Source organism: Pelodiscus sinensis, chromosome 10 (assembly GCF_049634645.1).
Source record: "Pelodiscus sinensis isolate JC-2024 chromosome 10, ASM4963464v1, whole genome shotgun sequence".
Lineage (NCBI taxonomy): Eukaryota > Metazoa > Chordata > Testudines > Trionychidae > Pelodiscus > Pelodiscus sinensis.
The window spans coordinates 43748286-43857015 of NC_134720.1; the positions used below are offsets into that span (position 1 = coordinate 43748286).

General features: G+C 45.5%; 1 long non-coding RNA gene across 2 annotated transcripts; it reads right to left on the reverse strand.

Annotated features, from left to right (window-relative positions):
• Positions 1 to 2307: 2307 nt before the first annotated feature.
• Positions 2308 to 83344, reverse strand: LOC112545019 (uncharacterized). 2 transcript variants are annotated; one of them, XR_012906308.1, is made up of 4 exons: positions 79058 to 83344; positions 78564 to 78730; positions 3041 to 3241; positions 2308 to 2787 (listed from the first exon to the last, which is right to left on the reverse strand). It is a non-coding gene; the product is annotated as an uncharacterized LOC112545019 (long non-coding RNA). The 2 variants fall into 2 exon arrangements; XR_003088400.2 differs by lacking the exons at positions 2308 to 2787; positions 3041 to 3241 and adding an exon at positions 63558 to 64542 and having other exon boundaries at positions 79058 to 83332.
• Positions 83345 to 108730: the final 25386 nt, after the last annotated feature.

A 108730-nucleotide genomic window follows, 5' to 3' on the forward strand; every position in this document is an offset into this window, starting at 1 on the left:
TTTTTTAAACCAGCCAAAGACAAAGGCTGATAGCTTCCCCTTTTTTCAATAGTCATTTCCCCATGGCAGATTTTTTTTGTTCTATATTCCCCTTCCACAGAAAAAACCTGGGACAAAATGGAATCCCAGTACCAGGTGGTATGGTCACATGCATGGGTGGGTGGTAATGTAGGCAAGCGAAAGCATTGCCTTCCCAAAACTGTCCATACCACCTGACCACCTAGGAGGGTTGGGGCCATGGCATGGCAGCCTCGCTCCCCGGCCGTCAGGGAGGGCTGGGGCCTCGGTATGGTAGCCCAGTTCCCCGGCCACCCAAGAGAGCTAGTACCTCACCATGCTAGCCTCGGCCCTCCAGGTGACCAGGAAGTATCGGATTTGAGAAATGGGGTTGGGCAGGGCTTGGCTGGGGAGAAAGTTGTTGAAGGGGTGTGGTCCCTGGAGAAAGGGTATGGCTTTGAGCAGAAGAGGTGGAGCTTGGGTTTGCCCTCTCAGCTGGGCCCTCACCCCCTGCCCATGGTCACATCTTTTACTAGTCCAATCATGTTTGGACTTACAGGACACTAAAAGCTGTTTACAAGTCGTTAAGTTGATCACCAACTCTTTAAGGCTTTAAGGGGGGACACCAGTAATGGCTCTCATGAGAGAGTCTTTGAGAGTAATGGCTCTCATTAGCACATTTAAAACTATAAACAGTCTCATACTTCATATTTCTAACTTCTCATACAAGAATGATACATATGCCAATAGGATATACAGATCCAGCAGATTGTAACATTAAAATGGATAGGTTACATGAGGTATTTTGTCTATGAACTATGCATACTTATATTCATAAGCCAATTTTCATAAAACATGGGGGGGACCTTCACACTCATTTGTCGACAAAACTATACCTGCATCTACACTCCCGCCGCGTTTTGTCGATAGAAAGTCGACAGAAAGCGGCAGTTTTGTTGACAGCGGTAAACCTCCTTTTACGAGGAAGAATGGCTTTGTCGACAGAGATCTGTTGATGAAAGGTGTGTGTGGACACAGGGAGCCAGTTCTGTTGACAAAAAAGACCTCCAGGAAGAAGCCCTGGTGGACAATCTAGCTTTTAGAGGTACAGCACCTCTGTGGTTCCTGGCCGCAGCCTCTTAAAGGCACAGGCACCCAGACAGGCCTTGCTGTCCTGCAGCTAGCCAGAGCACCCGTGCCAGCCATGACAGCCATGTCCCAGCTTCAAGGCCCCCTTGGCCCTTCTCGGGACAGAGACAAGGACCCACCCAGAGGCACTAAAAGGCAGGAACCAGCCTGGTCAGGGCCAGAAATAAAAAACCTCCTGGAGCTCTGGTCCCAGGAAGAAGCCCTGCAAACACACTGCAGGAATGTGGGCATTTATGAGCACCTAGCCCAGGGACTGACCACCAAAGGGCATCATCCCCACACCATGGCACACGTCAGGGACAAGGTAAAGGAGCTGAGGCAGGGATATGCCAGGGCCCAGGACCAGAGCTCCCGCTCTGGGGCAGCCCCCGAGACTTGCATGGGCACCGCTCCTCCTGCACGCCAGGCCCCTGCTCCCCTTTCCTCCCAGTCCCAGCCCCGCCTGCTCCTGAGCCCTCACAGGCCAAACAGCTGTCCCCCCCCCCCCCAGTCCCCCGTTCAGATCAGGACTAGGTCTCACTCCACCCGATCCCAAGGCCATGGCAATTCCAGGACACAGGAAGGTGGAAGGACCCTGTAATCAGGGAAGCAGCGGCCTACTTGAGCACCCCTTCCCCCTCCAGGTTTTCAGTCCCCTACCACCCCAGTTAAAGGTCATTTCAGTTATATAACAAAATCTTTATTTTTGAGTGAAAGATTCACCTTGTCTATAAATATGTGAACAGTACACAGATAATTTTTTTTAAACAGCACATTTTCTTTACTGATAGTGTTTCTAATAAAAAACTAATGTCTGTGTACAGAGAAATCCGGGTGTGTATGTATTCTTTATGGGAAGAGGGCGAGGGTAGCGGAGGGAAAGGTAGGTAGGCCATACCCCCTATAGAAGGTCAGTGAACTCCTTCTGAGAATCTCTCCCTCAGGGCTCTCGGATTTGAACACCAGCCTGGGGAGCCGTCTGGGGCTGCTGAAATGGTCTGTCCTCGCCATCAATACCTGTCACCCACCCCAGCAGGAAGGCCTCCCCTTTCCACTCCACCAGGTTATGGATAGCGCAACATGCGGCCACCACCTCTGGGATGTTGCATTCACTCATCTCCAGCCATGTGAGGAGGCAACGGAACCTCCGTTTCAGCTGACCAAAGGCACATTCCACCTGGACGAGAGCCTGGCTAAGATGCATGTTGAAAAGCTCCTTGCTCGCATCCAGGTGGCTGTTGTACGGCTTCATGAGCCACGGCATCAGGGAGTAGGACGCATCAGTCACTATGCACACCGGCAGCTGCAAATCCCCAAGTATGAGGTGCTACTGGGGGAAAAAACATTCCTGCCTGCAATCTGTGGTACAGGTAGGAGTTCTGGAATATGCAGGCATCATGTGCCCGCCCCGACCAGCTGACACAAATGTCCATAAAGTGTCCCCGGTGGTTAACCAGGGCCTGCAGCACCATGGAATCATAGCCCTTCCGGTTTATAAATTGGGCTGCTTGATGGAGCGGTGTGCGGATTGCAATTTGTGTCCCATCGAGGGCTCCTCTGCAGTTTTGGGAATCCAAGGGTGGCAAACCCGGCAATGATGTTGTCCAGGTCCCCGAGACAGATAAGCCTCTTCAGCAGCTCCACTTTGATGGTCCTCACCACCTGCAGCAGGAGACAAATAGACAGACAGAAACCAGGGAGTTAGACAGGTTACGTAAGCGCTTGGGAGGAGAACCCTCCCCCCCAACCCACCCCTCCCCTTGTCAGGATGCCCTCCTCCCCGCATCAGTGCAGGGGTGGCCAAGGAGCGGCCTCTGAGTGCCAATCCATCCCCCAATCCCTCTTGCCCTTGCCCGGCAGTCCCCCTTTCTTAATCCCACCACTCAGCAGGGCCTGTCCCCCGACAGTGACTTACCTCCATCAAGAAAGCCCTGACGGTAGACCTCCCCACGCCAAACTGGTGTCCCACGGAGCAGTAGCTGTTGGGGGTGGCCAGCTTCTGCAGGGCGATTGTGACACGCTTCTGCAGGGGGATAGCAGGCTGCAGGTGGGTATCCTGGTGTTCCAGAGCAGGGGCGAGCCAGGCACACAGCTCCAGGAATGTGGCCTTCTACATCTGGAAGTTGCGGAGATGGTGGTCATCATCCCAGAGCTACATGACAAGCCAGTCCCACCAATCCAAACTCATCTCATGCCTCCAAAACTGCCTGTCCCCAAAAAAGTTTGGGGGCAAGGGCAGAGCTCCTGCATCCCAGAGGAAGGTCTCCTCGGTGCAGTCCAGGTCCATATGGGGCTGGAGATTCACGACAGAGTCATGCAGATGCAGCAGAAGCAGCAGTATGGCAGTGTGGGGCCATCGCCTGTCCAAGGGCAGCTCAAGCTCTAGGGCCAAAAAAAAGGTGAAAAGCAGAAGAAAAAAACCCAGAAAATAAACTGCTGTGGTATCCAAGGAAGCAGGGCAACCAGAGCAAGCACTGCAGCAGCTTTGCTTTCCCTCTAGGAGGTAGGCAAGCCAGAAGCAGGAGCAGAGCAACAGCTGTCCAGGGGGATCCCTTTAAGCACGCGTCTCTGCAAAGGGCAGGCAGCAGCACCTGGAAATAAAGGCTGCCCCCATGCCCTGCCAGAAGCACTTCCGGGTGCCTTCTTTTGTCGACAGAGCATCCGGCAGTCTGGATGCTCTTTTTCAAAAAAGCGGATCCATTTTTCGATCTGCATAATGTAATCTAGACACTCTTTTTCGATAGAGACTTTGTCAACAGATACTGTTGACAAAGCCTCTGTTGAAAAATGTGTGAAATCTAGACCTAGCCTCTCTGGAAGCATCAGCCGCAACAGAGGCTTCAGGAGGCTTTAAAATAAATACATTTTTTTAAGAAGGCAGTGATAACTCCATGGCAGCATGGAAGCACGATGACTACAGGTCCCTGTATTAAAATAAAATCTGTAACTTATACACTAAACACTGTCAAAGAAATGGCTCCTTACAATGGACACAGGCTTGGACATACCCAGAGCATATCCATACACAGAGAGATCAATAGGGTTCATGCAGCATAATTCATGAGGTTTCTTGAAAAGTCTGTCACAGATCTTAGACTAGTTAGTCGAGAGCAATACTGGGGAAGCCTTTTAATTAGTCCTCAGCTACACTGGAAGCGCTACAGTAAAATTCCCTCTCTGACATTGTATCCAAAATTTATAAACTTCTAAATCAAAGGAACATCTCTGGCTCTGGGCTTCTGTTAATATGGAGTGTTGTTAATGGTAAAAAAGCTAATCTCAATAAGGATGCGTTAGACCAGTGGTCTGATTTCAGAGTTGCCCCACATCAGGATTAAAGCTGGTGAAATTTTTCAACTGAACATTTTACAGCAAATCAACGCAGATTAGGTAACACTGAAATGATTTACACGTTAGCATCAAATTTGCTGAGCTGTTTCAGTTAAAAAAATTTCTGAAAAAAAATCAACATTTTGACATTTTCAAAATGAGATCTTTTGATTTTTCAGCTCAAACCAATTTCACATTTTACATTATGTTTTTAATTACAATTAAAAAAATCGTCATCTTTACATCGCCAGAGTCACAACTAAATATTTTGATTTTATTTAAATGAATTATTTAATCTAGATTAAAATGATTTAGATTCCTCCAAAATTTCAAAACATTAGTTTTCAGTTTGGCCTGAAACAATTCTGTGTGTGTGTGTGTGTGTGTGTGTGTGTGTCCTGAAACAATTCTGTGTGTGTGTGTGTGTGTGTGTGTGTGTACAGCATTATTTACTTGGATCTAGCAGGATATTGTTGAAAAAGCCAATAGCATCACTCTCCCTATCCTCTAACCTATCATGAAGTACAACTTACGTTTACGAAAATATACCTTAATTGGAAGAGTTTTTCTTTTTATGGCAACACATCTGTCTGGAGCAATCAGCATAAGCATGTAGCTTTGATGCCTTTGTTGGCATGTTTAAATATCATCACTGGAAAAGACTGGCACCAGAACACATCTTTGGGGAAGTCCATTTTTTAAGTACTGGGACAACTGATGCCATTATCACAAATGCATACAAGCGCAGGATTGGACAGAGATCAATTTCATAATATATCAGTCCTATTTTCCGATAGGAAACAATTTATCTACCGAGCCATTTTGCCAAACACTATTAGAGACTGAGGTCAAATTGAAAAAGACAGATCGTGCTTTCAGCTTTTCCTTAAAACTTATGTTCTGTATCCCAAGGCACCCTTCTCAGCACTTGATTCACAATGTATTTATCCTTTCTGGAGACATTTCCTGCAGGAGGTTTTCATCTATAGCTACAGCAGGAATTACATGCTTAATGCCATTCGTTGACATGCAAGCTTTGAGCTTGAAACGAGCACCTCTCTTTTGTCATATTTTGAACTATTTATAGACTGTCTAGAAAGAGTATTCAAGAAACTTGATTTGTAATAGATTCAAGATATTCAAGGAAATCTCTGGTTATTGAACCAAGACTTTATCTGTGTTCATTCAGGCTACAGTTCTGCTGGAGACATCCAAAGTAAAGATATTAGATATGGGTACATTATAATGAAGCTATCTGAGCATTTTCTGTATAGTGAAAGAAAGAATCATAAACTGAGCTCATAAATTGTGCACTTGCCACCTTTAATGTGTGGCATTAGCATGATAATATATGGTAGAAACAAAGTCAATGATGTCCTTTGGGAATGGTCACTGTATGCAAGGCAGAGCTATGACCAAAAAATATCAAACACGTGCATGTGAAAATGCCAGAGCTAAAATTATTATCATTGCTATGCCATTCAAAAGAGCTGAAAAGTTCACAGGTTCATTGATTGTGGGACCAGAAGGAACTATTGTGATCAGCTAGTCTAACTTCCTGTATAACAGGGACCATAGATGTTGCACAAAATAATTTTTGGAGCAGATCTTTTACAGAAACACCGAATCTTGTTTTAAAAATTGTTGGTAAATTGTTCCACTGATTAACTACCCTCACTGTTAAAAATGTTATGCCTTATTTCTGGTCTCCATTCCTCTAGCTTCAACGTCCAGCCATTGGATCATGTTGGACCCTATAAGATGGAAGAATCCATAATTGTCCCCAAAGCTTTGCGCAAAAGGGACTTTTGCCCGAACGGGAGCAGCATAGTATTTCCGCAAAGTATTTCAGACAGTAGGAAGTCAGTGTTCTTGCGGAAATTCAAGCAGCCAGTGTAGACAGCTGGCAAGTTTTTCTGCAAAAGCAGTTGCTTTTGCGGAAAAACTTGCCAGTCTAGACACAGCCATCGTGTTTTTTTCTGGACCCAGTCACTTTTCTGGCCGTTACAGAATCCCATGGCAATGAATTCCACAAGTTAGCTATTCATTGTATATAAAAGAGTACTTCTAGTTTGTATTAAACCTGTGGCCTACTACATTCATTGCTTTTTTGTATCAGGTGAGAGCAAACAATACTTTCTTCGCTCCCTTCATGATTTTATAGACCCCTCTCATGCCCCCCTTAATCTCCTCTTTTCTAAGCAGAATATCCCTAATATTTTTAGACTCTTCTTATATGGAAGCCATTCCCTATCCTTGATCATTTTATTCCCCTTCTGTGAAACTTTTCTGTGAAACTTTTCTAGTTCCACTATATCCTCTTTGAGATGGGGTGTGTGATGGATAGGAGTGCTGATGAGCACTTGGTGACTAAAGGGTTAAACTCAGGTAGCTAGTGGGTGTGTTGGCAGAAAGCCAATGGGAAAGACTATTGAAATTTGAATTGTACATAGATACCTAGCTTCTTCTTCCTTTGTGTGAGTTCTAAGTTAAGAGCTGCAGGGAGCAATATGTAATAATTAGGACTACAATGCCTCCAAGGAATTCAGGGCATGGAAGTGAACTGGACCATGAAGGGATCATGAGTAAATAAGGGGGAAATGAATATTTAGTCATGATCAGGGTATTTTCTTTGCTTTGGTTGTTTGGTTAAACTTTTCTGTGTGAATTCCATGTGCCTTCCCTGCCCCACTCACCATATTTAAGCAACAGCCCAAAGAGATCATTCTTTGTGTTTTGATCTGTTCTTTCCTTAGTTGCTCTGTAACATCTAGGGTGTGTCTAGACTACAGAGTTTTGTCGACAAAACTATACCTGTGTCTACACTACCGCTGAGTTCTGTCGACATAACGTCGACAGAACTCAGCAGTTTTGTCGACGCTGGTAAACCTCATTTTACAAGGCATAACACCTTTTGTCGACAGAGTTCTGTCGACAGAAGGTGTTATTGCATGTAGGGTTGTGTCTAGACTACAGGGTTTTGTCGACAAAGCAGCTTGCTTTGTCGACAGAACTGAATGTGTCTAGACGCTCTTTGTTGACAAAACTTCTGTCGACAAAAGCCTGTAGTCTAGACGTACCCTTAGTAACCAAGTATGCTTTACCACCCTTTTCAAGGTGATGATTTGATTCTTGTGTCCTAGAAGGAAACAGGAGGGCTGTGCATGTGTCTGCCTAGCCCGGGAGGTCAGCTATCAAAGACACAGTTTGTTTTCTGTGGGTTTTTTTTAAAGCTTTCTTGTGGTAGAAGAGTTTGGGGTGCCTTGGGGAGAAATTTAAGAATTCCTTCCTGATTTTTTTAAGCATTCTTAAAAAAAATCACTTGATGAAGGCAGTCCATCTTCCAGAGTCAATGCATCTGTGACTCTCAGGAGGTGGGCGAGTGTGAGTGAGTGTGTGAGAGAGGGAACAGCCCTGACAGTGTGACTAGAACTGGACACAATATTCAAGGTGTGGGCACACTGAGGCCTAGTGATAAGGGATAGGCAAGGAGGGAGATGCCCCAGGGCCCGGCCATTCAAAGGGACCTGGAGGCACCTCGCTGTCACTGCTGCTACTGTGGCAGTGGGACCCACAAGCCTTTTAAATCACTGCTGGAGCACCACGCTGTATGCTCTGTGTGGTGCTGAGAGGTGCCCTTTGGCCCCACCCCCTTCTCAGGGTGATGAGTTGGGCCTCCCATACCTTGACTGGGGGGGGGGCTATGGAAGGTGTCACCCCCCCATCCCAGTCACACCATGAATTTACACAGTGTGTGGTAAGGGTCTCTATTTCCCTGGCCAGTGTTTGAGCTGGCAGTCTTTGCCAGGGGTTAGGGCTTGCAGCTAGGGTTGCTAGGTGTCCAGTATTCACCTGGATAGTCTGGTATTTTCAGCTCCTGTCCAGTAAAAATATTCAGAGAATACCAGACACCTAAGATGTCCAGTATTTTCTGAATTTTTCCCTGGCCAGGAGGTGAAAATGCCAGGCACCTGGCAACCCCACAAACACTCAGCTCCCAGCCTCCCTGGTTCCCCCAGGCTGCTGGCACAAAATGGCTGCCGGCCAAAAGACCTAGGGGAAGCAATGCTTTCCCTTGGGCCTTAAGGCTCAACCACTCCCCTGTGCCGGTCCCTTCACTAACTCTTAAAGGGGACATGCTTTTAATGCTCTTTTAGTTAAAAACATTTTTTTGGCTTACTTAGAATCAACAACTTTGTTCTCTCCCCCCCCCTTCAACAGAATTTTTTCCCATTTTGGGGGGGGGGGGGGCGCAGGGGTTGGTATTTTTGTTTCAACCATCTGGCAACCCTACTTGCAGCTGATTCCTGGGGTAGGGAGCTCAGCCCAGTCCCTCCTTCAGAGACTTCCTCCCCTGCTGTTTCTAGCGCTATAACTGCTAGTACTTTGTCTCAATCTCTGCCTCTCCTTCCATCCTATCACTCTCCCCTGCTCACTGGGGAGGCTTTTAAAGGCCTCCAGCAGGCCTGAAGTGGAATCAGCTGGCCCCAATCTGCCTGGGCCAGCTCCCTGCCAGCTGCTGCTAATTGCCCTGCAGTCCTCCTCCTCTAATTAGCAGGCCTTTTAGCCTTTTGGGGCGGCCTTTTCCTTACTCTGTAGCAGCCCTCTGGTCTGACCTTGTTATAAGTGGCCTGTTGCTATTTTCTACGTGTATGCTCTGATTCTAATAGATTGGAGAATCATGATGTCCCTTTACAAAAGCCATGCTGCCTCTTCCCCAACAAGTCAAATTTTTCTCTCTGTCTGATCATTCTGTTCTTTATTCTAATTTTTACCCATTTTCTAGGACTGAAGATTGGCTTCCCCCATTGGCAGGCCTGATTACAGCATGGTGAGCCTAAAGGGCAATTGCCCCTGGGCCCAGCAATTCAAAAGGACAGGGCTCCTGACTGCCACTGTTGCTGCTACTGAGCCAGCAGCCAGAGTCCTGGGCCCTTTAGATTGCTGCCAAAGCTCTAGGCTATGTGCTTCAGGCAACCTGAATAGCTGGTGCAAGGAGGCTAATCCACAACACCACCCCTTCCAAGGCCTTGCCTGTTCAGGAGCACAGGAGCCTCCCCCCCGCACACCTTGCCCAGAGATCTGGCAATTCTGTTGGCCCTCCCAGGCTATAATTACAAGCATCTCCTCTGCAGCCCCCTTTTTAAAAATAAGTATTACATTAGCTACCTTCCAGTCATCTGGTACCGAGACTGATTTCAGAGATTGGTTACAGCATACTGCACTTAGTGTTTCTGCAATTTCATACTTGAGTTCCTTCAGAACTCCTGGGAGAAAGCCACCTCACCCTTGTGACTTATTATTTAATTTATCAATTTGTTCTAAATCTGCTTCTATTGACAGTTCGTGTGGGACAGGATTTCAGGTTTTTCACTTAAAAAGAATAGCTCTGAGGCAGGTTTCCCATCCACATTCTCCACAGTGAAGACCAATGCAAAGAATTCATTTAACCTCTCTGGAATGGCCTTGTCTCCTAGCTCTTTTGGAAAAAAAAGACTTCTTCCCCATAGAAAGAGGTTTACCAATGTCAGGAAAACCCCTTTGTTCTTTCAATTTTTCTTTGAAAGAATGCAATTGCAATGTGGACATAAGTGAAGTTTTTTCGGAAAAACGGTTGTTTTTCCAAAAAAAACACTGTAGTGTAGACATACCCCTAAATGGATTTCTGGAAGATTATGTGTGTGGAAACATAAGTAAGAGCTAAGGAGAGAAACACCAGAAAGTCTAGCAAGCAAAACTGACACCTTTCAAAGGCCCAGCTCATGACTGAAAACAAAGACATATTGAGAACAATCTCTCTTTTGTGGCATGTATTTGAGACACTGCCAAGCGAACACTTTTAAGGACAAACTAACAAAGACATTCTCTTCCATAAAGACACTTTGTCTTTTGGGAATCACTGTCTTTTCCACATACAGTGCTAACACTGACTCACGGAAATTTTCCCTAGTTTAAATAAATAATATAGTACTAAAAAGACCCACCTGATTTGGAAAGCACTGATAATTAACACTCCCATCGTCAATTTGGTTTCTTCTAAGAGAGATGCCGATGATAACCCCCTCTTGCTTTTGATGTATTATGCTCAACCATGAAAATGGCATTTTCAAAAGCTTCTGTGGTAAATAATGAAGATTGTTCAGTTTAAAAGATTGGGACTTTTCAGCTTAGAAAAGAGGAGACTAAGGGGAGATACAATAGGTCTATAAAATGATGACTGGCATGCAGAAAGTGAATAAGGACACGTTATTTACTTCTTCCCATAACATAAGAACAAGGGGGACACCAAATGAAATTAATAGGTAGCAGGTTTAAAACAAACAAAAGGAAGTTTTTCTTCATGCAATGCACAGTAAACCTGTGGAACTCCTTGCCAGAGGAAGTTGTGAAGACCAGGACTTTAACAGGGTACACAAAAGAGCCAGATACATTCATGGAGGATAGCCAGTATGGACAGGAATTGTGGGTGTTTGCCAGAGGCTGGGAATAGGTGACAGGAGAGGGAACACTTGATGACTATCTGTTCTATTCATTCCCTCTGAGACATCTGGCTTTGGCCTCTGTTGAAAGACAAGATACTGGGCTAGATGGACCTTTGGTCTGACCCAGTATGGCTGTTCTTAAGTTCTTATGATCTGTGGAAACATCTTTGTGATGCTGTGCATTGATTTTATTCTAATGAAGTGGATGTCACTCTTGGATTTGTGTGTGTCTGGCTGGTGCAGAAAAGACACTATGCTACCAGGCAGAAAGGGGGTATGGTCTAATGGTTAAGATGCTAGCGTAAGAAATACAGATTCTGTTCCCTGCTCTGCCACAGACTGCCTGTTGACCTTGGGCAGTTCATATAGAGCCAGATATTAAAAGCTACTGAGGCTGCTAAAGTTGCACACAGGCACTTAGCAAGATTGTCAATTGTCTTTCAAAATTGGGAGATTTTCTGAATCTTAGTTGCCCATCCACAAACTATGCATAATAGTTTCATCCCTTAACCAGAGTGCTGTTTGAAGATTGTGAAGTGCTCAAGTATATGGGACCTATAAGTATCCAAAACAGAAGGACGATTAAGGAGCAGAGGCACACAGAAAGCCTGCTGCATTTCTACAGCACTTATGACTGCAGTAGCCGAGTGACTCCTACTATCCATTTGCACACTTACTTTTGCACTAGCAGGAAATACAAAGAACTCCAGTTCTAGTGGTTATTTATTCATAACGTGATGATGTTGAGATTGCTCATAGATCCAAAAATAAAACCATTGGACAAATGTCTTGGTGCATTCCCACCTCTGGCTGTGAAAAACAGCCGGACACGGCTAACTGAGAATTCCCCTACTGGGAGGGGTCAGCTGGCATGGAACCAGCATAATGTGCTCCTACTTCCAGTATGGTGACAGCATGGCCAGGACACTATCCCTAGCTGGATAATGGGTCCCTTGGGAACTGTTGTCCACAGCAGGTGGAGGTTTCAGCAGGCCTGGGCTCATCAAAAGAATCAGGGCCCTGTGACAGGCTGAGATGTCCCCCCCACTTCACTGAGTCAAGTACTTAGTACAGAAACTTAGTACAGCAATGAATCTGGGCCTGTTTGATAAAGTTCAGATTTCATCATACTCATTTGCAGGGCTTGACAAACAGCAGAGAAATCTACTCGCCAGCCCCGCACTGCGCATGCGCCAGACCCGCGTTGCACATGCGCGCACTGCCGATAAACGGGGCGACTGGCTGAAATCTACTTGCCACGGGCCAGTAGATTCACTGATTTGTCGAGCTCTGCTCATTTGTTATTTACTGTTGGCTAGCTACAGCTGATAGTGACAGTGGGCACCAGCTTCCTATAAGCATCTCAGGTCTTCATTTTCCTCAGACTTTTCCTCTAAATTACCAAAGGGATTATCCTTGGGAATCCATTTTTCAGTGTGGGAAAACCATTTACTGACTAAAACATCTTTCAAGTCTGCTCATAAGCCTCCCCCAGCCCTATTGTGTGCTGCCAGACCAGGCACCATGCCCACTGCTGTCCCTTCGAGCTTTACTGAGGAACCCCCTCAAGTGACTAACATCCTTGGGTGGGAAGGGAAGGGTTCTGCAAACTTGGGGAATGGTGGTGGATATGAGACTACCACCGAGAGCAGCATGCTAATCTGCAAGAAATGTAGTTCAATTTTTTATGACATAGTGCCAGTAATAAACCCATGAAATAATGGATCAGCTTTGTCTTGGTCATCTGATAGTTAGCTGTGAGCAGTGTTCCCCGTAAGCCGAGTGCTTGGATGACCACACAGGAAAGATTCAAATACTGCCCAGTTGATTAGCATAGCACCCACAGCCTCCCCGACTGGCACCAGGTGTTTCTTTAGGTGGTGCACATCTGCACATAAAAAATGTATTCCACACGGATGGAAAAAATTAGAGGGAACACTGGCTGTGAGAATGGCTTGCATATTAAATAGTTGCTCTGTATGGCTGTGTCTAGACTGGCAAGTTTTTTCCGCAAAATCATCTGATTTTGCAGAAAAACTTGCCAGCTGTCTACACTGGCTGCTTGAATTTCTGGAAAAGCACTGATGATCTCCTGTAAAATCATCAGTGCTTTCCCGGAAATACTATGCTGCTCCCGTTCGGGCAAAAGTCTTTTTCTGAAAGACTTTTGCGCAAAAGGGCCAGTGTAGACAGCATAGTACTGTCTTCCGCAAAAAAGCCCCGATCGCGAAAATGGCGATCGGGGCTTTTTTGCGGAAAACCGTGTCTAGAATGGCCACGGACGCTTTTCTGCAAAAAGTGCTTTTGCGGAAAAGCACCCTGCCAATCTAGACGCGATTTTTCTGAAAATGCTTTTAACGGAAAAGTTTTCCGTTAAAAGCATTTTCGGAAAATCATGCCAGTGTAGACGTAGCCTACATGTAAAGTAAACAAATGTGTTGAGGATTTTAGCAATAATGCAGAATAGCAGTTGCAGCTTTCATTTGCACTGCAGTTCTGTGGAATAACTCATATATTGTTTTCGTCCAATAAAGAACCACTCACGGATGGTGGAGATACATAGAAAGATTGAACTAGTGGAAGCCTTCGGACCCCACCCAGATGAATCCAAGCTATAGAATGACTCACTGACTGCCTTAAGGCAGCAAGAGTACCTTTGGCCTACAAGCACATGCCTGGCTTTAAAAACACAAGAGAGATCTTGCTATAAGAAAATGTGGCTCATGAGCGGAAAAGCTGTCTTGCTTTCAGCTGCTAGCCCATTACTCTGCGAGCCCGGGGTCTTCAAGAAATGCAGGACTGGGCATTGTATGGTAAAAACATTTCACCTCGACGTCATATTAACGTAAGGTTAGTGCATGCAGAATAATATCGCCTTGTCTCCTACGCACAGTACGGAGAATTTGAGAGGAAATCGACTATAAAAATCTCATTCATACTTTCCCTTCTCATTTCAAGTATTGTGTCACATTCTGGGTCAATTTCCCACTGCCCTCCACAGGCTCAGGCCACAGGGGAGGGGTATGGCATGGAGCTATTTTGTCAGCTACATGTTGCCTGTAGTTTCCCCTTATACAAGTGCCCCCTCCCCCCAGGTAGTCACTTAGAATAGGACAACACTGCCATTATACAGTGCGGCTGGTTCAATCAGGCTGACTCAGGGCTTATGTAACGGAGGCTGCAGAACTGTAAAACTGCAGGTATGGGAGGTCGGTGCAGCTAGGGATGGGGGAAGCAGCATGGCTCCAGACTCCGCGGCTCTGGAGCACAGGGAGGGCAGGTGCTGGGAGCAGCAACACTCCCCCCCCCTCCCAGAACACCAACAGCAGGCATTCTGGGGGTGTAGTGTGGGTGGGGCCAGGCTGGCAGCTTGGGAAGGCTGTGCCTTCCCCTGCCTAGGCTACCAGACACCCATGCTTGCAGGGTAGATGTTTGAGCTTGGTCTGGGGTTTGGGCACCCACAAAACAGGAGGGTCTCAGATCTCTGGCTGCAGTCTAACCCAAATATCTAGCAACTGCAATTTTACAGCCCAAGCCCCACAACCCCAAATCAGCTGCCATGAGCCAGCCTTGGGTGTTTAATTGCAGTGTATACGTAATCTTAAACAGCTTTCATGGCTGCTTTGTGCCAGCATGGAGGCGGGAGCTGAATCAGGCCCAATGTTTGTAAAAGGCTTTGAACAAAGTGTTGAGGGTTATTTTTAGGCAGGCAAAGAAAGCAGGATCATAGTGAAGTAGTGGTTGAAATCCAGCCCTCAATTATACACATGGAACCTCATTAGTATCTCTGAAGTTTCATGTGCACAACGAAGGGCAGAATTTGACTCAAGCACTTAATATAATTTCATGTGTTGTGTCCAGCTGGTTGCTTACTTATAAATTACACAAATGCACTGTAATTTAAAACTGCATTCATAAGATAGCTGTTTCCATTTGAGTGATAATGAAACACATTCCAAGGTTATTCCGGGACTTTACTGAAAGCTATTAAAGATCAGTTCAAAGCTACGGGAAAAAATATATTGCACTAATAAGTGTTCTGCATTTTTAAGTTCCTCTACCAGGAGTAATGAAATGTGACTTTTTTTTTTAGACCAGTGATTTGTGGGATAACTATCGCATTTTTGACTGCAGAACAACAACAACAACAAAAATTAAGATGTGATTTTTAAAACTAAACAACAATGCATCCTGGGGATATTTCACGCCTGTCTCTTGTAGGAAGTATCTCTTGCTGTTACATGGCCAAATCCTGAAAGCTATGTCCAATAGGTATCTATCAAGTCTAGCATAAGGTAATTTAAGCCCCAATCCTAAAAGCTGCTATACATACAGCCCCATTCAGCCAATTTGCTTCTTCTCCCCTCACATTCCCCATCTGTAAAACTAGGATAACTATACTAGTTATTCTTTGTTTTACGGTAGCACGATGAGTGCCAAACTGAGATCAGCGCCCCATTGTTCTAGGCACTGTACATACACATAAGATGACAGGTCTTACCTCTTCCAATTTTACATTCTAAATAGGCAAGACAGACAAAAGGTGCCTTTATAGATGGTAAATGGAGGCTTGAGAAATTAGGTGACTTACCCAAGGTGACACAAGCAGTCTGTAGCAAAGTTAGGCATTGAACTCAGCTCTACAGAATCACTGCTCAGGGCCATAGCCATGTAATTGTGCTTCCTGTCTATTTTGTAAGATGCTTTTAGAGCTCTTGTTGATGAGTGAGATATAAATGCTGTCACCAAGGATTATTTTTATGATGTGATTAGTTAGAGAACGGCACCAAGCCCATTAAAATGATGCTTTTGTGGCTAAACATACTATCTCCAGACTAGGTGAAGCTCCCCTAGAGTCACTTATTTCCCTTAATGAATGTTATATGTGCTAGTGAGACAATGCTCATCTGTGTGAGCACCGTCTACTACTCTATTCAGGTCACAGGACTCCTGCTCCAGACAGCTGTCCTGGAAGTCAAGTAAAATGTGGAGAGAGAAAGACAGAATTAATGGGGGTTGGGTGAAGCTGCTGATTTCCTTCGAGAAGAAATCATGACTGATTAGAATTTCTGGCTGCCCATGTATTTAAACTGTAGAGGGGCAGGCTAAAATCTGATGATGCTCTGCTAAAGTTATGCTGGCGATTGTGATCACAGAACTTGGTCCTGGCTTCCACATATGTAATTGTACAATTAAGGGCACACGATTATCTAGATTGGCTTGTATTTATTTTTTTTAAATGGTTGGCTTCAGAGATTATATGGCTGCATTTGAGACCCACAGATTGCTGATTTTGTAACTGCCTCTCTCTAATGACCCTGTTTTATTTACATTTCCAGGCATGTGTTATTTCAATTTCTATTTATCTCTTGTATCAACCCTTGAAACTCTCAAAAGACAAGGCCGGGCCAACAAGAAACATGCAGGCTTTGCTTGGACTGAGCCACAGCATTCCTAAAACTTGGCTGCACCTCAGAAAAACTCTTAGAATAATGTTATTTATTAAGTTCTGTCCTGCAAAACACAGCTGAAATCCAACCATTTCCAACCAGACTGTTACGCTTGATGGGGAGACAGAGGGGATTAACCCCTGGAGTCCCTGAGACTAACCACACTTTACTAACTCCATCTATGTAAGTAAGTTCATTTTGAGAGTGGAAGTCACTGAGTCTGACTCTGCAGGGAGCTAAGTAGCCTTCCTGAGATGACATGTACTCTCCTGGCTTGTTGATCTGAGCTGAGAGCCCCCAGCACCTTGCAGAAAACATCCAAGTACCCGAGAAAACTGGGATGTGCCTGAGAAAGCTAGGCCCTTTCTGGCAAATGGAATCTTTCATGTCCACAAATTATTCCCTCTCACCTGGAAGCAACTGACCACACAGTCTCACATTCAGGAGGTCTGAATGCAGATTGTACACAGTTGAACTGTTCAGCACCAGACACAAAGTCCTACCTCCAATCATGAACACCAAGATAAAGTCAGCATCCCTCATGGCTGGTGGCTGGAAAATGAGCACAACAACTCAGCATCTTCTCCTGTGCTGAACTACTTTTGAGAAAGACGGAATTAATTCTCCTTAAGGGCTGTGTACCAGGGCGGTTGCCCGGCTCCAGAAAAAAAAAAGCGTTAAAACAGCTCTGGGAGAAGGCAGTGGCTAGGAGCCAATCATGAGAGGGCTTGTGGCAGCCAATCAGAGTCCAGGAGGGCTATATAAAAGAGATGGCTGTCCAGGCTGAACACACTGCTCCAGCTCAGTAGGGTGAGGGACCCAGTTGCATGCTAGCAAGTTACCACAGACAGATTTATAATGAGAAAAGGCAGAATGAACCAGGACTGGGTGCACTAGGCCACAGGAAGAGAAAGAGAGAGAAGGTAACTGAAGAGAAAGTGAGTAACTGAAGCAGAGATGATGGATCCTGGATATGCAGAGGTATACTTTGTGAAGAGTTCCTGCGCTGTTCCAGGCTGGGCTCTAGGAACAGTTCCCCTGAGAAAAGGGGCAGGCAAGGAGCATAAGAGGCTTGAGAGCCTGGTGCAGCAGATCGGGGAGATCCTGTAGAGGCATTGGGAACCTCAGCGGGCCTTGAATGAAGAGCTGGAGCAGGTGGCAGAGGAAGAAGTATCAGAGCGTGGAGAGAAGTCTAGTGCTAGGGCCAGGAGGTGGGTGTCAGAACAGAGCGCCTGTTACGCTTGCAGAAGGGGGTGCTTTAGCACTGAGCTGAGCTAATTCCTGAGTGACCAGCAGGGGGTGCCACAACAGGTGAGTTGTATTGTGTTATAAGTTGTTGCTGTTACCAGTGTTGGTTACTAAACTCTGCTTTACCTAGCTGCCTTTTTAAGCAGCAGAACCTTCCACTGGCTGCTGAGTGGATGAATTGATTTACAGACAGAGAGGGGAAAAGCCACAAAGCAGAATAACTACCATTGTGCATTCATTATAGAATTGGGGAGGGGAAACCATGTTGGACGTGAGGAGATTTTCCTTTCCCCAATTATAACTGGTAAGCTTCCAAAAATGAAGACAGGAAAAAAAAAAGTCAGTCCATATTTCCTGGAGAAGTCAAAGAAACTGGTTTCCTAATAGAATGCAACGGTTTAAAGATTTCCAATTCAGAATTTAAGAACACCTGAAGATTAAGGTTTGGCAAGAGTATGGTGTAAACACTAGTTAAGATACCTTTTAAGAAAAAAAATATTCTGAATCATTACAGTTCAAACAAAGCAGCTGTCAATTCTCTGGTAATTTTCATTGAAATGCACAGTATTATTCTCCCACTCAGTAATCTATTTCCAAGATATTTAGAGTAACCGGGATGGGGGAGGGAGAACAGGTTATGTGATCAAGTTAATATGTACTATTATATAACTCCTGGATAGTTTATATAGCAGGATCACATACAGTAACTATTATTTTGGATCTTCATCAAACAGACAGGGATAATCAAATTTTCCATGGGCAGAGTCACTTCAGGAAAGCCTAAGAAAATATTCTCACTTTAAAAGCCTGAAGTCTGAAAGGTGGGAGTGGAAAAAGAGGATCAGGTTTCAGGAAGGACCTAATTTGTTGTGACACACAGAGCTTAAGCTTACAAATTTGTGGCAAGCAGATGACTGGATAAATTAGGCCTTTCAACATGTAAAATTAGCCTCTATCCAAGCTCAATAAAGATTTGTCCTATAGCTTTGCCTGCTTGTTACATTATTTATTACTAGTGAAATTTACCCTGTCATAGCATCATCCCTGCCTTCATCTCTTTTATTGTCCCACTCACCTCCTGCTAACCTTGAAGTTTTCCTTATCTCCTCCTCCCATAAGCAGTTGTGTGTGTCCTAGTATACCATCCTGTTTATAGTGTGGGAAGTGCAACTAGAAGATGAGCATCTTTCTTCAGGAGGGACATATACTGGTGTGAAACAGGTGACTCAGATGTGAAAGCAAAATTGTTGCTCCTTGATGTGGCATGGAGGGAAAAAAACCCAGATGAGATACTGGAAGGAATTTGAGATAATGGAGGCATAAGAGGGTGAACTGCATCTCCCTTTAAAATATTCTCCCTCTTAGCAGCATTTCCAAATATCTTTTCATCAGTTACATAAGAGTCATTGATGTTTTCAGATCAATAAATGGGTTTTCTTCTTGGCCAAGAGAATAAAAAATGAATGGCTGTGTTATCTCTCTTTGGCTACAGTGCTATTCAATATTGTCAACCATTCCTGAAGGTGATGAGTACACCTTGAGAGAGACATTTCTGACACTAGACATCCCAATGGACAATGCACAGATATGTTCAGAGCAAGATGTTTTTACCTCACAAGAAGTTCAATACTCTGGGGGGAATTTGGATTCATCTTTCAAGTTAGAAATAAGTGAACCGAATGAAATGACAATGCCTATGGGCATATGTTAGACCTGTCCTGTGTTTAAAAATAAAACAGACATCAAAACAAAGGAGACTATCAGCAATACATTGAAAAAATGTCTGCTGCACCCCAGTGTTATTGAACAATACCTTAAGATATGGAACCCTTTGGAATCTGAGATCAGGGAAAGATGCTATATGTAGTCACAATCTTCTACACATGCACAAAAATACAGTTACTCTTTCATATGCAGCATCTCTTGCTGTTTCATATGATTCAAGTTGTTTCTCAGGGGTTTCAATCAGCATCATATCTCTGTCAGCAGATGACCTCTCTTGTGCCATCATGAAACACAAACGTTTTTAAATCTCACTGAATCATTATCATTTTTTAAGCCACCAGCTTACCTTTCAAGCAGACAGGCTTATGATAAAGCCACACCATTCATGATTTGCAGTTTGCAGGCAAACAAAAAAAATTGTGCATGGATTGGGCTGCTAAAACACTGTCAAACCATTATGCTTCAGAGACTTAGCAACATGTTCCTATTTCGGTTGGAGCTATAAGGTATAATGGATTTGTCAACTCATCATGAATTATGGTAATGGTTTATGGGACACTACATTCTGAGAAACGCTTCTATCAATTTGCAACCATTAATCAGAAGGAGAGCAAGCAAGATCAAGCTCGTTATATTAAGTTGGAGAGCATTGTGAACCCAAGAAAAGCAAACTAAACTCCACTTGCAGAATTCCATCGCTTCCGCTGAGCTAGTGACATTTAGACATTTCACTTGAGAATGGGCTCAAACAAAGATTTTGTTTGTTCTTGTTGAACAGCAGTTTTCTTCTTATGAACCTCATTTTTCTTGGAGGTGCTGGCCTTTAATGAACTCCCAAACTCAAAATAAAGCTTAATGAATCTTGTGATGTTTCAGCTGGTTTTGATATTAAGGCCTGGTGTAAACTAGACCAGGAAAGTCGGCTTAAAGTATGCAATTCACAGAAGGAGTACCAACAGGACACCAACAGGAATCACTCTCAGGGTTCAATTTACAGTCTATAATAGACCCATTAAATCAAACACTAGAAGATCGACCTTCAAAGCATCCATCTTCTGGTAAGTGTAGACGTGCCGTAAATGGGCCCCAGCTTGATGAGAATTTGTGAGCTAGGTCTGTGTTTGGGCTTTATAAAAAACCTGAAATCAAGTGATTTTCACCATGGAGATTCCATGCTGTCATCCCCAAGAAATGAAACCAGACTGGACCCCACATCATTTGATACCCCTAAAGCCAACAGACTTCTAATTTCCTACAAGACCAACTGTTTCAGGGGAGGATGAAAGAGATTAAATTAAAAGCACAGGCAGAAAGTCGCCTGGCATCACATTGAGGCAAACCGTGCTCTCAATTACATCTGCAAAATATTCGTAACAATACAGAACGGCATTTGGACTACCATTGCTACAGAGGTTTGTTTCTAAAATGTGCACAAGCAAACCTCTTTCATAATGCAAACAGCCAAGCTACAAAACGCTTTGCTGTGCTGCCGACTCTCAAACCTGTGTTGCTATGGTACTCCAAAACATCACAAAATCATCCTGGCCTGCCTAGTGAACACAACTGATATGATTCTGTCACTTTTCATTTGACAGCCACTGTGCTTGTCTGTTCACTTTACTTCTCTTAAAAAATACATCTGGGTGAATTCTTTTTGCCAGCGAGAAGAAAACCAATAGCTCCTTCATGTAGAGCCATCACAAAGCAAATTCATGTTGTAAAAAACAGTATCAGAGTCTGAAATAATATTTCCAGTATTAATTCATGCTGAATAAATCAAAGTGAATACTGGGTTGGTACAGCTTCTTTTCGGTAGACCAAGGTAATGCTCCTAGGCATTACTGTATCCTGTGCACATACGGGAGCGAGAGGGAGAGGAAGTTGTGTTTATTTGAATAAACATATTTCACTTTACAAGTCATAGCAAAGGAAAATAGACAAAGTCAGAAAAGCCCCCCGAGTCATTTTCAGTGCAGAGTGAAGGAATGTGTGTTTCAAAAACAACTCTAAAAAGATACCACACCAGATTTCCAGAGGACCTCTTGTGTCTCCAGTTTTCCAGAAGGGCTGATAGAGGCACAATATCTCTCCACAGTCTGTACTTGCTGGGCACTGCTAATGGAAAGGGGTCCGATTATGATGGGTGCTTGCAATGGGAGGAGATGGGGGGAGAGCTCCTGCCTGAATACCCTGTATCCCTGCACTGAGGACAGGAGGAAGTTAGTTGGACAAGTAGGAAGGAGCCCACTGCACCTTCTCTAAAGACAGCATAGCTACAGCTCTGGTAGGAGCACTCGAGGAGCCCTGAAGCAATTCTGATCAACTGCCAGAATGTTTCTGGGAACCCTAAGAGCAACACACCCCTTTTGCCCCAGTGCACTTGTACAGTACTATGCGTGACAGAACTTTGCCCAAGGTCAGCAGATGTTTAACTGAGTGCTATAGTAGGCCAGTGATTTTTCAACCTTTTTTCATTGGTAGATCCCTAAAACTTTCTGAATGGAAAACTTAGACATTGTCTGTGGACCGCAAGGGTCTGGAGGGCACAGGTTGAACACCACTGTGGTAAACCAAAGTTCATGTCATTACAGGCCTCTCCAGCTTTCTCACATCCTCTCTGATACTAACATTTTCAGGCTCTCTCTGAGTCACCTGGGTGTATTATTGAAAAACTTTCATGAACAGCATATTAACACAGAAATGCAGCATTCAAGCAGAACCTGCTCTTTGCTTCTCTCCTCATGTGAAGATTGCCAGTCCTTTACCTGGTATTTGATGTCCTCAACAGCAGATCCAGGGGAGCTGTGGCAGTTTCTGCAGATGGCAAAAATGAAAGGGAACAGCACAGAAGCAGCAAAAAAAGATCTTACCAACCTTTGATTGTGCTTGTTCTTTGTTTGAGGTATAAAAAGCTCCACTGAAGGATTTGTCTGCTGAATATAATAACCTTTTCAGGAGACTCGTATCATCTGTCAAGGATGAATTTCTCAGAAAAGATCCTACCTGCAAAGTATTTTCCCTCCTTTGCAAACATCTGAGTTATTTTTGGTCAGGACTGAGATTTACTGAGAGTAACTTTTTTAAGCCCTATGCAGAGGTCTCCTGGAAGAGTTTAAACCTCCCTGAAAGGAGACAGCCACCTCCTGGAAAGCTGAATGTGCCTCACTTATACTGATGTAAATTCTATGCATCTCCAGGAACTGGCTGGATACACGGATTCCCATTGGACCAGTCATCTATCTGTTATCCCAGGGCCAATACTTCTAGCTTCAGGTCTGACCCAAGGAGATAATTATGATCTTCAGCTACTTTAAATGTAAAATAATCTGACCCAATCTGAGTGAATGAGCATTAGGCAGAGGTGTTCAATGGGCACTGAGAAATGGAACCCAGGCAGAGCAGACAAATAGATGCCCAATGGTTTCCTCTACAGGGTATGTTGCCTGACTCACCCCAAAGTCAGAATTAGTCTAGCCACTGATCTATTGGCCATGCCTCAAAGCAGTGGAAAGAACTAGTGTCACTTTGTTGTCAATAAATTAGCCACAAATGTTTTTTTTTTAAACTAAAAGTTTTGGGTCAAACAATGTTCCAATGAAAAGTTATGTTGAATCGAAAAAAAAAATCAAAAGATTTCACTCTGAACATGTCCAAATAAAATGTTTCAATTTGAGGGAGAGGATTTGTTTGTGTTCAGTTCTTACAAGTTGGGAATTTGACACACATTTGTGACTATTTTTGGTCGGTCCAAACTTGTGGGGAAAAAAATATGTCTGGATGAAACATTTCACCCAAATCTACTTCAGCCCTCATCTTTCCTGCAGAGCAACCTAGAGCAAGCTCCTGTTGTGAGGCTCAGCTGCCTTTCAACCGCTGTACGCCCACAGACAGCTGGGCAAAAGATTTGAGACAAAGTAAAGTATGGGGGCAAATATACTAACTTAAGTCATAGGATTCTTAAGTACTGAAAATCAGAACTTATTTATCATGGGGTCAGAGCTAAGTTTCTGTTATCTGTATTTGGACTTGAACACATTTTCAGTGGAAAAATGCAAGTATAGAAATAAAAAATTGTAGTTGAAGAGAAACGTACATTCAATTTGTCTATACCCCATAGCCACAGCTTGTGCCATCTGCATGAGATCAGGAATCACTCATATGTACATGCCTCTATATGAAATTAAGCTAGAAAACTTACCTTGAGGCAGGCCTTTAGCTATGTGAAATCAGAGTAGCTTCATTAGAAATAAGAATCATTGACTTTAAGGTGAGAAGGGACCATCTTGATCTTGCCCCCTACAAATTACAGGCCACAATCTCACCCACCCACTTCTCTCTCACTGAAGAGATGCAAATTTACCCTTGCCAAGAATCTGGCCTTCTGATCTGATGTCTGCAAGACTGTACGGCTACGTCTAGACTGTCTACACTGGCCGTTTGAATTTCCGCAAGGACACTGACGATCTCATGTAAGATTGTCAGTGTTCTTGTGGAAATACTATGCTGCTCCTGTTCGGGCAAAAGCCCTCTTGTACAAAAGTATTTGCGCAAGAGGGCCAGTGAAGACAACGTGGTATTGTTTTGCGCAAAAAAGCCCCGAAGGCGAAAATGGCGATCGGGGCTTTCTTGCGCAAAACTGCGTCTAGATTGGCATGGATGCTTTTCCGCAAAAAGTGCTTTTGTGGAAAAGCATCCGTGCCAATCTAGATGCTCTTTTCCACAAATGCTTTTAACGGAAAAACTTTTCCGTTAAAAGCATTTGCAGAAAATCATGCCAGTCTAGACGTAGCCTACATGTTTGTACAGACAGAGAAATAGTTAAATGCAGCGATTCAGCAGACATCTGCTGGGCTTGAGAGAATTTTCTTGCTTAAAAAAATTGATGTTAGACTTGTGATAAAGCACTAGCCAGCACTATAGCAAACCATCAGTGTAATATGTTGTGTGAGAAAAGAATCATCCTCCCACCCCGACATTTGGGATAAAGTGCTGATTAGATCAACAGTGACATTTTGTCTTTCCCAAAGGACCAGAGAGAGAGAGAGAAATGTTAAAAGTCCCAACCCTGGGAATAACTTTAAAACATTTAAAATAGAAGATTGACCCAGTGTTGCTTAGGTACTTAATGTATTTTTGTTTTTTGTTTTGCTTCATTTAAATAATTGCTTTGAGGTGAGGCTGAGGATGAGGGGGTCAGTACATAGGCTGCCCCATGGAGAGAGGACTTTCCCAGATCTCTCTGACTATAGCAGCTTGGGATCAGGTGAGAAGCACCTCTCTATGGCTACATCCAGACTGCAGGCTTCTTTTGGAAGATGTTTTCCCGGAAGAGATCTTCCAAAAAAACTTCTTCTGAAAGAGTGTGTCCACACTGCCAAAGCGCATCGAAAAAGCGACCTGCTTTTTCGAAAGATAGCATCCACATTGAATGGTTGCTAGCTTACCTTGAAACTGTGATTACTATGGACAGAGTGGCCACCGGGGCACCAGTGCTTTTTCCCTCTTCTTCTGAAAGGACTCCCTCTTCCCCATCCACACACGCCTTTTTCTGAAAGAGCTCTTCTTCTTCATAGAAAGAAGATTACCAATCCCTCTGTTCTTTCCATTTTCTTTCAAAAGAACATGATTGCAGTGTGGACGTAATTGAATTTTTTTTCCAGAAAAATGTCCGTTTTCCCAAAAAAACTCTGTAGTGTAGACATAGCCAGAGGCTGCTGCAGCTCCAGTGGCCACAACCAGGAAAGAGGTGCATATCCAGCTGGTCCAGGTTCATCTGTTCCCTGTGCTCCCCAGCCAGAGTGAGGAATGCAGCAATGTGCACTTTCTTCTCACTCTCTGACAAAGGGAAACAACCAGCAATGTCCACACCTCCTAAAGGGTACATGGTGGGTGGGAGGCTCAGGGCTTGCACAGCCTTGGAAGGAGAAACATGTCCAGCCAGCTCCTTTTACCTGCCTGGTGATTGCCTCTTTTCTGTATGGCTTTATGAGAAGCAATCCCATTCCAGGCATTTCCCATTTTTTTTCTAGCACAACCAAGCCCTTACCTTGCTTTAAGTTATGATAAGAGGAAACTGTATAATAAATTTTGTGATCCTAGCTCTTACTATTTAGGAGTTCTTCAATTGACAGACAAAGAGGCAAACACTCTCAAATGTATCTTACTGTATATTTTGGAAATGTGGTCTTTCTGTCTGTCCATCTGTGAGTCTTTTCAAGAACTCCTGCTAAACAGTAAGGCTATGTCTAGTCTGCAAGCCTCTTTCAAAAGAGGCTTTATCGAAAGATACGTTTGAAAAAAAGTGTCGAGACTACAACCAGTACTTTTGAAAAAGCAATCTGGAATTCGATTGTTTCTTATAAAATAGAAAGGGGGGGGTTCTGGCAGGAGGCAGTTATATTATAGAATGACCACAGAGGGAAGCAAGGAGCTAGCAATGGGGACTAGAACAGCGATAACACATTGGACCATCAGATGGCAGGGGTAAAGAAAGGGACAGCTGTCTACTTTATATTTCAGAGAGTTTGTGTGTCTATCTATTTCCCTATGTCCCTAGGGGACATGCACCCCTTCCCCGGCTGTGCCTACTGCAGCGGCAGCAGTTATGGAGAGCCACTTCTCACCTGGCCTCAAGCTGCTATGGTGAGAAGACATATGCTATGTCTTGTCTCCCTAGGGCAGCCTGCATACTGAACCCCTCCTCTCTAGCCCCCACCCCAGAACAAAACTTATTTGAGTTAAGGACCTGAGCAACCCCGGGTAAGTATTCTAGCAGTAGATAATTCAGTCATCTCAGCTGCCTTATAAGTGTTTTACAAGGAGCAGTAATGGATTTAGGCCTAGGTTTTCCAGACTGATTATAGATTTTGGATGCCTGAATTTTTGGATGCCCATCTTCACAGACCTGATAGAGGCATGATTTTCAGAAAGTGCTAAGTGACAACTCTGTGACGTACAAACATTGTTTGTCTCAAAGGTCACTGGTTACTTTCAAAAATATTTGTCTCAGTACTTTGGGGGAGGAGGATGAATATTACTATCAAACAGGGGAGGGAATGAGGCTACATACATGTTAAGTGACTTATCTAAGGTTACACAAGAAGCTGTGGCAGAGCCAGGAATACAAAACATCGTCTACATCACAATGATGCACACTAACCATATGAATCAGCCTTCCTATATTTGTCCCAGACAAAAAATAGTACATTTCACCTTTGTCACAATAAAAAAGAGCTTTGTAAAACAAAAATGTGGTTTTGCATCTGTAGTAACAGCAACCTTTTGATTTTTTTTTAAAGAAAAATACAGTAAAAAATACGGAGCAAAACCGGCAAAACAAATCTCAGCCCGATCTGGATTTTTCTAGCACCAGCCCTAGAGAGCATAAAAGCTTTAGGATTTGCTTTGAAATGAAGACAAGCAGACTGTTACAAATAGCCTAGTAAATGAAGAATGTGAAGAAAATTTGTAGTATTCTTAAGTGCTCTCCAGACAGATTTTTTTTAAGTACATGACAATGACACAAAGCTTTAGTGACCTAGAAAGGCAGAAGGATGGCATATAAACCTTGAAATCATCAATACCATCTTGGAAGCAGACTGACTGATGGCTTAGTTAATTAACTTTCTGTTTGTCGACGTAGACAGTGCAGTATGTCTAAGACCAAAAGCTGGCTCCTGTCACACAAGCTATTGGAAAGATTCTGCACAAGGAAGGTTTAGAGCAGGGAAAGCAAACACTGTTTAAATAACTCCTAATGGAAGACTGTATTTAAGCAGCATTGTGGGGCTTTAATGTGCCTGCAATATGGCCAAGGGGATTAAAAAATGAACTCTTCACTTTGCTGTCTGGAAAGATGAATGAAGGTTGTCATTGTGCAAGGCATCAGCACCATCAGGAGATATTATAGATTGTCAGGAAGGTGAAGCAGTTTTTCATAAGCAGAAACCTGATCTTTTGTGCTGTGCTGTATTTATGATAAAGCTTTACTTGCAGAGACAACCAGTGTCGCCAGTTCTGACCTCTGCTATCGCCTCCATAGGCTGCAGGGCTAGGAGAGAGCTTCCTTGCTGCAGAGTCAATGTAAAACAGTGATTCTCAAACTTTTTGGGCCTGCGGCCCACACCACTCAATGCAAACCTTTCCATTAAGCACCAGTCAACCACCCATGATGACAAAATGCCTTCACGCCACTAGAAATGCCTTAAATATTAAATTATTCATATTAGGCTACTGGAGCATAAAAGCTTAAATACGTTGCTATTGCGTAAGGGGGTAAATATAGCTAGTAAGAAAGCAAATAGTATTAATCAAAATCAAAATCATTAAATGGGTAAAGTGCTTTACATGTATCATGTTAGTTTACCAAACTTTCTTTTAAAGAAAGTAAAATATTAATTTATGTCCAAAACAAATGTTTTCAACCTTGTCTTAATTTATGGCAAGGGTGGGGATCCTTTTTTAGGTTGTGGGCCAATGGCCTACAGAAAAATCAGTCAAGGGCCGCACAAAAGTTAGGATGCATCTCCACAGCACCCAAAACTCAAAATAAGATACACAATTTGCACTACACAAATTACGTATCTTATTTTGAATCTGTTTTGAAATCTTGTATATTGAAATTTGACACGTCTACACAGCACCAAATTTCAAAACGTGCTATTTTGAGCCGTCCCTAAACCCTCGTGCAAGGAGGTTTACGAAGATAGTGAAATAGCGCACCTATTATTTCAAAAAATATTTCAAAATAACAGGCGGCTTGTGTAGACGCAGGGTAGCTATTTCGAGATACCAGAGGTATCCCGAAATAGCCATGCAGTGTAGACATACACTTAGAAGCAAAAAACCCAAAACAACAACCCCTCCCAGCCCTCTCTGATGTGGCTCCAGACTGAAACACCTCACTCCCCTCGTGATCTGGCCCCACAGGGGGGAAGGTGCAGGAAAGGGAGGACAGAGGTTCTCACAGGCCACATTAATTCTTTTGGAGTCCTAGAGCTAGTAGATTTTGTGGCTCCCCCGGGCTCTGGGGTGGGACCAAAAATGAGGGGTTCAGTGTGTGTGTGTGTATGGGAGGCTACCAGGGAGAAGGATAGGGATGGAAGTGCGGAGGGGATGAGGGTGCAAGGTCTAAGCAGGAGGAAGGTGCAGGAGTGGGATGAGGGTGGTGTGCAGGTGGGTGTGCAAGGTATGTGCAGGAGGGAGGGTGCAGGAACAGACTGGCGATGTGGAGAGGGTGAGTGTGTGAGGCAATGAGGCTGTGAGGTCTCGGCATGACGGAATAGGGGGCGCTTACCTGGCTCCATGCACCTCCTCCATTCCCAAGCACTCCCCCTGCTGCTCCTATTGGCCATGATTCTGGCCAATGGGAGCAGTGGAGAAAGCCTCCAGGCGAGCAGTTTCCTGTGCTGCTGTTTCCCCAAGCACGGTGAGAGGGCTGGGAGGGGTTGTTGTTTTTGGTTTTTTGCTCCAATGTTGCCAAGGGAGGTGGTGGAATCTCCCTCTCTGGAGATATTTAAGAACAGGTTAGCTAGACATCTGTCAGGGATGGTGTAGACGGAGCTTGGTCCTGCCTTGAGGGCGGGGGGCTGGACTCAATGACCTCTTGAGGTCCCTTCCAGTCCTATGATTCTATGTGGAGCTGCTTCATCTCCCTGAAAGCCAGATCTAGCCAGTGAGGCTCAGGTCTCCCCCACCACAACAAGAAGCCAGTGTTTGTGCTCCAACCACACAGGGTGAGGGAAATGATGAACGACTGGACCATGCAGGTGTGAACTGGGAATGGGGTAGGTCTGCAGCCCTGAGGCTACCATAAGTTATTGCAGCCACCAGAGCTGCAGTAACTTACCCATTCTGCCCTTCACAACAGTTCAGAGTCCAGAGAATGCAAAGTTATCAACATCACCTTTGCTGCTCTTCCCTGGGGCTGCATGTTTTGTGCTGCACATCTCAGGAGATGCAGCCCAGTGTGACAAATATTTTGGATCAGGGTAATGATTCTTTGCAACATGTCAGCTTGGCAGCCAAATGTAACCATTAGTGAGGGAAACAAATTTGAAATGTATTACAGTTCTGGAGTCAGGGAGTCCCCTATGGGGCAGATTTGGCCCTCAGTTACCTCAGTGCAGCCCACTGAGATCTGAAGACAGAATCTGGCTCTCTGCTTTTTCTTCAGGAGCTGGTTTATGATGTTTTGATTTCCCTTCGGTACAGTTTGTCCTCACTAGCAGCTAGGTATTTCATTATCTGTACATGACTGTGATGTGTACGTACAACCACCAACACGAACGGAAATTTGAGTTGGGTGTGGAACTGTTCTCTTAGAGTTTATGTAGTCTTTATTGCCAAGGAAACCATTTCCTTTGTGTGTGTATGTTCATATTAGCTACTTCTTTGGCACTGTGCCTCTCAGTGGGTGGGGTGAACTGGTTTAGACCTCTGTATCTAGGGGCTAAGATAAAGTGAGTAAACCCTTTCCTCCTCCCTTACCCTAGTTGGCAGGATTCCTAGAGCAAAGGTCACATCTGCCACTGGTTGTTCTCCTCCTAAATGCACTGGAAAAAAAAACAAGATGGGGCAGAAAGATTTATTTTTAACAGCAATGAGTCTGAGCTGCAAACTTCAGAGCTAGCTCCAAACTTCCACCAAGTCCTGAAATTCTAGAATTCATTCAAATCTAGAGTTTTCCTTTTGACTCCTCTTTAGTTGTTTTGTAGCCAAATACAGAAACACATTGTGTTACACAAACTGTAGATAACAATTCTCACATACTGAATTACACAAGGGAAGGGATGAATCAAAGCGACTGATAATGGGCTGTAACGCATATAACTTGTTAACTGCCAGTCTAAATTCAGTTTCGGATGGCAGTAGTTAAGAACTGCTAGTGGAGGAAAATGCACAGTAGGGAAAATTTCTCTGAATATTTTTTTAAACTCAGAAGTGGTTTTATATTTTTCTGTGTGTTACCCTTTCATGTTCACTTCTCCTTCACATTTGAAGGCATGAGCTTCACTGATGTGAAAGCCCAGGAATAAGGAAGTGTACACTTTGTATTCACTGAATGCCATTTTTTTAAAATTTCATATGTAACTTTGAAATATTTAAGATTTGTGATTCTTGCTGTATGGCTTAGTTACATAAAACATTTAGTCAGGGGACAGAAGATGATATGTCACATCTTTGGTATCATGGCTACCTTACATAAGACTACATCTTCACTTCCTGACACCTCAGCAGTCAATCTTTTGGAGTTTGATTTAGCGGATCTGATAAAGACCTGCTAAATCAAATGCTGAGGGTGCCCTTGTCAATGCTGGTACTCTTCAAATTGCAAGGAGTAGGGGAAGTCAACAGGAGCATTTGCTCCAATTAACCTCCTGCTGTGGAGACAGAGTCAAAGTTTGCATTAAGGTATGTTGACTCCAGCTACACAATTAATGTAGCTGGAGTTGCATATCTTAATTCGAACTTCCACATAAGTATAGATGTGGCTTGAGTAAGCATATTGGCCTCGAGGTGTGTGACTACAGGGTTTTTTTCGAAAAAAGTGGCCTTTTTTCAAAAAACTTCCCCTGGATCTAGACTGCCGCCGCATTCTTTCAAAATTAAATTGAAAGAACGCGGAGGTTTTCTCAACTACGGCAAAGCTCATTTTACGAGGAAGAATGCCTTTTTTTTTGAAAGTGCTCTTTTGAAAAAAGGCATTATTGTATGTAAACAAGGCTTTTTCCAAAGAGCGCATCCAGACTGCCTGGGTGCTCTCTTTCGAAAAAGCATTTTGCTTTTTTGAAAGTACTGGTTGTAGTCTAGACGCTCTTTTTCGAAAGAGGCTTTTTCAAAAGTATCTTTTGAAAAAATCTCTTTTGAAAGAGGCTTGCAGTCTAGACATAGCCTAGGAGTCAAATTATGAAGGGGTAGAAGGAAACCTGAGAAACATCTTCAATTCCAAACAAATGTTTCACAAAGCATGTAAGAATTCAATGATTTGATCATGCAATGGACCCAATTCTAACCTCAAGTGCCCAGACACTTTATTGTTTTAATTTCTACTGAACCTACACACTCACTTACGGAGGAGGACCTCCTTGTGTCAGGTGCTGTATAAACACACAAGAGAGATGGTCCCTGCCTCGGAAAGCTGTAAGTTTTCATTTCATTCACTTGAAGCTTCATACGTTCCTAGCTTTAATTTCAGAAAGGACGACTTTGATCAGAGTCTGACCTGGTACATTGCACAAGAAACAAGTCACCCAACAGTGAGCCACTGGGTCACTTCCACAGCTTCTGTAAACTGGCATTACCCTCCCCCCCTTTGTTTCCAATTATACATTGATTTACTTCAGATGAGGATCAGGTCCCACTGGTTGTGTAATAATTACTCAAAGATGAGTGAAAAAATTGTTTCTAATTAAAGAGATTGCATCCAATGGAACTTTTTAAATAAAATACACTTAAGTGGTTTTTAAGCAGTTCAGTATTTTAGGGTGCAATTAACACAAGGATGGACTGAATTATCGGCTTATTTAACAGGCAATTTGCTGGTATCTGCAAGTACCATCTGAGATTTATTTACAACCATCTAAACAATACATGCATATAAACACATGAGAACTAATTATTTAACAAGATACCATGCCATAATGTTGCATTACATTAACCCCATCCCTACAAAAGTATCTGCATCTAAATCAGCTATGTGCTATTTCAGTCTAAAAGAAATAGTGCCCTATAAATTCCACACACAAAAATGCTATAATTTACCATGATTAAACTATAGTGAATTTTACCCAGTAGTTTTGATATAATAGTTTATCTTGGGATCTTAAAAAAAAAAGATTTACAACTCAGAATGCAGTACTTATGCTTAGAATAATAAATAGTGGTTTAAACATGTATTTTTAAAATATTTGTTTCCTTGTTGTGCAAATGATTTAAATTGCAATGTACAACAATTAATAAAATACCATTTCAGGCTGAATCTGCTTCAGTTATGCCAATTCACCAACTAAATGATTATCTTGCCACCTTGATAGTTAACTACAGCCTCTTACTGACTTATGAACTGGTTACGGACCAAGCAATTGGTCGTAAATCGGTTCGTTCATAAGTCGGACCCCATTGAGTTTCACGCGACCACGCTGTTCATAAGTGTGGATCGCGTTCGTAACTTGGAGTCCGCCATTTACAACAGCTTTGGTCGTAACTGCGAACGGTTGTAAGTCGACCATTCGCAACTCAGGGACCGGCTGTACATTCTTTACTATTGCAATCTTATTTTTTACTGAGAAAATGCTACAATCTTATGCAATTTTTGCACAATTCTTATGTAGGCAACAGTCCCACTGATTGGAATTTTGTCTAAGTTAAGAATGAGGAAAAACTGGAAAAAACCTCAGAATCTACCCACAGATTTTACTTACTTAATTATACATAATTTTATAGTATTACTATTTCAGACTATACGATTTAGACTTCCTTCCTCCAGGGAAGGGGGCTGCAGCAGTCAGGGCAGAGGGTAGGAGGCATAGGGGAGGGGATGAGGTACAGGAGTCAGGGCATGGGGTGGGTGGTGTGGGGAGGCACACGGGAAGGAATGGGGGTTCAGGAGTCAGGGCAGGGAGTAAGGAATTCAGGGCACAAGTTGGGACGGCCAGCTGCTGCTCCCCAGGGCTGGCTTGGGAGAGTGGGAGTAGCCACACCACCCAGCCAGTGACGTTACTCCCCAGGACTGGCCTGGGGTGGTAAGGGCTATGCTGCCTGGCCAGCAGCATTGCTTCCCAACAGGACTGGCCCAGGGCAGTAGTTCCCAGCAGCTGGCTGCTGCCCAGGGCCAGGCGTGGAGCAGCAGGGGCTGGCATGCTCTGTGGCTCTCTGGGGCTGTCAGGGCAGTGGGGCATGCTTTCTTGCTGCCCCCTGTGGTCATTATGGAGTACAACTGTCCCTGCTATCACAGCCTTCCCTTTCCATCTGATGAGAAACAATCACATTCCATTCACATCCCATTGTCCTGGCACAATCAAACCCTGGCCCTTTTTTCATGTCATGACAAGAGGAAGCTGCATACCAAAAGTTTTGGTCCTAGCTCTTACTAGTTAGGAGGAGTTCTTGAACAAGAAGACTCTCAGATGGATGGACAGACAGCTATATAGATACACAAACCCTCTCAAATATATAGTAGGTATATGCATTTAAAAGTTTTATACTTTAAACACTGCAGACAGATTGTTCCTATCTGTGTTTGGGAAAAGAGAGAAAACAGATCCACAGAGAATAAGGTTAAAATATTCTAATGTAGGTGCCTAGAGATGGGTGGTGCTCTTAAATCAGTGGCCTAGTTTTCAGAGCTGCTGAACCTGAGGCATTCATGTTTGGTCATTATAGAGCAAGCCACTTGACAAAGATCACACAGGGAGCCAATAGGAGACAGACTATGTCTCCTGACTCCAATTTCTCTGATTGAATAACTGCGATTAAAACTGTAGATTTTACTCTAGACCCAGAATTACAGCTGAATAAGACTTGTGGTTTAATCTTGTCCACCCCTTACCAATGTAGTATTGTGCCTGAGAGTGTATTCATGAGTCTTGTGTTCAGTCTAGTTTTAAATAACTCCACTGAGGATGGGGCTTTCACCAATTTCCTTAGAGATAAATCAGACAAAAGATGGCATCTAGTGTGCTGCTTCTAGAATCTTTGCCATCAGTTTCTACCCAAGGGCAAGTGTGATATAAATATTCACTTCTCCCAGGTCGATTGCCTCTGTTTCTTTTGATGAAATATGATATGGATCACAGTATTGTCAATGCACAAAATGAAGATGTACTCAGCATTAATAGAAACACACTGAACATACTGCCAAGCCCTGTATGTTAAACACTAACAGCCAGATCATAGATATCAGAGATGGAAAATCTCTCTCACTGTTTGCCATATAATTTGTTTCTAATAGAACATTTTCTAGGGCCTCCTCCAGTCCAGTTTTGAAAGTACCAAACAGGGGGGCTCCCACATTTTCCTTTAGGAGACTATTCCAGACTTTAAATTTCCCTTTCTTACTGTCACCCTGGTACTTCTAATCATATCTCCCTCATTGCTGATTTACATGCTTCCTCATAAACCACTCCCTTCAGCTTCTTGATAGTTTCATTCTCTTTGAGTTCCCTTCTGCACCAATAACTTTCTGGTAGTTCAGTGTCTAGGTCCAAAGGCAGAGTTCTAAGTGGGATTATATCAGAGCCATATAGAGAAAGGACTATTATCTCTTTCTACAAGGTGATATTTTTGCATACTCAACCCTGAATTGCAATGGCCTTTCTACAAACATGCCACATTGCAAATTCACATCTAGCTTGCTGTCCACCTAGGGGTTTGGTTCGAACTAACGTGTCCTAGTGCGCACTTCCTGGTTTGAATTAGCTGTGACTCGAACTACCATGCCGGTGAGATCATGCTAATAAAACGAGGGATATTTAAATCCCCGCTTCGTTAGCAATTTCAAATGCCTGCATTTGCATCCCTAGTTCGAACTAGGGTGCGAGTGTAGACATACCCTGAGAAAGAAAATATTTGCCCACATGCTCAAAGCAATTCAGTTCCCATTTCAGCCTAAATGAAATCCGCAGGTTTCAAGAGTTCCCAGGATACACCAGCTCCTACCGGGAACAGTAAGAAGTTCTATATGATACGTGAGCTCTTTCAAAAATCTGGCCCCACAGCAATATTTGTTAACACATACTGTAAAATGCCAGTATTTCAAGGGTTATATCATGCAACAGCAAATACCTACACTTCTGTATGAAGTTCGCCATGTTTCTCTGTTGTTCCTTATATCATGTAGTGGATAATGTGACCTAGCAACAAAGGGAGTATCTAGACTACATCCCTCTTTTGACAGAGGAATGTAAATTAGACACTTTGAAATTGCAAATGAAGCCGGATTTGAATTTCCCGTGCTTCATTTGCATAATTGCGTCATGGCGCTCTTTCGAAAAAGCGTTATTTCAAAAGTAAAACTGCAGTCTAGATGCGGTTCTTTCAAAAATGGCAGGCTTTTTTGAAAGATCCTGTACTCCTGAAAAAATGAGGTTTACAGGATCTTTCGAAAAAGGCTTCTACTTTCAAAAGAACCACATCTAGACTGTCGTTTTACTTTCAAAACAGCACTTTTTCGAAAGAGTGCCATGATGCGATTGTGCAAATGAAGGGCAGGAAATTCAAATCCCGGCTTCATTTGCAATTTCGAAGTGTCTAATTTACATCCCTCTGTCGAAAGAGAGATGTAGTCTAGACACAACCAAAGTGATTTATATTGGCCAGGTGTTCAGGTCCAAAGATGCTTGAAGAGGGACAAATCTCAGAGGAAAGAAATGGCTCTATTCACATTGAACTCTCCTAGAGAAATGGCTCTTCAGCACTCCAGGAAACAGAGCAGTGACTCTTATATGAAATTCTGCAGCTAGCATGCCTAAAGCATTCCTCTCTCCCACAGGCCGTATAATAAATGCAAGATATAATTCAAAAGGGCCATTCTTGCTTCCCTCAGACATATTTTGCTAAATTGTAGCAATAAAAATCAACTCCACCAAATGACTCCTTTTTCTCCTGCCTCCTGCCGTGCTGCATTTATCAGTGCTGCACAATTTTTAAGGGCTGGATTTTATTTTTAAACACTCCCATAAAGTTTCTTTAAAAATAGCGCAGTGGCACAGGCAGACAGCCAGTCCCACAGGAAGCAATTGAGCCTACTTCCTTGTTGTTGTCCTTTTGTTAACAGAGCCAGCCCTCGGACTGGGAACAGAATAGGAAATGTTATTAGAATAATTTACCACTCACAGATCTCTAAAAAATAGAAAAAAGCCTTAGCAGTATCTGTAAAGATGAAGGTGGACTGAGTGTCTTATGGAAGAAGAGGGCATTCCAGGAGAATGGAAAACTGCTAGCATTCGTATAAACATCAGAGACCTAGTCTCCTTGAAGAGCAAGGGCAGAGTCAGGAAACTGAATGCCTTTGGTTGTGAATGTGCTAGACACATAGGGTGTGTCTAGACTACAGGGTTTTGTCGACAAAAGTGGACTTTTGTCGACAAAACTATACCCAAGTCCACACTGCCTTTGAGTTATGTCGACATAACGTCGACAAAACTCAGCAGTTTTGTCGACGTATGTAAACCTCATTCTACGAGGAATAAAGCCTTTTGTCGACAGAGTTCTGTCGATAGAAGGCATTATTGCATCTACACTGTCCTTTGCATTCACACTGTTACGTCGACAAAGCGGCTTGTTTTGTCGACAGAACTGGATGTAGTCTAGACGCTCTATGTCGACATAAGTTTTGTCGACAGATTCTGTCGACAAAACTTATGTTGACGTAAGCCTGTAGTCTAGACATACCCATAGAGAGCATCAGATGTCAGGATTGAGGACTGCAACTAGTCAAAGAGGTGAAACACATACGCAGCAGTTGGGAAGGCAGATTGGCAAAGCGAATGATTCCAGTTACAGATCATGAAAAAAAGCCAAACTTCACAAAGCAAAAATGAGTGCAACAGAAGAGATGAATGGGGAACGAAAGGGGAAGTTCTATCATGGAGGAGAAACATCTTAGAGATATGGGGAAAGCACAGTGGAAGTGACATAAAATAGATCAATGGACTAAAATGAAAGAACATGCAAAGACAAGATGGGATTCAGATATTTGCAAGCAGTTGAGTAACTTGGTTCATGGACAGCAGTTCACAAGATGCTGACACTGCACAACACTTCGTAATAGCACTTCAGAGTCATATTGAGAGGTCTGTTTGCTCTTCCTGACTGCCTTTCATCCAACAATCTCAGTGCACTTTGGGTGGGATTTTCGGGTCACCTGAAGGGAGTTAGATCCTCAGCTGTCATTGACATTCACTGGGAACTGAACTCTTGAATCTCTTAGTCTACTTTCAAAATTCCAATCTTTACAAATATAAACACCAGCTCCCAGATGACCTGGTGGAACTGTTTACCTGGCCAGAGCAGCTGAAGTGGTGAGGCCCTGAGGATGCGCCCAGAATCCAGGTACTGCACCCAGGGGAGTTTGGAAGGAACCCAGGGAAAGCCAACCACCTGTTGGCTGAGCCAAAGTTGGGTCAGCCCGTTGTGGAGTGGATTCCCGCTGACCCAGCTGCAGACTGCTCTGCTGCTACTAGGGCTCTGGGCTGGGACACAGTGGAGAGGGCAGGCCTCCGTCCCCCCGCCACCTGACTCTCGGGTGGCAGTCTCCCCCCTTGGCTGTGCCTGGACTACAGCCTATATCCATTGCTGCCACACCCTGAGCAAGGGCTTGGCCCCAGGACTGACTGTTTACTGGCTGCCCCACCATGCACAAAAGCCGGGCTTTTGGGCTATTTGCTTGCCACCCTGTCCTGGACTGAGGCCGGGCCTTTTTGGAGTATTTACTTGCTGCCATACCCTGAACTAAGGCTGGGCTCTGGACCCTCGGTTGTAGCCCGCCCAGTGAGAAGGCCTGTGCATTACACCACTACCACTGCTAATATCCTGAGAGACGACACAGCAGTGGGTTGGATTGGCCGCCAACTGACCACAAGGGGGAGCCACCCCTCTTGGAGGCGACCAACCTACATGTGGTGGAGAATGTGGGCAGCGCCCAACCCCTGACAAGAAGGGGCTGGATGCCACTTGAAAAGAGGGGGGGGGGGGAAAGGAAAGCGAGCGAGCCATGGATCTTGAAATTTTTTTTTAAATATTGGACTGAAACTCAGCAGCAGCAACACCAGCAGCTGATACAGCAGCTCAACACCCAACAGGAGCACCATGAGGGAGATGAGCACCCAGCAGAACCAGTTTCTCCAAAGGTTGGCTACCCAGCAACAAGAATTACAGCTACAAGGCTTCCAGCAGCTGGCTTCCCTGGGTTCCCACTCCAACGGACAATTGCTCAGGGTGGTGGGAGATCCCCCCGGTACCAGCCACGCCCATATGGCTCTCCAAGATGACCCAGAAACCTTTCTGGAGACATTTGAACATGTTGCGGTGATAGCTGGGTGGCCATGCAGGACCCGCCCAGATGCCTATTGTGGACTCTCCATTGAGAATGCCCAGGAGTACTGAAGGCTGAGATCCTGGATGCCCTAGATATTAGCCCTGAGACCTTCCGGTGCCAGCTCCAAAGTGTGAGATTCCCAACCGATGTCCAACCATGGGCCATAGCTCAGGAGATGAGGGGCCTCACCCAACAGTTGCTATGCCCCAAACAAAGCTTGCCTGATGAAATTGTTGAGCAGATTACCCTGGAGCAGTTCATTTAGGTCCTTCCATTGCCGGGCCAGTTATGGGTTCTTCGACATCACCCAACGGCTCTTCAAGTTGTTGTTACCCTTATAGAAGACTACCTAGCAGCCAACAGGCCCATCGGGTTAAGGTGTCGTGTACCCTTCTCCCTGAGCAGACTGGCAGCCTTGACACCTCCTCAGGCAGCCCGGAGAAACCCCAACCAATGTTCTAACCCCCGGAGGCATCAAGTATGAACCCCAGAGCCAGGTCAACCAACTAGCCCCAGGGACAGGGGGCTTTGGAAATACCTTAACTGCGAAATGCGGGGGTGCGACCACACCAGCCTCTGGATGCGCACCCCTGTCCGGTCCACACAGAACTTGGTCCCTGCTTCTCCTGCGATCACTTCAGACACCTGCAATGAGATTGTCCTGAGCTGGACTTCAGTTTTGGGCAGGTGTGTACTGCAGAGTCTCAAGCCCGCATACCAGGCCTGCCCAAGCTGACCATGCCCATGAAAGTGGGGCCACGGGAGGTGATCGCCCTTTTGGACTCGGACTGTGGACAAACACTTGTCCATGAGGACGTTATCCCCCAGCCGGTGGTGACTGAGGGAAAGCTCCGCCTCCAATGTATTCATGGGGATGTAAAGGCACACCCATGGACTAGAGTCACCATGACCATAAACGGGATAATGGAGGAAATCGTAGTGTGGGCCCCACCCTTGTCTCCCCAATCATCCTTGGCCGGGATTGGCTGGGGTTTATGGATCTCCTTCAGGGAACCAGTCCCGGGATCCTGGCTTTCCAGGATGCCTTAAACGAGAGCTGGCGTAGCCATAGTGGGTTGGCAGCCCACAACTTGAGGCTCACTGCTGAAGGTGCAATGGAAAGGAATGAAGCAGAAGAGCCGGAGAGATTGACCCCACACACTTGCCCTCTCAAGGAAGACCTAGGAACCGTCTGCCTGGTAGACTTTCCCCGAGACCAATAGGAGGACTCGTCCCTATGGTTTGCTAATAACCAAGTAGCCCGTGTCAATAGAGCAATGACCAATCCCAGGCAGCCAAGCAGTGGCCCCAATTTGAAATGTCAGAGCACCTTTATCGGAAGGACCGGGATTCCCAGACCCGAGAAGTCCAGTCCCAATTGGTGGTCCCCCGCTACCACTGGAGAGCGGTTATGAAGCTCGCCCATGACATCCCGGCTGCTGGACACCTGGGCCAAGACAAGACCCTGGCCCATCTCCTGTCCTGATTCTTCTGGCTGGCGTTTACCAGGAGGTAAACGACTATTGCTGCTCCTGCCCTGAGTGCCAGATAGCAGCAGATGCCCAGGTTCTGCAAGCATGCCGGTAGTCAGTACCCCCTTTGAGCGGGTTGCACTGGTCCTGGTGGGCCCACTCCAGAGAAGTAAAGCTGGGTTCAAGTATATTTTAGTCCTGGTGGATTATGCTACCCGCTTCCCCGAGGCGATCCCAATGCAGAACATCACAGCTCTTATCATCGCCTCAGAGTTGGAGAAGATCTTCGCGAGAGTGGGCCTTTCCCAGGAGCTGCTCACCGACCAGGGGATTAATTTTACATCCCAGTTGCTCCAGCAGGTTTATGCACTTCTGGGTATTCGGAAGTTATATACCTCCATCTACCACCCACAGACTGATGGTCTGGTGGAACGTTTTAATCTGATGCTCAAGGGGATGTTGAGGAAGTTCCCCCCTGCTAAACTGCAGCAATGGGACCAGCTCCTGCCCCCCTTGTTGCTAGCCATCTGGAAGGTGCCCCAATCATCGACCCAGTTCTCTCCGTTTGAGCTCCTATACGTCCACCAACCTTGTGGGGTGTTAGACTAGAGGCGGGAGACATGGAAGAGGACCCCGTCAGCCTCCCAGGGCTGCTCCATTATGTTTTACAGCTACAAGAGCAATTAGATCGTGTGGGGACACTAGCCCAAGAAAACCTACAGGCAGTTCAGGCTAACCAAGGGTATGTCTACACTACCACCCTAGTTTGAACTAGGGTGGTTAATGTAGGCAACCGGAGTTGCAAATGAAGCCCGGGATTTGAATTTCCCGGGCTTCATTTGCATATTTCCGGGCACTGCCATTTTTAAATGTCCGCTAGCTCGGACTCCGTGTCCGCGGCTACACGCGGCACGAACTAGGTAGTTCGGATTAGGCTTCCTATTCCGAACTACCATTACTCCTCGTGGAACGAGGTGTACCGGTAGTTCGGAATAGGAAGCCTAATCCGAACTACCTAGTTCGTGCTGTGTGTAGCCGCGGGCACGGAGTCCGAGCTAGCGGACATTTAAAAATGGCGGCGCCCGGCAATATGCAAATGAAGCCCGGGAAATTCAAATCCCGGGCTTCATTTGCAACTCCGGTTGCCTACATTAACCACCTTAGTTCGAACTAGGGTGGTAGTGTAGACATACCCCAAGGCATCCTGTGGAGGATTTTCAACCCAGGAGACTGGGTACTAATTCTTCTCCTTTCCGAGGATTCTAAAATCCTTGCTCGCTGGCAGGACCTATATGAAATTCTACGTCAGGTGAGCCCAGTGACGTACAAGGTACACCAGCCTGACTGGAAAAAAAAAAGAAGCAAATATACCCCCGGAATCTCCTGAAGCCATGGAAGGACCATGAGGGGCTGATGATCACCCCGGACCCCGCAGAACCCGAGCTACGGCCCCAGGTACCTGACCTGATGAAAGAGGAACAGCTGCAACTGGGCGACACATTGACCGAGGCTCAGCAAAAGTAAGCCAGCCGATTACTAGAAGCCTTTCGGAGGACCTTCACCACACTCAACAGATGGACCAGTGTGGTAACACACACCATTCAGACAACACCTGGGCAGGTAGTCCAAGAGCTGACCCAGCCTCTGCCATGACAGATGCAGGAAGCAGTAGGAAAAGAGATCCAGGCCATTCTGGAGCTTGGGGTCATTGAGCCATCAAAGAGTGAATGGTGAAGCCCTATTGTACAGGTGCTGAAGCCTGACAGGAACATCCAATTTTGTATAGACTTTAGAAAAGTAAATGCCATATCCAAGTTTGACGCCTATCCAATGCCCCTGATGAAGAGCTCCTAGATTGCCTGGGGATAGCTCATTATATAACTGCCCTTGGTCTGACCAAGGGCTATTGGTAAATCCTGCTAGACCGGGAGTCCCAAGAGAAAATGGTGTTCACTACTCTGTCTGGACTGTACCACTTCATCCTTCAGCCTCCACGGAGCACCGGCAATGTTCTAGGACATTCTCAGTTGGGACAAACATCTCTAGCTGCAGCGGTGCTTCGAACTCTTAGGAATGCAGATCTCACTGCTAACCTGAAGAAGTGCCAAATTGGATGGTGCGAGACCACCTACCTCAGGTACCAGCTGGGATGAGGCCTTGTATGGTCCCTAATAGATAAGGTCCATGCTATTCAGAACTACCCTGTACCAACGACAAAGTGGAAGGTGCGACAGTTCCTTGGCCTAGCTGGCTACTACTGCCACTTCATTCCCAAATTTGCAGCCCTGGCAGCTCCCCTCACCTCTCTTTTAACCAAAGACAGTCCCCAATGGGTGCGATGGATGCCAGAATGTGGAATAGCGTTCAGGACCTTAAAGACTACCTTTGCCGGGAGCCGGTGCTTTTCAGCCCTAACTTTTTACCACGAAGGGGTGGTCAAACTGATGCCTCAGAGGTGGGGCTGGGGGCTGTCCTCTCCCAGACCATAGGTGGAGAGAAGCACCCAGTCCTATATATCAGCAGAAAGTTATTTCTGAGGGAGTGCAACTATTCAGTAATCAAAAAGGAGGCTCTGGCCCTTAAATGGGCAATCGAGGCCTAAGATACTACCTACTAGGCAGGAGCTTTACAGTAGTGACAGACCATGTGCTGCTCAAATGGCTGCATACAATGAACGACACGAACTCCCAAATAATGAGGTGGTACCTTATGTTACAGTAGTTCGCATTCACGGTTCAACATCGCCCAGGCAAGGAGAATGCCAATGCAGATGGATTGTCCCACATAGGGGAGGGCCAAGAGTCTAGCCCCGATAACTGGGAACTGGAGTTGGGGAGCGGGGAGCGTGTAGTGGGTCAGAGTGGTCACCCACTGACCACAAGGGGGACCTGCCCCCGCCCCCAGAGTCTTGGTGGGCAGCATCTAGCCCCGACGAGACACCTGACCAGAAATTAGGAGGAGGGGCCAGAGATACAAAAGGCCAGCCAGGGAGGCCCCAGTGGCTGAAGGAGCCAGAAGCTTCCCCTCTGCATTGGCTGAAGGTGCTGGAGAGGCCGAGGACTGACCTAAGCCGCCAGGCCCACAGCTCCCAGACGACCTGGATGGACTATTTACCGGGCCAGAGCGGCTGAAACGACGCGGCCCTGAGGACTGGCTTAGAATCCAGGTACAGCCCCCAGGGAAGTTTAGAAGGAGCCCAGGAGAAGCCAACCACCTGTTGACTGAGCCAAACTTGGGTCAGCCTATTGCAAAGCAGATTCCCGCTGTGCTAGCAGCAGACTGCTTTGCTGCTACCAGGGCCCTGGGCTGGGACGCAGTGGAGTGGGTGGGCCTGCATCACCCTTGCCACCCCACTCTCAGGTGGCAGTCTCCCCCTTGGCTGTGCCTGGACTGCAGCCTATACCCACTGCTGCCATGCCCTGAGCAAGGGCTTGGCCCCAGGACTGACTATTTACTTGGCACCCTGGCCTGCACAACGGCCAGGCTTTTGGATTATTTACTCACTTCCCCACCCTGCACTAAGGCCAGGCTCTGGACCCTCGTTTGCAGCCCGCCTGGTGAGAAGGCCTGCCCCTTAGACCACTACCACAGCTAATTCCCTGACAGACGACACAGCAGGTTGTGGGTCGGAGTGGCAGCCCACTGACCACAAGGGGGAGCTACCCCTCCCGGAGGCGACCAACCTACTGGTGTGTACACTGAAACCAAGAGGAACAAAGCCTTCATTTTAAAAGGCTCATCTCATGTTAGTGCCTCTGTGTGTGGGTGGCCAACACATGGATGCTGAGAGTTTTGGATGCTCTGGAAAAAAAATCACACTGTAAGGGTCTCATGATAAGCGCCTAAAATCTGAGGCACTCAAAATGATTGGAAAATTTAGGCCTAAATGACTTGTCCAAGGTCAAACAGTGACTGATTGGCACAGCTGGGAAAAGAAACCATGAACCCAAGCTCCCAGTACCTTATGCCCCATACCCTCTCATTATCAACATTGTTCTGGAAAGTTAATATCTTTAATTGCCACCACTTGTCATGGAAGCTCAGGCTGCAGCTCTCTTTGAGGCTGTACGTGCAAAAGACTGCAATGCTGGCTCGTGCCAAGAAATATCATGTGCAGTGTCCACACAGCAAAGAGCTTTCCTAAAACAGCCCGGAGCAGTAAGCAGTGGTGATGGCTAACAGTATACAGTCATTCAGATCCTCACACGTTTATAGGCCCCCATGGAAGTCTCATTGGGTATGTCTACACTACCCCGCTAGTTCGAACTAGCGGGGTAATGTATGCATACCGAACTTGCTAATGAAGCCCGGGATTTGAATTTCCCAGGCTTCATTAGCATAAAGCCGGCTCCGCCATTTTTAAAAGCCGGCTAGTGCGAACCCCGTGCCGCGCGGCTACACGCGGCATGGGCTAGATCGTTCGAACTACGTAGTTATTCCGAACTATCTGTACGCCTCGTGGAATGAGGTGTACAGATAGATCGGAATGGCTACGTAGTTCGAACTATCTGTACACCTCATTCCACGAGGCGTACAGATAGTTCGGAATAACTACGTAGTTCGAACGATCTAGCCCATGCCACGTGTAGCCGCGCGGCACGGGGTTCGCACTAGCCGGCTTTTAAAAATGGCGGAGCTGGCTTTATGCTAATGAAGCCCGGGAAATTCAAATCCCGGGCTTCATTAGCAAGTTCGGTATGCATACATTACCCCGCTAGTTCGAACTAGCGGGGTAGTGTAGACATACCCATTGGGAGTTAGATGCCAAAATTCCCTTAAGGGTCCAGATCTTCGAACTTAGCCCTAGAGTTGCCTCATCCCTGCTGACTAATGTGCTTGGTCACAACTTCATTCAATTTTGACATTCATTTTCCCTTAATCACTTGGCTATGCAGCTGAGATTTCCCAACATTTGCTGAATAAGCCGGCCAACTTAAACATGTGTTTAAGTGTTCTGATGAATGGGGACCATAAGGATAGCATTATTCTATCTAGGTACTTATGTGACCCTTTGTCATTGCAGTATTCAAATGCCTCACAACCATTTATTAATTTTTATCCTCAAACATCCCCATGAAGTAAAGAAGTACTGTCCCCATACTGGGAGACAGAAGGGAGATAAGTGATTTGCCCACAAAGGAGAGTCTGTGGCCAAGAATTTAACCAAGTCCTAGTTCGGTATTCTACCCACCCTACCTATGTCTGTAATGAGTGCTTGGCCCCTTCAAGTCCCCAGTTCCTGATTCTTTGCATCTATTTTTCTTTCCTTCAATCTCTGAAGAGAAGCCCCATCATGCAACTTCCCCAAAATCAGTGACGCTCACTGATATTTGCATCAATGTCTTCTGTAGCAAATTGGCCATTTGGCGAGCTCTCCCTCATGGCCAGGGATTGCTTTGCAGGCACTGCCCCTTTTGGCCCCCCGTTGTGGGTCCTATCAGAATGGTGCACAGGCTTCCACATGCACAACAGCACTCCCTGCGTGGAGCTAGTTTAATGGCAGAAACAATTCATATCAATCCCCAGGGTCCCAAGAAAAAAAAGTGCATCACCACACAAAAGTCCATACTTAGCTCAGGTGGCTTTGCACATCTTCTGTCCCAGCCTGTCCTCTCAGCTCTCCCTACCTAGAGCTTAGCACTCTGGCATTCACTTCTAAGCCCAGCCTCCATCCAGGTTTCCTCACAGGAGCCTTGTGCTTCCTGGCTCCTCAGAATAACAGTTTTATTAGTTTCAAGGTCTCCCCACCAGGAGCCTTTCACAATCTATCTACTCTTTCCTGAGTCTCCCCCAAGCTTCATTGGAGTCTCCTTGTAGGGTAATTACACTGATCTCTCCCAGGTGAGGCTCACTCTGGAATCAGGATTTGGTAGTCCCAGCCCTCTTGCCCTTACAGAGTGAGCCATCTTGTTCCATTCCCCTTAAGCCGTGGAAATCCCCCTGGCCTAGGATCCCCAGGATTGCACACTGAGAGATGAGAAACTGGGGAATCTGTTTGCTTTCCCAAGAAAAGAATAACACCAGCTCTCTCATATCATTAGCAAGAAAAAAGATTATCTCACTTGGCAAAAACAATCCCCTTAAGACTCTCACTTTCCTGAAAAGCATGATTATTTGTGCCTGAAAATGTGTACACTACATAGGGTAGGATCTTGAGACATGCACAGCACTGGCTTTACTTTGTTCTCATTGTGGTTAGGTCAACACTAGGGGATCGTCTACATTGGCCCCTTTTCCGGAAGGGGCATGCTAATTTTTCAGATCGTAATAGGGAAATCCACGGGGGATTTAAATATCCCCCGCGGCATTTAAATAAAAATGTCCGCCGCTTTTTTCCGGCTTTTAGAAAAGCCGGAAAAGAGCGTCTACACTGGCCTCGATCCTACTTTGAAGTAGGAATAAGAGATCCTCCGGAAAAGGGTGTTTTCAGGAGGATCGGGCCGGATCAGGGCCAGTGTAGACGCTCTTTTCCGGCTTTTCTAAAAGCCGGAAAAAAGCGGCGGACATTTTTATTTAAATGCCGCGGGGGATATTTAAATCCCCCGTGGATTTCCCTATTACGATCTGAAAAATTAGCATGCCCCTTCCGGAAAAGGGGCCAATGTAGACGTAGTCTAGGTGTTTTTGAAAATCCCCACCTGTATTGCTGAAAGAGATGCGGGAGATGACCTTATAGGCAGTTGAGGGTTTGGTCTCCTTTAGGATATTTTTGGCTAAACCTTTCCATCTGATGAAATTTGGTCCCTGCCAAAAGTACATTTGGTCCTCAGAAGTGTTTTTATGAACCCCAGAGATAAGTCACCTCTGGAGGAGATGACTGAGTGATACAGCCAGGGAAATCATCTCAACCTCCTTGTCTGTTTACTAAAGATAATTTAATTAGCATTTCCCATGATTTACTGTCCAGCGCATCAGTGCTGTATACAACTGGGTTTCGCTTTCATCCTTTCAGACACTTACCAAAGCTCCATGACAGAATACACACAGGCAAAAAAATGAGTGCAGCTGCATGCAAATAAAATGCCTGCCATGAATGAGTGCGAGCTCGCATGGAGTAAAAACAGACTCTGAAAATGCCAACTGGATGAAGCAAGGCACTGGGATTTCCTGACTCCTTTAAACAGCTCTTGTACTTGTGATGATATTTAATATTTATCTCCTTACACAATCTAGTGCTGCTCTGGCACTTTTCAACAAGCCCCCATCTGGTTGGTTGTTTTTGTAAGAATCTTTGTCATCAAGAAACCTGGAAAAACCTAAGAAAGAGCTGATTGATCACAAGTGCTATCAAATGTCAAAGAGGGCCCTCGCTGACCTCCCATCTATTCAGAACTGCTTTGCTTTAATCTAGAGAATGGCTGCCTCTCTTGCCTGTGAGTTCTATCTGTAACCCGTGTGTCAGTGCTTGAGATATGACCTGCTTCACGCTCCATTCATCTCATGTGAAGGACGGAAATTAAACTGGAGGGTCGGGAGGGGGCACAGCTCAAAATACACACACATTAAGCCCAAGTCTTTTGTTTGGCTCCATTAGAGGAGTTAGAACAACCATTAAAATGATGTTAAATGGGAACTGATCATTTTTTCCTACTGCGAGTGTGAACACACCAAGACATGGAGGGCAGTTCATTTTGCTGTGATCAAAGTAAAAAATGATCATGGTTCATTTCCTTAAGAAACATGCGGTATGTACTGTAACCAGGTGCATGTGTGCGGTCATCTGAACTTCGAAGTGTGTCAGCATTTCCTTTATAAATCTCAGTTCAAGACTTTCTACCCTGGTCATAATATTTCAGGCCACGCCAAAGCCTTAAAGTTCTTAAAGTTGCGGAGCAGACTTGTTTAAATCCGCATGGGTCTTTTTTGTTTGGTTTCATTTGCACAAATATGGGCTGTGAATGAACTTTCTTGCCAGATGGAACTCAGCTGCACTGAGGCTACCTTGTGGCTTCTCATTCACCATTCGCTACTCAGGGTGAGCTAATGGTGTGGGAGGAAGGGAAAGTTTTAAAGAAATGTTTTCAGCAGTCAGCAGAGAGACCTTTCCACTGGGGCACTTCATATAGGAATGAAGCAATGAGGCTCTCCCTTCATTTGAATCCTCTGGACCGTAAGGACCTTCATCCCACTCACTGCCACCTTTCCAGTCAAGAAAGAAGAGATTCTTTTTGAGCCCTGAAAAGTACTTTATGCACCTCTAATTAATTGGGGAAAGTGGGATCACTACTCAAGGAATGGAGGGACCAACTCAACCCAAGAGTTGAGTATACCTCATTCACAGCAATAACTGTCCTTGCTAAAAGGGGGCGGGGAATTGTTAGGCTTTCTGGCACACAAAGCAAAAAGTTAGATAAAAATCTAGACTGCTCATTTTTAAAGTGTCTTATTTTTAATAACACTCTCCGATTTATTAAATTCCAGAATCCTAACACACAAGAACCAAAACCTGAGACAAAGCAGGCTGCTCCCTAAGGCAGACAGGCATAACTCAACTCACTCGTGTCACTCTAGTTTGGCTCTTTGCAGACTGCTGAAAGACTTAGATCACATATATCAGAGGGGTAGCCGACATGCATCTGATGAAGGGGGTCTTTGCCCACGAAAGCTTATGCTCCAACACTTTGGTTAGTCTATAAGGTGCCACAGGACTCCTTGCCGCTTTTTCAGATCACATGCTTACCATCACAGCCTACTAACCTTCAAGCAGGGCCAGGAACATCCCTGAGAATTTAAAGTGATATATTTTCAATACACTACACAAATAAAGGCTATTCAAAACCCAGGTCTCTGACGGAGGAAGTCCTAAGCACCAACACTAAAGGCCATTCTCAACTATAACATGCTTAGATTTCAGAAATCTCTTAGGATTCATTCTTCTGGAAAAAGCTGGTTGTCCCATTATTACATACCATTCTTCTAGATTCACTTTTAAAATTGCATGAGCTGTTGAACATAAAAGCTAACAGAAGCCATTGCATGTGTGTGATAATTAATACTTTACAGTTTGCAAATCTATTTAGCTTTTCTTCATAGGTTTTTCTTTGATCTCAAGGTCTACACACTTTTAGTCTGCCTTAAACCACAATTGGCTAATAATCTCTTGCTTACACGAATATAAACTGGGAGTAAAACCACCAAATGCAATGGAGTCACCAATGTGAAACTGTTGAGAGTTCAAAAATCAGGTCCCAAGAGTGGCTAACTCATGGTATAGAAAATGTGAAGACTTTTAAGAAAGATTGTCCTTTTGAATGAGAAAGCCGAGATACGCTTTTCAAAGGCATATTTTCCCTTTCATCTAAAAAAAGAAAGCACAGAAATGTCCTAGAATTCTTTTTAGACCCAGTAGATATAATTTTGCCCATGCTTAACCGCAAAAGAAAAATTAGGGCTGAGTGCATGTATATTAGTGCATGTGTTAACATAGAGTTTAATCAGCAAAGAATAAATTAATGACAGCTTGCAGCATTTTTGGCATTTTGTTCTAAGCTGTGTACATTTTAAATAGGTTTCTCAAGAAGACTGGATGAAATCTTATTGTTCATATGCTGCTTGGAGAATTGATTGTGAAGAGTATAAAGCATAATGAAATATCTTACTTTGATGATGGATCTCAGTTCTGTGACATTGCAATTTTTTAAAGTCTCAGGTAAATAATGCCAATAATGTTTCTAAGAATAATCTATTTGGGAAAAAAGTGTCAGTCTCTTAATTGATAACATCTTTTTCCCATTTAAAGGGAATATCTATTTCTAATTCTATACTCTCTGCCTGTTTAGTGAGCAAAGCCATCTCTGCTGGAGTTAGCTTTGATTTTACTTCAGTGAACTGAAACTCAACTGTGCAACCTCCTCCAACTGTATAGAATGCAATGGGAATATTGCTATTGAATCAGTGGTAGCATTGTCAGGAAATTGAAGTCCTGATTCTGTTTTCACTAGCACTGATTTGACCCCAGTTTAACCCTGGTGACTCTGACAGGATAACTTCTAATTAATGTTGTGATATACGAGATCAGAATTAAACCCTCGGCATTTAGCTTTCAGTCAAAAAAAATAAAAGGTGGCATGACAGTTTCCTCTCTTTTTTTAAATCAAACATTTTTTTCCCTGTTTGATCTTTGATCACACCAAGAATTTTCTTGCTGAGCAGTTTAAGCCAAGTGGAGCAAGTCTCTGAGTTTGCAAAAATCCAAATGGCACAATATTCATTCTCAAAGAACCAGTGAATTCCAGGGGATGGGCTGCCAGCATGAACTAAACCTTATGGACCTCAGATGAATCCCAGCTTGGAAAGGTCATTTTAGGTTTAGGACAGAGACTTGTGTCTGCCTATATCACTCTCTTCATGGTCGGCTATGTGTCCTCTCTTTTTATCAAGACCTCCATCCCATACCCCTTTTATTCCAAACAACATTAGCCTCAGCGTTAGTGAGTGAAGAGTAATGGGAAGCAAAAAATATGATTCTCTGCTAATGATGTCACACTGTCCCTGGTATGTGAAAAGAGTGGCAGCTGTCTCCAAGGAGGGCATTGAAACTGGTTCAGATCTTTCAAATTTTTTTCATATAAAAATAGTTTTTTTACAAAAATGAAAATCTCATATATTTCATTTTTCAAAATGTTTAAGGTTCCCCCCAACCTGAAAATTGTCAAAAAAAAAAAAACCTTCCATATGTTAAGGGAAGTGGAGATGGTGGGAAAATAAGAAAAAAAAATCTAATTTTAGTTAAAAAAAATCAGAATAATTTCCTCAGTCCAAAATCCATGTTTTCAACCACAGTGGGGGCAATGCAAGGAACAGTTTTCCTTCTCACTTAAATTCCTCCGACTGTCAGAATTGTTTGGACAGTGTGACGGGATGCTCACGCCCTGCGACGCTCAAACCCCGCACTGCGGAGGGGGGAGGGGCAGCAATCTGGGGTGAGAAGACCCTGCCCCTGCAGCTCTGCGGAGCATGCACCTGTGCCTCTGGTCATACGCAGGGCAAAGTGAGTGGGGGCGGCATGCCGGAAGCAGCACATGGCACCAGCACCAGCATCCACCCGGCGGAGATGCTTATATGGTGCCGGCCAGCATCTGAGAAGGAGGTAGGCAGCCGTGCGGGGAGCAGGGTGGAGAGACCAGCCAGAGGGTCTGGCCTAAGCCCAGAGGGCTGGGAGCACACTGGGCGGTGCCCCGAGCCAGGAGGGATCCCTGGGATGGTGGCAGCAGTGTGCGGACTTTGTGCCAGCCCCGAGATGCCCAAGAGAGGCATCGGGGAGCTTACACTTCATCACTGACAAGTGGACCAGACGGTGAGAACTTTGTGGGCAGTAGGAAGTGGTCCAGGGCAGGGGTAATCCGGACTCCACTCCAACAGCCCCGTGAGTTGGTGAGTTGTGGGCGGCTGTCCCACCAACCGAGCAGAGGATTGCTCCCCTGCTCTTTGGGCCCTGGGCCAGGATCCGTAGTGAGGGAGGGCCTGGATCCTCCTACCGCCTCAGGCTGCTCCACGGGGGTGAGGTACGGTCATTTCAGGAATGAAGTTCGGAGTAATTATTCACTGGAGAGGACATCCCAACGCAACCCAGAGACCTCGTAGGGGAACTTGAGTGTGGGGAGACAGGGGTCATGGCCCCGACGACGTGAGCTCATTACCAGGGGCGATTCGGAATGGACGGTGGGTCCCAGATACATGGGTTGTATTCTTTTCGGTTATAAACGAACTAAGGGATGTGTGGTAAAGTCTGGGCTAAGCCCCGTGGGTCCTGCGCTTCTTGGCAGGTTTTTGTGTGCTTTAGAGTCTCGCGGTGTCCCTAGTACTGCCACAAAGGCCAGGGTACCCCGCTAACAGAGCCTTTTTCATCATTGGCTAGTCCAGTGTCCTTTTCCCCACCCTGCTGGCCCTTCCAGCCAGAGGGGAGGGTTGAGGGGGAACCGGGTCCCACTCACTTGCTCCGGGTTCTGGCCCAGGGCCCTATGGGTGGGGGCAGCCCTGAGCAGGCCGTGTAGCTTGGCCCTTGCCCCCTGAGCAGTAGCCCCTCCCTGGGCCATTTCCCCAACCTTTCTGGCTGTACCTCCTCCCTGATGACCTATAGCAAACCTTGATGTCAGCTGTCTCAGGTCTGTTCCCTTGCGCTGGGCTGCTCTCTTCTCGCTCACTTCTCCTCTCGTCCATCCCTTTTCTCCTTCCCCCTTAGCCTTGCCTGAGGAGTGTTTTTATAGTGCACGCATCCACCTTAAGTGGCTGCAGCTATTCCCATTTGCCTTCCCTTCAGGCTGAAACCAGGGGTAGGCTTCAAGTGTGGCTGGCTGGGCCACAATCTTAAATAGGCTATTCAGGGATCGTAAAACCACATACCTAGCTCCCCGTGTATCTGCAGCACCCTGCTCTCAGGGTGCTGCGCTTTCTCCTGCACCCTTCTTCCTTTTTGGGAGGGAGTGTCTGGGAAGGGGGGCTGCTGCTTTTGTGGTAGGAGGACCCTGGCTACCATTACATTCTGGGCCAGGCCTCCTTTTTCCACCTGCCTTTTTGCTGGCAGCTTCCCCCCCCCCCCCCTTCGCCTCAGCTTGTTGCTGAGGGTGCTGGATGCAGGGGGGGAAGAAGGGGGTCTCTGCTGCCCTTCCTTTGGGTGGGGGGAGGTCCCCTCCTATCTTCTTGGGGGGCCTATTTTGGCCCTCCCCCTTTTCTCCTTCACCTCGGCAGGCCTGAACTCCATTCCTGCTGCTGCTGCTTTCCCTAAGGCAGAGGAGGTAAGGGTTAGGTTGTCCTGTGTGGGGGTTCTCTCTCACCACAGCGTGTCCTGTGTGGGGGAGGGACTAAGGGGCGTTCCATCAGGACCCCTGGGTGGGGACTGTGGGGGTCTTGTGGGGTGGTGGGGGCAGGAGGTGGTTCCCCTGCCCCTGCATTCTACTGCTGCTCCCTCCCAAACCCCAGTTTCTGTAGGGGCCTTTTCCATTTTCAGCCCCACTCCTTGCCCCTCCTCTGCTCTGCTGAGCTCTGCAGCAGGTATTGCTGGCCTACTACTCAGGCATCTGTGGACTCACGGGTTTCCTTCCCCCAGCCGTGGCTAGCTCCCCCCGCCTCCCCACCCCAAGCAGGCATCTCCTCACTGCTTGCCTCCCTTCCACTGCTGGTCCCACCCTTCCTCTTGCGTGTCCCCCCGCCTTCTTGTGTTTGGTGCCTGAGCTTCCCCCTCTTTTTAGTTACTCTTCACACACACACACAGCTCCACTTGCCCCCATGTTCTTTAAATAATAATTTACCCCTCATCTCCCCAGTGCAGCTGGAGGAGCCACTCTTTCCATCCTGTGCTGGGAGCTGTATTCCTTACCCCTTTTTCCCTTTCCCCTTTCTGAATTGTCACCCTCCACCCCACTTCCAGCCTAATGGGGGGAGCCGTAAACCTCCTTCCTACCCTCCTCTTCCCTCATTGTTTCCTCCTCTGGTGTTTTTTGTTCTCCCCTAATTGTTGTTTTGTCTTTTCCTCCCCACCCATGACCACAATGGAGGGGTTTTCCTGTGACACCCCTGCTGATCCTTGCCAACCCCTCCCTAAAAACGACAACAACTCTCAGGTTGCCAGGCCCCCCGTCACTACGGTAAAGGGGATGGACATGGACAAGGACCCCGGGGCCTCAACCACTCCTGCTGCGGTGCCTCCAGTCATTAAGAATACACTACTGAGGGGTAGGAAGGGCCTGGGGACCAAAAAAGGAAAAAGCCCTGCCCGGAAGATAAAACCTCCTGAGGCGAGGGCTCACTCCCCTGCCGCGGTCCACATGTCGGCTGTGGCTCCCCCATCTTCCTGCTCCTCTGTTCCTTCCACCAGCTCTGGGGGCAACGGTGTCCCGGGCCCCAGGGCATACACCCAGGTAGCTGCCACTCTCCCACCTGCCGCCCCCCACGCCGCCTCCTGGAATTCCATTCCCGGTGGCCGCGGCCCCTTTCCCACCCTGACTAGGAGGCACGGGGTCCGTTGTCTCTTGGTGGCGGTCTCGCCCCACGTGGAGACCTACATGCGGGCGTTGACACGCATAGTGGGGCCCGCGGTCGTAGTGGCAGCCTCTAAGATGGAAGGTGGTATTCTTCCTGGCATCCGAGACCACCATCCAGGAGGCCGTGAAAAGGGGTTTAGCAGTGAGGGGAGTCCACGTTCCTCTTGAGCCTTTGGAGGACCTGGGCATGCGGGTGGTTTTGTCCTCCGTTCCTCCCCAATGTCACCATATTGCCTTTCCTCTCAACCCTGGGGAGGCCTCTGTCAGTCCTGAGTCCCCTTCCTCTGGGCTGTAAAGATCCTACCCTCTGCCAGGTCCTTTCCTTTCGCCGGCAGGTACAAATCCAACTACTGCCAGCGGGACATGGTGGAGAAGCCCTTGAAGGGTCATTTCTGGTGCCCCATACTGGGTGTACTATACCATGGGGGAGGCCCAATGTTTTCTCTGTCAGGCGACAGGGCACATCCGAAGGGACTGCCCCCGGCCTGGTTTGGAGAGGAACCCAGGACCCTCGACGCCCGGGAGGGCACGGGCTCTACCATCGCCGGTGGCCCTGACCCTGGAGTTGCCCCTCCCCCAACCGTGACAGTAGTCAATCCCGCTTGGGCTCCACAGGGCCCAGACAAGTGTGCGGGTGCTGTTGCTGCCACTGCTAAAAGTGGCAAGGCCGGACGTGCGGAGGAGAGGGCAATGGGGTCAGTGATGAGACTCGGTCAGGACCTCTCTCAGGGGGAGGTGTCCCTGTCCCCTGCTGCCCAGCCCCCATCTTCCCTTGCCCTCCCACCGCTGCCCTTCTCCCCTGCCTCTTCCTCCATTCAAGCTCAGGCCTCTGCCTCCGAGGAATGGGAGCTTGCTATGGGGAGGCGCCAAAAGCGTGCCCAGCATTCCACCCCACCCACTGAAGGGAAGGACAGCCTCCCTGTACCTATGGGGGTGGATGCTGGAGCCGTTCCACCCTCTGAGCCCCCGGACACTTCACAGCGCCATGGGGCAGTTGAGGCGACCGTGGCGGTTGCGGGAGAGGTGAACACCTCCCTCCCGGGGTCTCTGCAAAAGGGGGCATCCATGGAAGATGCTCCCACTGCTCCCACCTCCACTGAGGGGGCGGCTGCTGACCTTGCCACCTACAAAGATCTGGTGGTGGGCGGCAGGCTCGCCTTCCTCTCTCAGGAGGTGGAGGCTTCGGGGTTGACCCCTGCTGCCTCAGAGGGGGATCATCATGTCCTGGAGGGACAACAACCGACCTGTCCTTCCCCTTGCGACCTGCTGCTATCCCTTCTCCCTGCCTCTGAGTTGCCCCAGGGTGCGACCATCTGCCCCATGAAGGCTCTCAGCGGGCGGAAGCACCCATTACTGTCCATCACCCCCAGTGCTGAGGCCTCTGGTGCTGCAGTCTCTTGGCACTGGAGCCCAGCACTGGGGAGACCATGACTAACCCTACCACTGCCACCGATTCACTGCCCTGCGAGGAGGCACCGCATCCCGATGCCTCCTCCGCTGAGGCTTCTCGCCCTGCTCCCTCTCCTAGCCTCTGCCCCACTCCTGCTCCCTGTTCAAATGCCTTCCCAACTGAGCTTTCCACCCCTCTCTCTGCTCCCCCCCGTCCTTGTCTTTTCCCTAATCCCTCCCCTCTTCCTCCTTCTCCTCCCCTTTCTCCTCTCCCTCCTTTTCCTGATCCCCTTCCTGAACTCTTTTCCTCTATTACTGCTGCCCCTGGGGTTGCCACGTTTAGCCCAGATGTTGGCCCCAGAGAAGCGGTTTTTGTTTCTCCTGCTCCCAGCACATCTGGGGTTGTTCTCCCTCCTCCACTGTCTTTCCAGCAGGGACCTCAGAGGACCTGCATTCCTGGGTTAATGGATCATGGGGCTCATGGAGGAGTCTGGCCTCAAGGAGTTTGAGAGCCCAAAGCCCTGATGCCAAATGCGCTGAAGGGCAAGATGCGTGCTTTCTTGGAAGACATCCGTGGCTCCAAGAACAAAGTCGCTCTTGCCCTTCAGCGCTGGAGGGATTTTCATCTCACCTTGCAAACAGTAAGGGCCCTCTTAGGGGAGAGTAAAGGGACTGGGCTTACCAGTGGGTCCGCAGCTTCCGTGATGCCCTGCTCACTTTTGGGTACGGTCAGTTTAGTGCGGGACCCAATGGGAGCCGCTAGCACTCCTGCCCGTGAGGATCTTCCCCAACCCTCTCAATGCCGCCGATCATCTTTACCACTCTGAACACCCGGGGCTGCGTGTCAGGTCTCCGTAGGTGTCAGGTACTCTCCTTCCTCTGGGAGGGGGGATACTCTGTCATATTCCTAAAGGAGACCCACACAGCTCCAGCTGCCGAGGCTACCTGGGGTTGCCACCTACTGCTCGAGTTTATCTTAACAAGGTCCTACGAGAGGGTGCACCCCACCCACCTCTCACTCCCAGCCCTCCCAATCTCTCCATAAGACCCCAGTCCCGCGTACCTTCCTGACCACCTCCCCCTCGTCACCCGAGACGGCTGCACGCGATGCAGCCAGTCCCCTTCTGAACCGTGCCCAAGAGTCATCCGTACATGCTCATGCTTCACACACTCCACTTCCCCACCCTCATGTCCCGCCCAGACATCAAGGGGTGGGACCTGGTGGGCTAGCCTTTATTCAACCTCGGTTCCACGGCCCACCAGGGATATTGGCTGGAGAACCCTGAATGGTGCAGTGAGCACGGGCGTGTACTTGGCGCAGCTCACCCCCATTTCTGACACTTGCCTCTTATGTGGTGTAAGGGAGACCTTGGCGCATATCTATCTGGAGTGTGCCAGGTTACAGCCCCTCTTTCGGCTCCTCCAGAACATCCTGTTGAGGTTCTGGCTGCACTTTTCCCCCCACTTGTTGATTTACACATACCCCATCCATGGCCCCACAAAGTTGTGGGACCTCCTGGTCAACCTCCTCCTGGCTATGGCCAAATTGGCAATCTATAAAACCAGGGAGAAGAAGTTGGCCAGGAGAGGGGCCTGTGACTGTGGGACCTATTTCTGTTGCTGTATCCGCTCACGTATCCGGGAAGAGTTCCAATGGGCGGCATCTGCTGGCTCTCTCAAAACCTTTGAGGGACAGTGGGCACTGTCTGGAGTTCTCTGTTTGGTATCCCCATCAAGTTCCTTCATTTTAGCCCTTTGACCCTCACACCCGTCCCTGTTTTCTCATTATTTGTCCCACATAATCAGTTCGTTTCCTGGGCTCTGTAGACCCTCCCTGTAGGCTGGGGGAAGGTCCTTTAGAAGTGGGTGGGCCTACGACTGCCCACCTCCTGGACACCAAATAGTCCCCACGTGTCTGCAGCACCCTGCTCTCAGGGTGCTGCACTTCTTCCTTCGTAGAGGGAGGTATCTGTAGAGGGGGGTTGCTGCTTTTTGTGGCAGAAGGACCCTGACTACTCCTACATTCTCGGCCAGGACCCTTCCTTCCACCTGCCTTTTTGCAGGCAGCTTTTCCCCCCCATTGCCTCAGCTAGTTACTGGCGGTGCGGGGACTGAGGGGGAGGTCTCTGCTGCCCTGTCTTTGGGTGGGGTGAGGCCCCCCTCACATCTCCTATCTTCTTGGGGGTCTATTTTGCCCCTTGTTTTTTTTTTAACTTCTGCAGGCCTGAATTCCACCATTCCTGAAGCTGCTGCTTTCCCTGAAGCAGAGAAGGTAGGGGTCCTGTTCTCCCTGAACCTGCAGCTCAAGGTTCTTCAGATCGCTGAGGTCATACAGGGTCACCTGCTGCACCTCTGGGTTCGGACAGAAGGGCTGACTTTCAATCTCGTTAACATCTATGTCCCGACGTCCAGCCTGGAAAGGCTATGTTTTATCAGCGCGCATCTGCCTTCCTTGGCTCCTAGGATCCCCGCAAGTGCCTGGTCCTGGGCGGGGACTTCAACTGCACCCTCAAGGAGTGGGACCATATGGGGCTCAAGCAGTGCCCAGCCGCTGCGGACGTCCTCAGGGAGATAATAGACCATCACTCCCTGGTGGATGTCTGGCGAGACCTCCACCTGGGCGAGGAGACGGTGTTTACCTACATCCAGGTGGTGGGTCATCGGTCTTTCCACTCCGGTTGGACCGCATTTATCTGTGTCATCATCATCTCTTCCGGTCCCACTCCTCCAGCATTTGGCCGGCCCTTTTCTCGGAGCACCACTTGGTGGTCGTAACTGCCTCTCTTTCCTCAGAGAGGCTGGGGCTGGCCTACTAGCATTTCAATGGGCTTTGTAGTGTCCTTCCAGGAGTTCTGGCTGGCCTGGCAATGGGTGGCGGTGCACCTTTCCCTTGGCACGGTGGCGGTGGGATGCGGGGAAGGTGCGCACACAGCTCTTCTGCCATGACTATACCCAGGGGGTCAGCTGGAGGAGGGATTTGGTGATAGAACAGTTGGAACGGGAGGTTTTAGAGCTAGAGAGGTGGCTGGCCACCGGCCCTGAAGATCCGCCCCTCTACCGGGATAAGTGGGAGGAACTCCGGGCCCTCGAGGACCTTCAGGGCTGGGGTGCCTTTGTTCGTTCCCTCATCCATCTCCTTCGGGAGATGGATCAAGGCTCCTGCTCCTTCTGTGCCCTGGAGAAAAAGAGGGGGGCTAAAAAGCACATTGTCTGCCTTCTGGTGGAGGATGGCACCCCCATCACAGGTCTGGTGGAGATGCGTGAGAGGGCTTGAGCCTTTTACGCCTCTCTCTTCTCTTCGGATCTGACTGATGCCGGCAACCACAGGGTTCTCTGCAATGAGCTCCTGACGGTCAGCATGGGCGACCGGGACCAGCTAGAGCTGTCTCTCTCTGTGGCCGAGTTCTCAGAAGCCCTACGTCTCAGGTCCACCAATAAAACACCAGCTATAGACTGGCTGACCGTGGAGTTCTACCACGTGTTCTGGGACATCCTCGGCCCAGATCTTGCCAGCATCTGGGCCGAGTCCTTGGAGAGTGGGGTCCTCCCTTTGTTGTGCAGCTCACCTTGCTGCCTAAGAAGGGGGATCTTTGCAATCTGAGGAACTGGCATCCTGTCTCGCTCCTCAGCACAGACTGTAAAATCATCGCCAAAGCCATCTCCCTAAGACTGAAGTCTGTGCTGGTGGACATGGTCCATCCAGACCAGACCTACACCGTCCCAGGCTACACCATCTTTGACAACCTCTTTCTGGTCCAGGATCTCTTAAAGCTTGGGTGTAGGGATGGTCTGTCGTTCACCCTCCTGTCCTTGGATCAGGAGAAGGCATTCGACCAGGTGGACCACGGGTACTGTACCCACAGAGTGCATGGGAGGGTACTGTGACTTAATCAACTGGTCCTGTCCATGCTCTGGCACCATCTCAATACCCTGGTTCTGCCCCGAGGTCCAGATAGGCCTCTACATTGTCCCCCTGCGTCATGTTGGGCAGGGTCTTAACAGCTCTCAGTATTGCCAAACCCCCTGCAGAGACTCCTATTTGATGCAGGTAGTCCAGTGTGGAGCACACTTGCGCAGGCTTTCCTTCGCTGCTTCCGAGGGCTCTGATTTGACTAGCAGCTCTTTTATTTGCGGGGTCTTCCATGAGACCTCTCCGGGCTGCCAGCCTTCTATCAGGACCTCCTCTGGACATGGAAGCTGCTTGCAGCAGCCAGGTCCTTGGGAGCCACGATAGGGACAGACCTCCTCGTGGAGCCCCTGCTACACAATCCCCATCTGTGTGTGCAGGCGACAGAGTCCCCCTCCGTGTGGCAGTGGTTGGTCCTGGGAGAAGTCACAAGGATCAGAGACCTCCTGGATTATGACTGGGGAGACTGGGTGGATTCTCGGGTGCTTGCCCACGGCATCGGGCTCTCCACCCTACGTACTCCCCAGCTCATGCTTCAGGAGGTGAAGGACACTTTGCTGCCCACTCCTTGGGTTTATCTCGACAAGGTCCTGCGAGAGGGTGCACCCTGCCCACCCCTCACCCCCAGCCCTCCGGATCTCTTAATTGGCCTTCAGCCCCATGTACCTTCCCAAGTGCCTTCCCTCGTCACTTGAGCCAGCTGGACATGTTGCAGTCAGTCCCCTTTTGAACCCTTTGATGCCAAAGAGTCACTTATATACACTTGTGTTTCATACGCTCCACTTCCCCAACCTTGCGTCCCACCCAGACACCAAGTGGTGGGACCTTCTACAACCAATAAAGGGTGGGGAACCCCTGTGGGCCAGTCTATATTTGACCTTGGTTCCACGGCCCGCCAGGGTCATCAGCTGGTGAATCCTGCACGGTGCTGTGAGCACGGGCATGTACTTGGCAGAGTTCACCCCCATTGCTGACACTTTCCCCTTTTGTGGCATGAAGGAGACCCTGGTGCACGTTTAACTTAAGTGCGCCAGATTACAACCCCTTTTTTCGGCTCCTCCAGAACCTCATGTTGAGGTTCTGGCTGCACTTTTCCCCTCACCTGTTAATCTATGCATATCCCATCCATGGCCCCACAAAGTTGCAGGACCTTCTGGTCAACCTCCTCCTGGCTATTACCAAATTGACAACGCCCATCCACCTCCCAGACACCAAATAGTATAGTGGTAGCTCCCTGCTCTCAGGCTGCCACAGGTGTTAACCCGAGCAAAGACTCAGATATGATACATTTGTTGGTGATTAGTGGAAAGGGGTGTCACTGACTGTCAAATCAACAATGTGATGGACAGATTCATTAATAGTGTTGATAGTAAACTATTCCTGTCAACTGATACATAATGCATTACTCACAAATATATTTTTTCTTGTTCAATCACCCCTAGAGAAAGTTGAATAATGTCTTTCAAATAAGTGGTGGGAAAAACTAATGCACCTATAGGCCATTTAATTATTCACATATAGTTGTTTTGTTCATCATTTGAACCACAGCAGGGCTTTGATTGGCTGCAGAGGGTCAATGTTGTGTGCAATGAGCACATTCCTGACTTCAAGTGCCCTTGTTCTACATATGTGTCACTTCTACATGGACAGAAACCAGCAGAGTCTGGCAACCTTGCAAATGGCCAAGTGTAAACAAAATGTCTCCTGGGCCAGACATAGAACCTTCATGGGTCACCTGCAGTCCCTGGGCCAGAGGTTGCCCACCACCGATTTACTGTCTACATTGGGCAAACAATTGAAAGTGTCTGAGGAAAAATGAACCAGTGATGTGAACTGTCCAAAGGCAAATTATTAATGCAACTTTTATGATGGTGGTATGTATAGTTACTATAACCTATATATACTACCTCTTCCCTTGTATATCTGACTCTTATTTTTACTGCTTACTGTGATATAAGAAAGTCTCCCCTACGGTCAATAATGTAGTTATCCCTTAATAAAAAATTAGGCACTTCCAAAATAGAAAGTGCGAGAGAGAGGAGGACTATGAAAGAACATGGTTTGATGCCTAGAAAAGTTCAATAGGTTGTAAATGGAAAAGATTGCTAATTGAGCCCTTGTGCCACATGTTCAGTTTCCATTGTGACGCATGAAATCTAACCCGGGTCATTCAACTGATTGCTGGACAAGTGGGAATGCAATATGAGAGCTCTGGAACCTAATTATTAACATAATATATAAAGTAATGATCCAGTGAATGAATATTGCAGGATGGCAGGATTTTCCTGTTAGGCTGTATTCATGAAAGGACTGGTTCACACAGCCTGTCACTCTGTTGTGCTACATTAAAAAAAATACAACAAACCTCAGGCCGCTGCTTGTGCAATTGATGATGCAGTTTGAGGGCTCTGGTTCTAAATGACGTGTGAGAGCAACACAACAGAAAATAAATTACCCTGGGACCATCCAAAGAGGAAGAATTATAGAATCTTTGGAAATGATTCCCCCCAACACACACTCTGGGTATGTCTACACTACAGCGCTAATTCGAACTAACTTAGTTCGAATTAGTTAATTCGAACTAAGCTAATTCGAACTAACTCATCCAGACTAAAAAACTAGTTCAAATTAGCGTTTTGCTAATTCGAACTAGCATGTCCACACAGAGTGGACCCTGAACCGGGCTTAAGGATGGCCGGAAGCAGTGCTGGCAGGGCATCAGATGAGGACTTAGAGTGTGGAGCTGCTGTCTCAGGCTAGCCGAGGGCTGTGCTTAAAGGGACCCGACCCCCACCCCGGACAGACAGTTCTCAGGAGTGCCCCGCTTGCAAAACAGTCCTGGCTTGGATTGCCCGGAGTACCCACACTGGGCACATCACAGCACTTGGCCTTCAGACCGGCTGCACTTGCCGCAGGCTGACATCTGGGGAGAGGGGACAACTGGGGGGCTGCAGGAGAGCTTCCACCCCCAGAAGCCCGCAGAGCCAGCCCAGTCCTCCCCATCGGGGGCTCGTACCCCATTCCTCCCTCACCTCCTTCCACTTACCCCTCCCTAGCCCCCCTTCCTGATGTACAAAATAAAGGACAATTGTGTTCAAAAATAGAATCTGTCTTTATTGAACAAAACTGGGGGAGACTGGGAAAAGGAGGTGGGAGGGGGAAGAGAGAGGGTGGGAGAGGGGAGGGCAACTACAATGATGAGGGGCTTGGAACAGGTCCCATATGAAGAGAGGCTAAAGAGACTGGGACTTTTCAGCTTAGAAAAGAGGAGATGAAGGGGGGATATGATAGAGGTCTATAAAAGCACGAGTGGGGTGGAGAGGGTGCATACAGAAAAGTTCTTCATTAGTTCCCATAATAGAAGGACTAGAGGACACCAAATGAAATGAATGGGTAGCAGGCTTCAAACTAATAACAGAAAGTTCTTCTTCACAAAGCAAATAGTCAACCTGTGGAACTCCTTGCTGCAGGAGGCTGTGAAGACTAGAACTAGAACAGAGTTTAAAGAGAAGTGAGATCAATTCATGGAGGTTGGGTCCATGAAGTGGTATTAGCCAGGGGGTAGGAGTGGTGTCCCTGCCCGAAGTTTGTGGAAGGCTGGAGAGGGATGGCACGAGACAAATGGCTTGGTCACAGTCTTTGGTCCATCCCCTCCAGAGTCCCTAGGGCTGGCTGCTGTCGGCAGACAGGCTACTGGGCTAGATGGACCTTTGGTCTGACCCAGTACGGCCATTCTAAGCTCAGGGTCGGGGGTCTCAGTGGACCACCTTGATTTTCATGAAAACCTGCTCCTGGGTGGCCAGGCTGGCAGCTCTCCTGCCCTAGATGGCCGCTTTCCAGTGCCTAGTGCGGAGGTCGTGGACGAGGTCCACGATGTCTGCACTGGACCAGGCGGGTGCCCGCCTCTTGCAGTCCTGAGCAAGCTCCCGGGAGCCGCCAGCCTGGTCCCGGGAAGAGGGGGAGGGCTGGGGGGCATCGGGTGGCTGGCTCGAGCCGTGCCTGGTGCAGGGTGTGCTGGCTGGGTGCTGACAGGCTTGCACCTGGCACGGGCACCGTAGCCAGCCCATGCCCCTTTAAGGGGTCCGGGGCCGGGGCCGGGATGGGGGCAATAGAGTTTCCCTGGTGTTGGCCAGAGTGGCCACCAGGGAAAGCTGGGGAGGGCTAGCCTCCCACTAGTTCGAATTAAGGGGCTACACAGCCCTTAATTCGAACTAGTAAGTTCGAACTAGGCTTAGTCCTCGTGGAATGACGTTTACCTAGTTCGAACTAAGCGCTCCGCTAGTTCGAATTAAGTTCGAACTAGCGGAGCACTAGTGTAGCGCCTATCAAAGTTAATTCGAACTAACGTCTGTTAGTTCGAATTAACTTTGTAGTGTAGGCATACCCTCTGTGATGAGAGCCCACTGCCGGATGATCTGTTATAAACACATAGCACAAGATTTGCTATACGAAAGCGGGCCGCCAATCAATGTAGAACTGGGACTGAAACCAGAAAAGACAATAAGAATGCAAAATATTTTAGTAAGTGGTAATCCCCAGTATGTTGATCATGTTTCCTGCACTTCCAGATGATGCTCTCAGTTTAGATTTAAGACAATAATGTCTCCTCATTCCATGCCTGGGGCATGAAAAAAAAAATGCTTCGTAGTCTATGTCTGCATTTACAGCAGAGTACAGAGTTGGCACTGTAGGTATGGCTATGTGCCATAGCGAAAGGCATTCTGTCTATGCCTGTCACAGCGGCGTGTAGTAAACGTGTATAATTCATGCATCAATAAAAGGTTCTGGCGGTATTAAAAAAAAACAGGAGTGAAGAAAGGGTGCTAGACACTGTGTTAGGGGCCAGCCCAGTTTTCAGTTCCAACATCTGAACATTTCGATTATTATCCAGACTGAACCTCCAAACTCTGAAGTTTTGAAGTTTACCCATCACGAGGAGGTTGCTTTTTAAGGCATATACATTCCCCTTTTTCTGGGAGATTCAGGCACTTGCTACCTCCACAAAAGGGCACCCAAACCTGGGAGTCTCCGAGAGAAAACGGGACACTTAACATGTGGCATATACATGAATACCTACCCAACAACAGTGTTAGGTTCCTTTCTCTGGCTTCCAACTCCTAGAATATCTAAGCAATGATACAACAATCACATTAGATTGTCAGGTACCAGGTAGGATTAGTTCTAGATGAGCCCCTTTCAGCAGGCAAAAAACAGACATTTCATGCAGGCCTTTTATTCATTGGATAGAATCAATTCTCACAACTTCTGTTTTCCCTTCCTTTAGGTTGTTCCTTCAGAAAAGAGAATCTGAGATGTTTCTCCCATTATAATGATATATTGACTTGTAATGTACTATTCCACATTTTATGTTTTATAGCGTTCTAGGCTTGGCGTGATCCCTGGAGAACAAAAGAAACAAAACTTGAACTCAAATCATATGGAAGCCTGTTTCAAATAAAAGCTCAGTTAGAACCTGGGTTTCTATGAGTTCTAAACATTGGCACAAACCAAAAGCCAAGAACCGAATACCAAAATTCCAAAAAAGAGAAAGAAAATTGAAGACAAACAGGTCTCTTAAGCTAAGGATAGAAAAATTTATAAAGCAACAAGCAACTGATTTTGAACTCTGATTAAGAAACACAATATTTGTCATGGTTTCCAAAGTTATGGAGACAGCAGTACATTCTATTTTTCTTTCAGTATTCTATAAAAGTTCTGGTAGATGGATAATTTCCACCTCCATCTGAAATGTGATCTGAGGTATCATATCCCTGGGAAACTGAATCAGGAAACAGCCCTCTCTTGGAATTTGAAACTTAACATGTGCAGCAATGAGTCAGGAATTAGAAATTTTGTTCTCTCTAGATTACAATCCCTTACTACAGCTGGTCAAAACTGTTTCATCAGAGCCAAAACTTTCTGTGGAGGCCTATTGGTTTTGGTGATGTTTTCACTGGAAACAGTTTTGTCCAGCAGGAAAAAGAGAAGAGATACAAATCGAAAAGCAAACAGGGTTTTGAGCTAAAACCCACCATTTCCACACAAAATCCTGATTTTTTCCCCAAAAAGCATTGCACATGATTCGGTTTAGTTCCAATATGGAACAGAAACAAATTGTGAATCCTCAGAAGTTGGCACAAAAGTGGAATTGTCATCTTCCGGCCCGCTCTATCCATTACTTTAGATATAGCTGTTTTATGACTGTTAAACTGGAAATGGACAAAATTTGAACTGAGATGATCCTCAGCTAATGTAAATGGATTGCAACAGAGCTGCCGACTGTCACTCCACAGTGTTTATAATCATGGGTGACATCTAGGTGCCAATATACTGCTGATCTACTAGCAGCAAAGACTGATTGAGTGCAGAAGCAATATCACATGTTTTTGCCCTCTTCTCCTCAGATGGCTTCACAGTGATTTTGAATATAAAAGGGAACATTCACAATGAAATACTCATGGTACCTCAGAGTGGAGAGAACTTTTACTTCCTATTGCAGTTGGCTTTTTTTTTAAGTTTTGTTTGTTTATTTGTGGACCAAACTTTGTTGAACAGGAGTGATACAATTTCATAAAGACTATTACTTACTGTGAACATTGCACTTATATATTAAAGGTGCTCTTTGTACTAAGATGTGTTTCATTTTATTGCAGGATGTGTCTTTCAATTCTGCTATTGTGTTGAAAGGAACCAAATTGAATGTGAGAGATACTGGGAAAGTTTCTGCAGGGTTTGGTTTTTGTTCTTGGTTTACTTTCAACCAAAGGATTGGCTGGAACTGTTTTGGTCTCACTACCCTTAAGATGAAGATCAAGGCTGAGGGACATAATGGGTCTGGGGCCTGGAAAGGACTGACATATTACAGAAGAGAGCCTGATAAAAGTGTAGACAATGGAAGGCAGCTTGTAGTGTTTGGATTTCACAGTGGAGGAAGCTCACATGCCCAGTAGAGAGTTATCAGGAGGCATTATCGTATTGTTTAATTAAAAAAACACCTCATGAAAAATACACTGAGATCATGCTGTCGGGGGTGTCCACATCATTTGGTGCCCCATGAAAGAACCCCTGGCTCCTGCCCAGTAAGCCAAATGCCCAGAAACATTCCTCTAGTGAATTAATTAAAGGGCTCAGAGTCACAATAGCTGTGAGGTAAACTTTTATTTCCCTGACCTATGTCATGTGAGTGGGGCCAGTAAACAAAGAGCAGTCTCAGAGAATTGTTTCCACATTCCATCCCCAGATCTATGGCTGCTCCCCCTGGTTTCCATCTGAAATATCTTTCCTCTCTGGTCAGTGCCAAGTAACAACTTGTTTACACCATTCTTTCATATTACTCAATATTGCATCTTCTTGCAAAATTCCTCTGTGCCCACTCCAAGGAGCCAGGAAACTCGCTTTTTACTACCTCTCTGAACCCACCAAAGATCGTCTTCTCCTTAAAAGGTTTATCATTATTATTGGTTTGAATTTCACTAGCCCAGCTAGGTCCTTTAGATCAGTGGTGTCCAACCCATGGGTTGTGCCCCCCCAAGGGGGTCGCTGATGTCTTCCTGGGGGGTCGCGACACTTGGATCCGGCTGGCCGGGGGCTGAACCCGGCCATTGGCAGCCCCGTGTCACTTAGATCCGGCCAGCCGGTGGCTGGGCCCAGTGGTTGGTGGCCCCCGCAGCGCGGCACCTAGATTTGGCCAGCTGGGGGCTGAGCCCGGCAGTTGGTGGCCCCCACAGTGTGGGGGTCGCAGATCAAAAAAGGTTGCACACCACTGCTTTAGATGCCCAGAGCCCTGGACCTAAATCAGTGGTTCTCAAAGTGTGGTCTGCAGATCACTAGTGGTCCAATGTCATCTTGCAGATGGGCCTTGTGTCCTGCATTCCCACCCCCTTGGTGCGGTTGGAGCGCCAGCACCAGCTTCCCACTGTGGGGGAGGGGAGAAACCTTGCAGGCCGGATCCAGCTTGTGAGGGCAGGAAGCAGCTCCATGCACTGCTGTTCCCCTTCTACCCGGCTGGGGAATGGCAGTGCAGGAAACCACTCACCTGGAGGCTTTCCCCATTGCTCCCATTGGTCAGAGTCATGGCTAAAAGGAGCAGCAGGAGGCAGAGAGCCAGGTAAGCGCTCCCCATCTCTCTCCTGCCAAGACCTTGTACCCCCACCTGAATCCTCCCTTCCTCCCTCCCCCTCCACACCGCTCCTGCACCCTCCTTCCCGGCCAGACGCCTCCAACCCCTAGCCTACTCCTGCACCCATTTTGTCATCACAGGTGGTTGACTGGTGGTCCATGGAAAGGTCTGTGTTGAGCAGGACGGGTCATGGGCCAAAAAGTTTGAAAACCACAGACCTAAATGATTTGAAAGAGAGCCTGAAGAGCTCATTGTAACCATATGGTCACAGAGACCAAGGAATACCTTCATGACATTACATCTCTTTTCCACACAGAGCTCTGACCCAGCAACAGTGACCTTATTAATACAAATCACCATTATGTTGGCAATATACAATGCATGTGCTCCTCTTGGGTTCTATTTGGCAGCACTTGAAGGAAACAAGAAGTGTTATTGAAAAAGTAAAAGCCATTACCATTTTTCAGGAGTGAATTAAGTTGCAGGTAGGGGCTTCTCTTGGAGGAAGAAATTACACCTACATAGCACACGCTAAGTGAATCGCCGTCCTTTCAGCGCCCACTCCATGCCATTTCAGTTGAGAAGCCTCCTGCATGGCTCTGCAACTCTCATGATAAGACTATTTCCAGCTCTTTGGAAAGTCTGTGTAACACTAAGTGGGAACGACAGTAAAAATGTACACGATGTATCTAAACTTTAAAAATTAACATTGGTATTTATTTAAAAATTTAAGTTGGCAGCTCTCCAATTGTTCATGGCTTACATTAACTTAGGCAAAGACCCATTACATTGCCTTCAGACAAGAATGTTTTTTGAAAAGGCAGCTTTGCAGAATTTAAAGAGCACAAGCTCTTTGTTTCAGACAGGTTGGCGAGTGCACAGTTCAGTTAAATATATTAGATGAGAGACAGGTCTGATGCAAAATCCTCAAAGTCTGGATGAAGGATATTCTCCTGCCTAAGGGGTTGACCAGGAGTGTAGAGACCTAGATTCAGTTCCTAGCTCTTCTTTGTACAGCTCAGAGCTAGTCATTTAATTCCTTGATGCCTCAGTTCTCCATCTGTAAAATGCACCTCTTTTCATCTATATCTACTCCAAACAGAATGGTTGTGAGATCTTTAGGGCAGGAATTGTCCCATGCCGTGTAGAGCTCTGACCTGAGAGTCCTGTAAGTACTATAGTTAATACAGGTTGAACGTGTCTAGTCCGGCACCCTCTGAACCTGACTGGTGCTGAACCAGAGAATTTGCCAAATCATGTGAAATCAATATTGTCTAGCAGCCTTACCAACACTTCCACTGCTTACTGGGCTCTTAGAATACAATTGGAGTAAATTAGAGCTAAATAACAGCACAGAACCAACTGAAACCCAGGACTGGTAGCTGTAAACAAACTTTATGAGACCACAGGAAACTTGCCAACATCCATGATAAGTTGACCTCCGGCTACCTAAAATCATGCCTGACCATGGATGTTGCCGGACCAGAGGGTGCCAGACTAGAGAGGTTCAACCTGTACTTGTAATTATTCAGGAAAATTCACACTCAAACATGCACACTCATTACTATTTCTATAGCGCACTAGTCCTGAATGTTAGAAAAATAGATTTTAATCTGAACCTTCCTATTTGACTCTAACTCCTACTCATCTCCAAAAAGAGCCAAATTCTTCTCATGTATCTACTCCAAACAGAAAGCTGAGTAGCCAGAAAACTCACAAGAAACTCAATGGCTGTTCTGAGCTGATATTTTAGGTGAAGCCCTACAATGCACTTTTCAGTAAGTGTACATGTGCCTGTTACTTAAGCAGAAGTTTGAAAGTTCTAGTTATTGCTCTCTTGTGGCTACTAATCAATCAATGAAATTCTGCAACACTTACATACATAAAGTCAGGAGTTACCACAACTCTGTCCCAGGTCCATCCTTCATCTGGATTAAAAAATAGGAATGCTGCACAGTGTTGGGATGAAGGTAAATTTTGTTCTGTTCTGGATTAATTTCCTAATCTTTCTGAAAGAATCCATATCCAAGTGCCTCTATGGTAGAACCATCTCCCAAGAAATCATGTTCTTATTAGGGATGTGGCTCCATCACTAATTAGATTAAGAAAGTTTGAGGCAGGAAGAGACCATTAGATCATCTAGACAGAGGGTGGATAAACTTTTGGTCCAAGGGCTGGGTAGGAAAATTCTGGGGGGCCATGAATGTAGTGTTGGGGTGCAGGGTGGGGCTCAGAGCAAAGGGTGGGGATGTCAGCTCCAGCCCGGTATTGCTTTCCTCAGGCAGCTTTAGAGTGCCAGTGCAGTGGGGCTAAGGCAGGCTCCCTATGTGCCTTAATCCACCTGGCTCCATGAAATGGCCAGCATGTCCACTAGCGGCTCCTGGGGGGTGCAGCTAGCTCCACTTGCTACTGACATCTGCAGGCACCACCCCTGCAGCTTTAGTGGGATAGATGAGAGGCCCACAGACCATAGTTTTCCCACTGCTGATCTAGTCTGACCTCCTGCACATCACAGGCCATTAAAATTCACTCAGTTACACCTATATTGAAGGCAATAACATATGTTTGGCTAAATAAATGAGACTATGGGACAAAATAGTCCTTCACTAAGTTGGGGTTTAAAAATTAGACAGAACACCAACTCTGGTTTGTTAATTGTCAGCATGAGGAGCAGAAAGTGACATTCATCCTAACCCATTTTTCTTCATAAGTGGCACTGCATTCAGATACAATGCTTGGGCTTGCATTTTCATCATTTTGTGCAGTGGCCTGGCCTTTTTTTTTTTTTTTTTTTTTTTTTAAGGTATGGGGAGGGAAGGTTTTTTATTTTATTTTAAAAAAATATACCATGTAACCCTATATTTGTATTAGAGAAGGTAATAGAAATAAGCCTCGCACTTTGCACCAAAGTAGTGAGGTTCGTGCCTGGGGAAGTCCATTCCCTGTGCAACTGTCTACTTGCACAAAATCATGCATTTGCAAATGCAGTTTCAAGAGCTCTTTTGGGAATTGGGACTATATCTACAGCTGGATTTGGGGATTTTCTAGTGTACCCTCAATTGCAGCATTAAGCATTAATCCAGATAAATGAGCTGACACATTTTTGTGGCTCACTGAGAAACCGTGCACTAATGTGTACAACATGATGAAAAATGTATGGTTTTCCAGACAGTTTCTCATGCATGCTAGAAAGCCAGCAGCTGTTCAGTGGCAATAGTGTCAGTCCTGTATTGTCAGCTCCTATCCAGACTTTTAGCACTGATTAGAGTTTTCGATATTGATTCAGCAGCTGTTCTTGTTAGCCTATAGAAACAGGTAGGCTTCTAGGCTATGCTGCTGCAGTAATGAAACGAGAAAGAAATGCCCTTAAAACTTTCATGATTACAGACATGTCTTTAATGGAACTTTAAAATTCTAAATCTGCTAAAGGCAAAAGAACCAATTAAGTAGCAGAAAGAAAAAAATTAAATTACTGTAGATTGTGTTGATCAATAGATAATGGGCCAGATTCTTATCTCCATTACCAAATTGTCCAGTAGCATTACTCTGAATTTATGCTAGGGTAATGGAGAGCAGACTCTGGTCACAGGACATCTTTAATTTTTCAATATAAATATTATCTAAAATTTATTTTTGAAAAAGTTTGTTGTTTTCCTGCTTTATATGTTCCCTTATGGAGGGAAATGTGTCAAAGAACATAATGAGCCAAATGCTACGACCCCTAAGACAAGTTCAAAGAGGATAGAGAGAGTCTGTTCTTAGCAGTGACAGATGACAGAATGAGGAGCAATGGTCTCTCAAGTTTCAGTGGGGGAGGTCTAGATTGGATATTAGGAAAAACTATTTCACTAGGAGGGGGGGTGAAGTACTGGAATTGGTTACTTAGGAAAGTGGTGGAATCTCCATCCCTAGAGGGTTTTAAGTCCTGGCTTGACAAAGCCCTGGCTGAGATGATTTAGTTGGGATTGGTCCTGGTTTGGGCAGGGGGTTGTACTCAGTGACCTCCTGAGGTCTCTTCCAACCCTATAATTCTATGATTCTAAGTCGAAGGAAAACTGCCAAATGCTCTGACATGAGGAGGTATTTGAAGTGAGATGAGAAGGATCCCTCCCCCCTCAATGGGTTAAGCCATGTGCACTGCTCTTCCGGTCTCCTGTTTAAGTTATGTTGCTGTCAACTAACTCCAACATGCCTGCACCCTAACCCTCCTGAAGAGACAGAAGGCAATTCATCTTGCTCATGCCATAACTGTCCAGTAAATTTCCTTTCAGGGGCTCTGTGAACATGAAACCTGCTTATGTACATTTCTAAGACATTATTAAGACTTCTTAAAAAAAAACATTATCCTGACTAGGACATGTATCTCAGAATCAAGAGAGAGCAATAAAATGTAATTCTTATTTGCATGTGTGATGGGGCAGACCAAATCCTAAGGCGATAGAGAAGTCCTCCTGGTGGGCTAGAGTGGCTACTGAGGAACCAGCCAATCAGGGGCCAGAAGGGACTGTATAAGAGGAGCTGCAGGACTAGAGGCAGCTCAGTTGCAGCCCACACCCAGAAGGGAGAAGGTCAGGGGTGACTGGTTGGCAGAACCAAGGACAGCTCAGTGTGGAAAGCTATAAGAATATTGTCTCTAGGAGGAGAAGCTCTGGAGGCACCACTCTCATACTGAGCAGGGAAGCAGACAAGAGACACTCAGAGACACGCTACAAAGAGCACCAGGATGGGCCCTTGTTAGAAGTATACCCCAGAAGAGGTTTGTGAATGCACAAGGAGTGTGACTTGGCCAGAGGGCTGAGTAGCTGCAAGGCTTTCTAAAACTGAGGACATGCAGGAACCCACATATGGCCAAATGGGGGCGCTCATGTGAGGTGATTGCCGACCCTGTTATAACATGAAAGCTCATTCCTATGACATAATGGCTGCAAGATAGGTTTGGATAGATAACTTCTCAGAGTGGGAAAAACTCACCCAGCTTTAGGTAGCAGGAGTGAAGGGATCCCCCTACTGTTGTAGTCCTACAACACATACGCAGTGGCAAGGATGCTGGAGGAGTTTTCATAGAGGGGGTGCTGAGAACCACTGAGCCAAACTGGAAGCCTTTTATATAAAATAAACTATGTCAGGCCAGGGGGTGCTGTAGCACCACCAGACCTCTAATTCTAGCACCTATGGGCGGGTGCTGTAGTCCAGGATTATTAGACAGCTTCTATCTAGGCTAACACAGAGGATGGGACTTGCAAAGGTTGAGTGGATGAGGAAGACCATGAAGATGAGTCAATCATTATCATTAGGAACTCCAAGATCAAGGAGCTGTGCCTTGTTGAGCCAGTAACAAATAATAAGAATCCATTTCCTGTGTCCACAAAGCTTCCATTTTATGACTATGCCAATTCAGCGGCTTCCAACCCCCAATAGAAACCTACACAAGAGTTATGGCCTTTACTCAGACCCGAGGGCAGAGCAGTAACTAGAAGGGAGAGTTCTATCCCTGCATATTTCTCCTACACATAACCTCTCAACTTTGTCTTTGAGGGAAGGGATTGACTTTCACCCAGACAGCAAGAACAAAAGATTAGAGATAACTACTATCAAAAGCCCTGTTGGAATCTTCTGTGGTGCAATCTCTGCTGCATTCTTCACCCAAATACTCACACCCATCCCCAAAATATCTTTAAGGAACAAAATTTCAATGGAAATATTCACACACACCCTTCCTACCTCATAAGCATAATGTGGGAGGTGATCCTATTAGCTATGGTTGAGAGTATAATTTCCTTAGAAGCAAAAAGTCACCAAAAGAAATGGATTGTAAATAATGAAATTTTGAAAGGAAAGTGCAAACCTTGTAGCAGAATAATCATATTCTAATTTTGACTTATGGCTCATCCAATTGCCTATAGATAGCAAAAAAAGCAATAGTGTTTACCTTATTACAAAGGAATTAGATTAATTGGGTGGATGAAAAGTCACCATCAACAGAGCTTGGAAAATTCCACTAAAAGTATTCATGAACATTAGTTGGACTGAAACCCATGAATCTGTTTTAAATTACAGCACTTTTTATTGTTTTTTTCCTCAGACATACAAGAGTTAGATTTCTGCCTGTAAAATGTTTCTATGAAAGTCTTTCAGATGCTCTTCCAACTATAAGGTCAACCCCAACCTATGCATGAGAGGTTCACGCCTGCCCAATTTGAAAACCCTTTGATTTCCCTTTTCCTTTTAATAGACATTTCAGACAAAGAGTTGAGAGAATACTGACACTTAGTTGCCAAGTCACACACTACAAATAATGAATAACAAATAGCAAACAGTGAAAGCAAATAGTTTATCCAAAATCCCAAGTGCTGAAAATATGTTACTAAACTATGTTTAATATCAGAATACTAAATCAATCCAACTCATGTGTAAAAGGTTTCAAATAAGCTACTGATTACAAATACTTTGTCCAGTGAAAGTCACCATGAAGACACCTATTGCAGTGTCTGTCAGAAAACCAAGGGCATATGTAACCCACACATGAAGGGTGTGTCTAGACTACAGGGTTTTGTCAACAAATGTGGATTTTTGTCAACAAAACTGTATCTGTATCTACACTACCACCAAGTTCTGTTGACATAATGTCGACAGAACTCAGCAATTTTGTCGATGGCGATAAATCTCATTCTACGAGGAATAACACCTTTTGTCGACAGAGTTCTGTCGACAGAAGGCATTATTGCATCTACACTGTCCTTTGCGTCTACACTCTCATGTTGACAAAGCGGCTTGCTTTGTCGACAGAACTGGATGCAATCTAGACGCTCTTTGTTGACAGAAGCCTGTAGTCTAGACATACCGCTAGTGTGGTACCATAGGCGTGCACAAGGGGTGTGCTCAGTGTGCCCAGGCACACCCTAATGTTTCAAAGGGCCGCCCTGGTGCGCTGGGGAACGGATGCTGCGCAGGGTTTGCCATGCATATGTGGTTAAAACTGGTGGGTCTTAGGACCCCACAGAAACAGGCGGCAGGGAGCAGAATTGTCACCCCCGCCTCCCCAACAAGCGAGGTAAGTTTAAACCCTGGGCGGGAAGGCAAGGGATGGGAGCAGCGCGGCGAGGCTGGGGGTCAGCTCAGCTCGGCTCGGGAGCAGCACAGCTGGGGTTGGGTCAGGGCAGCGGCTGGGCTTAGGGTGGAGGGGCCCGGGGTCGGGGGCAGCGCAGCTGGGCTCGGGGCGGAGGACGGGGTGCAGTGTGGCTGGCCTGTCCTGGGGTCTGGGGCAACGCAGCTGGACTGGGGGGTGGGGGTGGGATGGGGAGCAGTGCAGCTAGCCCGGGGTCAGGGGCAGCGCGGTGAGGTCGGGGCAATGGGCTGGCCTGGGGGCGGGGGTTGGGGGCAGCATGGCTGGCCCCTGCCCCCCCCGAGCTGCATCCCATCCCCCCTTCCTCCCAGCCCCCCTATTTCTCCCTGCCAACCCCGCGTTCCTCAAACACCCCCCCAGCTCTGCTTCCTACACCTCCTTCCTCCCAGCCAGCCCTGCGGCCCCTGACCCCCCTGCCAGCTCTGCTTCCCGCTCCCCGTTCCTCTTGGCCAGCCCCCTCCACTAGAGGCTCCCAGTGTCGATTGCGCCCCACCTTCCAGTCATTCCCCTCACCACCGCCAGGCTTCAGTCTGGCGCCCAGCCAGAAAACCAGGAAATACGAGACATTGCATGTGTCCGGTATTTTCTGGATTTTTTTTTACCAGACAGAGGACCCAAAAACTGGACTGTCCGGTAGAAAACTGGACACCTCACAAACCTATGAGTTGGACCTGGTGCAGGCACCAAGTGATGGGGAGACTGCCGGAACTTTGGGAACCAGAGACTGCGGGGTTGGGGTTTGTGGCCCAAAAGGGGGCTGAGAAACCTAAAAGACATTAGGGGGAGCACCAGAAGGGTGACAGTCAGGGTGACCCTAGAACTCTGTTACAGACCAGCTGGCGGCTGCTGGAGGAGGAGGGAAAAATAGGAGGAAAGGGTCAGAGAGGAAGGAGCTTGTGCTGAGGAGAGGGGGGCAGGTCAGGAGAAGAAAGGAGAAGGCACCAAGGGACAGGGTGGAGGAGAGACACAAATGCCAGGGGGCCAAGTGGAGACAATGAGGAAAAGGGCAGGAGGGAAAGTGTCAGTGGGGGGGGGGGGGAACAGGATGGTGCTAGGAGAGGAGAGGGGAAAGGCTTTGGGGGGCTAGATGGGAGAAGGGGAGGTGCTGGGAGAAGGCTTGAAAGAAGGGATGAGCATGAGGAAGGCAGGGATGGAGTAAGGCATATGTGAGGGCACAGGGGAATGAGGGGAATGGGGGCAGAGGGTGGTGAGGGGGTGGGCATCAGGAAAAAAGAGGGCAAAGGGGGCAGGGGCAGAGAGTCAAGGAGGCGGCACTAGGAGGGTGCAGGGGTAAGGGAAGGTACAGGTGCCAGAGGATTCTGGGGGCGAAGCAGAGGATGGACCAGTACCAGAGGAGACAGGTAGGGCAGGTGTGTAGTGTGAGATGTTAGGAGAGGGGATGAGGAGGAGTAGCTCACATGATCAGAGTGGGGCTACTGGAGGAGTGGGTACAGGAGGGAGAGAAGGGCTGGTGGAGGGGGGCAGATCTCAGGAAGGCTGAGGGCAGTGAGAAGGGCAGGAGTCCTGACAGCAGAGGTGGGTGAGGGTTGGGGGGGGGGGGGCGGCAGGCACCAGGGGAGCTGAAGGAGCAAGGGGAGGAGATATGGCAGTAGAGGGAAAGGGAAGAGATTTATAAGGGTATGTCTACACTACCCTCCTAATTCGAACTAGGAGGGTAATGTAGGCATACCGCACTTGCAAATGAAGCCCGGGATTTGAATTTCCTGGGCTTCATTTGCATAAAGCCGGCCGGCGCCATTTTTAAATGCTGAAAGTTCGAACTCGTGGAATGAGGAGTACAGCTAGTTCGGATTAGGAAGCCTAATCCGAACTAGCTACTCCGTGCCGCGTGTAGCCATGCGGCACGGGGTTCGAACTGCTGGCATTTAAAAATGGCGCCGCCCGGCTTTATGCAAATGAAGCCCGGGAAATTCAAATCCCGGGCTTCATTTGCAAGTGCGGTATGCCTACATTACCCTCCTAGTTCGAATTAGGAGGGTAGTGTAGACATATCCTAAGATACTTATTAATAATTTGGGTGCCACAGTGGCACATCCAAACAAGCCACAAACTCAGTACTGGTGCACAACACAAAATCTATTGCTCTCATGGGAGGAAACTCTTAGAGGGGTGTCAAGGGGTACGCCCCCGTCCAGGGGCTCGGCCCCCTCCGACCGGGCCTATACAGTACTCCAGAGTCCCTAGGCCAAGGTCCCGGCCCTTCTATTAGGGTATGTACGGTAGCCAAAGTCTCAACACAAAAGTCCCGGCCCTTCTATCAGGGCATATACGGTAGTAAAAGTCTCAACACAAAAGTCCCGGCCCTTCTATCAGGGCATATATGGTAGTAAAGGCCTAGTCGCTCTGAGAAGCTTCCCCTGGCCCGGGGTTTGTTTGTCCAGGGAAGGGGAAAACGGGTGGTAGGGGGACCCGGGCCCTCCCTCTCCACCGGGTCCCAGCCCAGGGCCCTTTAGGCAGGGTCTATGGCTCCTGCCGGCTTGGCGGGGAATCCGGCCGATACACGCCGAGCCAAACTTTGTCTCCCTTGCCCTGGGCTGCTTCCTATCGCGCCCTGGTTCCCCCCGGGCCCCTTCGCCTCTCAGGCAGGACCTGTCGGGGTTGAGGGCGCGCTCCTGCCGCTCTGGGCCGGCGGTTGCTTTCTCCGTGTCCCGGTTCAGTGCGGGCGACGCCTCTGGACCCAGCGGCTGCAAGAACTCCGGTCCGGCCTGGTCTCCTCCTTCTCCCTGGGGCCTCCCTGCCTGCTGGGCTCCTCCTGCCTTTATACCCGGCCGCTGTTGGGAGCATGCCCAGCAGGGTCGGAGGGGCGGGGCCTTCTCTGCCAGCTGGGCCTGGGCTATCTCCTGCTCGTTAGTGCAGGGCCTGTCCGCCCCGTCACAAGGGGACACTTCCCCCAGCCTCTCCACCCCCCAAATTAATGTCACACACATTGGGTTAAAGGGAATGCAGGATAGTTGCATGGGGGGGGGTGTTGGTGAGAGCAAAACTAATCCCTATTGGTAAGAGGATGGTGGGAAAAGTCCTTGGGGAGGGGAGGGAGGTGGTCACATGAAACCTTTTATTTCTGGTCACGTGTCCATATTGCCCCAAAAGTATTACCCCCAGAGGCGTGGCTAATGGGGGCAGAGGGTGTGGCTAATGGGGGTCAAAGAGTGCATTTAAAAACATTCTTTGGGTGCACACCCTAATGAAATGTGCTATGCACGCCTATGTGTGTTTCACTATTCCATGCAGTGTCATCTAGACCACAGAAACAGCTACGATCAGAAGACCTCTACAGGATGGGCTGGGAGCCAGCTAGCTTTTAGCTCAGATGGTAGAGGCTCCTATACTTAGCTCTATCGATCCCAGGTTCAAATCCACCTAATGGTGGTTACACATAGAATTCTAACACCTAACTGTAACTAGAAACAGTTTCTCTTATGGGCCCATTCTTCATTTTCATAGTTTGTGTTATCACCCAAAGCCCTCAAGCAAATCCATGGAAGTGTTTCAACAGAATTGGTGTTGGGCCAGGCCTAAGTGTATGTCTACACTAAAAATAAAGAAGGCCCATGACAGCGAGTTTCAGCAACTGGATTAATTGATTCAGGGTCACACTATAGAGCTAAAAAAAAGGCATGGAGATGTTTCCACTGAAGCTTGAGCCTGCTTTCTGAAAGGAGGGGAGGCAGTGCATAAAGATATACCCTACATTATTAGTTACTATTTATTAAACACTAGAATAAATTGCTTAGGGAGGGTTGAGCATCTCCACCATTGGATATTTTAAAGAGAAACTTAGAATGTATCAAATAAATGGTATGAAAGTCTTTCAGCTTCTCTTCCAATCATACATTCAAAAGCAACCTATGCATGAGATGTTCATGCCTGACCCATTTGAAAACTCTTTGATTTCCCTGTCAGGGATGCTATAGATGGTGCTTGGTCCTGCCATGAGTGCGGGAGACAGGACTTGAGAAATTAGAAATGAAAATAACCTCTTAGGTTATGTTACTCAGAGAACATCGCCTTGGTTTAAAGGCAGAAGGATGATTTCAAAAAGCACCTTGACTCTTCTTCAGATTTCACCTTAAAATGCACTACTTTGTTGCTACAAAGCTTTCCTTTGGACCTCTCCTCTCATTTATAGCAGAAGTCTTATAATATATGTAACCCACCTGCCAGGCAGTTCCAGTAGCAGTCAGGGCCAACTTCAATATCTAGGGGTTCCTCTCCATCCTTCCAACACAGAACTGGCTTACGGCCTACCCAGTAACCTGGGAAATTCACACAACCTTCTGGGCACCTCTGAGCGGCAGTGCTTCCCCACTCGCAAGCACAGAATCTGAGTGTAGAAAAGAAACTTTTAATAAAAAGGGAGAGAAGTAACATGGCGCTAATTTGGGAAAACACCACACACAAAGTTCATAACCAAACCCTCAAGTAAACGACCCAGCTCAAGTAGGTGGGGCAATGTCCTTTTCCTCTCAGGCTCTTAAGTCCAACAACGTAAATGTCCCTGTCACATATCCAGCCCTTCTCTCCACCCCAGTCACAGTCACTGTCTTTGGTCAGGGCAGACCAGAGTTCAGAGGTGCATCTGCAGACTTTACCTCACATACTGAGTATGGGGGAAGTAGGAGGCATCTCACCCACTCCACTGGTTACATACCATCCGCCTGCTTGCTGCTCTCTGGTGCTGCTCTGCTGGTCATTCGTTGCCCCTCACTGTTGCTGGTCTGCTGGCTGTTCCTCACGCTTCACCATTGGTTGTCCTTTGCTGCTGCCACTCTGCTAGCTGCTCCTCATGCCTCTCCATTACCACCCTGTTGGCTGCTCATGCTGCTTGTTGCATTTTCCACTGGCTTATGGTGGATTTGACTCTGGGCCAAACGTAATGATCTCAGCTCTCAGTGATTTCAGCTCTTGGCCCAAAGCACAGTCCAGCCACAAGAGATTGCAGCAGCCACTGGAATACATTTACATACAAAAGAGACTCCTTATAGAGCCTTTCTTTTACTCTATCATTGAAACAGCATGAGAAACAGGTCAAACCAGTCTTGCAGCTCACACCCAAAGGGCATGCAGCTTGCTGATTCACCTCCCTTCCCAGCTTAATCTATAGTGCCCTGAAAGCCAAACCCTTGTGCGTCCAAAATTCTTTACACTGATCGTCTCTTTCCTTTGAACTGAGTTAAACATAATCTGAATTTTGTGCATCCCTAGTAAGTGCAAGCATTGATGATCATATCTTACAATTCTTGCATTTAGGGTTAGCACAGCCACATTGGTTACAATGGGCAAAACACCTTTCTAACAGTTGAATATCTAGCAGGCCTAAGCAAACTGAGTGAACTGTATTTACATAACCCCACCCGTGGATGGGCCAGGGCTATGGATGTTACTAACTTCTCTGTTAGCATTTCTCCTCACTGGGTGCCACTAGCTCCAAGCCTGATTGCAAAGCAACCCAGCAAGCTAAGACAGGCCCAGTGAGCTCCATCCAAATGATGGCTTGGGCTGGGAGAGCAATTAGTCTTCTTTTTGGCCCTAAAATGGCAGCAGCACAGTGGCTGCTCAGCATATGCAATGATTGCACATCATTTCTGCTTCCTGCTCCTGCCTCCTTGCTTCATTCTAATTTCTGCCTTCTGGCTCCAATTTTTGTCTATGTCCAACTATGACTCCAGCTTACCTTTTGACTTCTGATTCTGGATCTAACCTCTGGTTTGGCCCCTCAGCCTTGACTCTGGCTTCACCCTTGGTGCCTGATCTTTAGATGTACACTCGTTATTATCCCAATTGCCATCCCAACCCCCAAGCAAGGTCCTGCTCCACACATTAGGTAGGTTGTCTGTGCCCTAGCAACTTTCAAAGTGCTCTAATGCGACTCAGTATAAGCTCACTAGGTATTTTCCTCTTTTCTGTTTTTGTGCTCCCCCTTCCTCACTTTTTCCATTTGTACTGATTGGGAACAGGTCTTTTCATTGGTAGAGGGTTTGTATTAAAGGGCACCAGGCTACTCTTTGTGTGAGATATTGCAGTAATGACTGGATGAGCATTTGATCTAGTTCATTCTTTAGCTGATGTTGAATATTTTTAAACAAAGTGGGCTGAAAACTGGGAGACTGAACAGAATTCAGAACTATGCTGATGAGGAACAAGACTGGAAGCCATTAGCCACATTAATTCCTCTCCATCCATCCAAGAAACATTAAGAGGAGCACCTTCTCCACTAGGATTTGGACCAAAGAAGAAAATGCAGGACATGAGTGAAATTTAAGTGATACATAAGCTTTATGCCAGCACTTTGCACAGGGGTGAATTTGACCCTCTGGGGAAACAAACTTTAATGTGACCACAAAGGAGATATCTGACACTTCCTGACAAGGGAGAACATGACTTTCTTAAACAGTACAAAGTTATGATGGGCAATTTTTAAAAATAACTATGTATGCTTTATGATCTTGGATTCTTTCATTCCTTTACATCTTTAATTGTGGCAGCAACTATTAACTCAGTAAATGAAAGCTTTGGAAGGATGATTATGTGGGAGTATTTCAAGTCATAAGTTAGGTCTTTTTAACTCAGTAATGGCCAAGGACTAATTTGTTTTCCATTTATGTCCTGAAAAGTTGAAATATGATTTCCTTGAACTGTCAGTGCAAGCAGGGTCTGATTTAATTACTACCTAGCAAACATCTTAAAATCAAATTCAGAGATTCCAAGGTGTACATGTCATGAAGCACTGGTAAATCCTTCAACATCTCCCTGGGAAAGGATTGCTACATTTGATTGATGAGTCTGTCCTTCTGAAGGTCTATCTATTATGTAGCTGCAGTCATTAAAGGCATTACAAGTGCATTGGCAGCAAGGAGTTTAGGCTTATGAAGGTTCTCACATAAATTAGGATTATATTCATGAACGTCTGGTTTGGAAATTATTCACCCTAATTTCACCAGACGGAGACAAGGTCTTGATCAGAGCTTTGAAAAAAAACAACAACAAGCATGCATGTAAATCATATGTTGTTAGCTGCAGTTCACAATCTACTTCTCCATAAGGGACTGTAATAATTGCAGTAAACTGGTAAGGTAAATTAGCCTGGGGGATCAGAGGGCTGCTAATGCTATTTCAGATCTACATATGGTTCGTCTACTTGTGCAGGCTAAAATAAAATAGTGCATAAAACAAAGGGAAAGAAATAGGAACTTATATAAAGGAAGGGCAATGAAGGCAGTCATTTTATAACAGCTATCACTGTGCTTGTTTGCCACGGGTCTTCAGTACCAGGGAAAAACAGGAGTTTAGCTAGTCTGGCACACAGCTAATAGTTTCAATTGGTCTAAAAAATCTCCTGCTTCCCAAGTTTACCTTCACTTTCCTGCTTTCATTGCACTCCTATGTCCTCTCTCAAAGAAAAGCTCAAGCTTTGAGAGAGACTAAATGGCAAATTACTTGCTGCTGCAGGAGGACAGCAGACTTTGAGACCCTTCTCAGTCCCTGAGGGTGCATCTACAGAGCAGCGTTATTTCGGAATAACTGCCGTTATTCTAAAATAACAATAAGAGTGTCTACCCAGCAATTCCGTTATTTTGAAATAAATTTGAAATAACGGATGGCTTATTCCAACTTCTGTAAACCTCATTCCACGAGGAATAACACCTATTCCGAAATAGCTATAGTGTGGACTCTCCATTGTTGTTATTTCAAAATAGCTCCTTCACAGCGCCATTCAAAGTAATTACTTCCCAGCGCCTCCTGGGGCTCTAAATAGAGGTAATGCATCCACATTAAGGGAGCCTGCCTCAGACTAATTTTGAGGCTTCTCTGTGGTGTAGACGTGCTATTTCAATATAAGCTACTTTGGAGTATTTCTTCTGGAATAGCTTATTTCAAAAGAAGCATGCAGTGTAGATGTGAGAGAGAAAGAAGAGTGCAACTTTAAACAGAACAGGACTTTCCTTCTGCAGGTCAGCTTGTCTGTTTATCTACTCCTAGAAGCAGATCTTTAAAAAACTCCAGAAAGTTCCAGCTGCTTCCTGGCCATGGTTAACCTTTGCTTTCTTGGCATGGAGCTCCAGGGCCTTCTGACCTAGTCTTCCTTCTGTCCCTCTGATTATCACACTATGACAGCACCTTTCAGTAAGCATTGGCCATTCTGAGTTAAAAGTCAAAGAAGCATCAGTGGTGTAACACGCTGTCCTCCAGTCACAAAATAAACTAAGTCCTGTTTGTGAAGAAATTTGCATATGTTATACAATATACAATGACTGTAAAATAAATGTTACAATCTATAACAACCCATTGCAGCATTCACGAGATGAATGAAACTCCATGATATCTTTATAGTGCCATAGGTGCTGGGAGAGGCCTTTGGGAGTAACAAAACATAGGCACTGCCAAATAATCTCACATTCGTCTCCACAAGTAACCAATGCCTTATGCTTACAAAAAATGATGCAAGAAACTCCAAGGTGGACACTTTGGGGTATAATCTCTCAGCTGGATGTTGGGTTATGACCCACACACATCTCTGCTTTTTCAGGCTAACATCTCAGCTGGAGTGTAATTCTCAGTTCCTTTGTTGTGTTTATTATGGTCTTTAATGAATATTTATTTGGAAAAGGAGATAGGATACCTGTTTAGCTGCTGATGGAACAAGTCTTGATGCCCTTCCTATGTCTGTATTAATTCTTAGAGTGAAGTAAATGGGAATTTTGCCTGAGTGAGCTTTGCCCTAGCAAAGCACAGACTGGAGTAAGAGCCTTAGCTAGCACACTGGGATTTTGTCTGATTAATGATGTCTGGACTGGGCTAATATTTCCCTGCAGCATAATGGCCCTGATTTTGGCCTTATACCAGTATAAATCATTAGTAACACCTCAGAAGGACCAACTAGCTTTGACTCCTGCTCTTATGCTAAACTCTGTTTTCTTTTACCCCTCTCTACCTCACTTGTTCATTTGATTGATTTGTTGCCTCCTGACTGACCTAGATTGTGAAGTTTCCGAGGCAAGGACTTTTCCTCATCATAGAATCATAGAACTGGAAGAGACCTCCGAAGGTCATCAAGTCCAGCCCCCTGCTCTAGGCAGGACCAATTCCAACTAAATCAACCCGGCCAGGGCTTTGTCAAGCCGAGACTTAAACACCTCTAGGGATAGAGACTCCACTACTTCCCTAGGTAACCCATTCCAGTGCTTCACCACCCTCCTAGTGAAATAGTTTTTCCTAATATCCAACCTGGACCTCTCCCACCACAACTTGAGACCATTGCTCCTTGTTCTGCCATCTGTCACTACTGAGAACAACCTCTCTCCATCCTCTTTGGAACCTCCCTTCAGGAAGTTGAAGGCTGCTATCAAATTCCCCCTCACTCTTCACTTCTGCAGACTAAACAGACCCAAGTCCCTCAGCCTCTCCTCATAAGTCATATGCTCCAGCCCCCTAATCATTTTGGTTGCCCTCCGCTGGACCCTCTCCAATGCATCCACATCCTTTTTGTAGTGGGGGGCCCAGAACTGGACACAATACTCCATATGTGGCCTCACCAAAGCCGAATAAAGGGGAATGATGACATCTCTGGATCTTCTGGCAATGCTCCTCTTAATGCAACCTAATATGCCATTAGCCTTCTTGGCTACAAGGGCACACTGTTGACTCATATCTAGCTTCTCATCCACTGTAACCCCCAGGTCCTTTTCTGCAGAACTACTACTTAACCGGTTGGTCCCCAGCTTGTAACTATGCTTGGGATTCTTCCGTCCCAAGTGCAGGACTCTACACTTGTCCTTGTTGAACCTCATCAGATTTCTTGTGGCCCAATCCTCCAATTTGTCTAAGTCATTCTGTACCCTATCTCTGCCCTTAAGCGTATCTACCTCTCCCCCCAGCTTAGTGTCATCCGCAAACTTGCTGAGGGTGCAATCCATCCCCTCATCCAGATCATTAATAAAGATATTGAACAATACCGGTCCTAGAACCGAACCTTGGGGCACTCCGCTAGAAACCGACCACCATCCTGACATCGAGCCATTGATCACTACCCGCTGGGCCCGGCCTTCAAGTTATCTTTCTATCCATCTTACCGTCCATTTATCCAATCCACAATCCCTTAACTTGTTGGCAAGAATATTGTGGGAGACCGTATCAAAAGCCTTGCTAAAGTCAAGGTATATAACATCCACTGACTTCCCCATGTCCACCGAGCCAGTTACCTCATCATAGAAGCTAATCAGATTGGTCAGGCACAACTTGCCCTTCGTGAATCCATGCTGACTATTCCTAATCACTTTCCTCTCATCCAAGTGCCTCAATATGGATTCCTTAAGGATCCCTTCCATGATTTTTCCAGGAACCGAGGTAAGACTGACCGGCCTATAGTTCCCTGGATCATCCTTCTTCCCTTTTTTGAAGATGGGCACTACATTTGCCTTTTTCCAGTCATCCGGGATTTCTCCCGATCTCCACGACTTTTCAAAGATAATAGCTAAAGGCTCCACAATGACATTTGCCAACTCCCTCATTACGCTCGGATGCACTAAGTCCAGACCCATGGATTTATGTACGTTTAGCTTTTCTAAATAGTTCCTAACCTGTTCTTTACCCACCACGGGATGTCCATCTTCATCCCATCTTGCGTCACTTGGCGCAGAAGTCCAGGACCCGACCTTGTCCGTGAATACAGAGGCAAAGAAAACATTGAGTACTTCAGCTTTCCTCACATCATCTGTCACTAGGTTACCTCCTTCATCCATTAGGGGCCGCACACCCTCTCTGATCACCTTCTTCTTGCACCTTCATCTGTGCAGCACCTGGCTCAATGAGGATCTGGTCCTCAACCAGCATTCCAAGGTGGTACTGTCATACCTGAATAATGAATAATATACCAGCACAAAACACACATGGGTGGCATTAGATTCAGGCCTAGAAAAATGGCTACTGTTCTTCGTGTAACACCAACATGCCAAATTGAACCTAGGGCCTCTGGAGCTTAATGCATGAGCCTCTACATCTTGAGCTATAAAACTAGCTGGCTCGCAGCTAAAGTCTTAGCTGTCTACACTGGCCACTTTGAATTTGCACAAGAACACTGACGATCTAATGTAAGATTGTCAGTGTTCTTCTGCAAATACAATGATTCTCCCATTCGGGAAAAAGCCCTCTTACGCAAATGCTTTTGCACAAGAGGGCCAGTGTAGACAGCTGAGAACCATTTTGCGCAAAAAAGCCCCAATGGCGAAAATGGTGATCGGGGCTTTCTTTCGCAAAACCGCATCTAGATTGGCACGGACGCTTTTCCGCAAAAAGTGCTTTTGTGCAAAAGCGTCCGTGCCAATCTAGATGCTCTTTTCCACAAATGCTTTTAACGGAAAAACTTTTCAGTTAAAAGCATTTGCGGAAAATCATGCCAGTCTAGACGTAGCCTTAGAGTAAATTCCTTGTTTCTTTCAAGTGGCCTAAGTGCCATTGGCTGGGACAGTACTCCACATCCAGAAGGTGCGCGGGTCATATTTGCATCTGAGTTGCAGTATTAGGTCACTACTAAGAAGTAAAGCTTCAGTAATGCTATAGACAGAGGTAAAATCAGATGTCTGCAACTCACCCCCACCCCTGCTTATACATCCAAGGAAGATTAACCCTTCTTACCACAACATTGCATTGGAGGCTCTTGTTGAATTGTTTTGTCCATTAGTTCCCTAAATTCTTTTCAGAGTCACTCATTTCCAGGATACAGCTACTCATTCAGTAGGTGTAGCCTGACTGAATGCCTTGTTTCTAGTTATATACCTTAGCATTTTGCTGTATTAAACTGTATTTTGTTTGAATGGGAGCAGGTTACCACGTGCTCCATATTGTATGACTGCCCTGTCATCTGCAAGGTTGTGGTCCAAGGATACTAGAGAGACAAGGCACATGAGGTAATATCTTTTAATGGACCTACTTCTACTGGTGAGAGAGATAAGCAGCTTTTGAGTTGACAACAAAGCTTATCTTCAGGTTTGTCACCACTATTTATCACTCCTTCAATCTTTGTGTCATTGGTAAATTTTCAGAGCACTGAATTTATATTTACTACAAGATCACTGATGAAAATGTTGAATACAATCAATGTTAGTACCAATCCTTGAAAAACCTTTCCAAAAACACCCCAGGTAAGGAAGATTTCCCATAGTCAACATTTTTTTAAATCTGCCAGTTAGCTAGTTGTTAATTGTATAGTGACAGTTTTTAAATCAGAATCCTGTATTACATCAACACAGTTATTTTTATCAACCAAACTTGTAATTTCATCATACAGTGAATTCAGGTCTGTTTGACAGGAACTGTTTCCCATAAAACCATGATGACTGGCATTAATTATATTCTTATCCTTTAATTGTTTTGAATCCTTCATTTGCTTTTCCATCATTTTGCTTATTATCCATGCTAATCAGTAGACTCTATAGTTACTCATGTCATCCCCCTTGTCTTTTTCAATATTAGTTCTTGAGCTCTCTTAGGGAATTTGCCCAGTATTCTGATAATCATTAAAAATCAGCAGCACCAGGCCAGAAATCTGCTCAGCCCACTCTTTTATGACTCTTGTGTGCTAATTATCCATCCCTGGATATATTAAATGTTGTCTAACATCCTCCTCAGTTACTAATGGAATGAAAATACTTGATCATCCTCATGTGAAAGGAGTAGCTCATCCTGCTTCTTTCCAAATACAGAACAGAAATATTTATTGAATACTTCTGCCTTTTCTGCATCATTAAATTAAAGCAATAATTTTCAAGGGCTGCCCATGATTTTTCCTTGATAGTTCTTAATGCACCCGTCTTTCCTTATTAGCACTGAAATTTAAACAGAAGAAATCAATGTCCAAATGTATGGGAATAAATGAGCCTACTTTAAACCACTTGCTTTATTATTCATGTTTTCTGAGAGCTGCTCCTGATTGCTGTGTCAGAGGGTTGGCAAGTTTATGAGTGGAATAACTAAAAATAGTTCATTTTAGTAATAACAATGCCATTTGTGATCTTTTATTCAGCATTTGATGGTTTTCAGAAGACCCTCTTGCTTTTTCATGTGTCAGACTTGAGTCTAGGAAAACTTCTCTTAAATGCCATTGATGGCCATTCACATACCATTCACCTTCTCAAATGAAATGAACCCGAGTAAATAAACAAATGCATAATATACTGCATCAGAGAAATTCCTGGAGTTTGAGTAGGAAGCTTTTGAAAGTAATAGCCCCACGACAGTAATTACATTTCCTCCTAATAAAGCATAAATATAATAATTGATAAAGCTGTGTAACAATTCACTCAACAGTTAAAAGGAAATTTTTTTTACTTGCTTCTGCATACACTAAAGTCAGTAGGTTTTTCTGCTTAAATGTCGAAGGCAAAAAGGTTGGGTATTGTTACTACAGAACACTATAGATCTAATCCTGAAGCCTTTATACCATCCTTATTCAAGCAAAACTCCCATTGACTCTGATGACAGGTTTCTACATCAGGCTATTACTAGGGTGCATTGATGCTAGTATAACCTTAAATTTTTATGGACTTGGAAGAGTTAACATACAGTCATGGAAGGCTTGATCTTGCAAAGTATTGAGCATTCTGTCTCCAAGTCATCAAAACTGTAAGAATATGAGTAATCTTCTTAACTTCGGTGGGGCTACTTATGTACTTAAAATGAAGCTCATGATTTCGTGGCTCACTAATTCAGGACCAGATTCCTCACCGCTTTGGACGATCAAGTCCAGAAGCCCTCGCTCAGAGCGGATCTGGAATACAAAGTAAGAGCTTGATGAAAGTTTTCATATTTAGATTGGCTTGTGCAAAATCTGTCTCAAGTTAATCAGTACTCCCTGGCAGATCTGTATCTAGCTTAAATAAAGCCAATCATCAAATTCAGAACCAAATTCCCAGAAAAAAATGTCTTGACTGTCTCAGTGTGACAAATCATTGCTGGCCTGTGATACATTATTCCAAGTGACATTTCATTTTCACCAAGATATGACTGAAGATGCTGGACATGGCTGTTTTCAAAACTAATGCGTGGGATGCCAGCTTGCACTTTCTGTTATCTGTTAACTAGATCCCTGTGTCTAACTCCCACCAGCACTTTGAAATTTTAACCTCACTGTGTCATAACAGGGATGTGTCATTATCGACATGGGAACTGGGGAAAAAAGAAAAGACAAGGCAGAAAAATGACTGATAAAACTGTATTTTAAAGAGATTTTAAACAGCATGGTTCTTGTGGAAATCTGGGCCCAGACTGTTCTCTTGGACATAAGTGACTCTTTACAAGGTCACAGAATTGATCCATTTTCATTGCAATAATGTAATTGCTTTTTCTAAGTGCTGAAGTGGGAGAATGCAGGGATCGTGCTGAACAGTCACATCAAAATATGAGTAATAATGGAAAGTGGTAAGGAAAAATCAGCCTTTAATAGTAATCATTTTAGGTAAAATCCTGCCTGTAATGAAGTCAGTTGGAATTGTCTGGTGTTTTTAGTGTACTAGATTTCATGTATTTCGATTTTCAGAAAGACTTTGACAATGTCCCTCACCAAAGGCTCATAAAAAAAGGAAAGAAATAGCTCATCTCTCAGTATAGACAGATATTGAAAGTCTGAGTCAGCACAAACTGAATCATGGAGGTTAGAAATGGAAGAGACTGTAGTTTCCAAGACATCTCCCCAGCCAGGTCCAGTGTCTAAGCAGGGTTTTTAGGAAGTCATTATAATATGATAATGGGGCAAATTCTGCCTTCACGTAGGAGGTTCATCTTCCAGTGGTGGTGTCCATGGGAGTCAGAAGGGTATTTGAGAAAGCAGAATTTGGCTTTTTCTCCTTGCCAATTAATAGTACTTGGTATATTTTCATGTATATGTATTTTATGTGCATGCAATAGGCCCAGTTGGCTCGGTTTGTGCCTTCCCTTAGAATCATGCCAGACCTATTAGCATGATTGTTTCTGCTTGCCATTTCCTGTCTTAGCCTGAGATCTACAATCGCTTGTATCCAGGTTTGGAAATTTGCTCACAGCTTGAAAAGGACTCAGTATGTTCGTTCTTGGAAGCAGGAAATTCTGGCCACTTTAGCCAGCTCTGAAGTGCCATGCAGATTTTACGGGTTAGTTTCTGTTCTTGCAAGCCTTTCCTTTTGCGTGCCAAATTCCTCACTGCTAAAAAGGTGTTGATGGCATCCGACTTTCCCTATGATAAATGAAAAGCCAGTTTCTTCATTTTACAATTTCTAGCAGAGAAGAGCCCAAAGCATATAACTGTGACCCAGATTTTGAACAGCTCAGAGATCAGAGGTCTGGCCGGTCTCTACTTTACGGGACTTGTTGTTACATCTTTGCGCTCTCACATAATTCCCATTTTCATCTCCTGAGCAATTCATGCTAAAACATAAGGCATAATACAACCACTAAGTATGTGATACTATTCTTATTTTGCTGGTGGCAAAACTAACCCTAGCTTGACCATAATCCAGCCACAGATACTGTTCAGATCAGCTTTATTTTGCTTTCTATATTCCCTGAGCATTCCCTCTGCGTCATCCTGGACCTACTGTGAGTTATTTTCTTCTTAACACATCATCTAGGCTCTTCTGCAGTATGTTCACCATAGCTAAGTCCTGCCTTCTTGTCTTGTGTTGTGATTTTCAAATAACAAAAAACAAGATATATATGCAATATGTTCTTTACAAGTGCAAAATCATAGCAGGGTAAATGCTTTTATTGAATTCCAGCATGACCGGAGGTCTGCAATGTTCTCTGAGTGATTTCCTCTTGCATATGCATTGATGTGTTGCTTTACTTTCAATGTACATTACATTCAAAAGCTATGGGAGCAAATTGGCCTTTAGAACAAAGTAGACCATAGGGTTTAGCATGGAGCAATTTTTTAAATACTTTGTAGAGGTGGGCAGGGACTACAGGGAGATGGAACACAACCCTGTCCTTACAACACAATCAGCCTTGATTACTCTAATTGCCCACTGGAGACAGGTGGTGGGTGGAATACTCAAAGAAAAGCCACACCCTCGGTATGAGCTGATGTTTGCTAGGGAAGTGGTTTGGTTGCACAATCAGGAGGTTTCCACTTGGGTGGCTACAAAGGAAAAAATTATGGGTCAACTTTGTTTTTCAGAAAGCCAAGCCTACTATTTCCCATTCTCTACTCCCCCCCCCCCCCCAACTCTGCACACACACTGGGGTTGCCATTTGTGAAACAGTTGCTTAATGTCAGGTGACTTTCATCCTCTACTTCACTGAACCATTTTCAGCCATCTACATGATTCACTAAGCGAGACCAGATTTGAAGACTGCCAAAATGCTAAGAGTGTTGTGGTCTGCTGAGGCCCAGTTTATTTATCTCTTACCTTCATGGACATAACACCATCTTCATTCAGGTGGCACTTCTGTACTTTGTGAAATTCTCCCTCTCACCTTCCTGGCATCTGACCATGAATATATTGCAAGCTGGTCTCTCCAAACTTCTGAGGGTATGTCTACACTACCCCGCTAGTTCGAACTAGCGGGGTAATGTATGCATACCGAACTTGCTAATGAAGCCCGGGATTTGAATTTCCCGGGCTTCATTAGCATAAAGCCGGCGCCGCCATTTTTAAAAGCCGGCTAGTGCGAACCCCGTGCCGCGCGGCTACACGCGGCACGGGCTAGATAGTTCGAACTACGTAGCCATTCCGAACTATCTAGCCCGTGCCGCGTGTAGCCGCGCGGCACGGAGTTCGCACTAGCCGGCTTTTAAAAATGGCGGCGCCGGCTTTATGCTAATGAAGCCCGGGAAATTCAAATCCCGGGCTTCATTAGCAAGTTCGGTATGCATACATTACCCCGCTAGTTCGAACTAGCGGGGTAGTGTAGACATACCCTCAGAAGTTTGGAGAGACCAGCTTGCAATATATTCATGGTCAGATGCCAGGAAGGTGAGAGGGAGAATTTCACAAAGTACAGAAGTGCCACCTGAATGAAGATGGTGTTATGTCCATGAAGGTAAGAGATAAATAAACTGGGCCTCAGCAGACCACAACACTCTTAGCATTTTGGCAGTCTTCAAATCTGGTCTCGCTTAGTGAATCATGTAGATGGCTGAAAATGGTTCAGTGAAGTAGAGGATGAAAGTCACCTGACATTAAGCAACTGTTTCACAAATGGCAACCCCAGTGTGTGTGCAGAGTTGGGGGGGGGGGGGAGTAGAGAATGGGAAATAGTAGGCTTGGCTTTCTGAAAAACAAAGTTGACCCATAATTTTTTCCTTTGTAGCCACCCAAGTGGAAACCTCCTGATTGTGCAACCAAACCACTCTTGCCTGAGCACATCTGCACCAGAGGGGCTGCAGTGGTACTGATGTAGCACGGGAATGTAGACTTGCCCTTAATGTATAATGAAGACTCTTCCAGTGTCTTCAATTCAGGGATTGTACTACGTGTTTGTACAGCACTTAACTCAATAGGGCCCAGATGTCTGTTTGGGTAACTGTACTATAAATAATAGATCTGCAATACACAAATATCTTAGTTTGTCACATTGTTGCATTCAAGGTTAAGAGATGAAAAATGAACAAGTCTGGTGCTTTTAAGGGTCCTTTAAAAGTATAAGATCTGCAATTTACCATATCAATCTTATCATATCTGTATATAGTGTCTTTGCAAAAGGTCTCAAAGCTCTCCTGAAACTATATGCATCTACCATCACAGATATATGACCACCTCTAGAGTGAGCCCAGGACAGGTGTTTGAAGCCCACAGCAACGCTAGCAATAATAATACTTACAACACTTATACAGCATTTTGTACTTTCAAAGCTCTTGAATGAATTAATTATAGTGCTACAGAAGAGATTCGGAAAGGATGTAAAGAAGGAAATTGTACCAATTTGCAACTACAAGGGGAATTTAGAGAGACATAATGTAATTACTCAGTTTGGAATCTAGCCATGTTACCACTGCTAAAAATGCCATGGGATCATTAATGACCACAAGTGGTCAGGACCGTGGCTTTTTAATCTCCCCTGAAACCTTGAAGAAATCCCCATCAAAATGTGTTCAATCATCAGCCACCTGAAAGAAATGATTAGAACCAATTAAATTGCCTTTCCAGGTCTCTCACAGCTATGTTCTATGGGTTAGGCTTAAAAGCCCTAGCAAAGCTCATCTGCTTTAGAATTCAAGAACTTCCTTCTAATTAAAACAGTTCCAATTTTTTATGATATTTACACATCATTTGCCTCTTAAGTGAATTACTGACCTTGATTGGGTTTTTTTTGCTCCAATAAGCACTTCAGGCACCTCTATTGCAGGACTAGAAAGTTATTTCTTACCAATATTAGCACAACACATAAATGCAAATGTCACAAGGGCCAATTTTATGGTACATAAAGTGAGGGGACCACTAACTGTAGAGGATTGTCTGTAAGAGAGAAACAGAGAAATCATGCCCATGGCCATTGTGGGCAGAAAATGGTGTAATGCGCTGTAATAAATACTAGAACTCCCACAGCCTCTGGCTGTGTCTACACTGGGCCACTTATTCCGGAAAAGCAGCCGCTTTTCCGGAATATCTTGCCAGCTGTCTACACTGGCCGCTTGCTTTTCCGGAAAAGCAATGACAATCTACTGTAAAATTGTCAGGCTGTGTCTACATTGGCACTCTTTTCCGGAAAAGGGATGCTAATGAGACCAGTCGGAATTGCAAATGCCCCGGGGATTTAAATTTTCTCCGCAGCATTTGCATGAACATGGCTGCCGCTTTTTTCCGGCTCGGGGCTTTGCCGGAAAAAAGCGCCAGTCTAGACAGGGATCTTAGAATCATAGAATCATAGGACTGGAAGGGACCTCAAGAGGTCATCGAGTCCAGCCCCCCACCCTCAAGGCAGGACCAAGCTCCGTCTACACCATCCCTGACAGATGTCTATCTAACCTGTTCTTAAATATCTCCAGAGAGGGAGATTCCACCACCTCCCTTGGCAATTTATTCCAATATTTGACCACCCTGACAGTTAGGAATTTTTTCCTAATGTCCAATCTAAACCTCCCCTGCTGCACTTTAAGCCCATTACTCCTTGTCCTGTCCTCAGAAACCAAGAGGAACAAATTTTCTCCTTCCTCCTTGTGACACCCTCTTAGATATTTGAAAACCGCTATCATGTCCCCCCTTAATCTTCTTTTTTCCAAACTAAACAAGCCCAGTTCATGAAGCCTGGCTTCATAGGTCATGTTCTCTAGACCTTTAATCATTCTTGTCGCTCTTCTCTCTACCCTTTCCAATTTCTCCACATCTTTCTTGAAATGTGGTGCCCAGAACTGGACACAGTACTCCAGCTGAGGCCTAACTAGTGCAGAGTAGAGTGGCAGAATGACTTCACAAGTTTTGCTTACAACACACCTGTTGATACAACCTAGAATCATATTTGCTTTTTTTGAAACAGCATCACACTGTTGACTCATATTCAACTTGTGGTCCACAATGACTCCGAGATCCCTTTCCGCCATGCTCCTTCCTAGACAGTCGCTTCCCATCTTGTATGTATGGAACTGATTGTTCCTTCCTAAGTGGAGCACTTTGCATTTCTCTTTATTAAACCTCATCCTGTTTACCTCTGACCATTTCTCTAACTTGCTAAGGTCATTTTGAATTATGTCCCTATCCTCCAAAGAAGTTGCAACCCCACCCAGTTTGGTATCATCTGCAAACTTAATAAGCATACTCTCTATCCCAATATCTAAGTCATTGATGAAGATATTGAACAGTACGGGTCCCAAAACAGACCCTTGCGGAACTCCACTTGTTATCCCTTTCCAGCAGGATTTAGAACCGTTAACAACAACTCGCTGACTACGGTTATCCAGTCAATTATGCACCCACCTTATCGTGGCCCTATCTAAGTTATATTTGCCTAGTTTATCAATAAGAATATCATGCGAGACCGTATCAAATGCCTTACTAAAGTCTAGGTATATGACATCCACTGCTTCTCCCTTATCCACAAGGCTCGTTATCCTATCAAAGAAAGCTATCAGATTAGTTTGGCATGACTTGTTCTTCACAAACCCATGCTGGCTATTCCCTATCACTTTATTACCTTCCAAGTGTTTGCATATGATTTCCTTAATTACCTGCTCCATTATCTTCCCTGGGACAGAGGTTAAACTGACTGGTCTGTAGTTTCCTGGGTTGTTCTTATTCCCCTTTGTATAGATGGGCACAATATTTGCCCTTTTCCAGTCTTCTGGAATCTCCCCTGTCTGCCATGATTTTTCAAAAATCATAGCTAAAGGCTCAGATACCTCCTCTATCAGCTCCTTGAGTATCCTGGGATGCATTTCATCAGGACCTGGTGACTTGCTGACATCTAACTTTCCTAAGTGATTTTTAACTTGTTCTTTGTGTATCCTGTCTTCTAAACTTACCCTCTCTCTGCTTGTATTCACTACGTTAGGCACACCTCCAGACTTCTCGGTGAAGACCGAAACAAAGAAGTCATTGAGCATCTCTGCCATTTCCAAGATTCCTACTCAAAATCAGGAATAAGGAATCTTCCGGAAAAGGGTTTATTTTCCCCAAGATCCCTGTTTAGACTGGCGCTTTTTTCCGGCAAAGCCCCGATCTGGAAAAAAGCGGCAGCCATGTTCAGGCAAATGCCGCGGGGAAAATTTAAATCCCCAGGGCATTTTAAATTCTGATTGGTCTCATTAGCATCCCTTTTCCGGAAAAGGGTGCCAATGTAGACACAGCCTCAGTGTTTTTCCGGAAAAACTATGCTGCTCCCGTTCGGGCAAAAGTCCTTTTCCGGAAAAACTGTTCCGGAAAAGGGCCAGTGTAGACAGCACAGTAGTCTTTTCCGCAAAAAAGCCCCGATCGTGAAAATGACGATCGGGGCTTTTTTCCGGAAAAGCGTGTCTACATTGGCCACGGACGCTTTTCCGGAAAAGCATCCTGCCAATGTAGACACGCTTTTTCCGGAAATACTTATAACGGAAAAATTATCACCTATAATACCATTATCTCACAAACATTTACCTCCCCCCCCCCCCACATCCTCCCTCTGTTCTGAAATTTGATTTGTCCTTTTCATATGTGTTCATTTTTTTAAATTGTATTCTTTGGTATATATGGTTGTGACTATTTTCTTCCACTATTTGATCTGAGGAAGTGGGTCTGGCCCATGAAAGCTCATCATCTAATAAACCATCTTGTTAGTCTTTAAAGTGCTACATAGTCCTGTATTTTGTGTTAGTCAGTAACTTTAAAAACAACTATTGGTACTGTGGAACCTCAGAAACTAAGCAAAATATATAGCATTATGAGCTTTCATGAGCTCATGAGCAAAACCCACTTCATCAGATGTATTGGAGTGGAAATAACAGAAGTACCTGTCAACTGTAGGACTCATGTTAATGAAGATAATTAAGTGGGCTGGATGCGTCCCATACGCAGCTCTTGATGTGGAAATGCAGATGGTAATGGCAGGAAATATTAGCTTGAAGAAATGTGTCTGTCTGTAACTACTGGTTTGTGGGGATATTGTAAGTTCTTTCCTTCTTCATCAATAAGTATGGATTCACTATTCCCTTAATACTCTCCATGCACATACCAAACTAGTCCTGTACCTGAGAACACCTTGACAAGTCTTCTCTTTCTATTCCCACCTGCTTCCCTTCACCTGCAATCATGTGAGGGCTCAGAGCTTGGAGTGCATCAGAGGAGAATGTTGCTTGCTGAATCCTGGGTTTTTCATTACAGAGCAGGTGAGTAAGTGAATCAAATGGCTTTGCAGATGGGTTTAAGGTTTGGTTAATTGCTCCAGCAAACCGAATAAAGAAAAATAAAGGCTGAATAAAAGAAACCAATCTATCCAACCCTTTCCTGGGGGTGCTAGGCAGGATTATAAGACATGATCATTACAAGTGGGTTTCAAAACCAATGTTAAAAGTTTTTTATCCATACAAGAACATAAATCGCTCATCTGCATCTTGCACCCCATTCATCAGAGGACGTCAGCATGACCTGATAGTCACCTTTCAGTTCCCAAAGCATTGTGAATGATTTAGTCTATGATTTTGGACTCTCTATTGGGAAAGACCACAGAGCAAATTTTGTGGATTTTATCTGTCCCAACAAAGTCCTAGCAGCATCTATGTCCTACATTTTCCACGATATCTTTGTATCTGAACCAGGTCTGAGTAGGACCAGGAAGAGGATGGAGAAGTTCATATTCCCCTACTCAGCTAAATAAAACAAAGCACAATCTAGCCCTTAGGTATTCACTTTGTTATGCAAGCATAAAGAATAGGTTTTTAATTTATCAAATGAAGTCTCACCACCCTCAGTTTGAGGTGGATGAAAGAAATATAATCATGCAGAGTGTTCCCATGGGAGGTATCAACACCAGTCAGAACAGAGGACGTGATTCACTGACTCTCTCCACAACAGAATTGACTGTATATTTCCCCACAATCTTCTGTTGTATGATCCAATTACTACTTTGCCAGATGAGATCTTTCAGTGAAGGGAAAGGAATTCAGCTGCATTAAGAAGCCTTTGAACAAGCTGTCACCATATTGATGATTTATGACAGTACGGGGAAACACCTTATATCAACATTTGTCCTTGGACCACTCCTTATTGTCATTGTGAGAACTTGACCCCATGTGACAGCTAGTAAGGTCAAAGTTAAAGTGTTCATGAAGAGATAATCAAGCCACAGGGAAAAAAAACCATCAGAAAAGGAATGTCAGCTTCTGGATGAGGACTGAATAGTTCATGACATTTCTTTACCTAAAAGAAATGAGTAAAAACATTTTTCATGTTGCATTTATCATTGTATATAAAGTTAAAACATTTTGAATTTATTTTATATAATGTACAATTTCTAGTGTAACATCTAATCCACTCACAACAGTGTATGTGGCAATTTTCTGGGATATTAGTAAATTTTTACTTCTTTCCAAATTTTTCAGAAAGCCAAAAACAAATGTAAAGGACACAGTAAACAAAAAAGACCATGTTGGTTAGGTTAAAAAAATGCATGATTTCAAATTTGCTCCAATTTGGAGGCAACAAGTTTTGAAAAAATTCCAACCCCACTCCAGCTTTGCAAGCTCTAAATCCAACATATCACATAGCCTTTTGAGACTCATTTGAGAGAGCCTCAAAGCAGAGTGTGGGGAGGGTGTACAGTAAAAGGAGAGTCAAAAGAGAAGACCATAGTGCAAGAAAGAAGCACGACCAAAAAATAAAATAAAAAAGGTGTCTTGAAAGTACCAGCTACAGATGCATGGGATGCAAAATCATGAGGAATGATAGATGAGGTGCTTGGAAGAAAGAATAGGAAATCCTGGAAGATGAAAAAAGGATAAGGGACAATACATTAAGAGTGAAAAAGAGAGGACACTAGAATTGTGAGAAAAAAAATGGGGCCTGCAAAATAAAGAGGGGCCTCTCTGAAGGGATAATGTGAGAAATAATTTTAAAAGCCCAACTTCGGGAGATAGTTCTGAGCACAAGACTTATATTGCATAATAAAAAGTAATTTTTTGAGTAAACAAATATGAGCTGGTCAAAATAATTTCAACCAAATTTGAAATTTCAACCAAATTTGGCAAGGGGCTCTCTGGCAATGGAGCTGCTAAGATTCGGTGTGGTATTCAATTAAATGATATCTAACATCCCTAGTCCCAGCATAGTCTATCGGTCTCTAACCATCTTACCCCCTGGAGCTGTCCATGGTACTGCCACTCTCTTAGACAGCCAGCCTGCCTGCCTCATGGTCTTCACACCTTGAAGGCTGCAGAGACACTGACTGCTGTTCTGGTCTCCAGCTCCTCCAATAGGCCTTCCTAGCCCCTCATTGGCTAGTTCCTCCTTCAGGCACTCTAGCCTGCTTGGAGGACTTATCTCTGGTTTCTCTTCAGGGGATGAGTGTGGCAAGTCCACAAGCTTCCAGCAGGGGGCTTCAAAGCCTGGTACACCCCATCACAGAAACCTAGAAAAATGTTAAAACTACAAATATATAGTTAGTATATTGTGATCCCAGCTCTAAGAAGAAATCTCCTAAATGTTCCCCAGACCATTAGGATTCAGCCTCCCCAGTGAAGATCTTTTGATCCCTGCTCCTCATGCACCTGGATAATAGGAAACTTTTTATAATGATGAGCTAAAGGCAGTGGCCATGTGTAATAGATGGGAGGGGTCCTACCCTTTTCTAGGCATCCCAGCATTCAGTAACTAAAGGGTTAAAGCCAGAACAGTGGGTATCCAGGAAGTGTTGGAAAGAGTCAGGAGAGCCAATGGAAAGAAAGTGTGTGATTTGAACTGAAAGCAGTAATGTGCCTGCTGCAGTTCTTTTGCATTTTGGGAGAGAGGGAATGAATCTTAGAATTCGGACATGGAATGTCCAGCAATATTTATGTCTAAAACAGATGGAACCTGGGAACAAGAAATGTGAGTAGACAGGGAGTGTATAGTTAGACATGATCAGGTTTTTTTTATTTCTGGTATGTGAACTCTGTGCTGAGCCTATTTGCCCCCTGTCCCTGTCATATGCTGTAACGGAAGCTGAATCCCAGGGAAGCAATTCTCTGTGGTTTAATCTGTTTTCTTAATTGCTCTGTAACGCCTGGCAACCTAATATGCTTTACCAAGTATGTTTTGTTTTGTTTTGTTAATAAAATCACCTTTTTAACATTATGATCTGATTCCTGTGTCCTACAAGGCTGGAGGTTCTGTGTGAATGTGTCTGAGACTGAGGTCAGCTATTAGAAATTATATTTTCAAGCTCTCACCAGAGGGAGGGTAAAAGAGCTTGGGGTACTCCATAGGAAGAAATTCCCAAGTGAGTCATCTTGGGTTCAGAAAAGGGGTTTTGCACTTGGGTGTTGGCAGCATACCACCTAAGGTAAAGGAATCGGTGATCTTGAGCAGTTTTTAAGCAGAAGTCTATAGAGACAAGGTATTTTAAAATCTCTTGTGGGCCCCCCCACCTTTAAGGTGCCAGAGTGGGGAATAGCCTTGACACCACCAATGAATTAATTTACACAGAATTTCTGCACAATGCTGCTTGTGGGCAAACATTTACGTGTTGCCCTGCTTCTGAAACAATCTGGGAATGAAAAGGGAAAAAAGCAATCATAATTTAGAACCCAATGTAACTAAAACCACACCAATTTGGAGCACTCTTATATCTAAACCCACCCATTTTTAAGGTCCCGTCCCAGATTTTTTACGCATCCAGGAGAATTTTGGATGCTCAGAGAACATAGAATTGAGAGCTCTACATTTATATAAAGGAAGATAAAATTGTTTCTGTCCTTTTCTCATCAACCACACAAAGTCATTCCAGACACTAATATGTATTCTTTTGCTGACAACAGCTTTTTGTTTTTTGGGGATTTTTTTTAGAATCCATTATAATCCCCACCCCTCATCTCCAATAATAGTTGCATTTTACAATTTTCAAAAGCTGTCAACATCACCCATTCTCCACACAGAACATGCACTTTTTCTATTATGTGTGTCGAATTACTCGCGCCACAATTAAATCTTTATTTAGCTCATGGCAGATTACCATTCAAGTAGGGAAAAATGAGAATCTGCCATGGGAGTAATCTAATCAAATTATGGTGTGCACCTATGGAAAAAAAAGACTCCAGCAATGTCTCGTAAGATGGACACACTCAGCATGTTAAACTATGTCTCTATTAAGATAATTGGTTTTGTTTGATCAAAATTGCAGACTCTTACAGGATTTCATGACTGATGATACATATATCCAAGCATTAAAAAAAATAAAGATTGTCTTTGTTTTTGAGACTGATAATAGAATGAGTTATCTGAAACTGAAGAGACAGTTCCTGGTTCTATCAGGCCATATTCAGGATGAGAAAAAAACAATACATTTCCAATGAGCATAATAGAAAATAAATGCAGCACCAGGACAAGCAGGAATAGATGTCTTTCAGAGATTGGAAGTGTTCAGGGTAACACTATATCCACTACAGAAGGACACAGAAATCTTGTCCATTTTCTCCTGCCTCATAAACCTCGGCTGTGATAATCTTGCCCTGGGCTATGTTATATCACCTAGGTAAATGAAGTGAAATAACACACCATCAGCACCATTAATTGGAAAATGCATGCTATTTTACTGCCCTCTGCTAACATATTCATGGGTCTAAAACTCACTTTCCACATTCATAGATTATAAAGCCAGAAAGGAACATTGTGATAATCTAGTCTGATCTCCTGCATAACACAGGCCATTGGACTTCCCTGAATTAATGCCTGTTTGAACAAGAACATTTTTTTTCATTTGCCAATGATGGAGAATCCACCATAAGCTTTGGTAAATGGTATCAATGGTTAATTACTTGAATGCTTCCAAATTTGTACCTTATTTCCAGTCTGAATTTGTCTAGTTTCCACATTAATCTATTGAATTGTTTTATATCTTTGTTTGCCAGATTGAAGAGCTCTCTGTTATATATTTTGTGTTCCCCATTTAGGTTCTTATAGCTCTTACCTTTCTCACTGATAAGCTGAAAAGATAGGGCTCCTTGACGTCACTATAAAGAACCTTCTTTCAGTCCTTTAATTGTTCCGGTAGCTCTTCGCTGAATCCTTTCCAATTTCCCCACATCCTCCTTGAATTGTGGACAGACAGTAGTTCAACAGTGGTCTCACCAGTGCTAAATATTTGTGCAGACTGTGTTCATGGTCCTGCAGGAGCTCGACTCTGAGCTCATTAGCGAGACCCTTTGCCTGGATGCAGGAGCAATGCCCTTGCAACTGCACTCCAGAGTAGAGTGATGCTTCTGGAGGCTGGACACCAATTCTGTCTGGTGGAATGACCAGCAGTGGCTCAACAACTTCCACATGCAGAAGGCCACCTTTATGGACCTGTGTGCCTGGTTCGCTCCTTCCCTCCGTCAACGTGACACCCACATTCGGCCTGTCATCCCCCTGGAGAAGTAGGTTGTCATCACCATCTGGAAGCCCGCCACCCCAGACTGCTACCAATTGGTGTGCCACTAGTTCACCATGGGAAAGTCCACTGTTGGGGCCCTCCTCATGGAGGTAAGGCATTCTCAGGCTGCAGGCCCTGGAGTAGGGGATGGAGTTCTGGAAAGGGGGATACCAAGGAAAGGGGGTAGGGGTGGATGTGCAGGGGTTTGCCAGGGGACGGAAGTCTCATCACCAGGGAGTTCTGCCATCTCGCCCTCACACAGCCCTCACACAGGGGGGGCGGCCTCAGAGGGGATGGCTCCTGGGGTGCTTGAGCAGGGGGAGTGGAGAAGGGCAGGCACCTTCCAAGGGCTCAGGCACCCCCTCTGTTCTCTGTTCTGTGTCTTTCTTTGTCTCTTTCTGCAGGTGATGATGGCCATCAACTCTGGCCTCCTGTGCAGGGTAATCCGCTTGGGAGACCTGGACCCTACTGTCATCGGATTTGCTGCCCTGGGCTTCCCCAACTGCGGAGGGGCCATCGATGGAACCCACATTTCCATCCATGCACCACATCATCAAGATACCTAATACATCAACAGAAAGGGCTATTTCTCAATGGTGCTGCAGGCCCTGGTTGACAACCCTGGATAATTCATGGACATTTTCGGCAGGTGGTCAGGCAGGGTGCACAACGCCCACATTTTCTGAAATTCCAGCCTCTACAAGAAGCTGGAGGCTGGCACATTCTTCCCCAGTGCGACCTGAGGGGTGGGTAGGGCCTGGGACAATAGAGTGGTGGGCAGGAGAGGGGCCTGGAGTGGGATCAGGCATGGCGGAGGGACTGGAGTGGGGTCAAGAGCATGGGAGGCTTGTGTTAATGAAACTAATCAAGTCAGGGTGGAAGTGGATCGTTCTCAGCATTTGATGCAGAAATGTGAATATCTAGTGAGGGAAAACTGCCTTTGTAATGTGTTAACCATCTGAGATCCTTATTCAGTCCTAAATTGATAGTGTTGAATTTGCAAATTAATTCCAATTCGGCTCTCTCTCTCTGTAGCTGGTTTTTAAAATTATTTTATAAAAGGATGGCTACTTTCAAATCAATCATTGAATGTCCAGGGAGGTTAAAGTATTATATGTGTTACCATTCCTGATGTCTGATTTGTGTCCATTTATCCTTTGGCGAAGAGACTGTAGGGCTGTAGATGATAAAGTCTGTTATTTCCCTTGATGGACCCGTCTGGCTCTGTCAATCTGTTTCTTCACTTCCACAGGAGGGTATTTACATTTTAAGAATGCTTGATAAAGATCCTATCTCCATGTTTGTCTCTTTCTCAGGGATTGGAGCAAATACAGTTGTATCTTAGGACTTGGCTGTAGACAATGGATCATTTAATGTGTCCTGGATGGAATCTAATGGCATATAGGTAAGAACAGTCGTCAGTAGGTTTCCGGTATAGAGTGGTGTTTATAGCCCAGCCCTATGTGAGATTTCTAAAGATACCTAAGGTTTAAGAATCTGAAATGATTTCCAAAAATCTGAGTGGGATGAGGTATGGAGCATTCTTCAGAAGTCTTTAAAAAGCTGTACTCAGAGGTAGAAACTACAGAACACAAACCACCAGACCAAAAAATCAGCTTTCTCCTCGTGGCATCTGACCCAGATGATGAAAGTCAACATACATTGGTGGGCACTGCTTTGGATCATTATCAAGCAGACTGCTCATTAGCATTGACTCAGGTCCTCTAGTCTTGGTAGTTGAAAAGCATGAAGAGACATATGAATCTTTAGTGTATCTGGCATGTAAATATTTTAGGATGTTGGCTGCAACAATGTCATGCAAATCCCTGTTCTCCCTTCTGGTGATGTTGTGAAGACGAAACAGACAGCATTATCTCCTGCAAATGTAAACAAACATGTTTGTCTGAATGATTGGCTGAACAAGAAGTGGGACTGGTTGGGTTGTAGTTGCTAAAGTTTGACAGATTTATTTTAATGCAGTTTTTTTACATAATTGTAACTTTGTAAGTTCAACTTTCATGATGAAGAGATTGCACTACAGTAATCGTACAAGGTGAATTGAAAAATACTATTTCTTTTGTTTTAACATCACTAATATTTGCAATAAAAATAAACATAAAATGAGTACTGTATATTTTGTGTTCTGTGTTATAATTGAAATCAATATATTTGAAAATGTTGGAAACATCCAAACTATTTAAATAAATGGTATTCTGTTGGTGTTTAACAGTGTGATTAATCACAATTCATTTTTAATTACTTGATAGTCTTAATAGATACACATTTTTAGAGAGCCTGTGAGTCTGTCTGTGTCCACCTGGCTGTTGTCCGTTTGTTCAAGAACTCCTCCTCAACTGTAAGATCTAGGACCACCAAATTTGACATACAGCTTCCTCTTGTCATAACTTAAAGCAAAGTCAGGGGTTGGTTGTGCCCGGAAAATGGGATGTGCTTGGAATGTGATTGTTTCACATCAAATGGAAAGGGAGGGTGTAAGAACAGGGACAGTTACACTCATGAATGACCACAGGGAGGCAGCAAGAACCCCAGGCCCAGTGAGCAGCCACTGGCCAGAAGCACAGCCACCACAACCCTAGCTTGTTCTAGGGAGCAGCTGCCAGCTGCTGTATGGCTCCCTGCCACCCTGGACCGACCTCGGGGAGAAGCTGACAGGCAGTCTGCACAGACATCTCCAAGGAAAAGCTGGTGGGAAGCATGGCCCCTGTTGTGCCCCAGGCTGGATCTATAATATATATTTTCTTTCTGTGCTGCCTAGGGCCTCTAGTTTTAGACCAGGAACTCACTGTGCACGAACAGAATACAAAAAGACAGCTCCTACCCCAGTAGGTATACAATCTAACACTACTCTCACTTCTTTGTTCTTGTAAATCTATCTTACCATTTCCTACATTTTTTTCACTTCTACAGCACCTTTCTCTAGGAGCCCTTGGAATACTGAGTCTCTCAGCATCACCACTCTGAGTAGGCATCACCACTTTTGTTTTATAGACAAGTATATTGAGGAATTGAAAGGTTAAGTGACTGGCTAACATCACTTAGCAAGTCAGTGGCATAGTTAGAAAGAGTAGAGTCAGAAATGAAACACTGGAGTCCCGAACTATTAGTCATCTGGCTTAACCCTGAAACAATACTGCCATCCAGACAGTTAAGGGTTTTTTTTTAAATGATCTCCCTATCAAATTATAGTCAAAACATCAGAAGAAAATCAATTTCTCAGAGGTATCAATTGTAATTCTCTATATCATTTTACAGAGAGTGTATTCTCATCCTTGACACACGGAGGTTTAAGTATTTATGCTCTGTGCAATGAAATGGGAATGAAAAAGTAGAAATGAATCAGCACATACCTCCATTCCAACACTACACATTGCTGATAGTACACTTAGATCAGGGAGTTTAATAACATGTCTTCAAATAAAATAAAAAATCTCAAGCCTTGTGAAAGATTGGAGGCCTTGTAAAAGATGAAATTTCCAACTGGGATAACAAGACAAGGTCAAAACACAGACGATTAATGTAGTGTGGGTCAAGGGAGGGGGCAAGTTTCCATATGGGCTCACAACTACTGGCTGCCTTTTTGCTTATAAACAAGCCACCAAATGATCAGCTTCACTGTTTTCTCAGGATTTCTAATTATAGAACAACATTGCTGGGGAGATGAATTTTGTAGCAATGCAGCATTTTTTCATAAGGGCAGACTTATCCAACGATACAATCTACATGCCCTTTGAATATGCGATGTAGGTAGGTTTTCCAGGCACTATGTCAGCTGTGTTGGCCCTTCCTCCTTACAGCATGCATATCACACTGGGATCGCCCCCTCCCTCACACACTAACAGACTTTTCTTTCTTCCTTTCAATATAAATGTAACACGCACTGTGCTCACAAGCCCAGAACATCTGGGTAACTAGCTAGTGTAACACATTCAGGCCCTTCTTAAGCTCATAATAGCTGTGTGAAACCATCAATTTTCTCTGTGTGAATTTTCACAGGAGAGACTGAACAATTCTGGATGAAAACACATGAGTTTGAGCAAAAGCAACATTTCTAATTTGTCACCAGAAAGCTAAGTTTTCTGAGGAGGAATAAGGAATTCGTTATAAAGCACACACACACACACACACACACACACACACACACACACACACACACACACTGCATTGAATTAACTGCTGATGAGACTTCATAGGATGTACTTACTGATGGATTTCATGATGGGCAGCTGCTGGTACACAGCTCTAATGCACACTGGCACACACGGCATTCATTCCACTCTGTGGCATGTCTGAGCTAGTTTTTTATATTGGCTAGGACATACATATGTAGCAGACAGCGGGTGTGTGTAGGGGGGACTCTAGAGATATTTAAGAGTAGGTTGGACAGACACATGTCAGGGATGATCTAGATCAGTGGTTCCCAAACTTTTTGGCATCATGCTCCCTTTTTTATTTTTGAAAAACCCTCACGCCCCCCCCTCCCAAATAGCAGCAAAACTTGTTGAGCAAAAGAGAAAAGAAAAAGGAAAAAAAAAAAAAAAAGAACTGACCGGGGCAGCAAATCTTGATGGGGAGGGGGAGGAAGGCTAGGTCGCCTCATGCCCCCCCTGGAATTTCTTCATGCCCCCCCAGGGGGGCACGCCCCCTGTTTTGGAACCCATGATCTAGATGGTGCTTGGTCCTGCTGTGAGTGCAGGGGACTGGACTTGATGACCTCTAGAGGTCCCTTCCACTTCTAGTGTTCTGTGGCTCTGAGACACACATACAAAGGTGGCTTTAAACCTGTTGTGTTCTACCCTGCCCCCAATCCTATGCCTGCTCTGCATTAGACCAGTCCCCTACTAAAAACTGAAGCAATTTGGGAGGCATTTGCTTTCCCTTGATGTTAATAACCCTGTTCAGTACTGACAGAGGTCTCTTTGCTAAGCACAAACCTTGTGTCCCAGCACCAGAGGTCAATAATATGTCCACAATGATTCAGTGGAGCTGTTTCTGTCAACACATACATATCATTGACAAGGGTGGGGTGTGTATGTGACTTACACATTTCTGCATGTTTCCTCCTCAGCATGCCTATAGGTGTTTTAGAAGGTAGCCCGCTTTCTAGTCAAAGACAGTTGATCACACCACATGTACAGTCATATTATTTTACCTCTCTACACACTGTCTGAATCTTTTCCGGGAATTTCCCCTTCATTTGGCACTTGCTTCCGTATACAGACACCCATTCTGAGGGAGCAAGTGAAAACTAAAATCACTTGAAACATGTCCCATGTTAGTATTTGTTACAAACACAAACTCAAGTCTTGCTTTCTGAAGGATGAGTTTAGGATTAAATTCCTTGCAAAGGCTTAGATCTGTGGTACCCCCATTACCACACTATTAGGGTACATCTACACAGCAGAGCTAAAGTCAAATTAAGCTCCACAACTTCAGCTATGTCAATTGCTTAGCTGAAGTCGAAATTCGGCTTTTGGTGCTGTCTACACAGCAGGAAGTCAAAGGAAGAACACTCTTCTTTTGACTTCCCTTACTCTTTGTGAAATGAGGGTTACCAGGAGTTGGGGTAAGAAGTCCTCGAGCTCCATTTCAAAATAAAGGCTTGTAGTGTAGGCACGCACTATGTTATTTCAGAACAACATGCTGCTGTGTAGACATAGCCTTGGAGTGCAGCACAACACCCTGTGAGGTAGGACGATGCTAATATCCCCATTTTATAGATGGAGACCTGAAGCAGAGCGAGACTAAGTGACTTGCCCAGGGTCACAGAGAAAGTCAGTGGTACAGCAGAGAATTTAACTTAGTGTTCCAGCCCAGAGATAGGTCCCTAGCTACAGGACAATACTACCTCTCTGCTGAAGCAGTCTTTCCTCTGCCTTTTCCTAGAACCTATGCCAAATTTCTAGCAAATTGGCCCTAATTTTGAAGAAACAAATTTCATAGCTTAGCAGCATACTTCTATGAAAATCAATTTTTTCCATGTTTCGTTAATAAATCTGGAGAAACTCATCTCCTGAGATTATGTATTGTCCACATCTGGACCTTGGGTCCTCAGGTTCTAATGCTCAAATTCATGTGGACATGACCCTCTTGGAATCAAATTTCACAGATCTAGATACAAAAGTAGAGCTTCCCCTGCCCTTCCTTGAGAAGGTTAGTTTTTATATATTTGGGCCTCAGTGGGGACCTGTTTTTCTATATCCAGTGTTTGGTATATAGCTACTACAGTGAATTAAGTCTTTAATTAGAGAGAGACACTGACTTTCCTTTCACCCCAGCTATTGCTATAACTTCCTAACTGAGAGAAGACTTTAGTGCATCACTTCCAACAACGTTAAGATGGACTGATGCCAAATCCTCCAGGGGTACAAATGTGGCTTAGTTAGAACTCACATTTCAGGTTATGGGCCCTTTCATCAGGCTCAGCCTCAAAGATTTTCAGCTGGTTTAAATCAGAATGTTGCTTCGTTGGCTCCAGTGCAGCCGTGCCAATTTACATCGACTAAGGATCTGGCCCACGATTTTTGGTTTGCATAAACCAAGGCCGTATGAGTGGTGAAAAACAGAAATACAGATGAGATTATGGATAGCCGAGTTGTCAGTGAAGCAGACGCCAAGGTCTGCCTCTCCAGTGGATCCCAAGTGGTGAGAAAAATACACACCCAAGACAGACATTTTACAGACACCCCAGGGTCAGCAGAATGCTACTGTTCCTCTTCTCCTTTGTGCCCAGTGCTTTAAGGGAGGGGAAAAGGGTGTAGGTTACAGTTTCCCAAGATTGCATCCTTTCCCCCCACTTCTCCACCAACAGTGCATTTGTTATAATACAGCTTTCTCTGAAAGGTCCAGACATTTACACTGGAGATGCACAGAGTCTTGTCCTATGGGGAAGGTGGGTGCTATTACTAGCAGCTAAGCGAGGTTGCTAACAGCCACCACACTTCTTGGAAGCCTCTTTTTAAATTCAGCTCCATTTACTAATGTCCATATTTCCATTCCTGCTCTCAGGCTTGTTACGGTAAATACAGCGGGTGATGACAGATGAGGGAAAGATAGGAAAAGAAAATTGCTCTTGCTGGTACTATCAATAAGGAATGAGCAAAAAAAAAGTGTAAAAAAGACAACAAATTAGTTCAACTTTATCATGCTTGAGTTGTTCAGATGAAAATCACCACAAAACTGCAATATTGTTATCGTTGTTATTCACACACTTGCTATGATGGACATCTCATTGTCAAAATTCAGAGCTCATTTCTGCAACCTGCTAAGTGCCATCCGATTCCACAGAGGTCAAAGGGGCAAAAGTTGAGGTTCTAACACATTGTCT